At 43.6% G+C, this 113356-nt stretch overlaps 1 protein-coding gene across 2 annotated transcripts; it reads left to right on the top strand.

Annotated features, from left to right (window-relative positions):
• Positions 1 to 24693: 24693 nt before the first annotated feature.
• MGAT4A (alpha-1,3-mannosyl-glycoprotein 4-beta-N-acetylglucosaminyltransferase A) lies at positions 24694 to 107731 on the top strand. Of its 2 annotated transcripts, none has more exons than XM_077296519.1 (16): positions 24694 to 24867; positions 35353 to 35686; positions 64607 to 64774; positions 69135 to 69275; positions 71442 to 71575; positions 72001 to 72047; positions 78096 to 78209; positions 78764 to 78839; positions 79017 to 79131; positions 80477 to 80607; positions 85168 to 85275; positions 90021 to 90214; positions 91455 to 91533; positions 100650 to 100716; positions 101582 to 101694; positions 107254 to 107731. In XM_077296519.1, exons 2-16 carry the CDS (start codon positions 35593 to 35595, stop codon positions 107281 to 107283), a joined length of 1611 nt encoding a protein of 536 aa, XP_077152634.1. In that variant the 5' UTR covers positions 24694 to 24867; positions 35353 to 35592; the 3' UTR covers positions 107284 to 107731. The 2 variants fall into 2 exon arrangements, with proteins under 2 accessions (XP_077152634.1, XP_077152635.1); XM_077296520.1 differs by having other exon boundaries at positions 24728 to 24833.
• The last annotated feature ends 5625 nt before the right edge of the window (positions 107732 to 113356 follow it).

The following is a 113356-nucleotide window of genomic DNA, read 5'->3' as shown; positions in this document are numbered from 1 at the left end:
GCAGGCACAGCTGGCACTCTGGCAGGTCAGACGGACAGGGCTGATACTCTGGTAGGAACTGTTATACAGGTGGGTGTATGTATCAAAGTCTGAACAAGAAAGAGCCTGTTCAGACTGGAGGATATATGGGAGCAGGCAGGGACCTGCTCGGACTGGTGAATATAAAGAAACAGGTAGAGACCTGTGCGGCAAGTTTCAGAATAGAGATAGAGCAAGACCGCAAGAGCGGATGCAAAGCAGAACCACAGGAGGCGGAGTTAAGAGCAGGAGGCAGAGCCAAGAACAGAAACACAGCTAAGAGCAGAGAAGGAGAAGACAGAGCTAACAGCAAAGAAGAGGAAGGCGGAGCTAAGAGCAGAGAAGGAGAAGGCAGAGAAGGAGAAGGTGGAGCTAAGGATGGAGCCGCTGGAGGCAGAGCCAAGAGCAGAGACGCTGGGGGTGGAGCCAAGAGCGGAGATGCTGAGGGCGGAGCCAAGAGCGGAGGTGCTGGGGGCGGAGCCAAAAGCAGAACCACAGGAGGCAACACCAAGAGCCAGAACTGCAGGAGGCAAAGCCCAGAGCCAGAAGGCACAGAGTACAGGTCATGGTGAGCGGAGCAGAGAAGCACAGAGCCTCGGGTTGTGGCGAGCAGAGCAGAGAGGTGCAGAGCTACTGATTGTGGCAAGCAAAGCAGAGAGGTGCAGAGCCACTGACTGTGGCGAGTACAGCAGAGAAGTGCAGAGCCACAGGTAGTGGCAAGCAGAGCAGAGAAGTGCAGAGCCATGGACAGTGGCGAGCAGAGCAGAGAGGTGCAGAGCCACTGGTAGTGGCAAACAGAGCAGAAAAATAAGGCAGAGGTACACACAGCAGAGTGGGAATGGCAAACAAAGAAGGAACAGGAATGGACATAGACCAGAGTTCAGACAGGAACAGAGACAGATACACAAACAGAACACGGATATAGGCCTGCAAATTGCAGGCCTCAGAGTCAGACACAGAAGTAACGGAACACAGATTCAGACCAGGGTACGACGCCCCACTGGGTGGCAGACACGGAGGGCAGAGACGAGACCTGGCACCTCAGTAGCAAGATGCTGAGAGAGATACTTTGCTCAGGTGTCCTCCAATGGCCTTAAGTATCAGAGGCCTCTAGGCGATTTGCCAGGGACACCATAGGGAGGTGCACACAGTCTCAATAAGAATCCGAATTTGCCAGTGCTGCCTGTTGTGAATTCTGCTTTTGGGCTCCCTCCGGTGGTTGTAGGTGGTAATGCAGTTGCCCCTGAGTTGCAGTCATGGTCAGGTGTATCTGCTGATTGCAGTTCTGACTGGGGTATTTAGGCGTGCAGGATTCATTAGTCCTTGCCAGTTGTCAATTGTTGTTGGGAGGTGTAGGACCTCTGCCTGGTTCCTCCTGTCTTTCTGCCAAATCTGCAAAGATAAGTGTCTGATTTTTTTTTTCCTGTGGCACACATGTTGTGTGCTTCACAATTCAGTGCTATTCTTTGTGTTTTCTTGTCCAGCTTAGATTGTGTCAGTATTTTCTCAGTCTTGTTGGATTCTCTGGAGTGGCAGATATACATTCCATGTCTTTAGTTAGATTGTGGAACTTTTTGTATTATCTGCTGTGGATATTTTTGGAAGGGTTTTAATACTGACCGCCTAGTAATCTGTCCTATCCTTTCCTATTTAGCTAGAGTGGCCTCTTTTGCTAAATCCTGTTTTCTACCTGCGTGTGTCTATTCTTCTCCTACTCACAGTCATTATTCGTGGGGGGCTGTGTTGTGAATTAGACTTTTTGGCTCCCTCTTGTGGTTACTAGTGATATGACTCTGGGATTGTCTTTCCTCAGTTTGGCACCCACCTGGGTCGTTAGTCCAGGGGTGTTGCTATATAAACTTCCTGGATCCTTAGTCCAGTGCCTGGCATCGTTGGAATCAGATCCTTTCTGTTTGCTCCTGTCTGCTGCTCCTTGTTCGTGCAAAATTAAGCTAAGTCCCGCTTCTTTGTTTTTTGTTTTTTTGCTTTGCTCTTATTTTTGTCCAGCTTGTACTAAATGTGATTCCTGACTTTGCTGGAAGCTCTAGGGGGCTGGTGTTCTCCCCCCGGGCCGTTAGACGGTTCGGGGGTTCTTGAATATCCAGCGTGGATATTTTGATAGGGTTTTTGCTGACCATATAAGTCATCTTACTATATTCTGCTATTAGCTAGTGGGCCTCTCTTTGCTAAATACCTAGCTCATTCTTACGTTTGTCTTTTCCTCTTACCTCACCGTTATTATTTGTTGGGGGCTTGTATCCAACTTTTGGGGTCTTTCCTCTGGAGGCAAGAAAGGTCTTTCTTTTCCCTTCTAGGGTTAGTTAGTTCTCCGGCTGGCGCGAGACGTCTAGAACCAACGTAGGCACATTCCCCGGCTGCTGCTATTTGTGGTGCTAGGATTAGATATATGGTCAGCTCAGTTACCACTGCCCTATGAGCTGTTTTTTTGTGTTTGCAGACTTAGTAATTATTTCTGATGCCCTCTGCCATTGGGGTCATAACAGTATGCCAGGCCAACATTGAATGTTTAATGCATTGCAGAAGTGGGATAATAAGAAAGGAAATTCTGAGTTTTTTTTTTTTTTTTCCTCTCTTCCTCCCCTTTACCTCTGAGTGGCTTGTGCTTGCTGCAGACATGAATGTCCAGACCTTGATTACAAGTGTAGACCAGCTTGCTGCTCGTGTGCAGGGCATACAAGATTTTGTTACCAGTAGTCCAATGTCTGAACCTAAAATACCTATTCCTGAACTGTTTTCTGGAGACCGATTTAAGTTTAGGAATTTCAGGAATAATTGTAAATTGTTTCTATCTCTGAGACCCCGTTCATCTGGAGATTCAGCTCAGCAAGTTAAAATTGTTATCTCTTTTTTACGGGGCGACCCTCAGGATTGGGCTTTCTCGCTAGCGCCAGGAGATCCGGCATTGGCAAATATTGATGCTTTTTTTCTGGCGCTTGGATTGCTTTACGAGGAACCCAATCTTGAAGTTCAGGCAGAAAAAGCCTTGCTGGCTATTTCTCAGGGCCAGGATGAAGCTGAAGTGTATTGCCAAAAATTTCGGAAATGGTCCGTGCTTACTCAGTGGAATGAGTGTGCTCTGGCCGCAAATTTCAGAAATGGCCTTTCTGAAGCCATTAAGAATGTGATGGTGGGTTTCCCCATTCCTACAAGTCTGAATGATTCCATGGCGCTGGCTATTCAAATTGACCGGCGTTTGCGGGAGCGCAAAACCGCTAATCCTCTGGTGGTGTTGTCTGAACAAACACCTGATTTAATGCAATGTGATAGAATTCAGACTAGAAATGAGCGGAAAAATCATAGACGTCAGAATGGGTTGTGTTTTTACTGTGGTGATTCTACACATGTTATATCAGCATGCTCTAAACGCCTAACAAGGGTTGTTAGTCCTGTCGCCATTGGTAATTTGCAACCTAAATTTATTTTGTCTGTGACTTTAATTTGCTCATTGTCTTCTTACCCTGTTATGGCGTTTGTGGATTCAGGTGCTGCCCTGAGTCTTATGGATCTGTCATTTGCCAAGCGCTGTGGTTTTGTTCTTGAACCGTTGGTAAATCCTATTCCTCTTAGAGGTATTGATGCTACGCCATTGGCGGAAAATAAACCGCAGTTTTGGACGCAGGTAACCATGTGCATGACTCCTGAACATCGGGAGGTGATTCGTTTTCTTGTTCTGCATAAAATGCATGATTTGGTCGTTTTGGGTCTGCCATGGTTACAGACCCACAATCCAGTCTTGGATTGGAAGGCAATGTCTGTGTCAAGTTGGGGCTGTCATAAAATTCAGGCTGATTCCCCGCCGGTGTCTATTGCTTCCTCTACTCCTTCGGAAGTTCCTGAGTATTTGTCTGATTATCAGGATGTTTTCAGCGAGTCCAGGTCCAGTGCTCTGCCTCCTCATAGGGACTGTGACTGCGCCATAGATTTGATTCCAGGTAGTAAATTTCCTAAGGGAAGACTATTTAATCTGTCTGTACCTGAGCATGCCGCAATGCGTTCGTATATCAAGGAGTCTCTGGAGAAGGGGCATATCCGTCCATCCTCTTCCCCTCTTGGTGCGGGATTCTTTTTTGTGGCCAAGAAGGACGGATCTTTGAGACCTTGTATTGACTATCGGCTTCTGAATAAAATCACTGTTAAATTTCAGTATCCTTTGCCTCTGTTGTCGGACTTGTTTGCCCGGATTAAAGGTGCCAAGTGGTTCACCAAGATAGATCTTCGTGGTGCGTACAACCTTGTGCGCATTAAGCAAGGAGATGAATGGAAGACAGCATTTAATACGCCCGAAGGTCATTTTGAGTACTTGGTGATGCCTTTTGGGCTCTCTAATGCTCCCTCAGTGTTTCAGTCCTTTATGCATGATATTTTCCGGAAGCATCTGGATAAATTTATGATTGTTTATCTGGATGATATCCTGGTTTTCTCTGAAGATTGGGACTCACATGTGGAGCAGGTCAGGATGGTGTTTCAGGTTTTGCGTGAGAATGCTTTGTTTGTTAAGGGCTCAAAGTGTCTCTTTGGAGTACAGAAGGTTCCCTTTTTGGGGTTTATTTTTTCCCCTTCTGCTGTGGAGATGGACCCAGTCAAGGTCCGAGCTATTCATGATTGGACTCAACCCACGTCAGTTAAGAGTCTTCAGAAGTTCTTGGGTTTTGCTAACTTCTACCGTCGTTTTATCGCTAATTTTTCTAGCGTTGTTAAACCTTTGACGGATATGACCAAGAAAGGTTCTGATGTTGCTAACTGGGCTCCTGCAGCCGTGGAGGCGTTCCAAGAGTTGAAGCGCCGGTTTACTTCGGCGCCTGTTTTGTGCCAGCCTGATGTCTCACTTCCCTTTCAGGTCGAAGTGGATGCTTCTGAGATTGGGGCAGGGGCCGTTTTGTCGCAGAGAGGCCCTGGTTGCTCGGTAATGAGACCATGTGCTTTCTTCTCTAGGAAGTTTTCGCCTGCTGAGCGGAATTATGATGTTGGCAATCGGGAGCTGCTGGCCATGAAGTGGGCATTTGAGGAGTGGCGTCATTGGCTCGAGGGTGCTAAGCATCGTGTGGTGGTCTTGACTGATCACAAAAATTTGATGTATCTCGAGTCTGCTAAACGCCTGAATCCTAGACAGGCCCGCTGGTCATTGTTTTTCTCCCGTTTTGACTTTGTGGTCTCGTATTTACCAGGTTCAAAGAATGTGAAGGCTGATGCTCTTTCAAGGAGCTTTGTGCCTGACTCTCCTGGAGTCGCAGAACCAGTTGGTATTCTTAAAGAGGGAGTTATCTTGTCGGCCATTTCTCCTCATTTGCGACGTGTGTTGCAGAGATTTCAGGCTGGTAGACCTGACTCTTGTCCACCTGACAGACTGTTTGTTCCTGATAAGTGGACCAGCAGAGTCATTTCCGAGGTTCATTCCTCGGTGTTGGCAGGGCATCCGGGAATTTTTGGCACCAGAGATCTGGTGGCTAGGTCCTTTTGGTGGCCTTCCTTGTCACGGGATGTGCGGTCATTTGTGCAGTCCTGTGGGACTTGTGCTCGAGCTAAGCCTTGCTGTTCTCGTGCCAGCGGGTTGCTCTTGCCCTTGCCTGTCCCGAAGAGGCCTTGGACACACATTTCCATGGATTTCATTTCCGATCTCCCGGTGTCTCAGGGCATGTCTGTCATCTGGGTGGTATGTGATCGCTTTTCTAAAATGGTCCATTTGGTGCCTTTGCCTAAGCTGCCTTCCTCTTCCGATCTGGTTCCTGTGTTCTTTCAGAATGTGGTTCGTTTACACGGCATTCCTGAGAATATTGTGTCTGACAGAGGATCCCAGTTTGTTTCCAGGTTCTGGCGATCCTTTTGTGCTAGGATGGGCATTGATTTGTCGTTTTCCTCTGCCTTTCATCCTCAGACTAATGGACAAACGGAGCGAACTAATCAGACTCTGGAGGCTTATTTGAGGTGTTTTGTTTCGGCAGATCAGGATGATTGCGTGACCTTCTTGCCGTTGGCTGAGTTTGCCCTTAATAATCGGGCTAGTTCCGCTACTTTGGTTTCGCCATTTTTCTGCAACTCTGGTTTCCATCCTCGTTTTTCCTCGGGACATGTGGAGCCTTCTGACTGTCCTGGGGTAGATTCTGTGGTGGATAGGTTGCAGCTGATCTGGAATCATGTGGTGGACAACTTAAAGTTGTCACAGGAGAAGGCTCAGCGTTTTGCCAACCGCCGCCGCGGTGTGGGTCCCCGACTTCGTGTTGGGGATTTGGTATGGCTGTCTTCTCGATTTGTTCCTATGAAGGTCTCCTCTCCTAAAATTAAGCCTCGCTTCATCGGTCCTTACAAGATATTGGAAATCCTTAATCCTGTGTCCTTTCGCTTGGATCTTCCGGTGTCGTTTGCCATTCACAACGTGTTCCATAGGTCTTTGTTGCGGCAGTACGTTGTACCTGTGGTTCCTTCTGTTGAGCCTCCTGCTCCGGTGTTGGTTGAGGGCGAGTTGGAGTACGTGGTGGAGAAGATCTTGGATTCTCATCTCTCCAGACGGAGGCTTCAGTATCTGGTCAAGTGGAAGGGCTATGGTCAGGAGGATAATTCCTGGGTGGTTGCTTCTGATGTGCATGCGGCCGATTTAGTTCGTGCCTTTCACGCTGCTCATCCTGATCGCCCTGGTGGTCTTGGTGAGGGTTCGGTGACCCCTCCTTAAGGGGGGGTACTGTTGTGAATTAGACTTTTTGGCTCCCTCTTGTGGTTACTAGTGATATGACTCTGGGATTGTCTTTCCTCAGTTTGGCACCCACCTGGGTCGTTAGTCCAGGGGTGTTGCTATATAAACTTCCTGGATCCTTAGTCCAGTGCCTGGCATCGTTGTAATCAGATCCTTTCTGTTTGCTCCTGTCTGCTGGTCCTGGTTCGTGCAAAATTAAGCTAAGTCCTGCTTCTTTGTTTTTTAGTTTTTTGCTTTGCTCTTATTTTTGTCCAGCTTGTACTAAATGTGATTCCTGACTTTGCTGGAAGCTCTAGGGGGCTGGTGTTCTCCCCCCGGGCCGTTAGACGGTTCGGGGGTTCTTGAATATCCAGCGTGGATATTTTGATAGGGTTTTTGCTGACCATATAAGTCTTACTTCTTACTATATTCTGCTATTAGCTAGTGGGCCTCTCTTTGCTAAATACCTAGCTCATTCTTACGTTTGTCTTTTCCTCTTACCTCACCGTTATTATTTGTTGGGGGCTTGTATCCAACTTTTGGGGTCTTTCCTCTGGAGGCAAGAAAGGTCTTTCTTTTCCCTTCTAGGGTTAGTTAGTTCTCCGGCTGGCGCGAGACATCTAGAACCAACGTAGGCACGTTCCCCGGCTGCTGCTATTTGTGGTGCTAGGATTAGATATATGGTCAGCTCAGTTACCACTGCCCTATGAGCTGGTTTTTTGTGTTTGCAGACTTAGTAATTATTTCTGAGACCCTCTGCCATTGGGGTCATAACAGGGCTGCCTATCCTTTGGGGGTCTGCTCTGAGGCAAGGTAGCATTCCTATTTCCATCTATAGGGGTATTTAGTCCTCCGGCTGTGTCGAGGTGTCTAGGGTATGTTAGGCACACCCCACGGCTACTTCTAGTTGCGGTGTTAGTGCAGGATTTGCGGTCAGTACAGGTTCCACCGACTCCAGAGAAAGTTTCATGCGGCTCCAAGGTCACCAGATCATAACAGTACAACTGGCCTATAATGAGTTAAATGCATCTCAGAAGAAGGGAAGAAAGGTGTTGAGCCATTTTTTTTTTTCTGCAGTCTGTTTTGTCTTTTTTTCCCTCTTTATCTATGAAGTGGGCATTTGAGAAGTGGCGACATTGGCTTGAGGGAGCTAAGCACCGTATTGTGGTCCTGACCGATCATAAGAATTTGATTTACCTCGAGTCTGCCAAACGGCTGAGTCCTAGACAGGCTCGATGGTCCTTGTTTTTTTCCCGTTTTGATTTTGTGGTTTCGTATCTTCCGGGTTCTAAGAATATTAAGGCTGATGCTCTTTCTAGGAGTTTTTTGCCTGATTCTCCTGAGGTCCTTGAACCGGTCGGCATTCTGAAAGAAGGGGTGGTCCTTTCTGCTATTTCCCCTGATTTACGGCGGGTTCTTCAGGAATTTCAGGCTGATAGACCTGACCGCTGTCCTGTGGGGAAATTGTTTGTTCCTGACAGATGGACTAGTAGAGTGATTTCTGAGGTTCACTGTTCTGTGTTGGCTGGTCATCCTGGTATTTTTGGTACCAGAGATTTGGTTGGTAGGTCCTTTTGTTGGCCTTCGTTGTCACGTGATGTGCGTTCTTTTGTGCAGTCCTGTGGGACTTGTGCGCGGGCCAAGCCTTGTTGTTCCCGTGCTTTTGCCATTGTCGGTCCCTGAGAGGCCCTGGACGCATATTTCTATGGATTTTATTTCTGATCTTCCTGTTTCCCAGAGGATGTCGGTTATCTGGGTTGCTTGTGACCGGTTTTCTAAGATGGTTCATTTGGTGCCTTTGCCTAAATTGCCTTCCTCTTCAGAGTTGGTTCCGTTGTTTTTTCAGCATGTGGTTCGTTTGCATGGTATTCCGGAGAATATTGTGTTCGACAGAGGTTCCCAGTTTGTTTCTAGGTTTTGGCGGGCCTTTTGTGCTAGGCTGGGCATTGATTTGTCTTTTTCTTCTGCATTTCATCCTCAGACAAATGGCCAGACCGAGCGAACTAATCAGACTTTGGAGACTTATTTGAGATGCTTTGTGTCTGCCGATCAGGATGATTGGGTGGCCTTTTTGCCATTGGCCGAGTTTGCCCTTAATAATCGGGCTAGTTCGGCTACTTTGGTTTCGCCTTTTTTTTGTAATTTTGGTTTTCATCCTCGTTTTTCTTCTGGGCAGGTTGAGCCTTCTGACTGTCCTTGTGTGGATTCTGTGGTTGACAGGTTGCAGCAGATTTGGGCTGATGTGGTGGACAATTTGGTGTTGTCTCAGGAGGAGGCTCAACGTTTTGCTAACCGTTGTCGGTGTGTTGGTTCCCGGCTTCGGGTTGGGGATTTGGTTTGGTTGTCTTCCCGTCATGTTCCTATGAAGGTCTCTTCCCCTAAATTTAAGCCTCGGTTTATTGGTCCTTATAGGATTTCTGAGATTATTAATCCGGTGTCTTTTCGATTGGCGCTTCCGGCCTCTTTTGCTATCCATAATGTCTTCCATAGATCTTTATTGCGGAAATATGTGGTGCCCGTTGTTCCCTCTGTTGATCCTCCGGCCCCTGTTTTGGTTGATGGGGAGTTGGAGTATGTGGTTGAGAAGATTTTGGATTCTCGTTTTTCGAGGCGGAGGCTTCAGTACCTTGTCAAATGGAAGGGTTATGGCCAGGAGGATAATTCTTGGGTTTTTGCTTCTGATGTCCATGCTGCTGATTTGGTTCATGCTTTTCATCTGGCTCGTCCTGATCGGCCTGGGGGCTCTGGTGAGGGTTCGGTGACCCCTCTTCAAGGGGGGGGGGTACTGTTGTGAATTCTGCTTTTGGGCTCCCTCCGGTGGTTGTAGGTGGTAATGCAGTTGCCCCTGAGTTGCAGTCCTGGTCAGGTGTATCTGCTGATTGCAGTTCTGACTGGGGTATTTAGGCGTGCAGGATTCATTAGTCCTTGCCAGTTGTCAATTGTTGTTGGGAGGTGTAGGACCTCTGCCTGGTTCCTCCTGCCTTTCTGCCAAATCTGCAAAGATAAGTGTCTGGGTTTTTTTTCCTGTGGCACACATGTTGTGTGCTTCACAATTCAGTGTTATTCTTTGTGTTTTCTTGTCCAGCTTAGATTGTGTTAGTATTTTCTCAGTCTTGTTGGATTCTCTGGAGTGGTAGATATATATTCCATGTCTTTAGTTAGATTGTGGAACTTTTTGTATTATCTGCTGTGGATATTTTTGGAAGGGTTTTAATACTGACCGCCTAGTAATCTGTCCTATCCTTTCCTATTTAGCTAGAGTGGCCTCTTTTGCTAAATCCTGTTTTCTACCTGCGTGTGTCTATTCTTCTCCTACTCACAGTCATTATTCGTGGGGGGCTGCCTATCCTTTGGGGGTCTGCTCTGAGGCAAGGTAGCATTCCTATTTCCATCTATAGGGGTATTTAGTCCTCCAGCTGTGTCGAGGTGTCTAGGGTATGTTAGGCACACCCCACGGCTACTTCTAGTTGCGGTGTTAGTTCAGGATTTGCGGTCAGTACAGGTTCCACCGACTCCAGAGAAAGTTTCATGCGGCTCCAAGGTCACCAGATCATAACAGCTGCCCCCCTATGCACACAGCCAGGAAGCGTACACAGAGCAAGCGGTCATGAAGCACACGGCATGGAGCCGGCAGCAGACAGATCTCACAGCATGGCACAGGGTGATTGAGTTGGTGTATTAGGCAGGTGGGGGATGGAAGGCCATGCAGTGATGCCCACAGGGTTGTTACACTTGTCCCTGCCGGTGAAAGATTTGTCTTCCTGTGCTGTGTGATAAAGTTAAGTGGTTGGAGTGGAGTTGTTCTAGTAGTGTTCTGTGGTTTGCTGTTGTACATGTGTGTTTATCTCCTGGTCCCTGTTTCTATATAGTTTATTTCTCCCTATCCCTATCCTCACTATTGTTGGCTAGTGCTTTTGTATAATAAAAGTTTTCTGTTATCCCTGTTTTGTCTTTGGGTTTTGTTTACCTTACATTTCTGTCTCATGGGGTGGGGGATGGGACTTATCAGGGTTTAGCAGAGGCATAGTTAGGTCGGAGACTTGGGCTTCTCTACCTTCAAGAGTACCCCTGGGACAGGGATAGTTAGGTTCTCAGTTCCAGTGACAGTTGAGGCCCCCCTTCCTTAACAAAGACCGTCACAGCGTGACACCAATAATTTAACTGTGAAAGAAGCTGCTTTCTGCTTTGGAGGTGGAAGTGGCCCCTTTACCTCTTGGTTTTCTGTCCAGCTGCACAGGTTTGTCTGCCCCTAGTTTTACATTTGAGCCATGATTTTATTATACACTGCTGGTGTGAGTGCCTTCCACAAATCGCATGACCCATATATTATCTCTCATCAATAAGCACACTGAGCTCCTCACACTAACCCATCCTCTGTGTGGAGGTATTCACATCAAAGGCTCATCCCATAGTTTTACAACCCCTGTATGAAAAAACCTGGAATGAAAGAACAGTTAGAGATGTATAATACAAAATGGACATTGTATATTACTGTTCTCAAGGGGCTACCTTGGCAACCCTATAACACTTTGTGTGAGTCCACCCAACCATTTGCACAGGTGAGAATGCAGATGTGACTCAGCAGGGTCACAAATACATACAGGTTTGGGGCTGCTGTCATTTCTGATTCCCAGTGTACCACCAAAGGTGCTTTACTTATGTCTTAGTCCATATATGAGCAGTTACATGTATATAAGCATTATTCCATATGGAGGACCATGGGGAGCGCATTGCACCATTTGGAGGACCATGGGGAGTGCATTATATTTTATGGAGGACCATGGGGAATGCATTATAATCTATGGAGGACAATGGGGAGTGCATTACATTCTTTGGAGGATCATGGGGAGTGCATTACATTCTATGGAAGATCATGGGAGTGCATTATATTTTATGGCGTACCATGGGGAGTGCAATAAATTCTATGACGGACCATGGGGTGTGCATTATATCATATGGAGAAACATGGGGAATGCATTATACCATATCGATACCATGGAGAGTGCATTATACCATATGGAGGACTATGAGGAGTGCATTATACCATATGGAGGACTATGGGGAGTGCGTTATACCATATGGAGGTCTATGGGGAGTGAATTATAACATACAGAGGACTATGAGGAGTGCATTATACCATATGGAGGACTATGGGGAGAGCATTATATTATATGGAGGACTATATGGAGAGCATTATTCCATATGGAGGACCATGGGGAGTGCATTAAACCATATGGAGGACCATGGGGAGTGCATGATACCATGTGGAGGACCATGGGGAGTGCATTATGGAGGATTATGGGGAGTGCATTATTCCATATGGGGGACTATGGGGAGTGAATTATACCATATGGAGGACTATGGGTAGTGCATTATACCAAATGGAGGACCATGGGGAGTGCATTATACCATATGAAGGACAATGGGGAGTGCATTATACTATATGGAGAGCCATGGGAAGTGCATTATACCATATGGAGGACTATGGTGAGTGCATTATATCATTTGGAGGACTATGGGGAGTGCATTATAGTATATGGAGGACTATTGGGACTGCATTATAGCATATGGAGGACTATGGGGAGAGCATTATACTATATGGAGGACTATGAGGAGTGCAAGCAATTATACAGTGTGAAGGTTGGTGTGGGGCCAATTATACTGTGTGGAGTGCTGTGTGGGGGCCGTTATATTGCGTGGAGGGCTAGTTCAGACCATTATACAGCGAGGAGAGGTGTGGGCCATGTAGGCCTATTATACTGTACGGAGGGCTGTGTGGGAGTCACAGTTGGGGGATCATACTGTGTTAGGGTCACCATACTTTGCCTTGGGAGTTGAGGTGGGGTACAGTAGGGTCTTTATACTATGCATGCGGAGGTTAATGTGGAGAAATTCACCATGGGGGTATCATACTGCATTTGGGGCACACTTTTATTAGCATCATACTTTATGGTGGCAATTAAAAAGGAATCTGGGACTTCAGCAGGTCTAAAATTACTTTGTAAAGGCTGCAAAGTTGTGAGATATGCTCTTTTGTGACCCCAACAAATATTTACCGTATTGTTCGGACTGTAAGACGCACTTTTTTCCCAAATTTTTTTTTTGGGGAAATGGGGGTGCATCTTATAGTCACAATATACTTACAAAATACTGTGGCGGTGGTTCCAGTCTGACGCTGCAGGGCGATGCAGCCTCCCTTCCAAGGCTGGTGCGGCGGTCGTGCTCTGTAGTGTGGGAGTCGTGCTCTGTGGTGCCGGGGGGGCTTTTCTGAAAGCCCAGAGGCCCCCGCAGATCCATTGCTGTGATGCGGTGGCCTCCAGGAGACCATCGCATAGCAGTAATGGATCTGCGGGGGCCTCCGGGCTTTCACAAAATGACAGCGGAGCCCTGCCACAGCACAGAGCATCACCGCCGCACCTGTCGCAAAATGCTGACGGAGCCTTGCCGCAGCACAGAGCATCACCACCGCACCTGTCGCAAAATGCCGGCGGAGCCCCACCGCACCACAGAGCACCACCACTGCACCTGTCACAAAATGCCGGCGGAGCCCTGCCACACCACCGCCTAACCTGTCGCAAAATACCGGCAGAACCACCGGGATCCACAGAGCACCACCGCCTCACCAGCCTGGGATGGGATTTACCAGAGGCCACCGCACGAGCCTGGACCAAAAAACAACCCCTGTGACCACGTTTGCCTGTGACCACTCCTCCACCTGTGCCGATCCCCCCCGGTAAGCTGAGTTCAGACTGTAAGACGGACCCCCCATTTGACACATTAAATTTTTTTTCCCTATTTTCCTTCTGAAAAATTGGGGTGCGTCTTATGGTCCGGCACATCTTATAGTCCGAAAAATACAGTACTTTTTTTTTTTTGGAGAGGGGGTCGAATTAAAACTTATGCTATGGGGCCCCTGCTGGTGTATGCAGTAAACGTGCAAAAACATGATGCGAACAGGGCTTTATTCTGCCTTTCCCTAAACCCACCTCAGTCTTGTCCTCATCATTGACTTTTTTCATTAATTAGTCATGGACACAAGGGAGTTTTAGACCATCTTCTCAGCCTGAATGATGAAGCAACATAGTGTTCGAAAACTGATGAAACATTCATTGCTTTGTTTCTGAGAACTATCCCCAGGGAGCTATATGGAAAGACAACACACAGTATGCAATAATTTTCATTATAATTCTATAGAAGGGAAGCACAGACTATCTCAGCTCATTTCCTGTCTTCCTTACTATGAAAGGTGTCCTTGGGTGGGTGTCACATCTAACTCATAAGTAAATGAGATAGGGGGCAAGGAGATGGTTTTAAACTCCTTCCTCAGATTTGTGGATTTCCTATTCCCTGCTTTTTATACAGCATTTGGTCCTTTATGTCTATCTGGTGACCTCAGTGCAACGGTGATGATATTATCACAAGGTGACATTGTCTACTGTAAAAGCACTATTGACATTACATTGTGGTGCAAAGGCCATTTCACTGATGTGCTAAATACAAGTAAGGTGAGGACACAATTGTACCTCTGAGGCTAGTTTCAAATTTGCGTTAGAATCCGCAGTGTTTAATCCGCATCCGCAAGTGCTGGAAAAAATGCATATAAACGTGTACAAACGCGGCATTTTTTGCACGCTTTTCCATGCGTTTTTTTTTGCGTTTGCGTTTTTGGTGCGCATAATGACAAATTTTACAAGAGAAAAATCTAGATAACCAGACACCGCCAATGGGACTACAGAGGGCGTGTATTATGGGATATCTTTATATAGACCCTTGAACAGCTGAAATCTTCAGATTTTGCTCCCGTATCCTGTGTCATGATGGATCTTCGCATGGAGAGCTTTTATTTCAACCTGGATTTAAGCATCTAGCTGTTTCTTGCCTGTGCATTTGCTTGGGAGCAAGACAGAAATCGCGAAAGATGGAGGAGACATCGTAGGCATTTTTGGAGACACCCCATTATCGAACTACGTGAGAGCCGTGGAGCCTATCACACGCTGTATGGCGAGCTTAATGCCAACCCGGACAAATTCCCGGAATATACAAGGATTTTCGCAAGACTCGTTCCGGGATTTGCTTGCTCATGTCCAAGGAGCCATACGGAGACAGGACACCCAGCTCCGTAGAGCGATTCCACCCGAGGAACGTCTGCTGGTCACATTAAGGTACGTAAGAAATGTAAACCAATGCCAGTGCTAATTTTGGGTGTACTAAACACCTTAAATAGAACTGATTGTAATTTTTCTTTAATTCTTTTCTTCCAGATTTCTGGCAACCGGAGAGAGTTTATCATCCCTCCATTTCCAATACCGGCTTGGAATATCCACCCTGTCGGGAATAGTTGCGGACACCTGCCGGGCTTTGCGGAATGTACTCCGGGATGAGTTTATACCCCTACCCACCTTGGACATGTGGCTTGAAATTGCGGAAAAATTCTGAAGTGTGTGTGATTTCCCCAACTGTTTAGGAGCGGTGGATGGAAAGCACATCCGCATTATCAAACCAGCCAGAACAGGATCGGAGTATTTCAAGTATAAAAAATATTTTTCTGTTGTGCTCATGGCAATAGCCGATGCGGACTGTCGCTTCATCGCCGTGGACATTGGAGCTTTTGGCCGTGGCAACGATTCCCAGACTTTCAAGAACTCGGATATGGGCCGCCGTGTGTATGGCAAAAATGTTAATTTTCCACTGCCACAACCTCTCCCCAACACTCAAGGTCCACCGATGCCATTTGTTATGGTTGAGGCCTTTCAGATGTGCGAAAACCTACTGAAGCCATATTCCAGTCATGACTTGAACCACACTAAAAGGACCTTTAACTACAGACTGACCAGGGCACGAAGAACTGTAGAGTGTACCTTTGGGATTCTAGTCTCAAAATGGCGCATTCTTGCATCAGCCATTAATCTAAAAATGGAGACAGTTGACGAGGTGGTCAAAGCCTCTGTGGTTCTGCACAATTACATTATGGCTAAGGAGCGGCCCAACATTGAACTGGATGAACCAGTTGCACACCCACTGCCCGATTACCAGCATCACCCGCTGCGGTGAACAGCTGACGGGACCAATTTGCTGCCTTTTTTGATTCGGCTATTGGACGTATGTCATGGCAGGACAATGTTGTGTAAATGTCCTGTTGTTATTTTATCTGTACCAGTTATTTTCTTACATGTTACTAATGTTTCTCGTTAATAAACTTTTTTTTGTTGTCTTGACCGTGTTTCATATGTATTTCCTCTATAAACCGAGGTTGTCCTCACACTAGCAGTATTTGGTCTGTATTTATTATCAGTATTTGTAATCCAAAACCAGGAGTGGGTGATGAAGGCTGAAGTGCTAGATATGCTAATATTATACTTTTCCTCTAATAGTTCCACTCCGTTTTGGCTTACAAATACCAATATAAAGTAGTGACCACATACTGCTAGTGTGACGGCAGCCATGTGCTTTTAGTGATAAGGTTGTTGACGTCATTGCGTCCTGATTCTGTTCTGCTATGCAGTATCCATTGGACACAGACTGAAGAGACAATGGCTGTCATACAAAACAGATCTATACTCATCAAGTCAGGTGTCAGAAATAATGAATTCATGATGCACATATAACAGCCTCATGAATTCAGTATTTCTGTCACAGGTGCAGGTGAGCATAGATATGCCGTGTATGACCACCATCGTCCCTTGAGTTTGTGTGAAATAGATTATGTACACAGAAGAGAAAAAGGAGGTTATACAATGCACTTCTCTACTCACCAGGTCAGGCGTCCCAACTTATGAGTTTTTGGACACCTGACCTGTAGAGTATAGTTTTGCATGGTATTGCCACCATTTTCTCTTCAGTCTGCAACACTAGTCACAGACTAAGCAGAATGAACAGATTAAGGAGAAAATAGAAGTATACATTTTTTGGTCCACCTCATAGCTCTATACTAAAGACACACAAAGTCTTGTACTTGCCAGCTACTGGAGCTATGATGTGGCCAAAAAATAAAGTGTGTGGCGAAGTTTGTTATTTGGCGCACGGTGTGTGTTGCCGGCGGCGAAAGACACAATAAATTAAACATAATTGGGGCAAAAAAACTTGTATTTATTTTTTAACAACCAAAATATTTATTTAACTGCGCCTGCTTGGGGTAGAGTGATGTAAACGGGGGGTGTGAAGCACTGAGGCCTGGCTAACCGTGGACGACGCAGAGGTGGCAGGAGAAGGGGCAATGAAACTAGTGGGGTCTGGTAGTTCGGGGATAAGGCTTAACACATGAGAGGCTTGAGACGCACTGGAAGGGTGAGACAAACCTGACATTACAGACACACTGGGAGGTGAATGGGGAGGAATACTAAGAGTCCGCTGTTTTTTTTTTGTTTGTTTTTTTTCTGGGATTGCTGGGTTCTGGTAAGCCTCGGTGGGCTCATATGTCGTGGCATGGTCGTGGTGGGTGACCTGTCAGGGTCCGGCTGCACTGTGTCAGAGTCCATAGTGCTCATAGAGCGTGCAGCCATGCCAGAGTCCATAGTGCTCATAGAGCGTGCAGCCATGCCAGAGTCCATAGTGCTCGTAGAGCATGCAGCCATGCCAGAGTCCATAGTGCTCATAGAGCGTGCAGCCATGCCAGAGTCCATAGCGCTTGTAGAGCGGAAGGCCATGCCAGGGTCCTGCTGCATCGTGGTGGTGGCGGTACGGAAGACCATGCCAGGGTCCTGCTGCATCGTGGTGGTAGCGGTACGGAAGGCCATGCCTGGGTCCTGCTGCGTGTCAGTGGAGGAGGTCCAAGCCGGAGCAGCGGTTGTCATGGTGGTGGCGGTGGGCTGTCCAACAGCACTCGGCATCGTGGTGGTGCTGTACTGGTGTCCGGCAGTGCTAGGAATAGAGGTGGCCGTGTAGTGGTATGCAGCAGAGGTCGGCATTGAGGTTAATCATGACAGTGAAGGCACAGGTGGATATGCCACCACTGTCTGCTGAAAATACCGACTCTGCTGCATAGCCTGCACGTAAGCAGCATTGCAGGCCTGCATGACACTCAGCTGGAGATCAGGAGTAAGGTTTTCCGACATGCCCTGCTCAATTTGGTTAAAAAAAGATGTGCTGGCCTCTGGAGGTCGGCTTTTACTTGGTCAAGGCTTTTGGTGACCTACTGGATACGTGTATTCATGTGGCTAAGTTAAATATCCATTCGGTCACCCAAAGCCTTGAGTCCTTTGTGAAAAACTGAGCTCAAGTGCAAAAACTCGGGCATGAGGGACCTGTCCGATGCCCTCTGTCGCTGCCAGGATGAGCCCCCAAAAAAAGGGGCAGTGGCAGAGGACTGGGAAAGGGGAACACCTGATGGACCAGCTTCCTGGTCTCCAGCTAGTGTGGCAGGCCCACTTGCTGCAGCGCTGCTGGATGGCTGGGACAGGTCCGTGGCTGTCTGATGAAGGACCGCTCCAGAACCTGGGCCAACAGTGCTGCTCCATGTGCTGTAAAAAAGGGAAAAAGAAAATTAATACCAAAAATTAACCAGACGCAAAATCCTGTGGAATAGAAATATACAGATTATGGCAATACAATACAACCTAATGCACGGGAGAAATACTTACGTTCTCTGGGCAAGGACCGGTCTTAAAAATGCCAGAACGTGATGGTATTTGTATTTTCTGATCCTTGCTCCTGAACCACTGGGAACACGGCTCTCTTGACGCAGGTCTTTGTTGAAGCGGTCCTTCATCGAACGCCAACGTGTTATGACTCTGGCCACTGTTGAAAAAACAAAACATAATGGTTAGACAATGGACTTTTGGCCGTGCTCACACAACTGTGTGTGATGAGAGAAACTCCTGAGAGTTTATCTCATCGCACACAGTTGTGTGAGCACGGCCAAGGTCTCTGCTGCTTCCACTGCATTGCAATACTTACCAAAAGCATTTCGGACCCGATTCGGGGCGTTGTCCCAGCCATCCCACATCTCTTTGGCCACCTCATTCCATAGGCACCGGATCGTCACGTTGTCCGAGTGCTGTGGAACCTGGGTGTCCCACAACGGGACTCGCTCCTGGACCAGGGAGATGAGGAGGTCATTTTCTATGAGGTCTTCATCCCGTTCTGGAACCTAAAAATTAAATAAAGACATTAATGTTGGGTCCATTAACATAAGGAAAAGAAAGAAAACAGAGGCTGAGAAATGGCATGAATAGGAAAGTCAAGATACTAAAGGATTCTAGAAGAAAAATGTAAAGAAATAGGAATGTACAGAAAGGAAGATTCAAGAATACTAAAGTGAGGATACAGTAAACAGTCAGCCTTGTATACGTACACACTGCGGCCTTGCCACCCGACCGTGACTCCGCTGCTTCTGCCCAGTCTCTGCCGCAGTAGAAGAAGTGCTCTAAAAAAATGAAAAACAAAAATTGTCATATGTGTAGATGAATACTTACCAATCTGAGGAGGTGAGTACTCACCTCACAGACATGTTCTACTTCAGAAGGCCCAGGACGTTGCTCCTCATCACAAGAAGAAGACATTCTGATGCATGCAGAAATAAAGAAATGGCAGAAATTAGGACATGTAGAGACAGAAAATAGAAAATAAAGGCATTGGATAGGATATACTCACATTGTTCAGTGTCTTGTTTTCCTCCAAGGATGTAGCCTGCGTCTCGTCTGCTTCAGTGTCAGCTGAGTAGTGACCTGCAAATGTCCACTCCCTCCCTTTATCACCTTGTATGTGGGGGGTGGCTTATCAGTGTCTAGACATGTTTTTCTCTTGTGGAACGCATGCGTTCACGAACGCAAGCAAACGCATGTGCTTGTGAACGCATGAGTTCATATAGACAGCAATGCGTTTTTTTGGCGCATTCCGTACTCAATTGACCGCATACGTTACCAGGCGGCAAATTGACGCCTCTAGAAATTACTACATGTTGCATATCCGCGCCAAACCGCAGACGACGAAACAACGTGCAGCGCCCCAGAGTCCTGGTCGTTGCAGTACTGTCGCTCCGCCACTAAGGGGAGTGATGGTACGTCTGATTGCACTAAAAGAGTTCACCTTGCAGGTATCACAGACACACATTACACTTCACACTCTGGCCGCCAGGGGGAGCAAAAGGTCCTATCTACTAGGCCACTCCTCACACATGGGTAAAACTGGGGGTTGGATAGGAAGTCAGGGAGAAAGTAGCTGGGGAGAGCTCGAGAGAGGACCTGTCAGGGGTGGGATCCTGACAGAGGCCTAGAAAAGGACAGATCGTTACGGAGCCGTGCCTGTGCCTTATAGCGGCAGACTCCTAAGAAAGGACACGAAGCGAAGCATATTGTGGAGAAGTGAGAAACGGGATCACAGCACAAAGGAGATAGAACCAGAAGGAGTCGTGCCTCAAGATCAGCAACATCCTTCTGAGGCGCGTAGCCGGCGGCCGGAACGCCGAGGAAGTAAGAGACTCTACGCATTACTTTGAACTACGGCCGGGCAGTTAACTTTAGGTTGGCTGTCTCACCTTTACACCTAACGAAGACAACGGAGGCAATTGTGGGAGAGGGGCGTCTCTAGGGTCCCTATAAAATAACTCCAGGCCTACCCCGTCATACGGGTGCGTCCTATCCATATCATCTGGGGGACGGAGAGAAAGAACAGAAACATACACGACAGTTGTGAGGACTATCCCGTGGTGCTCAGCAGGGAGGTACTACAACACACAGGCGCTGGTAGGAAGAACACTGATTTCCACCTGTAAAGGGAACTCTGGATGTGCCTTCGGACCGGCCGGTCTCAGCCAGCCCTGTTAGCAGTGCTCTAGATTGCGGATGCCGAAGCCTTCAGTAAAGGGGTAAAGAGACTGCAACCCTGTGTCCTCGTTATTTACTGCGACCTACACCACCACCTACACCTTTTATTGGGCGCCCCTTAGCAGGACCACAGACCGGGTCGGGCCACCGTGACATCCTCAGAACCGAGAGACCCGGATCCGAGTACCCCGTGGACCTGCGTCTGGGGGCTGCTCCAGACGCATGCATCGTCAAACGCGGCAAAACGCGAACAATCGCAGCCGCATGCGTCCCTAATGTTAAATATAGGAATACACAACGCATGCGGATATTTGCGGAAGAAACGCTGCGGACACAACCGCAAATGTGAAACCGGCCTGAGTACTCCAATAGTGACTCTCACATGAAAATAATTCATTCACAACAATATATAACAGCAAAATCTGATGTGCATGTTTCCCTGAGGCTAGTTTCACACATCTGTGTTTCCGAGTATGGACCGCAATGTATAGACCAGCCACGGGTCTCCTGACCAGTACTCGATAGCCTTATATATCTATGCGGCTGTTAAGTTTGGTCAGGAGACCCACGGCCAGTCCATACATCATGATATACAGAAATTTGACACTCAAACGTGACAGATAAAGATGCAATTTTATTTGTGATAATATCTAGAAACCTAAGGAGACATTTCGATCTACAACTTGACCTTCATCAGTCTGGAGCTGGATAGGAGAGTAACTGCTTGTGTAGCGCAGGATAGAGGTATGCAGTATCCATCACTTTGCAGAAGTGTTGTGGACCAAAACGTCTCTTTATTTTTTGAGGATATACCACAAATAAAATTGCATCTTTATTTATCATATCTGAGTATCAAGTTTATATATATTATCTAATGAGATACAGTAGAATCCTACTTGTGCACCGACCCACCAGAAGTGACGTGTCTACTTTTCTAGTCCATACTTCATGGTCAGTCAGTATTCGGATCATGAAACATGGATGTGTGAAACAGTCCTAAGTCTAGTGGGCTAAAAACATAAAAAGTCTGCTTTGGTTTCACACCTTAAAAAACACTTTTGCGGAATACAAGAAACTAAGAAGACTAAGAAATTAAGAAGAAACTTAGAAGACAGCAGAGATTCTTCTGCAAAAAATCTCTTCTGAAAAACCAACAAATTCTGTATATACAAGTGATATCTTTTAATACTCTATACTATTGTATACAATGCATACAATCTTCAGAAATGTTTTTCCAGGTCTGGTAGTAGGTTGTTGTATGCAGATGAGTTTATAAAGATCAATTCACACTATACTCTTGGGAAACACACGTCTCCTTGTGCCCCTGCACACAGACAACGTTATTTGTTACTACCGGGAACACAACCGTCACAAGCTCCCTCACTAATTACAGCGTGTGGCCTCCGTCTGTTCTCTCTCCTGTCACACAGCAATGTTTTCCATTCATGGTGACGTGATATTCTGAGTTTTATAGATGCTGAATTTCTTAACTGATATTCAAATGCCATATGGAAATATATTACAATTGATAATTTCCCATGAAATTACTCTAAAATTGAATTAATATGATCCTCAACCTAAGATGGTTACTGCAATGGCATAGGATAAGTCTGAACCATACCCTCACACTATAGGAAAGGCAGGGGAGTAGAGATGAGCAGATCGATTCTTGGGATTCTGGTACAGTATCCAGGTCAGCGGTACCTGGCAGTGAGACGAGAGGCCCATGAATATCTTACCTACCGGCATCCTGGCGTGGGATTTTTTCGGTCAGGGCTAGTAAATGTTATCTGTGCGACATGACACACAGATGACATAGCACCTGCCCTGGCTAATCAAAAGTTGCGTCGGGGATGCCAAAAGTTGAGAGCGTTGAGGCCTCCCATCTATCCGCCAGGTACCACTGACTTGGATGCTGGACTGGAGTCTCGTGAATCGTTTCCCTCATCTCTACAGGGGAGGCATAGTTCAGACTTACCACTGCTCTCCCCATGTTGTAGAGGCGGCCATCTTTGATACAGGATGGGGTCACCTCTCTAAGGAGCTGAGGCCCTGGGAGGCAAACAGAGGGTACCAGGTAGGGTAGCTATACTTGACTATGGATAGTCAATTTTTAGTGACAGAGTGAAGAAGTACAATGAGGATTTTAGACTATTGTGTTAATTGTACTGATCAAATCACTTTGATCTGCAATAACGTATTGATCCCTTTTATCGCTATGAACTTGTAAACACCAAGAATAGACATAGCAGCATCTGATTTTACTAGAATGATTTACTGAGATTTAGAAACATGTCTATATTACTGTGTGGCAATGGCTACCTCAGACTGATAACCATCAATGGCATGTCCTCTGAAACCAAAATCGATGCTGTACACTGCACCACTGGCGAATTCTAATGAGTATTTTGCAACAGGATTTGGCGTATAAATACTGAAGCAAAACCCAGACCATTGCTGGTAGTGCTAAACAGATGTCAGTCTGTCGCTAATTTGGTTCAGTAGGACTGCAGCGGTCCAGTTGTACGTATATCACACCATAAGGCTATGCTGACACATGGCGAATTTGTTCTGGAAACTTCATCTGTATGAGTCACTGTAAACCCACTTTATCTTAGTAGCATAAGCTCAGACATTTCACGAGAAATGCACATCAGAAATACTCGCAGTTTTTCATGAAGTTTTCAGTTCTTACAATTTTTTTGTTGTTGTTAATAAATCCGTTTTGTCCTGCTTGTTTCTTGCAGCCTTTTGACTAGACTTTCTTGCAGCTTGCTTTCAGGCGGATTCTCCACAAGGAGTATTCCCCTGAAAGAAGAGACATGTCACATTGTTTTCCACAGTGTGATTTTCAAAACCTCATCAGAAAAAAAAACCTCATCGTATGATGAGCAGTGTGGATTTCCCATTGAAATCAATAGGAAATAAATTCAAGGATTATTTTTATATGGATTTTAGAACAAATCCACTTTGAACCAAATCAAAACCTCTGTGTAAGCTGTAAGCCAAGGTCAAGAATCTAAACTTGGCTTTTTGGTTTGTGGTCACAAATTGAGCAAGGAGCGTCATCAAGGGTACGGGACAATAGCCGGAGTGTCCAGTGTCTCATTCCCCTTAGGCCACGCTCAGTATGCGGTTAGTATTTTACCTCAGTATTTTACCTCAGTATGTGTAAGCCAAATTCAGGAGTGGGTGATAAATGCAGAAGTGGTGCATATGTTTCTATTATACTTTTCCTCTGACTGTTCCTCTCCTTGTTTTGGCTGAGGTAAAATATTGACCAAATACTGAGCGTGTGAATGTGGCCTAATGACGCTGCTAATGCTGAAAGTACTGAAATTCTAGTGAAGCCTTGTGCTTATTATTATTATAGAATTCTATTCCTCTCTCAATTACTCTAGTTCTTTTTAATTATTATTTCTCATTATTATCTTTAGCATCTCTTCCCAATTACTCGTTTTTTTTTTATTATTATCACCACCAATATTATATTTCTAATTATATTTGTGCATTCTATTCCCCTCCCAATTTCTCTAGTTCTTTTTATGTTTTTATGCATTATGTATTAATTATTATTATTATCTCTAGAATATATTCCCCCTGGAATTATTTTTGTTCTTTTTATGTATTATTATTATTATCATCTGTGGAATCTGTTCCCTCCCAATTACATGAGTTTTCTTCTTCAGTCCTCTGCACTGTTTGCTGCTACTTCTGTCATTCTGAAGCTGTGCCCATCGGTGATACCACTCATCCTCCTCATCCTCGTGTTCCTCTGCCTCTAGGATATAACAGGAACTCCTATCTGACTTTATTTCAGCAATTTACGATGCTGTAAACATTAACCCTTCCTTGCCCTGGGTTTTTTCTCGCTGAGGACACATCTGTACTATATGATAACCAGTGGATCAGGTTCCCCTGGTGCCAGGAGTTCCCCAGTCATTATCTACAGTGCAGATCTGTGTGGGCTAGCTGGTACTCGCAGATGGAAGATCTCCGTAGATTGCAGGAGTATCAGCCGGCAGCAGAGGAGGCCGTCAGCGTCCTCCCCCCAGCCTGCCTCCAGCCCTCGGGCCTGTCTGATGTCCTCCCCTGCCGCCGCCCTCCTCCCGCAGCTCGGCCTCTGCTGTCAGTCTGCGCCGCCGGCTGCTGCACTGGCCGGGGGGCGTGGCCTCACTGACAGACCTTCGGGTCGACTCCACTCATGACCGCTGGTTCCCGCCCCTGAGCGCTCGGCATTGGTCGCCTCCTAGTAGTGGGCGGAGCGCTGGAGTCCGGCCGCTGTCGGTGGTGTAGGTGTAGCGGAGGCGGCGGTGAGGCTGATAGGATGTGCGGAGCTCCCGCTGCGGCCGGACACAGCATGGAGACCGGTGTGTGGAGTGCGGCGCTCAGCGGATAGACGACGTGAGTGGCCTGTGTGTGTGGCGGGTGACACGGGCTGGCAGCCATGCAGGGGGGTGTAGCGCTCACAGGGCATGCGTGGGTATGGGCCCCGGGCTCCTCACTAGTGCTGCTGGTGATCCGCAGCAGGGGTCAGTACAGCTCGCGGTGTCCTCCGGTGGTCCTGGAGGGCAGGTGTGTGACCACCCTGGCACCGTGTTACACCCTGTCTGCTCCCAGTCCCTGGCCAGTCCTCCCTGGCACTGATGGCAGTGTCTACAAGGGGGCATGGTTGGTCGCTATGAAGAACAAGGACACTTTCTGGGAGACCCCAGTAATAGAAAAGCTGCAATCCCTCCATCCAGATAATTGGGGAATTGCTCTTCCTGCACTGCCAGCGATGGCTCCTAAGGCTTTAAGCGCCAGTCATGGGCTCGGACCCCACCACCCACTTCTGGCCGTGCTGTGCCCACAGCAGGAGAGCCCAGCCAGGGGCGCAGCAGTGGAGTGATGCCCTGTGCTTCTAACCAGAAGGTGTGGACATGACGACCAGCACGGTGCCCCCGATATATACCCAGCATATTGGGGTATGTTCACACTGTGTCTATTCCGGTTGTTTCTTGCACAGAATCTGATGAAGAAGAAAAGGTTAAAAAAAATAAACCCACTTAGGTAACAACGCCCCCAAAAAAGTCCAGTGTGACCCAGGCTTCCTAGGCTCATGTTTGCTTGTGGCGTTTGGCTGTGTTCTACCCTCCACTGATCTCCGCTGCCTGTATCCTAGGAGTCCGTGCTGCTCTGTGGGGCTCATTAACGGAAACCTGTCACGGAGGTTCTGAGTTCTACCCAGGATCCCCGGGCTGTTTCCCTATAAAGGTATTTCTACATTTGGGTTTTATGCATACCTAATAAAATCCACTTTGTACTTCTCCCGATGGCTGCATGTTGGAAAAGAGGCAGCAATACCAGGGGTGGACGCACGCACACACCTGTGCATTACCAGAATATTGGACCCTCGCAGTAATGTATCTATGGAAGATACCGTTTGCTGCTTTGGAGGTAGTGGTGGGGTTCCCTTACCTTTTGCCCGTTTGCTGCTTTGGAGGTAGAGGTGGGGTTCCTTTACCTTTTGGCCCCTGTTTGCTTTGGAGGTAGCAGTGGGGTACCTTTTACTTTTTGGCCCATTTGCTGCTATGGGGGTAGAGGTGGGGTTCCTTTACCTTTTGGCCCCTGTTTGCTTTGGAGGTAGTGGTGGGGTTCCCTTACCTTTTGCCCGTTTGCTGCTTTGGAGGTAGAGGTGGGGTTCCTTTACCTTTTGGCCCCTGTTTGCTTTGGAGGTAGCAGTGGGGTACCTTTTACTTTTTGGCCCATTTGCTGCTATGGGGGTAGAGGTGGGGTTCCTTTACCTTTTGGCCCCTGTTTGCTTTGGGGGTAGAGGTGGGGTTCCTTTACCTTTTGGCCCCTCTTTGCTGCTTTTGGAGGTAGCGGTGGGGTTCCTTTACCTTTTTGTCCCCCATTTTCTGCTTTGGGGGTAGAGGTGGGGTTCCTTTACCTTTTGTCCCCCATTTGCTGCTTTGGGGGTAGAGGTGGGGTTCCTTTACCTTTTGGCCCCTGTTTGCTGCTTTGGAGGTAGCGGTGGAGTTCCTAAGACTTTTTGGCCCATTTGCTGCTTTGGAGGTAGCAGTGGGGTTCCTTTACCATTTGGCCCCTGTTTGCTGCTTTGGAGGTAGCAGTGGGGTTCCTTTACCTTTTGGCCCCTGTTTGCTGCTTTGGAGGTAGTGGTGGGGTTCCTTTTGGGCCCGTGTGCAGCTGCCTCAATGGAGTGTCCGCCCTCGAGTAACACACTGGGTGCACATCACTGCAGAAATATATACTAGTAGTAAGAGATCAAGCCTCTTGCTAGACCACTCAGGGAAAAGCCAGAACAAGAAACCAATACATTCAGCAGCAGCTTGTAAGAGAGTAGTACAGTGAAGTCATTGGAAAGCTACCCCCCCCCCCCCCAGGGACTCATCAGAGGGTCCCCGAGTATTTGTGTAGCTAGCATTAGGTGTGTAAGTGGGAATCCGCTCTTGTGATGTACTGCCAGAAGGAGATGATGGGGGTCACTTTCCTGTACTGTGGTATTCTGGGTGATTTGCAGAGCGCAGAGTCTCTTGGCTTTAGCACAGTAATGACATGCGATTTCAGGAGTTAATAATTGATGTCTCCACCAGTACTTTGATACTTGTGGGTAGGTTTGGGGGGATTCAGCCGTGCTCTTAGCCCTATTGATCAATTATTGGTATTGTCTCTACTGGATTTGTCTCCGGTGGGATATTATAGGTGCATTTGTTCAATAAGTCCAGATGACATGCACAGTCCGGTTCTTAAAGACCTGCCATTTGTGTCTGCTGAATCGTTTGAGCAGTCTCCTGACTATCCTGATATTTGACATCATTGGTTTATGTGATAAGTTGCCAGGCTCATTTCTGTATAAGCTGGCCTGTAAGTGCGCTTCTGCGGTACAACCAGGGGAACGTTGATGTATAGGGAGAAGCTGCCCTGAGCCGGACATCCTGGGGGCCTTCTTCCCAGCATCTATAGCTGACATAGGATTAGGCAGGGCTCCCGTCACTAAGGCGGGCTATTAAAACCTAGAAATTGGTTTGATCCCCTAAGAGCTTGTTCACATCTAGTGTTGTTTTATTTTTTTCTGAGGAGCATTTTTCGGTGTGAAAATTCCACATCTTTGGTGCATTTTTAATGTATTTTTGCAGCTAGGCATCTTTTACGCCAATGGTGAAAGATGTATGCATTATGTGAATGAGATTTTTGGAAAACTGACAGAAAAGAGCTTATCAAAAACGCTGTATGTGAACTAGCCCTGATAGAGATGCTGGTGAGTGGACGGCACGTCATAGTAATTCCATATCTGGAGCTGCAGATCGTCGGCTCGCTCACCCTAGGATAGGGGGCTACTGACACATCAGGTCTTTTCTTTCTGAAGCTCTGTGACTTTGAGGTGTATTTGTGACTTTGTTCCGTTATTCATTTTGCTAGTGAGTCATAATTCTATGTTTAGTATATGTGGTTATTTCATATTTATAGTGATCACTTCCTATTATATGGCAGCCGTTTTATATGCATTAACAATATGGCTTATTTTCAAGTATTTGATGTATTATTCATTGCAGCTAAGATGGCGCTTTATTAGGACGGGTAGTGAAGTTGTATCACGAAGACACGTCCTGTCCATATGTCCCAAACGACAGAGACACTAATAAGTGGATCCTACTCAGGGGTTCTCCAGTCTATTTTTAAAGGGGTTGTCCACCAATGCACCAGAAAAAAACCCAAAACATTATACTCAGTGTCGGACTGGGGTGCACAGGGCCCACCAGTAACCAAATCCAGGTTTTCAACTACATGCAAATGTGACATTACCCAATTCATTGTTACAAATTTGTGATTAAGGATAGATTGATAAATGAATAAGACTCTCTGCCATTGTCTGTACATAGTGATTCAAGTATATTGTGCCATGTACAGCTTATATAAGAGGGTGGTGCCCCACTCCTGCACAGGGGCCCACCAGGGGATTCTCCGATTCTCCTGTGGGCCAGTCCAAGCCTGATATACATACTTCTTGGACCAGCTGTCATTTCTCCGATCCCTGTTCCGTGTCTCCTGCCAGTCACAAGATGTAAGACAAAGATTTTGTGAAAAAAAAGAAAAAAATATATAGATTTCACTCTGACAGTCACCTCTGGACTGAAAGCGATGATGCCATGACCACTAAGGGACTTGACCGCTGAGGCCACTGAATGGCTCTAGTGCCAAGTGATTGGTGGTCAGGGCGTCATTGCTTCTCATCCAGTAGGGTGATGGATTCCAGGAAGGGTATGTTTTCTAATTTTCTTTTTCCTTTTGGCTTTCCCCTGTCAAGTTTAAAAATATACAAAAGAACCAATTTAGCCTGACCATTTTTACATTTCATTGAAGTACATTTTGCTTTACAATGGTGGATTAGCTATAATCCAGTTGATATGTTGTTCAGAGTGAAAGGGGTTGCCCGGGACTTCTACATTGATGGCCTATCATTAGGATAGGTCATCAGTATCTGATGGGTAGGGGTGCGACACTGCACCCTGCTGCTCAGCTATTCCCTCATTGTCCGGAATGGCTCAGATGGGGAGCTGCACCGCACAGTGCCGTCAACGATATAGTGGTATTGGATGGGTGCAGTACATCTGATCCACCCCATAATGTTTCGAATGCAAGCGGATGTGCAGTACCTGAGTGCGGCCACTATACAATTGACAGAACTGTTCTGTGCTGCACTACAACTGCACACTTAACCTGCTGTCGTTGGCCCTGGAAATAGCCTCCCCGATTAGATATTGATGACCTAGTCTAAGGATAGGCCACCAATGTAAAAGTCCCAACCATCCCCTTAAATTTTAACTAGTGATGTAGAAATAATTCCTTTTGGTCAATACTTTTAGGTTACTTATTAATTGGGTTAAATCCACTCTCCTTCCTCTGGACTCTACTCTCCCAGGCTGCTGTCTGGGGAACACTCACCTGCAAATAGTGCACAAATTGAAATATCTGGGCATAGTGGTTTCTTCTAGCCCTACTAAAAAGGTGTTGGCTGATCGGACTTTCTTCTCCATAAATTTACTGTAGAGGTTATGTGGTGCAGGCTTCCAATGTCAATATCTGGTGCGACTAGATTAAAATGAACCTAATGCCTCAACTACTCTGCATATCGCATAACTCAACCATAAGGCTCCCACTGAGATTGTTTCATAAAATCCAGGGCATTTTTAGGACATTTGTGTGGAAGAAAAAGGGGGCAAGAGTCAAATGAAAAACATTGCAGGGGATTATGGATTCAGGGGAGTTGGCTTTACGTAACCCTTAGATCTGTAATTTGGCTGCAGCAGTTGGGGTTGGTGGGACAACCGAAGACAATGGCCGCATATGTAGCGGGGCATTTCCCTTCTTTGGCAACCTTGGAGGTGGTTCGACCTATCCCGATGTCAAAAGCTTGGGACAAAGTTAAAGGGGTTTTCCCACAAACAAAAGTTCATTTTATTCACTAGATCTTGGAATAATAATAAGTAAACATGGGTGAACCCAAATAGTAAAATTCGGCATCTGTACCGGACACCTACTGTTCAGGCATGGACTCCAAACACTGACTTCACCAGCAAGTCCGTGTTACTGCTTGGGTTTGGCACCCTGAACACAAGGCGTTTCTCGCACTGTCATGTGCATGACAGAACGGCAAACGCTACCTCTGATCAGCAGTAAAATCATTACTCCTGCTGCTGCTAATAACAACGAGAGCAGATGGGGGTATTCATCAGCCAGGACCTGCGCTCTAAATAAATAATACAAAAAAAAAAAAAAAATGGCGTGGCTTCCCCTGTATTTTTGATAGCCAGGCAAAACTGACAGTTGCGGGCTGCAACCATCAGCTATCATCATTAGCAAGGCTGGTTATTAAGAATAGAGGGGTCCCGACGCCGTATTTTTTTAAATTATTTGAATAAATAGTTTTAAAAAAATGCTTTTGAGTCCCCCCATTTTTGACAACCAGCCAAGTTAAAGCAGAGAGCTGGGGGTTGGCATTCTTAGGCTGGTAAGAGGCCATGGATATTGGACCCCTCAGCCTAAAAATAGCTGCCTGCTGCCGCCAAGAAAAGGCGCAACTATTAGATGAGCTAATTCTAGAGCTTTGCCCGGCTCTTCCTGCTTTCCCTTTGGCGGTGGCAAATGGGGGGTTCATATTTGTGGGGTTGATGTCACTTTTTGTATTGTCCGGTGAAATCAAGCCCACAGCTTGGTAATGGAGAGGCGTCTGTAAGACACCTATCCATTACTAATCCTATAGTTCTATGGTAAATAATCACACAGCCAGAATAAAGTTTTTCATTTGAAATAAAAAAAAAAAAACCCCAACACGCTTTTAGTTTTTTATTTAAAAACTAGATGGTGGCCCGATTCTAACGCATCGGGTATTCTAGAATATGTATGTAGTTTATTTATGAAGTTTTCAGAATAATGCAATTTATACACAGGATTCGGCCGGCCGCGACCAATTAGTGAAGTGTGGTTCAAATTCCGTGCCAATTCGCAGGCGGACTGCGACTGTCTCTGATTGTTCGTGGCCGGGCGTGACCAATCGGTGAAGCCAGGGCCGGCTCCAGGTTTTTGAGGGCCCCCAGCGAAAGAGTCTGAGTGGGCCCCCCCTCTTTAACACATACCACGATTCATGATGCACAGATACAACAGAGAAATATAGCACAGCCAAGCAGCGTATAACACAGCCCACGTAGTATATAACACAGCCCACGTAGTATATAACACAGCCCACGTAGTATATAACACAGCCCACGTAGTATATAACACAGCCCACGTAGTATATAACACAGCCCACGTAGTATATAACACAGCCCACGTAGTATATAACACAGCCCACGTAGTATATAACACAGCCCACGTAGTATATAACACAGCCCACGTAGTATATAACACAGCCCACGTAGTATATAACACAGCCCACGTAGTATATAACACAGCCCACGTAGTATATAACACAGCCCACGTAGTATATAACACAGCCCACGTAGTATATAACACAGCCCACGTAGTATATAACACAGCCCACGTAGTATATAACACAGCCCACGTAGTATATAACACAGCCCACGTAGTATATAGCAATGTGAGCACCATATCCCTGTTAAAAAAAATTAAAATAAAAAATAGTTATATACTCACCTTCCGTCGGCCCCCGGATCCCGCCCAGGCGTTTACCGATGCTCCTCGCGACGCTCGAGTCCCAAGAGTGCATTGCGGTCTCGCGAGATGATGACGACGTAGCGGTCTCGCAAGACCGCTACGTCATCATCTCGCGAGACCGCAATGCATGGACTGGACCGTCGCGAGGAGAGGGAAAGGCCTGGGCTTGGATCCGGGGGCCGACAGAAGGTGAGTATATAATTATTATTTATTTTTTTTATTATTTTTAACATTAGATCTTTTTACTATTGATGCTGCATAGGCAGCATCAATAGTAAAAAGTTGGTCACACAGGGTTAACAGCAGCGTTAACTGAGTGCGTTACACCGCAGTCCATTAACGCTGCCATTAACCCTGTGTGAGCGCTGACTGGAGGGGAGTATGGAGCGGCCATTTCGCGGCCGCACCGTGCCCGTCGCTGATTGGTCATGGCCGTTTGACCGCGACCAATCAGCGACTTGGGATTTCCGTGACAGACAGACAGACAGACGGAAGTGACCCTTAGACAAATATACACCCATTCCATTGAAGCCCTTGTGTCCTGTCATAAAGCATTGCTTTTTGAGTGTGTGTATGCTACATGTTTTAGCTTGCTTATGGGTTGAGGAAATGCACTGACATACTGTTCAAATGGAGTTGAAACTCCGTGTAACTTGTTTAAATAGTAGTAAAGATTATCAATAGTTCTTGCCGGCTGTTTCTGAGATACTCAGTGTCATATTTGGTGTATATGCTAATTGGGCGAAAGTTGTTAAACAGTCTTGTTTAGGAGATGAGTGTGTGGGGTTTCAGGCTTTATTTGACTCCAAAATATGAAGAAAAAGAAGTGGCACTCACCCGATGATGCTGTACAAAAAATGTCCTTTATTCAGAGCATACACTCGCAGACATATAATGGAGAGGCGGCTGGTGAGGAGAGGAGTGCAAGGGGAGGCAAGAGGACTCTTGCCTCCCCTTGCACTCCTCTCCTCACCAGTCGCCTCTCCATTATATGTCTGCGAGTGTATGCTCTGAATAAAGGACATTTTTTGTACAGCATCATCGGGTGAGTGCCACTTCTTTTTCTTCATATTTTGGAGTCACATTGCTGCTGATGTTGAGCACCGCCCCAATGCTATTACTTAAATGCATGCCGTAGTGGTTCTAAATTGAGTCTTTTTTTGTCCGCATTTCAACGCTTGGAATCTGAGATTGAGGCAAGCTCCACGTGACATTTAATCTGTGGAGAAAACACCTGGTGCCATTCTACCTCTACTTGTACATATCAGGCTTTATTTGGCTTTATACATTGGTTTTTTTGTTTTGTTTTGTTTATTTTTTTAATTCTTAATTGGTCTTCTGTTTTGAGCCTGCATGCAAATGTAATGTTTTGCCTTTGGTATTAATGTTATTTATTGTAAATTCTCAAAATATAATTTATAAAAAATGAATAAATAATACCTGGTGATTATTGGAACAATAATTGGTAATATAGAAATATTAGGGTTAATAACTGGTGATATAAAAATAACTGGTAATATAAGAATAATAGGGTTAATAACTGGTGATGTATGAATAATACTCTTACTGTTTCTACATTATCAGTTATGTTCCCATGGTCAGTAAACGTTGCGGGTTGGACGCTGCGTACATCCGCAGCTTACAACCCGTAGCGTCCAGATGTTACAGCATAGTGGATGGGATTTCAAGAAATCCCATGTCCACTATGCGGGCACAGACACCTCCGGCTTCCCTGCAGAGACAGACATGCGGCGCGTCTTTCCAGATCGCATCATGTCTATTATCTTGCGGAGATGCTCAGTCTCTGCAAGATAAATATCACCCATCCAATGTATTGTGCGCGGTAATTCCGCACGGTTCAATGAACACATGCGGAATAACCTGCTTTGAAAAGCCGGCAGCGCTTTGGACGGAGCGGACATGTGCTGCGTCCAAATCGCTGCCAATTACTGACCGTGGGGACGTAGCCTTAAAAATACTGATATAGAAATAATAACTAGTAGTATAGGAAAAATAACTGGTATAGAAATTATAACTGGTCATATAGGGTTAGTAACTAGTGATATAGAAATAACCATCAATATAGGAAGAATAGCTGGTAATGTAAGAAAATTGCTGGTCATATAGAAATAACTGATAATATAGGAAGGATAACTGGTAAAATAGGTAATTCTTCTCTAAATACTTCAGGAATGCCCCCGAAGAGAATCGTTATGACTGTGACTGATGATCTTGTTAGACGTTATGCCTTGTGGTTCTTTGTGTCCTGAATCTTTTTGCACTCAGCCATAGCCCCAGACTTCCTTTTAGGGTGTGCTCACACCTACATATAAAAAGTAGGTGAGATTCTCAGCCAGAAAAGTTGGAGAGTGTCAGACCAGTTTTTTTTCTCACCTAGCCTCCGTATAACATCAGCTTTTACATACAGTTATTCTTTGTCATTTCAAACTAGTTTTTGAACTAATAAAACAATCTTATATACAGATATAGATGGAAATATGTAATTGAGATATGTAATTAGTGCAGTTTCTGAGTAGTTTACTGTACATGTATTTAGCTAATAATTAAAGAATTTAAAAGAAAGAAATGGCGTGGGGTCCCCCATATGATTCTTAATTGGCTAAGGGAAAGCGGACAGGTGGGGGCTGATGTTTATAGCCTGGGATGAGGATAATAAACATGGAGCTTCCCAGGCTATTAATATCAACTCACGGCTGTCTACTTGGCCTTTACTGGTTATTAACAAGGGTGTTAACATTCTTCCCCCCCCCCCCCCCAAATAAAAAAAAAAAAAGAAAAAATAACTTGGAGTCCCCCTACTATTAATAACCAGCAAAGGCTAGGCAGACAGCTGCAGACTGATATTAATAACCTAGGAAGTGGCCATGGATATTGGTCCCTTTACAGAGTAAGAATATCAGCCTCAAGCCACCCGAAAAATGGTGCATCCATTAGATGTGTCCGTTCTGGTGCTTAGTCTCGGCTCTTCCCACTTGCCCTGGTGTATTGGCAAATGGAGTAATAGTATAGGGATTGATTTCAGCATTGTAATGTTAGCTTACGTCAAGCTCAAGTGCTAGTAATGGAGAGGCATCTATAAAACGCCCCCATTACTAACCTCATAGTCAAATGTAATAAATACAGAGTAAAGTGCTTTATTTGAAATAAAAACTCCCTGACCCTCTTTTACCCATTTATTAATATACAAATAAAAATAAAAAAAACACAGAAAGCCTCTCCTGTCCGCCGATGATTCACTTGCCCAGCGACGAGCCCTACTCCGCTACATGTGGATGCTCTGCTGAGCGGTAGCATAAAATGCAACTGCTCAGCCTGGCATCCAGGAGACGCTGAGCGTGAAGAATGTAGCTTTAGAGCCGAGTGCTGACATCTGTAAGGTGACTGGAGTCCATAGCTGGTTCACGCTGTGACTTTACTGTGCTCGGCTGATGAAATCTCGGATCTCCTATGAGATGGGTGCTTAAAAATCGCATGGTCGTCACACCCATTGACTTTCATTGCTGAGTCTCGGCCATTTTACACGGCAATACGCAGCATGCTGCAAATATTTCCTCACTCCAATTCCAGGCGAGGAAAAACTCAGATACGCACTGCCTAATTGACTAACATTGTAGTGAGTGCCATGCGAGGTTTTCTTTTAACGCTGATGTGAGCGAACCCTTACTGAAAATATATTTTTTTCTTGTCTTTAAGTAAGAGACAAGAAAACGGAGCAGAACTCAAGGTGAAGTTGCCAGGGACTGAGCTGGAGAAGTGAAAGAACGTCATTATGTTGTGTGTAAGCGGAAGAGCTGAGAGTTCCCTGTCCTGCCAGCTGAGGCGGTTCCATTGATGCATTCCCAGCGCTGTGTAAAAACAAAGTTACCTTTTTCACTTTTTGCATCGTTGATACTTGGAGAAGATATTACGGAACCACTGTGATGGTGCAATGAAATGAGGCTCCGAAATGGAACTGTTGCCACCGCGTTAGTGTTCATCACTTCTTTTCTTAGCCTGTCTTGGTACACCGCCTGGCAAAATGGGAAAGGTAGGTAATTGGCTACTGTAATAATAATATTCTGCCATCCTATAATGTAATCCTCTCCTGTTGTATCACTGGTCTGCTTACAGCGACATACTATGACTGATCCCCGCTGCTAACCCTTCACACAATGATCCCAATTCCTTGTGGTGTGCGTGGGCATGAAACTTTTCCTTGTTCTACAGGTAGCTGGTAGCAAACAGTCCGAGGTCTATTCCCGCGTCCTAGGGCTGTCTACTTGTATAGCCACCATATTCTAACAAATATAACTTTACCTATACACAGACTAATGTTCTTCCATATACACTTATTTAAGTGCATTATAGAAAAAATACGGCTGAGTAATCCAAATTTTGTTTATAGGATGTTTAAATAAAATATGTAACAAGTTTCACATTAGTTATTTCATTTTTTCAGTAAGTTTAATAATCTAACAAAACATCAAATATAGATAAAAGGAACGTATCACATAATTATTATATATATTTGTTATTATTTATTGAAACCAGATATTGCTAAATATTTTTTGTAATCGGTTCTTATTTGATGTACACTATTATATTGTGTTTTTTTGTGCATTTATATTATGAAACACCAAATAAAATTGACATATTTAGGAGGAACACATCACATATATTGTTTTTTTACAAACTTAAATTATATATTTTTTCTAATTTGTTTGTATTTTCTAATTTTAGACTTTATATTCTGTTTTGTGCCCATGACTATATTATTTTATATAAGTAGTGACCTGAAAAAATATGTTGACATGGGCTCTTCAAATTCCGAATCTAGGGGTCCGACTCTCTTCACGCTGATACAGATGTTAGAAATGGCCTTGTTGCTCAGCCAGTGCAGCCGATTCTTCTGCTCTGTTCGTCCTACGTCTACATAGTAATGACTATGCTGGAGACTGCAATGTTGTCCCACTCACAACAGTAGGACACTTCTGCAGTTCTCGGCAGCTTCACATGCACTGTTGTTTTCTGCAATATATATGAAATAAAAATGTCATATTTCACACGATGTGTAAAATCTCCATCTGGCAGCGAAATCTAGGTTACTGTGCAGTGTGTGATTAATCACACCTAAGCTGCCTCTCCTGCCGCAGAATTGGCAGCCAGATGTTTATCCCACACCAAGGTTACAGAGGACTGAATGAAAACTTATAGCCCCCATTCATCATTTACATTTACTTTTTTGTCTTGTGGTATTGGTTGCTGTTTTTGCACCAAAATAATACCTGTACTCCCCTCCCGTGCCGGCGGCGTTCCAGCGGTGTCGGCACTCTCGTTCCTGGAGCTCACATGAGATTCAGCCCAAATAATTGTGTAAGGGTGTAATGTGTCTTAACATATGTATGGAAGTAATATGTAGGGGGTCTGCTTAAGGCCCCTTTCACACATCAGTTTTTTGCCGTCAGTCACAATCCGTTGGATCGACGGATCTGTCGCAGATTGTGAAAAACTGATGCGACTGAATCCATCGCATCAGTTTTTCATCCGTTTTATGACAGATCCGTTTTTTAAAAACGCCCAATAGGAGGCTCCCAAACGTTATTGGCTACTGAAAACCTACAAATACAGTGTTTCTACACCCCATATTTGACAGGTTGTAGAGCAAGTGGCAAAAATGGAAGGTGTGATTGTGAACATTTTACTTTTGAGGCTAATCGTTTGGAAGCGATCGTTCTTGAAAAGGAGCTAGAAAGACAGCGCATCATGCTTCTGCGCCGGTGTCGTTTTTGGATCCACCCAATCACTGCACTGAGAATGACGTGGGGTGTATTCTACGTTATATATGGCTGGGTCGCTGGTAGGCCTGGCTGGGTCGCTGGATACTTTAACTCTTGCTGGCTGGACTCTTGCTGGCTTGCTTGCTGGGACATGGATGAGTGAAGCCCTTCCTGGCAGGTTTTATATAACTTTCCTAATTGGGGGCTGACTAATTGGATCCTAATTAAATCAGAGCATGCTGAGTTTAATTTGATGGATCTGGCGCCCATAGGCTTCCATTTAAGCAAATGACGAATGGCGACGGATCTGTTGCTGTCCGATTTTTCGACGTGCACAAAAAACTTTACTTTGTCTGTCTTCTCCGGCCGCCGGACAAACAATTTTTGACGGATCCGGCGAACGACGGATGAAACGTGAGGCCATCCGTCGCAATCTGTCGCTAATACAAGTCTATGAGAAAAAAAACGGATCCGGTGGCATCAGTTGCCAGATTCGTTTTTTCAACATTCGACGGATTGCGGCTGATGGCAAAAATTCATGTTTTGCTTTGGTGCTTGATCCTGGAGATCTTGCAGTTTTTTAGTTGATGCATTAAAAACTGTGGTTCCCTTTAAAATTTATTACAGTTTAAGAATTATCCCATAATATGCACAAACACATATTCAGGAGATGATATTTAGCTTGACAGCAGCGTTGGCAGTCATTGAAGATTTTCCTTGGCACATCCTTAGAACTTCTGTTGGATAAGTACGTCCATGGCAAACTTAATCCATAGTTTTCTATATTAGAAGCCACAAATATCTTTCTGTATATAATTATCTTACTGTCCTATTTCTGAGTGCCGCGCATGCGTGAGGAGACGAAAGAGGCACAAGAGACCCAGAGTATTTTCATACTTTGTATTGCATAATTACATTTCTTTAGTCCTTGAGAAGCAATTGCTACAATAAAGAAATATTTGCCCTTTTCCAGGTTCCTCTTATTGCACTCACTGTTAAAATTCCCAAAAAATAAAAACTTCAAGAAGACCTGCATATCCAGACCAGATTTCCTGTTACGGATCATTTTGAGACGACTACCCAGTGGGGGTCTACTTTCCAATGCAATTTTGAATAGTTGTCGCAATAAGGTTTTACCGTATGTCATACTTAATACATTTTGATTCAAGATCAAACACTAACCTTAGACAAAGGATGAAGACTTTCTTACAGCACTGTATGTGCTTGTGCAAACGGATTATGTATTTAATCGCTGCTGTTCTTCTGCTGCTATAATATTAAAACCTAATTTCATGAAAACCTGAAAATTCAAGTGTAACTGAGTCCAACATCACACTCCTCCCTGTTATTATAGTGCCATTTATTCCATGGTGCTTTACATGTGAAAAGGGTTTACATAAGAAAAACAAGTACAATAATGTTAAGCAATACAAGTCATGACTGGTACAGGAGGAAAGAGAACCCTATCCACGAGGGCTCAGTTTACAAGGGATGGGTGAGGATACAGTAGGCAAGGAGAGAGGTGGTTGTTCAGCAGTATAGTGAAGAGATAGTGTCACAGGGTTACCGCGACAGAGGAGACAGAAGACCACATCATCTGATGGCTCCTACTCCTGCTCTGAAAAGAAGCACTTCACCTTTTTAAACAGTGTAGTTTTGCAGTACAGAGGTTAATCGGCCATGTTGAAAGCTTTGGGAGTCTGGGCTCTCAGCTGAGCATGGTTAACCACTTCTATCCCCTATATAATCGGAGTCCTGACTGACACACATTGTCAGAGCTAGCTTATGCTGTATGGCTGGGAGGATAGTTATTTGGTTATATGTAAAGGCGTTTGGTGGGTTTATCAGTGACTGTTGCTTGCTTTAGTAACTGTGATAATTCCATTTCCTTCTTCTACTTTGATTTGTCCCCATCCTCCACTCCTTGGTGCATTCCTCTGTTATATTTCAGTAAATATTTGTATGCCTGGTATTTTTCCATCGCCCCTATCTGTGTTGCCTTGTTCGTCTGGTTGGTGTACTGCAGTGCACAGCTGCTCTCCCCATCCCTGCATGGGGGGAGGGAACAGACTGAGGGCGGATTCAGGAGATAAGGTAAGGTACGTGACCCCGGCATCTTCAGAAGTAACCCGGGGAACTGGCCGAGCTAAGGCACACCCTAGCGTTAGGAACAGGGAAGGAGCCCCTGATCCCCCGGGTCACCTGACATCCGAGTCACGACACATGGTTACTGCAGGTTGTACGCATGTCGGAAGAGGATGGTCTACGGATTCCTTTTGACGGTTTCCACGGTAGATGAGTCTGATGTGTTGTGGTAGAGATTTCCAGGGTAGGGGGATGCATGAGAGAAATCTTGTATGCGATTGTGGGATGAGGAGATAAGAGGGGAGTAGAGAAGGAGATCGTGTGAAGATCGGAGGTTTCGTGTAAGTACCGGGAGACTAGGTCACAGATGTATGGAGGAAACAGGTTGTTGGATGGTTTTGTATGCCTTGGTCTGGGTTTTGAACTGGAGTCTCTTGGCAATGGGGAGCCAGTGAAGAGAAATACAGAGAAGAGTGGCCAGGAAATGGTGTGGGACAAGTGGAATAGTCGGGTTGCAGAGTTCAGGATAGATTGGAGGGGTAACATTGTTAGAGGGGAGGCCACAAAACAGGAGGATGCAGTAGTCGAAACTTGAGATAAGGGCATGCACTAGTGTTTTTGCAGATTTTTGATTAAGGAATGTATGGTTTGGTTGAATTATTTTTGAGTCTGCAGGAAGTAGAAAGGGCTTGGATATGTGGAGGAGAGATCAGAGTCAAGGATTACCCCCAGGCAGCTAGCTTGCGGGACTGGGGAGAGTGAGCAGCTATTGACTTTGATGGCTAGGTCGAGTGAGGGAAATAGGGTGGAAAGATGATGAATTTTGTTTTTATCCATGTTAAGTTTTAGAAATTTAGAATACAAAACTCCCAAATACATTTTGTGAGCGCATGAGGTCTGGCAGTAGATACGCCAAAAGACCCCGACCTCACCAAATCAGCTCAAAACAAACCATGCCAAAAGGAGAAAAATTCAGAGCAATGATTTATAAAACAAACTTTAATTGCCATAAATAGTACAAAAATACAGGTCCTTCTCAAAAAATTAGCATATAGTGTTAAATTTCATTATTTACCATAATGTAATGATTACAATTAAACTTTCATATATTATAGATTCATTATCCACCAACTGAAATTTGTCAGGTCTTTTATTGTTTTAATACTGATGATTTTGGCATACAACTCCTGATAACCCAAAAAACCTGTCTCAATAAATTAGCATATCAAGAAAAGGTTCTCTAAACGACCTATTACCCTAATCTTCTGAATCAACTAATTAACTCTAAACACATGCAAAAGATACCTGAGGCTTTTAAAAACTCCCTGCCTGGTTCATTACTCAAAACCCCCATCATGGGTAAGACTAGCGACCTGACAGATGTCAAGAAGGCCATCATTGACACCCTCAAGCAAGAGGGTAAGACCCAGAAAGAAATTTCTCAACAAATAGGCTGTTCCCAGAGTGCTGTATCAAGGCACCTCAATGGTAAGTCTGTTGGAAGGAAAAAATGTGGCAGAAAATGCTGTACAACGAGAAGAGGTGACCGGACCCTGAGGAAGATTGTGGAGAAGGACCGATTCCAGACCTTGGGGAACCTGAGGAAGCAGTGGACTGAGTCTGGTGTGGAAATATCCAGAGCCACCGTGCACAGGCGTGTGCAGGAAATGGGCTACAGAGAAGCAGCACTGGACTGTTGCTAAGTGGTCCCAAGTACTTTTTTCTGATGAAAGCAAATTTTGCATGTCATTCGGAAATCAAGGTGCCAGAGTCTGGAGGAAGACTGGGGAGAAGGAAATGCCAAAATGCCTGAAGTCCAGTGTCAAGTACCCACAGTCAGTGATGGTGTGGGGTGCCATGTCAGCTGCTGGTGTTGGTCCACTGTGTTTCATCAAGGGCAGGGTCAATGCAGCTAGCTATCAGGAGATTTTGGAGCACTTCATGCTTCCATCGGCTGAAATGCTTTATGGAGATGAAGATTTCATTTTTCAGCACGACCTGGCACCTGCTCACAGTGCCAAAACCACTGGTAAATGGTTTACTGACCATGGTATTACTGTGCTCAATTGGCCTGCCAACTCTCCTGACCTGAACCCCATAGAGAATCTGTGGGATATTGTGAAGAGAAAGTTGAGAGACGCAAGACCCAACACTCTGGATGAGCTTAAGGCCGCTATTGAAGCATCCTGGGCCTCCATAACATCTCAGCAGTGTCACAGGCTGATTGCCTCCATGCCACGCCGCATTGAAGCAGTCATTTCTGCCAAAGGATTCCCGACCAAGTATTGAGTGCATAACTGAACATTATTATTTGATGGTTTTTTTGTTTGTTATTAAAAAACACTTTTATTTGATTGGACGGGTGAAATATGCTAATTTATTGAGAGGTTTTTTGGGTTATCAGGAGCTGTATGCCAAAATCATCAGTATTAAAACAATAAAAGACCTGACAAATTTCAGTTGGTGGATAATGAATCTATAATATATGAAAGTTTAAATGTAATCATTACATTATGGTAAATAATGAAATTTAACACTATATGCTAATTTTTTGAGAAGGACCTGTATATATCAAAACATTACATTATTTAATGACTAGAGCACAGGATGAATGTCCCAGGAATGCTGGAAAAGCGCCCATCCCCCCACTCCCCCAGATGTAAATACCCTTGTAATGGTATGCATAAGGAAAAGCACCTACACTATCCAACCAAGGTCACCCCAAAACAGTGGGATTCTATAGTAATGCCATTAAGTATGGTGGTGGAAAGAGGGTGCTAGCACTTACCACTACACAGAGGTAGGAGGGGGCGGTCGGGCGATGGTCCCCAACGCACGTTTCGTGGCCACCAGTGCCACTTCCTCAGGGGGAACTATACTATACTATAGAATCCCACTGTTTTGGGGTGACCTTGGTTGGATAGTGTAGGTGCTTTTCCTTATGCATACCATTACAAGGGTATTTACATCTGGGGGAGTGGGGGGATGGGCGCTTTTCCAGCATTCCTGGGACATTCATCCTGTGCTCTAGTCATTAAATAATGTAATGTTTTGATATATATTTTTGTACTATTTATGGCAATTAAAGTTTGTTTTATAAATCATTGCTCTGAATTTTTCTCCTTTTGGCATGGTTTTAAAAATTTAGCATAGAAGAAAGATGAAATTGCAGACAGACAATGTATGATTCTGGTTAGTAAGGAGGTGATATCGGGTCAAGAGCGGTAGATCTGTGTGTCATCAGCATAGAGGTGATACCGAAAGCCATTGGACTTTGAGTTGTCCCAGGCCAAAGGTGTACATGGAGAAGAGAGAGAGGGTCCTATAGCTGAACCTTGGGGGACGCCGACAGAAGATGGGCGAGATGATGATGAGGTGGTGTGCAAGTGGGAAATGCTGAATGTCTGGACTGTGAGGTATGAAGAGATCCAAGATAGGGCAAAGTCTATGATAGAATTTGTAGTAAGAGGGAGTGGTCCACGATGTTGAAGGCAGAGGACAGGTCCAGGAGGAGGAAGGAGTGGTGTCGCTTTCATTTGGCAGTTAGTAGGTCATTGGTAACTTTAGTCAAGGCAGTTTCGGTGGAATGATGCGATGGAAAGTCAGATTGTAAGCGGTCGAAGAGTGAATAGGAGATGAGGTGGGAGGACTTTTGAAAATGGAAGTGTTGTTCCAGTGGTTTTGAGACATAGGGGAAAAGGGATATGGGGTTGATAGCTAGACAGTAGCATTTGTATCCCTTTTTTTAGGTTATTTTATGGCAATATGGCTGTGTAGTTGACCTTGTTTAAAAGGAAGCTATAATCACAAAATACCTATTGTTTATATCTGTTTTTTTGTTAATGTATTTTATGGCAAACATTTTTCTACATATCACAATCTGTATTAAAAAAAGATAACAATGCAATTTTCACGCTGCCACTGGGGATTTTCTTAGACTTTAACTTTCTGTTGTTTCAGGAAACAACACATGTACATAGTTGAATTGGTTAGATTCAGACCCTATATTTTGTGTTGATTCATCTATTGAGCTTGTGCAAAGATCATTGTGAAGGACAAAGTAGCTGTGATGTAGCTTATTATGATCGGTAGATTCTTTATTACCCTATTTTTCGGACCATAAGACACACTTTTTTTCCTCCAAATTTGGAAGGAAAGTGTAGGTGCGTCTTATGGTCTGGATGTAACGTGGGGAGGGGGTGGCAGCAGCGAGTGGGATCCACTGTTATCGCTCTCACAGGAGGCAGAAAAATGTCCCCACTGCCTGGCTGCAGCGCTGGGGAAACCATGTGATCCCGATGACTAAAGTGCAGTGAATATTCATTAGCTGCTTCCTCGCCCACCTGTCAGCTGAGCAGTGAGCAGGGAGCAGCCATTGAATAGTCCTTCACTTAAGCAGGGACACACATGGTTTCCCCAGCGCTGGATTCCTGCAGCTGCTAGGGAGATCTGTGTCCGGTTGTGGAGGGGACAGCAGCAGGGGCCAGAGGAGACAAGATAGCCAGATACCTGCCTGGGCTGCTCTGTCTTCCATCCTCTGCACTTACTGTTCAGGTCAGAGGGTCCGATGTCTCGATTAGTGTGCTAGTCGCCCTCTGCCTGAACAGTCAGAGCAGAGGATGGAAGACAGAGTGGCGCGTGGAACGAGGAAGGTGACTATCGCAAGTGCCGGGGGCCTGAGCGAAGAGAGGTGAGTATGTGATTTTTTTTATTTTTTTTATTTTAATCGCAGCAACAGCATATGGGGCAAGTGTGTGGAGCATCGTATGGGGCCACAATGTATGGAGCATCATATGGGGCCACAATGTATGGAGCATCGTATGGGGCCACAATGTATGGAGCATCATATGGGGCCACAATGTATGGAGCATCGTATGGGGCCACAATGTATGGAGCATCGTATGGGGCCACAATGTATGGAGCATCGTATGGGGCCACAATGTATGGAGCATCGTATGGGGCCACAATGTATGGAGCATCATATGGGGCCAGGGCTGCCACTAGAAATTTCGGGGCCCCATACTGGCAAAATTTCCGGGGCCGCCTTGAGACTCCGCCCAGGCTCCACCCCAGCCCCGCCTCCACGCTCCACCCCTCAAACTGTCCACAGTCCCACCGCTCTCTCTTGGAAAATCTCCACTTCTCACCTATCACACATTGACAGTGTCACAGATCACACATATAGCCGGCAGCTTTTGTTTTGGCCAATAGATTTTTTAAGCCACCAAAATGACAAGGTAGACACTTTTGGCCAGGCCCTACTCTACTGTAACCTATTAAATATTTGTTAAAATATGCAATACAATTTAGGTATATTTTTATTTATTTTTAAATTTTTAAAATGACCTATAATACCACATACAAGGAGCAAATACCACAGCACCATGACCAGACACCATATTATCACCACAGTGACCTATAATACGATCTACAAGGCACAAATACCGCCACACCATGACCAGATGACATATTACCACCACAGTGATCGAATAATATCAAATACAAGGAACAAATACCACAACATCATGACCAGACCACATATTACCACCACATAGTGACTGAATACTACAATACTGATCAATAATAAAAAAAACACACAATACTATCACCATAAGTGCCATTATACACAGGAGATCTGTACTTAGTATGCAGTGTGTGTGTACAGGTAATACAGTGATCACCAGTGACATTATACACAGGAGCTCTGTATATAGTGTATAGGTAATCCAGTGATCACCGGTGACATTATACACAGGACCTCTGTATATAGTATACAGTGTATAGTGTCAGTGTAACACACTGACTCACCAGTGACGTCTCTAGGTGAAGTCCTTCATCTTTCATCCCTCACAGACCGCCATCACTTCATCCAGCCAGGACTTGTCTCTGCAGGAAATAACACAGTTATCTCGAGTTCCACTTGCAGAACACATTACTTAATTTTCCCAACTTCTACATTACACCACATGAAGAAGGCGACATAGTATCACTCTACACAGTAATAGGACCGCCCCTCCATTTAAAACAGTGTACTCAAAAAATAAAATAAATACATCACTGCAGTAATATCCCTTAATTAGCCCCTATGGTAATTAATATTCGCCATCCTAGCCCCCGTGTGTCTCATTCCTGGCATCAGCCATATGTTCTCCCATCCTGCCCTAATGAGTATCCATCCTGCCCCATATGATCTCCCCATCTGTCTCCATCGTATGCATCCTGCCCCATCCGTCTCCAATCCTGCCTCCAGTGTCTCCAATCATGCCCGTATCACCATTCTGCCCCGTCTCCAATCATGTCCCCAGTGTCTCCAGTCATGCCCCAGTGTCTCCAGTCATGCCCCAGTGTCTCCAGTCATGCCCCAGTGTCTCCAGTCATGCCCCAGTGTCTCCAGCGTTCTGCCCCAGTGTCTCCAGCATTCTGCCCTGGGCCCCCCGGATCGCCGCTCAAAATAAAAAATAAAAATAAATTAAAAAATAAATAAATAAAAAAAACAAAACAAAAAGTTCTGCTTACCTGCCGCGCTCCTGCTCTCTCCACCCAGCTGAAGTGTGCACTCGCCGGCGACTGACAATGACGTCAGATGCCGGCGACATGCACGCTGCGGCTGACGTCAGCTGCAAGCCTCAGATTGCGGGCCCGCACGTCAATAGCGTTAAACAGCTGCAGCGCCGGCCGCCGTTAAGGACCCGGTTCAGCCTGCGGCTGCCGGTAGGGGCCCGGTGAGCAGATGAGAGGGGGCCAGATGCGGGCCCCCTCTGCCCACCGGGCCCCATACGCCAGTCACGGCTGTAATGCCCTGATGGCGGCCCTGTATGGGGCCACAATGTATGGAGCATCATATGGGGCCACAATGTATGGAGCATCATATGGGGCCACAATGTATGGAGCATCATATGGGGCCACAATGTATGGAGCATCATATGGCGCCACAATGTATGGAGTATCTTATGGCGCCACAATGTATGGAGCATCGTATGGGGCCACAATGCATGGAGCATCGTATGGGGCCATAATGTATGGAACATCGTATGGGGCCATAATGTATGGAGCATCTTATGGGGCATAATGTGTGGAGTATCTCTTGCTGTATAATGTGTGGAGCATCTTATTGGGCCATAATGTGTGGAGCATCTTATGGGACCATCAACCTTTATGCAGCATTATATGGGGCATATTTTAATATGGAGCATTATATGGGGCGTATTTTGTATGGAGCATCTTATGGGGCCCATCATGAACTGTATGGAGCATTATATGGGGCTCCTGATTCAATATGGATATTCAAAAACACTTAACCTACTGATGTCTCAATTAATTTTACTTTTATTGGTATCTATTTTTATTTTTGACATTTACCGGTAGCTGCTGCATTTTCCACCCTAGGCGTATACTTGAGTCAATAAGTTTTCCCACTTTTTTGTGGCAAAATTAGGGGGTCGGCTTATACTCAGGTCGGCTTATACTCGAGTATATACAGTAATAGTATGTTATTTATGTTATTAAATATTTTACCACTTTTTTTCCGTATTTTCCACCTGTAAAACCTGGGTGCGTCTTATAGTCCGAAAAATACGGTATATGTGTATAGAGGGATTATCTATCATTGTAATCCTGCTTTGAGCCTGCTGAAAACCCTCCTGAAGTTACCGGAAGTTTGAGTCTATAAAAAAAACAAACAAAAAAAAACCTTATGACCAGTGTAAAAATTGGAAGATTGCTATTTTTTTTGTAAAATAACTTGATGTGGGAAAAAAACATTGCCCAGGTTTTGTTTCTGTAGTTTTTTCTTAAAGAGATTGTATTGCCTATTTCTCTAGTCACCTTCCACGACAGCCACTTCGGAGGTTGTCTTCCCCGCCCTAATAGGGGACAGGAACACAAAGAGGTTAAATACCCCTCCCCTTCCTGCACCGCCAGTGTTTTCCTGTCCCCTATGGGGCATGAAGAGATTCTGAAGGGGCTGCCGTGGCCGGCGACCGGAGCTCCACTTACCAAAGCCGGGCAGCATGAGGTCGGGCTCCCTCCTCAAAGACGCTGCTCCCGTCTCCTCTCTTCGGAGGGACTCGGGACCTTCCCGCCCCCCCTGCGCTCCCTTCGTGGGGTAAAGCGGGGCGGTGACGTGCGCACCGAGGGCCTCCTGCAGCCCCTCGGATTCCTCCTCCCTGCTGCAGCGCTGGAGGTGGCGCGCGTCTCGGAGCCTGTGGCCGGCCGACGGCTGGGTCACTTCCGTGTTGACGCGCGTCACTTCCGGTTCACTCAGGTGCGTTCCAGGGAGCACGCGCCGGCCGGCAATGGCGTCCGAAGCAGCAGAAACGCCATACAGCAGCTGTTTCGGGGGCGTTCTAGGACCCTACCCCAATCGGGCGATGGGGGGGGAGGAGCACCATGACGCTGGCCCCTCGATCCTTCATAAGAGATCCGGGTAGCAAGGTAAGCTGTCTGACTGTGCACTAACGTGACGGACATGGACGGTGACAGACCCCCTTGCTCTGCAAATGCCAGCGTTCCCCCTCCTACCAAAGTAAGTAGCAGGTGTTGGGCCCAGCTATCCCCTATATACATATATACATATATGTATATATAAGTATATACCCTTAAGTGGCTTAGCAAACCCTCTCTCTCTCTCTTATAGGGAGAAAAGGTTTCTGATCCTAGAAAGTCAAGCCACAAATGTAAAGTGTGTGCGACCAAGCTCCCATTAACATACGGGAAAAAGCTCTGCCAATCCTGTACGGATGAGGTCCTACGCACGGAACAACCCTCGCTGCTGGATAGCATTAGATCCCTAATTAAAGACGAGGTCCGTTCCTCTATGGCCACCTTCTCACAAATGTCGGTGCCTCAGCCGCCCCCTCCAAAGAAGAGGAAAAAAGACCCAGTAGAATCTGACCCAGACTCAGGGGAAATCCAGTCCTCGGGTTCGGAAGATAACTGGGAAAATGAAGGCTCTACTTCAACTCCCACCCCTAAATCAGAAAACAAAAAGTACTACTTTAATTCTGAGGACATGAGTGAACTAATCAGTTTAGTACGAGGCACCATGGGGGTAGAGGATGAAGAAGTTACACTCACAGTACAAGATGAGATGTTTGAGGGTCTGAAACCCAAAGATCGAAAAGAGTTTCCAGTGCATAAGAATTTACGAGATCTAATTCTTCATGAATGGGACCTCCCTGAAAAAGGTCTGACTGTGCCATCAGAACTAAAAAACCGGTGTCCATTGGACGGGGATAACTCTCTATGGGAAACCCCGAAAGTGGATGTGCAAGTGTCCAGGGTAACTAAGAAAACAGCCCTTCCATTTGAGGACTCCTCACAACTCAAAGATCCGATGGATCGTAAAATAGAGAGTTTGTTAAAAAAGTCCTGGGACACCTCCACAAATTTACTGAAGTCCAATATAGCATCCACTTGCGTGGCCAGATCTCTATTTGTCTGGTTACGCAAGCTTGAGGATCACTTGACACAGGGTACCCCAAGAGAGGAAATTCTAGACTCCCTAACCTTGTTACAGAAGGCAACGGGATTCCTAGCTGATGCTTCTGCTGAATCGGTCCGAGTAGCCGCGAAAGCTGCCGTCCTTTCTAACTTTTCCAGGAGGGCACTCTGGATAAAATCCTGTCTCCAAGTCCAAATTATGTAGCATACCCTTTCAGGGTCATAATGTGTTTGGACCTGTTCTGGATGACATTTTGGATAAGGCGGCAGATAAAAAGAAATCTCTCCCTGAGCAGAAGATTCCTAAAAAGCGCTTTTTTCGTCCCTCCCGTGACCAACCTTCACAGAGGGGAAAAGGCAAAACGGGAAGGTGGAGCTATCCCAAGGGAGGCAGGGGTAAAAATATCCTGGCCCCTCAGGCCCAACAAACCCCAGATAAGCAATGACTGTGCTCCGGTCGGGGGTCGACTCTCACGTTTCTTCACCAACTGGCGGAACATCTCCACAAATCAGTGGGTCCTTCGTACAGTTCAAGAGGGACTAAAAATAGAATTCGTGAGACAACCCCCTCAATGCCTAAGGATAACCTCCCTTCAAAACCCAGACCTCCAAAACTCCTTGTTACAAGATCTACAAAAATTACTGCGGTCAAATGTAATCTCGCAGGTACCGAAATTGGAGGAAGGACGTGGTCATTACTCACGCCTTTTTCTGATAACCAAGCCATCGGGGATGAACAGAATTATAATAAATTTGAAACCCTTGAACGAATCAGTCCGGTACAGGAGATTCAAAATGGAGACAGTCAAATCAGTGATCCCCCTCATCGGTCAAAATTGGATGATGGCGACTGTGGATCTGAGGGATGCTTATTACCATGTGCCAATCCACCCAGAGCACAGGAAATTCCTCAGATTCGCAGTCTCCAGGGGTCACCAGATCGAACATTTCCAGTTCAATGTCCTCCCCTTCGGGATCTCATCAGCCCCGCGGGTTTTCACAAAAATTATGGCAGAAGCAATAATCTTCATCCGTCAACAAGGAATATGCATCGTCCCGTATTTAGACGACTTCCTGATTATGGCTCCATCTGCCCCCCGTCTGGAAACAGACGTATCAAAGACCCTAGAGATACTACAAACTCTGGGTTGGATCCCAAATCTGGAGAAGTCAGAGGTCCGTCCCTCCACAAGGAGAAAATTTCTGGGGGTGCTGCTGGACTCGGAAGTAAGAACATCTTTTCTGCCCAAAGATCATCAAATCAACCTTGTCCGCAAAGTAGCCAAATTCAGGGGCCAGCGTACACCGACCCTCAGAGAATCAATGTCTGTACTAGGGTCCCTGACCGCATGTATACAATCGGTGTCCTGGGCACAGGCTCACACACGAGCTCTCCAGACTTATGTACTCCTACATTCCAGGAGACGACAGATTCCATTGAGTCAAAAGATTCCTCTCCCTGGCCATGTAAAAGCATCTCTGAAATGGTGGCTAGATTACCAAAATCTCCAGAGAGGAGTCAGCTGGGATCACCTTCCCCTAAAAACACTCCGCTCAGATGCCAGCAAAAGAGGCTGGGGTGCAGTGGTAGAGGGTTTCCACTTTCAAGGACAATGGGCATCGAATATCAGCAGCAGCTCCTCAAATCTAAGTCTAAGGGAACTAAAAGCTGTAGAGGAAGCCCTAAAAGCGTCATCTTCGATGATCAAGAATCATCACGTTCGTATTTATTCGGACAACATGACCACGGTAGCCTATCTACGACACCAGGGAGGAACGAAGTATGCCTCTCTGAAGGAAGTAGCTGCAAGAATATTTTTCTGGGCAGAGAAAAACCTTCTATCGGTTACAGCAGTACATCTGAGGGGGTTAGACAACACTCAGGCGGATTTCCTCAGCAGGAAAGACGTTCATCCAGGAGAGTGGTCCCTAGACCAGACAGTGTTTCAATCCCTAACCTCAAAATGGGGTACTCCAGAGGTGGATCTATTCGCCAACAGGCAAAATGCAAAGGGAGAAACATTTTTCTCCCTTCACCACAAAGACAAGGCACAGGGATTAGATGCCTTCTCACAGCGGTGGAAGTTCAACCTTGCATACGCTTTTCCTCCCATTCCCATGCTGGCGAAAACTCTGCAGAAGATCAGAGCGGAAGGAGTGACCACAATTTTGATTGCCCCACTATGGCCCGGGAGGAGTTGGTACGGCGCCCTGTTAGATATGGCCCTGGAAGGTCCCTACCTTCTACCTCAAAAGCCCGATCTCCTACACCAGGGTCCCCTACTACATCCAGACCTGAACAGGTTGAACTTGGCAGCATGGCTACTGAAGCCACAATCTTAAAAGCTAAAGGTCTCTCGGATGACGTAATTCAAACCCTTCAAAAAAGCAGGAAAGCGGTAACCAACGCCATCTATACTAAGGTCTGGAGAAAATTTACGTCCTGGTGCTCCCCAGAAGTTCCAGACCCCTTCAATCCTGATATAGCAAAAATCCTGCAATTTTTACAGAAGGGCTTGGAAATGGGCCTTACCCCTAACACACTCAAAGTGCTAGTATCGGCCCTTAGTAGCTTTTTTGATTCCAGTTTAGCCAATCACCGCTGGGTCAAACGATTTATGACAGCAGCATCCAGAATTCGTCCTACGCTCCGTAGTAAGGTGCCTCCCTGGGACCTCAATACAGTACTTAATGCACTAACCCAGAGTCCATTTGAACCCCTGGATGCTGTAACTATAAAAAACTTGACTTTGAAAACAGTCTTTCTGGTCGCAATCACTACGGCTAGACGTATTGGTGAGTTACAGGCCCTGTCGATTCAGGAACCTTATTTAACGGTCACTACGGATAGCATTATACTAAAACTAGACCGGTCCTTTTTACCTAAAGTGGTCTCGAATTTCCACAGAGATCAGGACATTCTACTACCTTCATTTTGCCCAAACCCCTCCAACCCTAAAGAACAGGCCTTCCACACCTTGGATGTTCGCAGGGTGGTCTTATCTTACTTACAACAGACTGAAGCCTGGCGAATTGATCAAAATTTATTCGTCCAGTTCTCGGGACGAAACAGGGGGAAGAAGGTGGCAAAAAATACTATTGCAAGATGGATCAAGCAGTCTATTTGTCTGGCATATTCATCACAAGGACTGGATCCACCTGCCTCTCTGAAAGCACACTCTACCCGAGCGATGGCAACATCATGGGCAGAGAGGGGGAATGCCTCATCAGAGCAGATTTGCAGAGCCGCCACCTGGTCGTCCATCCATACGTTCACCAGACATTACCGGCTTAATTTCAATAGGGATTTAACATTTGGCAGACGCGTTCTGCAGGCCGTGGTCCCTCCCTAGAGAAATTAGCTGTTGGTACTACTCCGAAGTGGCTGTCGTGGAAGGTGACTAGAGAAAATAGAATTAGGGTACGTTCACACAGGACTTTTTTGCTGCTTTTTTTGGCTGCTTTTTTTTATGCTAATTTTCAGCTGCTTTTTACAGTACCAGTAAAGCCTATGAGATTTCAGAAATCTCATGCACACACGTTGGTTTTTTGTTTGATCAGTATTTTCTGCTTTGCTGCTTTTTTTGGACATAGGGCATGTCACTTCTTTCAGCGTTTTTGCTGCGTTTTTGCAGCGTTTTTTCACCCATTGACTTGAATGGGTGATGAAAAAAACGCTGCAAAAACGCTGAAAAAACGCATGTAGCATTATTTGCTGCGTTTTTTGTGCAGAAAATCATGGCCAGCAGGAAGGGATCTCACAGCCAAGAGCTTAGGGGTGTGGTTAGTGAGGTGTGAAGAGCCATTGTGAGCCATTGTGAGGTGTCCTGATTGTGATCTATTGTGAGGGAGTTCCTGGTAGTAAGGTGTGAAGAGCCATTGTGAGGTGTGAAGAGCCATTGTGAGGTGTCCTAGCAGCTGAAAATTGGCATATTAAAAAAAGCAGCAAAAATCTGCAGCAAGAATCTGCAGCAAAAAAGTCCTGTGTGAACGTACCCAAAAAAACGCACCAAAAACGCACCAAAATAACGCACCTAAATTAGCATAAAAAAAAGCAGCAAAAAAAAGCAGCAAAAAAGTCCTGTGTGAACGTACCCTTATTCTTACCGTTAATTCGGTTTCTAGGAACCTTCCACGACAGCACTAATTTCCCTCCCTATCTGATATTCTTATTGGATGATTCCTGCACTTTTGTGGTAATTATACATGCTACTGTGTCCAGGAAAACACTGGCGGTGCAGGAAGGGGAGGGGTATTTAACCTCTTTGTGTTCCTGTCCCCTATTAGGGCGGGGAAGACAACCTCCGAAGTGGCTGTCGTGGAAGGTTCCTAGAAACCGAATTAACGGTAAGAATAATTCTATTATTTTATTCACTAATGAAAACTAGGTACTACTATATATATTCTTTTTTCCTAAGTTATTGTATTCTCCATGGTAAAATCATTATTGTAAAATCAGCGATGATTAGCTGCGACAAAATTGGACAAATTGTTGTGGCGAAGATCTTATATCAAAAGTGCAGAAGTCCGAAATATCTCCATTAATTTTTTTTTTTTTTTTTTTAAGTGCTTTTACAATTTCATTTTTTTACCATTATATTGATTTTAGCTTTTGTATCAAATTTTTTAAGAAACTGCAACTTTTTTTTAATTTCTTATTTTCTGTATTTTTCCTTTTGAACCATTATAGACCATACAGTATGCCATTATCAACATCTAATAGTCTGGCATTGAATAACATTGGCTTTAACTATAACTTACAGCTATAGCTATGTACTCGAATGTGTACATTTCTTGGACTCCTAGGTCAGGATATTTTGTCTATAGACTGATATATCTTTATATTTTTCTTTTAGCTGATATTTTAGGCTGGTTTTCAAATCTTCTTTTTCAGTCCTTCCCTGTTGCACATATGGGAGGGGAGCAGAAAGCTCTTCTTTATCCTTGGTCGGTGGGTACCATGTCCAGCTGTGAGATGTGTGTGATACTGTGTGGCACAGCTCGGGTTAGCGTACAACTTCCCACTCTAAATAAGTTTCTCTTGAAGAGTGCACATTTTCGCAGTGGAAATGCAAACATTGCAGAACGTGAAATGAATCAATCTATTGACGTGCACTGAATAAAGGGCTTCTTTCAGCTCTCTGTTTTTGTAGAAAAACTGGAGTACTTAACAAAAAATGATATGTTCCAAAGGTAAAGTCTTCATTTCTGGAAGCTTTCTGCTTGGGCTTTTGGAATGGCAGAAAAGCAAACACAACACGCTTATTTCCTGGAAAATTAATGTTGTGACTTTAGCTTATGCCACATCATATTAATAAAGCCTGATCTGTGCTGGTGGGCACACGATCTGCCAGGATGTCATGCCAGATACCCGCTTTGGCTTTAGAGGGTTTGTAATTTCATAAAATAAATGTAAATCGTGCTTTATTATAAGGCAGACCTGGGCTTAAAGAATATAAAATATCTATTGACGTCAACAGAAATTCCAGAATGTAGATAGAGGACATTTATATAGTCCTATCCTGCTTACACACCAGCTTGGCTGCCTTCTTAAAGAACATATACCGGTAATCATTTTTAACCCAATATATATTTGTTGGTCTTAAATCGTATAGTTGGTACATACAAAAACTAATTTGTCACACACCTTTTACCGTATATTGTTTAGTACATGCATTCCGGTAACATCTCTGTAATACTAGCACAGACAGAGTTGGCTCAGTTATCGTTATCAACCAATCAGCTTTCATTTTTCAGGATATTAAAGTAGAAGAAATCAACTTTTTATCAGTGTATATAAAGTTTTGATTGTATTTCCTGTTACGCTCCTCCCAATGAGTCTCCATTATACCATAGCTGCAGAAAAAAGACAAGACAGACCGCACATCCAAAACCTCATTGATCTATTGCTGCTAAGCAGAAATTTACAAAACTTAACATGAGGTTTTTAGTTGAACCAGACTGTATGAAGCCCAGTGCCACATCACGGAGATCCCCTCGGTGGGTCACTGACCTTAAAGGTGAGGCACCGTGCGCTAACCGCAAGCAAAGGCCCTGGTGCCCACATCTCCTCGTAGCACAGCACCACAGCAACAATTTCCACCACATAGCACCAACACCAAATGAAAGGAGCAAAAATGTTGCCAAGATGTCTGCAATATGCTTCCGTTGGTAGCACAGTTTTTATTACACCTTAATACAGAGCTGGTGTCCAATGCAGAACAAGAGGCATGCTATTCATTACAATGGCAAATAACCTAATTGTATGTTTCACCTGGGGAAGTGCATCCTCCAAGCCACTGGTCCATATGAGTAGTTCTTGAGCAACATAGACATTCCGAGCTGGTTCAGCAGGATAGCTGATTCGGGCGCAGCTGGGACAGCACGAGGGGGCTGATTCGGGCGCAGCTGGGACAGCACGAGGGGGCTGACGCAGCGCAGCTGGGACGTTTGTTGCAGCAAAAGTCCAGCATGGCAACAATAATGCCAGGTAACTGAATACTCAGGTGGGTCCTGTCCCCGGAGCCAAATGTAAATAATCCAGGATGCTTATGTCATTGAAGTGCCTCGGGTTGCAGTAGAAAAGATGAAATGGTCAGGGACTTCCTATAACAATTAGCGAGATTCCTGCCTTAAGTTTTGAGATGCTGTAATATGACCGGCCTTTGCAGGCAACTGTCCCCTCCTTACCCCCCCCCCCCACACACAGGCCATGTTCCCACATAGCATAAATGCTTCATTTTTTTTTTCTTTTTTTTTTTTGCAGAGAATAAGCTGAGCTCAAGATTTCAAAAACGGTGCATGCAATTTCATAAAAACGCATGCCAATTTTGAGTTTAACGATACTCTGAACTGTGCACTTTAACCATATAGTCTTCTCTTGGAAGCCTGAAACAAAAATCCATGTAAAGAACATAATTGTGTTATTTAGGTTCAAAATACCAGTATTTCTGCACTAAAGTATTCATAAAAAAATGCTGCATCAAGTCTGCACCAAAACGATAAAAAAAAAAAAAAAAAACGCACTAATGAGAGCAGATTGCTATTGCATTACATATTTTGCTGTTGACCCCTATATAAAAAACCTTAGCGGAAAAAGTGCAGCGTTTCCACATGTGTGGACGTGGCCTTGTTCTTACAATGTCTGGACGACTGTTACTGCATTTATGTGAGTGATATTAGGAGCTCCTCATATAAAGGCAAATTCTGAATGTGACACTGTAACAAATTTACAAAGTTTTTACATTTTTGTGATTTCTAGAAAACATTGATAAAAAAATATACCCAAATACGATATTTTACCACCACTCCCCACCTCTTACAGCCAATGAAACAGATTAGTTGTTTTTTTGTTGTTGTTTTTTTTAAACCATAATTTTTTTTTATAGTGGTAATTCAAGATACACTTGTTTGATGCATATAGGCAACGATACACTGTTCCCACTGCATAATTCTGCTGAAATTCTAATTATTCTGGGTCTGCAGGCGGCTTTATTCGGTACGTTGTAAAGTCGCTGATTACAGAATTCTGCACTAAAATTGTCCACTCTGTTCTGATTCTGCTTACAGCGTATATTTATAAACCTCAAAGACAAAGAGGAACGCTGGCAAATAACTTGAATTTCACTCTGGACGCTCCATTAACCATGTAGTAACTGTATCTAAAAATAAAAATACAGAGATGGGGACTGTACATTGTGAGCCTCATTGATGTCACTGATGGACAGTGACGTGGAATATGTTGACATTTTTAAAAGCAAAAGAAAATACTTTGTCTTAAATATTGAATCTCTGTTGGATTTGTGGTGATAATAGGAGATTTTCAACTGTTACCAATCATTTGATATTTGTATTATTTTCTCTAGTAGCCTTCCACGACAGCCACCAGGAGGTTGACTCCACACCCTAATGGGGGACAGGAAGCACAAGAGGTTAAAAACCCCTCCCACCTCCCATTAACCAGTGTCTTTCCTGTCCCCCATGGGGCATGGAGAGGTTACTGGTGCACTGCAGCGGCGGCTCTAGCAGTGTACCTTGTGTTTCTATTTCTTCTGCCGGGCACTAATGGTCGGGTCCCTCGGGGCTTCTTCCTGCGCTGTGCCTCCCGTCTCCTCTGGATTCTGGGACCGCGTTCCCGGTCCTCCTGCGTCCTCTTGTGGGGACAAAGCTGGCCAGTGAGCCCATCCCGGAGGCCTCCCTGAGCTCTCCGGCGTCTCCCCCTCCTGCGCACGCTGTTCGGCGACCTGGAAGTCAGGTGATACTCCACTTCCGGGTCGGCGCTCCTGTACAGGAGCGACACAGTCCAGCGCTATGGATCACCGAACTGCGTGTGAGGCACGCTGCATCCTCGCACGCCTGCCTGGGACGGCGGAGGGGGAGGGGTGGCGAATTGCCTTGCGTTGGTGCAGGCTTATTTTCTATATAAGCTGCGAAGACGTCTCGGGTAAGCCTGCTGTAAGCATGGATTCGTCTTGCCCTGCAGCTGCAGAGCCCAGCGCTCCTCAAGCCCTGGTAAGTGTGGCAGAGATGGGTCCCATTTAAAGGTAGTTTTATATACACCTTCTTACACTGCTTCCTCTCTCTTTTCAGGGAGTCAAGTCTGGCCCTAAAAACATTACCAAACGCAAATGTGCTACCTGTAATGTGAAAATGCCACTAGATTGGGAGAAAAAGTTGTGCCAACCTTGTACAGATAAAATTGTCCGGGCGGAACACCCTTCATTGATTGAGGAAATCCGCTCCCTGGTTAGGCAGGAGGTTCAAACCTCTTTGGCCCCGCTCGCCCCGCCTCCACCGCCACCACCATCCTCACCTGGTCCATCTCTCCCCAAAAAGAGAAAAATCCAGGAGTATTCTGAGTCAGAATCTGAGGGATCTTATACGTCTTCTTCAGTCAAATGGGAGGATGTGTTACCCCATAAATCTGCGGAAATTAGGAAATATCTTTTTTCCTCTGAATGCATTGAGGAATTGGTGTCTGCAGTGAGGAACACCATGGGGCTAAAAGAGGAATCAGTTCCTCAGTCTATACAAGACGAATTATTCGGTATACATACTGAAAAACAACCTGGGTTTCCCGTCCATAAAAGCATAATAGATATGATTAATAATGAATGGGAATTGCCTGAGAAGCGTCTAACAACTCCTCCAGACTTTAAACATCGGTTTCCTCTTGATGAGGACTCAATAAAATGGAACATCCCAAAAATTGATGTTCAGGTGGCTAGAGTGGCTAAAAAAACGGCTCTGCCGTTCGAGGATTCCTCCCAGTTGAAAGACCCCTTAGATAGGAAGATTGAGAGCCTTCTCAAAAAATCCTGGGAAACGTCTACCTTAGCCCTAAGATTCAATATTGCATCCACCTGCGTGGCCCGCTCTCTCTTCCGCTGGATAGAAGAGCTAGAAAACCACATCTCTCAGGGTACTCCGAGAGAGGAAGTTCTGGACTCCCTGCCTATTTTGCATAGAGCAACTGGGTTCCTCGCAGACGCCTCACTGGAATCTATCCGGGTGGCAGCCAGATCCTTGGTCCAGACAAATTCAGCCAGAAGAGCTCTCTGGTTAAAAATGTGGAGCGGAGACGTCACTTCAAAAATAAAACTATGTTCCATTCCCTTTAAGGGTGACTGTGTTTGGGCCCTCATTAGATGACATCTTAGAGAAAGCCACAGACAGAAAGAAAACTCTTCCTGAACAGAGGCCTCCCAGGAAGCGTTTTTTTTGAGCCTCCCAGTCCCAGCCCTCCCAGGGTAAAGGGAAAGGAAAAACCGGGAGGTGGAGATATGCTAAGGGGAAGCCTAAAAACATCCTTATTCCCCAGCAAACTCAACAAGAAAAACAATGACTCCGATCCGGTGGGGATGAGGCTTTCGAACTTCGTTCACAGTTGGCAGAATATCTCCAACAGCCCCTGGGTGGTCAGTGTTATACAACAGGGGCTTCTGATAGAGTTCGATGCACCTCCCCCCAGGATCTTAAGAGTCACCTCCCCGTCATCTCGGGAGACTCAAAGGTTGATGATGGCTGGAATTCAGGACTTGCTAGACTCGAGAGCTATCTCCATGGTCCCGGTGAACGAGCAAGGGAAAGGACACTATTCCCGTATCTTCATGATAAAAAAGCCGTCCGGGCAATCTCGGATTATACTAAATCTGAAAGCTCTCAACAAATATATAACTTACCGCAAGTTTAAGATGGAGTCAGTAAAAACAGCCATCCCTCTAATCACTCCTCATTCATATATGGCAACAATAGACCTCAAGGATGCGTATTTCCATATTCCAATGCATCCTCGTCACAGGAAATACCTAAGATTTGCGGTCCAATTCAATCAAAAAATCTTACATTTCCAATACAATGTTCTCCCCTTCGGGATCTCCTCAGCCCCAAGGGTGTTTTCCAGAGTCATGGCGGAAACGGTAGCCCATATCAGGAGCCAAGACATCGCTATAGTGCCGTACTTGGACGACCTTCTAATAATTGGTCCTTCCGCCGAAATTCTCAATCAGAGAATTTCCAAAACTCTGAACATCTTACAGCTTTTGTGTTGGATACCAAATCTAAAAAAGTCTCAGCTATCACCATCAAAGGTGAGGAAATTCCTCGGGGTCCTCTTGGATTCAGAAAATCAGAAATCTTTCCTACCAGAGGAACACCGAATAAATCTAATTTCCAAGGTCTCAGACTTCAAAAGACAACGTTCTCTGACTCTACGGACCGCATTGTCTCTCCTGGGGTCGATGACGGCCTGTATACAATCAGTCCAGTGGGCTCAGAGCCACTCAAGAGTACTGCAGGCACACATCTTAGGGAACTGGGACGGGAATCCAAATTTCCTGAACAGAAGAGTGTACACTACAGGGAAGGTAAAGGCCTCGTTAACCTGGTGGGTGGTCCAATCAAACCTGCTAAAAGGAGTAGACTGGGTACAAGATCCGCTGATCACGGTGACAACAGATGCCAGTCAAAAAGGTTGGGGAGCAGTCGTCTCGCAAATCCCATTCCAGGGTCACTGGAATCAGAGAGAAAGCTCCAGTTCCTCCAACTCCAGAGAATTGTTGGCAGTGGAGAGGGCCCTTCTGGCAGCCAGCAGTCTCATTATAGGTCAACATGTCAGAATTTACTCGGACAATATGACGACTGTTGCGTATCTAAAACACCAGGGAAGTCCGAAGTTCAATCAATTGAGAGCAATATCAAACAGAATATTTTGCTGGGCAGAGAAACATCTCTCACTTTCAGCGATACACCTCAGGGGGTTAGTGAACATTCATGCAGATCTCCTAAGTTGTCACGACTTGCATCCAGGAGAATGGAGCCTGAAGGCGGATGTTTTCAGAATGTTGACAGACAGATGGGGACTTCCCGATATAGACCTTCTAGCGTCAAGCCAGAATGCACAGGTCGAGAACTACTTCTCCCTAGACCCCAAGGACAGGTCTCAGGGAATAAGCGCCTTCACGCATACATGGAGGTTCCATCTAGCATACGTGTTCCCTCCAATACCGTTGCTTGCGAAGACCCTCCGGAAGATCCGGGACGATCAGGTCCAGACTATCCTAGTAGCTCCAGCATGGCCGAAGAGGAGCTGGTACCACCTCATCAAAGAACTGAAGGTGGATGGTCCAGTCTTCCTTCAAGCATCAGAAGATCTTCTCTGCCAAGGCCCCTTTTACCATCCGGAACCACAAAAGTTCAGACTGGCAGCCTGGCTATTGAAGCCCAGGTACTAAGAGCTAAGGGTCTTTCAGAGTCAGTAATCTCTACCTTACAGAAATCTAGAAAACCTATTACCAATGCCATATATGGCAAAATTTGGAATAGATTCTCCTCGTGGTGTCATCCTCATAATCCTGACCCTTTTCATCCTAATATCTCACAGATATTAGATTTTTTACAAAAAGGATTAGAGTTGGGGCTGAAGCCAAGTACCTTGAAAGTTCAAGTGTCAGCTTTGAGCTCTGTCTTCGATCAAGACCTTGCGGGTCATCGTTGGATAAAGAGATTTATGGTCGCAGCATCAACGCATTGTCCAAGAAAACAAATTTTCGTGCCATCATGGGACTTAAACATAGTTCTAAAGGGCCTTACGGCTCCTCCATTTGAGCCATTATCATCTTGTTCCTCGCAGCTTCTGTCCTGCAAGACGGCCTTCTTGGTTGCAATTTCTACTGCAAGACGAGTAGGGGAAATACAAGCCCTTTCAGTTAGAGAGCCTTATCTTACCATAAGAGATGACTCCATTGTGTTCCGACCAGATCCATGTTTTCTCCCGAAGGTAGTGTCAGAATTTCATCGATCACAGGATATAGTCCTCCCATCGTTCTGTCACAATCCTTCAAATCCGGAAGAACACAGATTTCATACCTTGGATGTACAACGTATAGTGTTATACTACTTAGAACATACTAAATCGTTCAGAATTGACAAAAATCTCTTCGTTCATCTTTCTGGCAGAAACAAGGGCAAGAAGGTAGCGAAGAGTACCATTGCCAACTGGATAAAGAAGGCCATTACTGAAGCATACCTAACTCAGAATATTGCTATTCCTGCGGGCCTAAAAGCTCATTCCACCAGATCTACTTCCGTCTCTTGGGCTGAAAGGGCTGGTGCTTCAACAGAGCAGATTTGCAGGGCAGCAACATGGTCCTCCTTGCACACTTTTACCAAACATTATAGATTGGACTTCTGGTCCAACTGGGATCTTGCCTTTGGCCGAAAGGTTCTTCAGGCTGTGGTCCCTCCCTAAATACAGAATTGGTTGGCATTCCTCCTGGTGGCTGTCGTGGAAGGCTACTAGAGAAAATAGAATTATTCTTACCGTTAATTCGGTTTCTAGGAGCCTTCCACGACAGCATTAATTCCCTCCCGATGTTCTTGGATATTTTTTTCTGAGAACCTAAAAGGTAACCAGTGCTATGGGTTCAGTTGTAAGTCACTGGTTAATGGGAGGTGGGAGGGGTTTTTAACCTCTTGTGCTTCCTGTCCCCCATTGGGGTGTGGAGACAACCTCCTGGTGGTTGTCGTGGAAGGCTCCTAGAAACCGAATTAACGGTAAGAATAATTCTATTTTTCTATTTTTAAGAAATTATTAAATCTTAAGATAAGGGGATAAATGATTGTCCCTATTGAAAAAAAAAATTGTAGTGACATATTCCATATTAGCATTTTATTTTGGAATGTATCTCGACTTTTATAAGTAGGGATGTGACTGGTCAGTAATCTGGAATATCTGATATTACAGTATCTGTAAAACTCTGTTAATGATGTAGAAAAGAGCCATTTTTTTGTTGTAGTAAAATAGATTAGATGGATACACCCAGCTCAGCATAATCCCCTTTGAAATGTAAGATTTTATTCAATATCCCACTGAACTCAATAACCATTTCAAATATTTGGCAAGAATGGGTTTCATGTACCATTTTTTAACACATGATGTGAAAGTAAGGTTATTAATTTAACTTTCATTACAAAATCTTCAGTTTTACTCAAACTGAGTAATTTCCTCTGGTAGCCTAGTTTTGCTAATTCCCCCTTTAAGGTACCTTCACACATAACGATTTCGTTAACGATATCGTTGCAACGTCACGCTTTTTGGTGACGTAGCAACGATCCCGCTAACAATCTCGTTATGTGTGACAGCGACCAACGATCAGGCCCCTACTGGGAGATCGTTGGTCGTAGGGAATGATCAGGACCTTTTTTTGGTCGCTGATCACCCGCTGTCATCGCTGGATCGGCGTGTGTGACGCCGATCCAGCGATGTGTTCACTTGTAACCAGGGTAAATATCGGGTTACTAAGCGCAGGGCCGCACTTAGTAACCCGATATTTACCCTGGTTACCATTGTAAAAGTTAAAAAAAAAAACACTACATACTCACATTCCGATGTCTGTCACGTGACGTGACAGACCTCGGAATGTGAGTATATAGTGGTTTTTTTTTTTTTTTTTTTAACTTTTACAATGGTAACCAGGGTAAATATCTGGTTACTAAGCGCGGCCCTGCACTTAGTAACCCGATGTTTACCCTGGTTACCCGGGGACTTCGGCATAGTTGAAGACAGTTTCAATGATGCCGAAGTCGTTCCCCTAATCGTTGGTCGCTAGAGAGAGCTGTCTGTGTGACAGCTCCCCAGCGACAACACAACGACTTACCAACGATCACGGCCAGGTCGTATCGCTGGTCGTGATCGTTGGTAAGTCGTTTAGTGTAACGGTACCTTACACTGATCACATGCACGCATGCAATGAAGGATTGTTTACTGATGCTGGACAGCAGAGTTGGCAAACTTTCCGCTCCCATCCCATTCCAGGCAGCAGTCAGTGTCTCTTACTTCAGATGTAGACACTCCTGCCGTAGTGTCTTCTATTTGAGATGTAAATGCTCCAGCCACGGTAGTGTCTCCTGTTTTAAGATGTATTTGCTCCAGCCCCAGTGTTTTCTATGTAAGATGCAGATGCTCTAGCGCCAGTATCTCCTATGTGAGATGTAGAAGCTCCAGTCCCGGCTTCTCCTGTGTGAGATGTAGAAGTTTCAGCCCCGGCGTCTCCTATGTGAGATGTAGAAGCTCCAGCCCCGGCATCTCCTATGGGAGATGTAGAAGCTCCAGCCCCGGCATCTCCTATGGGAGATGTAGAAGCTCCAGCCCCGGCATCTCCTATGGGAGATGTAGAAGCTCCAGCCCCGGCATCTCCTATGGGAGATGTAGAAGCTCCAGCCCCGGCATCTCCTATGGGAGATGTAGAAGCTCCAGCCCCGGCATCTCCTATGGGAGATGTAGAAGCTCCAGCCCCGGCATCTCCTATGGGAGATGTAGAAGCTCCAGCCCCGGCATCTCCTATGGGAGATGTAGAAGCTCCAGCCCCGGCATCTCCTATGGGAGATGTAGAAGCTCCAGCCCCGGCATCTCCTATGGGAGATGTAGAAGCTCCAGCCCCGGCATCTCCTATGGGAGATGTAGAAGCTCCAGCCCCGGCATCTCCTATGGGAGATGTAGAAGCTCCAGCCCCGGCATCTCCTATGGGAGATGTAGAATCTGTGTTTGGAATAACTGACTACAGCTATAATTTCTTTGCAAAACTTATCGCAAAGAGTCAACAGTGCTTCTGACTGATGCAAGGCTGGAAAATCTGTTACAAGTAGCAACATCAATGCCTCCCCCTCAAAAAAAAAATCTGCATTAGCCATCACATTAAGAGTGAGTTATTTGTTTTACCACATTATAGCAGGACAATTTTTAAGCTGATTACGTTGTATGGCCCGATAACTGATGTTACAAATATACAAGAAAAAGTTCCCAACCCCTGTTATAAATTGACAGAAAGCTGGTAATCTTTGGTGGAGGTGTGGTTGGACTAGGAGGCACAAGGCCAGTTGTCCTGAAGTTCTAATCATCTGATAAAACACTGATTATATTGAAACAGCAATATATAGCCTAGTAAGTGACGCATCCCTGTAATCGGGCTCTTTTCTACTACACCGTGATGCTCTCATATTACGTAGCAAAAACCTGCTGATTAGATTCTCTTTAACTTTTTTACTTGCAAATGTTTTTTCTAGAGATGCCTGTTGGTGGGGATTATTTTATATTGTGATAGAGGAAAACTAATACTCATTTCTGTATAAATTATAACTGAGACATTGGCATGATTTTATTTCTGCAGAGAAATTGATTGCTTATCAGCGGGAATTCCATGCTCTGAAGGAACGGCTACGAATTGCTGAACACAGAACTCTCCAGCGCTCGTCAGAGCTCCATGCCATCCTGGAAGAGTTCCGGAGGGCAGTGGTGGAGGCAAATGGGAGCAGAGATGCTTTAAGTCATTTTTCAGGTAAACTGCTATGTTCCCTTTACAAATTATAATATTTCCATACACTGACAAGATTTTCAGTTACCTTTATGGACAGTTAAAGGGACTATCTGAAGAAAATATCTGACAGTTTAAAATATTAATATATGACCCCAAGAGCCAATTTTAGGAGCCCTACATCTATATTCTTTGTTCAGATCGCTTTTTGAATGCCTTCCGTTGAGCCTTGAGCTTTCTTATTTGTGAAAATCTTCTATAAATAAATGTAATCCAAGGTCCAGCGTTTCCGCTGCTTCAGGTTTTGATATGTCACAGAATCCAGATGTTGTTTTGTGATAAATATGACTTTCAGTGATGCATGTCTGTTTTATGCATTGTATTTGTGCATGGATTTGCGAGAGAAAGGATTCCATTAAGGGGTTTCTTTTCTTTAGAAATAGCGAAAAGCCGGCAACTGTTTGCCTGCAGTCTCAGCAGCGTGCACTGACTGGAGATTATGCATGTCTACAGATGTCACATTAAATACAGGCCAGTGATTTGAGATGACAGTACAGTAGGAATCCCCTGTAGGGCATTATTTAAAAATCACTTTTGTGTTCCAGGATTTGTCTAATAGGATAGGACTGCTGACTGTGCAGAATGAAATGATGAGATCATTACTTGGGTGCATAACTACATTAGGCATGGTACAGAACCGAAATTTCACATGTAACATTCACACTTTGGTCAAAAATATACATAAAATACCATGATACAACTAAAAATAAAAAATAAAATTTGGGATGCTGTGTAAAATCTAAAGAAAACAAAAATGCAATGATTTGAAGAAAAATCTTATAGCAATATTTTATTCGCAGCAAAACTAGAACACAGGTCAGAAGGAGAAAATTAGACATTTTTCCATTTCCTTTGAAAAAAAAAAAAAAGCACAGTTAGAAGTTGATGTCAGCAACACATCTCAGAAAATGTTGGAACAGGGTTAACAGAAGACTGGAAAAGTAATTAAGTAATTAGTGCTAATGAAATACAGCTGGAGGGTCTGTTTTCTATTAGGGCACCCTACTGTGTCAACAAAGAGCATGTTAGAGAGGCAGAGTCTCTCATAAGCAAAGATGGTCAGAGATTCACCAATCTGTGAATACCTGCATCTAAAAACCGTAGAACAATTTTGGAAAAATGTTCTTTAATGTAAAATTGCAAAGACTTTGACGATCCCATCACCTACAATATATAAGATCATCAAAAGATTTCAATATTTTTGAGAAATCATGTGCAAAACAGCCATAATCCAGTTGTGCAAATGCACTGCATGAGCTCAGGAATACTTTCCAAAATCGTAGACTATGAACACAGTTCACCGTGCAGTCCACAAATGCAAGTGTAGCACTTTCATGCAAAGAAGAATCCATATATTAATATTATCCAGAAACTGTGCCATCTTTTCTGGGCCAAAGCTCTTTTAAAATGGACCAAGACAAAATGGAAAATTGTTCTGTGGTCAAATGAATCTTTATGGAAATGATGGACTTAAGACGAGTGAGGCCATCCAGCTTATCAGCATCTCTGATCGTATGGGGCTGCATTATTACCTATAACATGGGCTTCTTACACATCATTAAGGACCCTATCAATGCTGAGCATTACAGAGAGGTTTTAGACCAACATATTGTCCTATCCTGACATCATCTATTTCAGGAAAGGCTGTACATATTTTAGGAAGACAATGCTAAGCTATCAGGCTGTGTGCACACAATGCTGATTTAGTGCGGATCCGCAGAAAAAAAAAATCCTGTGCTAATGGTGTGCAAAATTCCACATGAAAACCGTTGCGGATCAAAAGAAGTAGCATGTCACTTCTTTTGTGCGGATCTGCAGCGTTTCTGAACCCTTCCATTATAGAAATCCGCAGGGGTAAAAAACGCAGAAATCCGCAACAAAAACGCACAAAATCCGCATAAAAACGCGTCAAATCCGCACCTGCGTTTTCTGCCAGGAGATGCGGATTTTGTGCAGAAAATTCTGCACCCCAATCCGCAACGTGTTCACATATCCTTAGTCTAAACTATGAATCATTGCATTCTTGCTTTCTTTACATTTTACAGCATCCCACCCTTTTTGGAATTAGGGTTGTATATATGTAAATATAACACATAAGTTATTTAAAGTACATGTTAACATATATGCTGGACATCCCATTGGTGCAACCAGTGCCCCTGGAGATAAGGGGGTCCACTTCCAAAGCAGGTGGAATTATGCATTATGATGAGCTATTGGACTGCAAAGGGCCCATATATTGTTCTTGTACAGGGACCCTCTTCTCTCTGTGTCCACCACTGATCTCTGGCATGGTAAGATACCAAAAATTAGATGTAACCTGGTGTGTGTGTGTGTGTGTGTGTGTGTGTGTGTGTGTGTGTGTGTGTGTGTGTGTGTGTGTGTTCGTGCGCTTCCTGTGTTGTGCTTATAATCAGTAATCAATAATATTTTACAAATTTCTTTTTTTTTTTTTTTACTACAGCCTAAGAACTAACAAGCAGGTAGTTGCTAGTAGTGATCCGAGCATGCTCGGGTGTTATTCGAGTATCTTAGGTGTGCTCGGATAATATGTTTGAGTCCCTGTGGGTGCATGATTTGCATCCTGTTTGTTAGGCAGCCGCAACACATGTGGGGATTGCCGCAAAACATTAAGCCGCAGGGACTCAAAGGAAATGTTTGTGGAAAGAGTAAGTGTCTATGGTGCAAAATGTTGAAACATGGATGTACTGGTTTTAAATCAAGGGTGACTGGAGAAACTTTTGAGGTTTACCAACATCTGACCTGTGGCACGTCATTTTCTGTTTACCTGTTGTAGCGTGGGTTCGGTCTCCAGTATGTGTGACGCACCACGTAGCAGGTTCACAGCAGAATGAATGGCCACAGGCACGACATCAAAAATGGAGTAACCAACCATAGGCTACTTTCACACTAGCGTCGTGTGACGCACGTCGCAATGCATCGTTTTGGAGAAAAAAACGCATCCTGCAAAGTTGCCCGCAGGATGCGTTTTTTTCTCCATAGACTTGTATTAGCGACGTATGGCCACACGTCGCATCCGTCGTGCGACGGATGCGTCGTGTTTTGGCGGACCGTTGGCACTAAAAAAGTTGCATGTAACTTTTTTGTGCATCGCGTCCACCATTTTTGACCGCACATGTGCTGCCGAAACTCCGCCCCCTCCTCCCGGACCTTACAATGGGGCAGCAGATGCGTTGAAAAACTGCATCCGCTGCCCCCGTTATGCATTTCACAACGTGCGTCGGTACGTCGGGCCGACGCATGGCGACGGCCCCGTACCGACGCTAGTGTGAAAGTAGCCATAGCCTGTCAAGGCATTTCCGAATGTATCACCGAAAAATGCATGATTAATTTGTTTGACCATTCTTGAACATATACCCGAGACTAGTCCGGATTGGATACAGAGGCTGAGTAACTGGTTCTGATTAATAATAGTATTAATAGGTTTCTGTATTAACGCAAATAAGTTCTGGCCAACGATTTTGGTCCAGATCTAGTGGAGTTGCCCAGTGGGATGGGATCTTAGGAGTATTTGAATTGTACCCACTTATTATTATTATTATTATTAATATTATTATTACTACTAACTATTATTTTTTTTATCCTCTTTCTAACAATTGGTTAGTTTCTAATATTGTTTTGACTTTTATATGATTTGTAATCATGTAAATTTTATGTATATTCATGATTTTTAAAGCCAGTATGCCGTTAATTATCAACCAATCACGTCAGTGCCTATGTCTTTACAGCACTGAGCATGGTATACATTTTGTAACAACCTGATGAAGGGGCCAGATCATCCCTGAAACGCATTGTTGAATAAATCGACTTTTCTGATCTGACCTGGGTGGTTCCTGACTCAGAGCGTGTGGCTCTCCACCGCCCACCTTTTATGGTTTTTCACAGTTTCCTTTGGTTGTTATAGAGGTGCAATTGTTGCTCAATCCTATAGATCCCAACTCTTATGCATCTCTCACTACGTGTCCTATTAAACCTGCCTACAGTAGGCTCCTCAGCTCCTGCTAATGGCTGCTACGGGGGGAAAAATATATATACTACAAATGGCGCTCCAATACTTTAAAGGTATATAATGAAAGCACAAAATCTTCACCATAAAGGGTATGGGATGTTCATGGTTGGAGGTACTCTTTAATATAGTAGACATTGATGCTGCCAGCTGACCACAAGTCTTAGCCTATATGACCAATCTGATTGTGTTACACTTTATATGTAGGAACTGCATTGCTTTGTTAGCATTGATTTATGATAATTTAGTGCATCACACAATTCTAAACTTCAATGTTTCTTGTCTTTGTTTTTTTTCTAGATGAAGCTCAGAAATTGTTAAAGGATTTAAATTACAGAAAATCTCTTCAAGTGCCAAATATTTACTACCATATGCCTCATTTATTAAACCATGAAGGAAGCCTCCAGCCTGCTGTGCAGGTTGGTCTTGGAAGAACAGGAGGTACGAACTTCCAAGATAAATGCATAATCTGTCTGCCAAAATCATCAATACACAGTTGTTTTTTTCGTTTTCCATTTTTCCTTTTCTGTTACTGTGCTCTTTTTTTTTTTTTTTTTTCCATTTTTCATTCCTTGTTTATCCCTCTCATTTCTGTCTTTCGTTCAGCAGGATTATGCTCTTTTTTGTAAAGCGGGCATAAATACGGCTGAACTACACTCACCGGCCACTTTATTAGGTACACCTGTCCAACTTCTTGTTAACACTTAATTTCTAATCAGCCAATCACATGGCGGCAACTCAGTGCATTTAGGCATGTAGACATGGTCAAGACAATCTCCTGCAGTTCAAACCGAGCATCAGTATGGGGAAGAAAGGTGATTTGAGTGCCTTTGAACGTGGCATGGTTGTTGGTGCCAGAAGGGCTGGTCTGAGTATTTCAGAAACTGCTGATCTACTGGGATTTTCACGCACAACCATCTCTAGGGTTTACAGAGAATGGTCCGAAAAAGAAAAAAAATCCAGTGAGCGGCAGTTCTGTGGGCGGAAATGCCTTGTTGATGCCAGAGGTCAGAGGAGAATGGGCAGACTGGTTCGAGCTGATAGAAAGGCAACAGTGACTCAAATCGCCACCCGTTACAACCAAGGTAGGCCTAAGAGCATCTCTGAACGCACAGTGCGTCGAACTTTGAGGCAGATGGGCTACAGCAGCAGAAGACCACACCGGGTACCACTCCTTTCAGCTAAGAACAGGAAACGGAGGCTACAATTTGTACAAGCTCATCGAAATTGGACAGTAGAAGATTGGAAAAACGTTGCTTGGTCTGATGAGTCTCGATTTCTGCTGCGACATTCGGATGGTAGGGTCAGAATTTGGCGTAAACAACATGAAAGCATGGATCCATCCTGCCTTGTATGGAGCATCTTTGGGATGTGCAGCCGACAAATCTGCGGCAACTGTGTGATGCCATCATGTCAATATGGACCAAAATCTCTGAGGAATGCTTCCAGCACCTTGTTGAATCTATGCCACGAAGAATTGAGGCAGTTCTGAAGGCAAAAGGGGGTCCAACCCGTTACTAGCATGGTGTACCTAATAAAGTGGCCGGTGAGTGTAGATCTTAACTTTACTTTGGTTCTGCTAATGTGAAACATAAGCATGTGCAGAACCATCAAAATTACCTGGATCTGTCCACTCGTGTGATAAATCCACAGGGGACAGAATTGCTGTGGATTATACCTGCGGATTTGTACAGGTAATATCCACCATTGAATAAAATAGCAGGGAGGTTGAAGACATTTTACGAGTTTCATTCTCGTGCTGTGCAGAAATACGTGAGCATGCAGCTTGTTCATTTGGCTGGGAATTTGCCACAGATTTTAAAGACCTGCTTTTACATTAGACGGTGCAAAATCTGCTGCGAATTTTCTCCAAAATCAGCATACTTTGTGGCATACTCTACAGCAGACATGCCTATCCTTCGTGGACTGAGTTGGTAGATTGAATCTCTTCTGCATATATTGCTCCTATCTTTTAGGGTGAAAAGGATTAATTCAAGGCGTTTCCTAGATTTCATTGCTACTTAAATGTTTATTTTAGCATGAAAAAGAAGGAAATGATGACATTTTGTTCATTAGAAAGATTCTTTGAATTACTTTAAACATGGATATGAATTAATAAATCTCTAAGTAGTAAATGTCAGTGCTTACAAATTACTGAGGTTAGATAAATATTACACTTAATACCAGGATAATTTTACAACGATTATACAGATTAATTGAACATGCCCCCTATTTGTAAAGTCTAAGATATGGGTGGTACTATGTAGCAACATTTTATATTATGTATGTATGAGAAGAAGAAAGGCAAAGTGACCTGAGCGTCTGCCAACTGAAAGGACGATGATTGATCTTTCCAGATGTCCTGTTTTTTCTAAATATTGTCTCATCCAAATGTAATTAGTACAGTAGGTCATCCCAGATCTTCGAGTTAGCTGTTTGCTGTCTGATTCCAGTCTGGTGAAATCTTGTTAGTAAAACAAACACAATTTACGTAACAAGGAGATGATGTTTCTAACATAACTTGTAGCTTTTCTTTTAAATAAAAAAATATTTTATTCTGTATTTTTGTGACTTTATAACATTCTTTGCCTTTTTTTTCCCTACCAGTGTCAATTGTAATGGGCATCCCAACCGTAAAAAGGAAAGTTAAGTCTTATTTGAGTGAGACTCTACATTCGCTAATTGATAAATTGTCTCCAGAAGAAAAACTCGACTGTGTTATAATAGTCTTCATTGGAGAAGTAAGTACATCCCAAGTATATAAGATACAATCTGTTGTACATTTTACATCAGTGAGAAGGGAAGGACCCAGTAAAGCCTTAATGATTCCCACTCTTGCCGAGCAGCTTGGGGGCCAACCAGCGGCAACATTACCGTGAAGTCTGTAAATTATTATCTGCGTAACTTAGAAATGATAGGTTGTGCATTTTTATGTTTGTTAGGTTTCACAGTAAAAAAAAACATTCTAAGTGTAATAAAAATATACACAATGTATTTAGCAGATAAGAGTCTTTTCACACTGCATTTGTAGAGGAGGTATCTTTTATGAAATGCTATGCTTTCCTACTGCATACATTGCTGGAAAACCAAAAATGTAGTCTGCTATACAAAAGACACATAAATAAGCATGTGCTATTTGTTCTGATATGTTATTTTCTCTCTGTAGACAGACCTTGAATATGTACATAGTGTGGTCGGCAGCTTAGAGAAAGAGTAAGTTCATTCTTGATAAATGCATATACATAAATAGCATGTACTCTCAACAGTTCATTATCAGCCCAGATATTGATGATTTGCACTCGTTAATTATTCATAACTGTTAATGAAAGCTACTCGCGCTTCTCATAATGCTTTTTGAAAAATTATTTTATTCTCTACCTTGTGTTGGTTGATGGAAGATTGTCATCTTGTTCCATAGATTTGAAATTAGATTCTTTTTATTTGCTGTACCATGCAGGGGACATATTATGTGGGTGGAAGGAGATGCAGGGGAAGCATATTGGGTAAGAGAGATGCAAAGGAAATGCATATGCGGAGAGGGTGCAGGGGACATTATTCGTGTGGCGTGAGATGCAGGGAACTGACTAGCAGTGAGTCTATAGTTAGGCAGAAATATTCTCTAGAACTGAGATATATACTGCCTATTGGGTTCCTGATTTACTTTCTAGTAACCCTAAAAACCTCTTTGAAATATCCTCCAAAAATTGCATTGAAACATTTTATTCTCTGGGGTGCTCCATACAAATAAGAGCCCCAATATTGATAAAGTATGATGAAACTGAAAATCTGTTCCAGTTAATCGGAACTGAATCATGAGATGTCAGGAGTGTAACATGAAGTCTGTGGGTTAAAGGGGTAACTAGTGACCTGCCAGTATAAGGACACTTATAAGCCATGCAATACTCCTCTAGGAAATGAAATATGTAAATTGCCTCTTCAGTGAGGAAGGTGACTGGAGCTCTAGTGCCACTGATTGGAAGTAGTAATTTTAACAGTCATGGCTGGAGTCACCCTAGCCTATAAAAAAAAAAAAAAAAAAAAAAATCAGTCCGATGTTGATCCAGAAAGGTACAATGCGATTTTTCTCACCTAGCATCTGTATGACATCTTTATGACATGCACATCCAATCTGTATGCAATGTGTTTTAGCATCATCTTTTACATACTGTAATTCTGTCATTTAAACCTAGTTTACAAATGAATAAAGCAATCTTGTCCTGTAGATATTTAATGTCACAAGCCCCCTACATATAATAAACTAGTACCCTTTAGTGCCTTTCATGTGGCAGTAAAGGGTGTTTAGCCTTTTTTAACCTACTAGATGGTGGCCCGATTCTAACGCATTGGGTATTCTAGAATATGCATGTCCACGTAGTATATTGCCCAGTGATGTAGTATATTGCCCAGCCACGTAGTATATTTCCCAGCCACATAGTATATTGCCCAGCCACGTAGTATATTGCCCAGCCACGTAGTATATTGCCCAGCCACGTAGTATATTGCCCAGCCACGTAGTATATTGCCCAGCCACGTAGTATATTGCCCAGCCACGTAGTATATTGCCCAGCCACGTAGTATATTGCCCAGCCACGTAGTATATTGCCCAGCCACGTAGTATATTGCCCAGCCACGTAGTATATTGCCCAGCCACGTAGTATATTGCCCAGCCACGTAGTATATTGCCCAGCCACGTAGTATATTGCCCAGCCACGTAGTATATTGCCCAGCCACGTAGTATATTGCCCAGCCACGTAGTATATTGCCCAGCCACGTAGTATATTGCCCAGCCACGTAGTATATTGCCCAGCCACGTAGTATATTGCCCAGCCACGTAGTATATTGCCCAGTTACGTAGTATACAGCACAGAGCCACGTAGTATACTGCACAGCGACGCAGTATACAGCCACGTAGTATATTGCCCAGTTACGTAGTATATTGCACAGCCACGTAGTATATTGCCCAGTTACGTAGTATACAGCACAGAGCCACGTAGTATACAGCACAGAGCCACGTAGTATACTGCACAGCGACGCAGTATACAGCCACGTAGTATATTGCCCAGTTACGTAGTATATTGCCCAGCCACGTAGTATATTGCCCAGTTACGTAGTATATTGCCCAGTTACGTAGTATATTGCCCAGCCACGTAGTCTATTGCCCAGCCACGTAGTCTATTGCCCAGCCACGTAGTCTATTGCCCAGCCACGTAGTCTATTGCCCAGCCACGTAGTCTATTGCCCAGCCACTTAGTAAATTGCCTAGCCACGTATGTCACAGGTTAAAAAATAAAAAATAAACATATACTCACCTTCCGAGGGGCCCCTTGTAGTTCTGTCGCCTGTGTTCGGTTCAGGCGGCAGCTTCCGGTCCGAGGGTGTGATGACGTCGCTGTCACATGACTGTGACGTCATGGCAGGTCCTTCTCGTACAGGCGCGCAGGGCCTGTGATGATGTCATGGTCACATGACCGTGACGTCATGGCAGGTCCTTGTCACACACCAACCTTAGCACCGGAACCTGCCGCTTGCATGGACCGGTCACCGGCGCGTCGGAAAGGCGGCGGAAGGTGAGCATATAATGATTTGTTTGTTTTTTTTTAAATTATTTTTAACATTAGATGTTTTTACTATTGACACTGCATAGGCAGACTTGGTCACACAGGGTTAATAGCGGCGGTAACGGAGTGAGTTACCCGCGGCATAACGCGGTCCGTTACCGCTGGCATTAACCCTGTGTGAGCCGTGACTGCGGGGAGTATGGAGCGGGCGCCGGGTACTGACTGCAGGGGAGTAGGGAGGGACTAATTGGACTGTGCCCGTCGCTGATTGGTCGCGGCAGCCATGACAGGCAGCTGGCGAGACCAATCAGCGAATGAATATCCGTAACGGAAGTTGCCGACAGAAAGACGGAAGTACCCCTTAGACCAGGGGTGTCAAACTGCATTCCTCAAGGGCTGCAAACAGGTCATGTTTTCAGGATTTTCTTGTATTGCACAGGTGATAATTTAATCACCTGCAAGGAATGATTCCAGCACCTTGTGCAATGAGAAGGAAATCTTGAAAACACGCATGGTTTGAGGCCCTCGAGGAATGCAGTTTGACACCCCTGCCTTAGACAATTATATATATATAGATTAAATAATTCATTTAAAGAAAATGGCATAGTATCCCACCATTTTTAATAACCAGCTAAGGGAAAGCTGACAATTGTGAGCTGGTGTTATTATTCTGGGAATGGGCCAATATCAATGGAGCTTCTAAGCCTATTAATAACATCTCACAGCTGTCTGCTTAACTTTTACTGGTTATTAAAAAGGGTGAACCAAATAAACTGATGTGTGGTCCTTCCTATTTTTAATAACCAGCAAAGGCTAAGCAGACAGCTGTTGGCTGATATTAATAGGTTGAGAAGGAGCCAGTGATATTGGTTTCTTCACAGACTAACACCAGCACTCAACCGCTCCAGAAATGTTGCATCCATTAGATGCGCCATTTCTGGCACTTATCCTCAGCTATTCCCGATTGTCACTGCACCAGGGCAATCAGGGTAATAGTTTTGAGGTTAATGTCTGCTGTGTAATGTCCACTGACATCAAACCCAGGGGTTAGCAATGGAAAGTTGTCTGTCAAACACCATTACTAACTCCATAATCAAAAGAAATAAACACACATGAGAGGTGACCTCAGTAATGTGACCCCTCACCACTGCCACCGGAACACATTGAGAGTAGCGTGAGAACCAACGGCCATGTCGTTAAGGTTACTGCAGGTCACAGCTGGCGGTTCTCACGGTAACCTCTGTGTGAGCTGCCAGCTGTGAACTGGGGTGAACTCCATAAGTGTTACCGCAGTTCACAGCTGTCCGGGTCACACGCTGTCTTCTGTGGCTCACACAGAGGTTAGCATGAGAACTGCCTGTTGTGACCTGTGGTAACCTTAATGACATCGCCGCTCGTCACAGCAGCTGGGTTCACGCGCTACTCTGTGTGTTCCCGGCAGCAGTGGTGAGCAGTCACATTACTGATGTCACTTCTCATCACAGCCTCCTGGTGTAGCAGAGTTGGGGAACATCGTGTGACGTCCATATTATGAATTTATGGCGGACCCTGTGGATATTATGCTTTTTTTGTTATATATATATATATATATATATATATATATATATATATATATATATATATATATATATATATATATATATATATATATATATATATATATATATATATATATATATATATATAGTAAAAGAGGATATTTGTCTGGGAGTGGTTTATTTTTTTTATTTTTTTTTTACAATTAAAGGACTTTTGTATGTGTGCATGTTATTTCTTTTGACTATAGGTTTAGTAATGGGGTTGTCTCACAGACACTTCTCCATTACTAACCCTGGGCTTGATGTCAGCTGTCATTACACAGCTGACATCAACCCCAAACTATTACCCTGATTGTCAATGTGTCAGGGCTATTGGGAACAGCCAAGGCTAAGCGCCAGATTTGGCGCATCTAATGGATACGCCATTTTTTGGCGTATAATCTCACTGACCTATTTCTATCAGTTCTATTCTGACAGTTAGGGCTGTTAATGTACTGTACTTGGCTGATGAAATGTCGGGTTTCCTTTTGAAATGTTTGCATAAAAATCGTATGGCATGCTCATGGTTTGTGTGTTGTGCAATTTTTTTTTTCTCGCACCCATTAACTTTCATTGGTGAGTGCGATCCTATTCTCGCAGACAATCGCAGCATGCTGCATTTTGTTTTGTTTTTTCCTCAGTCAGATCTGAGCCGAGAAAAAACTTGCAGATGATCACTGACTCATTTGCTATCATTGGTAATTAAATGCAATATTTTCTCGCATTGTACCCTTCAATTTAAACGCCAGTGTGAGTGAGCCCTATGACATAGGATAACTAAAAGCCAAACCATCATGTCCATTGAGATTCTGGTTTGACTTTTATCCCAAGCCATACACAAAGACTCATTAAAGGGTCAATATTGACTTTTAGAATTGCTGTTTCCAATAGGTAGCACTGAAGTTCTAGTCGTCTTCCCATGTGAGGAGGCAATTTGCAAATAAAGGCTATGTTCACAATTATTTTTTTAGCAGTTTTTTAAAGCACGTCCTCTCTAAAATTGCTTTAAAAAAAGCTTTGACTTTAATTTATGGACATCTATGGTTTTATTTGTTTGCCTGTGTGGATTGGATGGATTGTTACCGACATCTGGTGAGAATTTCATATCAATAGCACCTTTAGAAATATTTGCTTATAAAATTGTTGACGTGTTCAATGTGTACTTAATTCACCTGCTGTACCTGGTGGGAAAAAAAGACAGCTTGTAACTTCTTTGAAGAGGATCCTCAAGGAAACCTCTCCAACCTTGACACTGTCCAATCAAAAGGCTGCAGAGAATGCTTTAAAAGGTCAAATGTGGTGACAGATTCCCATCTAAACTATTAGATATATTATACACTGCTGAAAAAAGTCCTACCTATGTGCGTAGATGTCTTAAACTTAAACATGATTCATCATGATTCAGCAATAAGTAAATGACCAGGCTTCCATGCTCTGGGGCGGATGGTGCCTGGAAGATTACTCTGCCTCTAGAGCTCATTATACATGAGGGGGAGTTACCAGTGTGATGTGTAATGGCCGCTCTTCTGATCTGACTGCAGAGCTGTGTGTGATTTATAGCTGACACATCTGCAGTTCCTCTCGGCTTCAGCTTCCATCTCAGACAGACAAGGTTGTAATACTGTTGCAGTACAGCAGAGCTCAGAGAGCTGCGAAAAATGTTTGCAAGAAGACAAATTTAATTTCTCTTGTTATTTGTTAGCTACTTGTCTCACACTGGTAGGTCCCCCTATATGTAAAATAAGCTCTGGAGGCAGAGTTATCTTCCAGGCGACATCTTCCTCATTGCCTGAAAGAGGTCACTTACATACAAGAAAAATCTGGATTTCTCTGGTATAAGTCATTGGATTGCAGATATCAAGATATCATTTTAGTCAGATTCCTATGACCTGCGTGCCCATATAGATGGTTTAGGAGGGTTGATCCTACTGAAAGATTCCGTTAAAGGAAAAAAAAAAATCTCTTCAATACAGCTTCTGGAAAAGAAAAGCTCCTTCAAAAACTAGGCAAGGAAAGAGTTTCCTGAAGCAGCTTATGCTTGAAAAACGCATGTTTCTTTAACTCCTCAGTGTTCACAGAACACTACCTTAGAGTCAATATTCTGACTATTTGTATTTTTTTGTTAGATTCTCTACAGAAATCAACGCTGGTTTAGTGGAAGTGATTTCTCCACCTGCGACCTATTATCCAGACTTAACAAATTTAAAAGAGACATTTGGAGACTCAAAAGAAAGGGTTAGGTATGTGATGCAATGTATACGCTGTCATTTTACTGAGTGAAACATTTACATATTGGTATGCTTTGCCTTCATGTCATGACTCTACTATCCATGCTAAAGTGAAGTCCACGAATGACTGATAAGTCGGCTCCAATGTGAGTTTTCTCTTGGCTCTATTTATCCAATTGTAGAACCTATTTTTCTTCAAAGCTATATTAGTTAAAATGTACTTTGCTGGACAACCCCTTTAAAACAATGTTCTAATGAAGAGTTTGCTAGAATTTCCGCCGATCAATGCGAGAGACTGATGGTCATACAGAAAACAATTACTTCCAATTTATTGCTTCTGGTTCTACAATAGGGTGTACTTAATTTGTCACACACCGCTCTGCATTTTTGTTAATTATTTATCATCTGTTCATGATTTTTTTTTTCAATTGTGTCCTGATAAGAAAAACCATAGAATTCAAAGCTTGGAACAGTTGTTTACTTTTTGATACTGTGTCCTTCTCTTTCCATATACTGTTTGTATCCATCAACGCTTACTGTGTCATTCATTTACCCTTCTGTTACAGATGGCGAACCAAACAAAATTTAGACTATTGCTTCCTAATGATGTATGCACAGAGGAAGGGTATTTATTACATCCAGGTAAATATATCCTCATGATCTTCTTGTATGTAGTACTAGCGTGGTAGAACTATGGCGTGTACCTACCACATGTTTTCGTGAGTCTATTTGAAGTTGTGTTGGCTTTCACATGTCAATAACGAATTATCATTGGTTTTACTGAACTAATAATTGGGATAATTCCCTGTATCTTTACAGCTTGAAGATGATATTGTTGCCAAGCAAAATTACTTCAGTACAATAAAGAACTTTGCACTTCAGCTGTCTAATGAAGAGTGGATGATACTGGAGTTTTCCCAGTTGGGATTCATTGGTAAGGAACTTTTAGAGGTAACCTGTCACCATCAATATGATTCCGTCTCTGACACGCCAATTTCATTTTTTTTCTTATGTCTGCCTAGGATGTACTTCGGTGAAATTCACTTTTTTTTTTCTTTGAAGGGAATTTGTCACCAGGTTTTTGCCACTTAATCTGAAAGGATGATGTAGGGAAATAGACCCTGATTCCAGTGATGTGTCACTTACTGGGCTCCTTGTTGTAGTTTTGATAATCTGCTACTGATAAAACAGTGATTTATTTATTGGATGCCATGTATCCAATCCACATTCATGAGCTTTGTTTAACCCTGCCCCACCACTGACTGGCTGCTTTCTACCTATGCACAGTGTACACAGAAAGCTGCCAATCAGTGATGTGGGCGGGGTTATACAGAGCTCCGCATTCAGAGAACTAGTGGATCTGCAGAAGATAGTCGTGATTTTTATCAAAAGTGCAGCAAGTAGCCTAGTAAGTGATACATCACTGGAATTGAGTTGTGGGGCTAGCCCTAACCACCCCCAAGGATTTTTCGATTTCTTCGTGGATACAGTAATAAAGGAAAAGTGTCAGGCATTGGTGGTAAACAGGTTAAAACTGTTTTTCACGAATATGATAGATTCTGAAAGCATCAGGAGTCAAACAAACTAGATTTCACCAATACATGCAAGGCAAGAAATGCCATAGTCAGTCTGACAGTTACTACCTCATGTTGCTCTCAGAAAGGGCAGCTTATGGTAGCAACAAATACCCTTAAACTGTTATTATTATTTTAACTATTTTTATCCTGCATAGACAATGTGAGTGCAAATGGTTCTGACTTTAAAAAGTGAAGACCAACACTGTGGCTAAAGAAATAGTGAATATTTTTCATCTAGCACATACATTTGGGGACATTCATAATTGTCCCTATTCCAGAAACTGATCTAAAATAAAATAAAAAAGTCACAAATAATTTTACATGTTAAGATTTATGTTTTTTTAAAGTTTCCACTTTTGGATACCATTGAGCTTACTGGAAGTGTTAGGTCAGGGTTGGGTCAGAGGATGCAGCCTGGTTTTCATGCGCGGCCATGACTTCTGGCCACGTTTAGGCCGCAGAGCACACTCTGTGAACTCCATGGCTCACTCATGGTCGTACGCACCATATTACAGTGAACACTGGGCTGGAGATGCAACAAAGGTTTGGAGGACCAACCACATGCAGGGAGCAGTAAGGGCGGCCGATGTGACATCTGTATACACAGATGCTTGAACTTGCTGTAGTAGAATCATCTGCTACATGAACAAGGTACAGCTTACCCTTACAGATACCGCTAGTATTTCTGATTTATCATTGCAGGGAAAATGTTTCAGGCTCCTGATATCACACTTATTGTTGAGTTCATCTTTATGTTCTACAAAGAGAAGCCCATTGACTGGCTTTTGGACCACATCTTATGGGTAAAAGTCTGTAACCCAGAAAAAGACGCGGTAAGTTTCAGTAAAGGCTTATTTTTGTTAACGCAGCGCTCCCTTAAAAATGTTTTTATCCTCTCAATATTATTCAAATCATTATATTACATAGCACTGTGTACTTACAATTGCTCGTTTTGCCTTTCTACCCAGATAATTCTTCTCTTGTCCATTAGGTCTATAACATCACATGATTAAAAACTGACTAGCTGAATCCTTCTAAGCTTTGTGTAGAAACAGGAGGTAAATTTTCCCTGCATGAGTCATAACTGCAGAAGTCTATGGCGGCTGGGAGGAGAGAGCAGCTGGGTCAGGAGTTGAAGTGGTGAATGACAACTGCAGGGACATGAGACTTCCTGTTTCTACATAGAGCAGAGAAAGAGAATAATTAGCTGGGTAGAAAGGCAAAATGAGCAATAGTAAGTACTCGGTGCTATATAATATGATCACTGCAATATATTAAGAGGATAAAAGCTAGAATGGGAGTGCTTCTTTAAAGGAGTTGTCCAGCATTAGGCTACAAGTCTGCAGTCACTCTGTGAGTTCTCACATTGTGCGCACTAAGAGTATTATCAGGGAGTGGGAGGTCATGTGACTGAATGTGATTTGCTTACTTTTGACTGCGTGTTTGGCCTCTCCCAATACACTTGCATTGAGTGAGTCAACACACATCTAGTCAGCATGTTACCACATGCATGCCAGTTGCTTGCCTGCCGTCACGCACCCGCTGCTTCCTGCATCAGAGAATCCTCACAGCGTGCAGTGTGTGCGAAGGGACGATTTGTTAAAAAAAAAAAAAAAAAAAAAAGGGAAAAATAGGGCCCGCACACCTTTAGTACTAAGTTAATCTACAGGTGCACTAATATGCTGTGTGGCCAATATATACACACACATACCCAATGCATCAGCACACTGTGACTAATGAATCCATCAACTCCCATATTGCTATAAACATTAGATACGTAAGGTACTTCATAGCATTTTTTGATCAAAGAGCGCAAAAGCCATCCAACCAATTCATAAGTCTGCAGACTTGAGGCTTAAGGTTGGACAACCCTTTTTAAAGGGGATATCTGGGACTTTATAAAAAACGGACCTAAGCACTAACAGGCAGGTATTTGCAACTTCCCTGCCTATTGTGCACGGCGCCGTTCCTCCCCGGCACAGAGCGGTCACAGACACTCCTGCTGGGGATTCGGAAGCCTCTGCTGATGTCACTTCTACAGAGCGGAGGCTTATTTTCCATTCCGCTTTGTTGATGGGTTGTGACTTATGAGGTCAATCTGATTGACAGCCGGATCCCGTCTGCCTGACTGGGGAATCCGGCTGTCAATCAAAATGACGTCTGAGGTCACGTCCTGTCAGCAGAGGCAGCTGAATCTGCGTCAGGAGTGTCTGTGACCGCTCTGCTCCAAGGGAGAATGGCACCGTGCACAAGAGGCAGGTAAACTGCTTAGATACATTTTTTTTTTTTTTTTTTTTTTTTTAAAGTAAGTCCCAGATATAGGCTATTAAGCATAAGTGGTGTTATTTTCAACAAGTATATGATCAGTACGTTTCCACATTGGTATCACTGCTGCTGATAGTGGTACAGACATAAGCATAGAAGCATATGCCTTACATCAAATAGGCAGTAATCATTTACACTTGCTGGATTTTTCCTCACTGTTTTTGCAAAATCCGCAGGTAAACCGCACTGCGGATTTACCGCGTTTTTTTTTGCGGTTTTTGTGTGGATTTCCCTTGCGGTTTTACACCTGCGGATTCCTATTGAGGAGCAGGTGTAAACCGCTGCGGAATCCGCACAAAGAATTGACATGCTGCAGAAAAAACAATGCTGCAATTCTGCGCGTTTTTTCTGCACCATGGGCACAGCGGATTTGGTTTTCCATAGGTTTACATGGTACTGTAAACTCATGGAAAACTGCTGCGAATCCGCAGCGGCCAATCCGCAGCAGATCCGCAGGCAAATCCGCAACATGTACACATACCCTCTTACGTCTCAATATTTATTTCCATGATGAACATCTTAAGCTAAGCTTGTTCTGCAGTGCTTGTTCTGCAGTATAGTTTACATTCCTTGAACTGTGCACATTTGGTACTTTACTGCATAAAGAGTTAGCTTAAAAGGGTTGTCCACCTTTAGAACTTTTTTTTTTTTCTTTTTTACTTTAAAAGCATGTATTTGGATCTAAAAAAAAAATAATTTTGCAATTGAGTTTCATTAAAGATTTTGCACCTTTTAGCTTTATTAAAGCTTTGTGTCCCTTCACACTCAACTTTGATGTGCTCTATGGTCATAAATCAGCTGAAAAGCTCTCAGCATAGACAGATAAAAGCGCTCCAAACTCCTTGTCAGACCATCATAGTGGGCTGATTGATGGATTCTCAGTTATCTTATTCTGCAGCCAATAATCGTGCAGCACAGAGAAGGAAAATAGTCAAAAAATGTTTAGTGTCCCAATTGCAGAAAGTTTTTTTTTTTTTTTTTTTTTTTTTTGCCCCAATAACATCCATTTAAATGAGAAAAAGATATTGAGAATGAGGCAGCACATCCAGTGAAATTAACCTTTTATTAAAGGGGTGGTCCAAAACTAACATTTATTTTAATTCTAAATGTCTGTCTATTTAATATAATAATTTAATCTCTTCTCTAATATACTTTAATTTAAAAATTCCCTATCGTTCTCTCAGTACACGAACTGTTTTGTTTTATTTTTTTTTACCTACTTTGATGCTTCATTTGAGAACCCCCAGTTCATGTTGGAATACTCAAACAAGTTATTATCAGGGGTCAGACATTGCGGTCAGTGCCGCAGCCTCTGCTCCCTTCTTGAACCATAGCATCATCAGTGACGTCTGTTTCAGTGGCTGGGCTATTCCTTGCTCTATTGAGTATGCATTAGTTGTCCATTCCGACTTATGCTTAGTATGATCTTGTCACTGTGCAATATTCTTTTTAATGCACAGTAACAGTGTGCTCCCCTGCCAGCTCTGAGAAGTAGCACACCAGCAAGAGAGCGCACTGTTAATTTGCATTGGAAGTAGAAAAACAATTGAGTAGAGACCAGCTCTGCCCCCACAAGTGATGTTAGAGGGAAAAACAAAACAAAGTTACTGTTCATTAAGGCTGAACCCATTAATATTATTGGGTTTGGCAGACAGTCTAATTCAGGCGTTCACAACATTTTTAGTCCAAGGGCCTCATTGGTTCAGTATGACAATCAGAAGGGCTGCACAAAATGTAAAGGGGAACTTACATGAATACATCACCAGAACCACCATCAGTACATCAGTATATCACCAGTACCAAGTTTTAAGTATTTGAGGAGGGTTTGGAGAGATCCCGCTATGTTTCTGCTCCAAAAAATAAGTGTGGACATGTACTTACTTGCACTGAGTTTTTGGAGCAGAAATTGAGCAGATACTCACAAAATCTTCCTCATAATTTAAAAACTCTTAAGTTGAATGAACTGTAATAACCACCGTCCGTACATGAATGCAGTGCCAGAACACAGTTAGTACATGAACACTGTGCCGAAATCAACACCTGTAAATTAATGCATCAACAGAACTACCATCAGTACACGAATAAATCACTAGGCTTTGTACTATAACCAATTGCAATGTCAGGTCAACCCTATATACAATTGTATCACATCAACCTACACTCCCAGTATGTCCTTAACAATATAAGGAGATACTGGGAGGATTTGTTGCACAAAATATACCCACCACACTGCCCTTCATAATATTCATCCCGCACTTTCCCTCTGCAAAATATCCCCCACGCTGCCCCTCTGCATAAAGTTCCTCCCCCCCACTTCTTTTCACTATACTGTGCCCCATTCACAATTGTTCCCCCATTATGTGCCCTCAAAGTAAGACCAACATGCTTCCCTATCCAAAACAATATGATATTTAATCTTCAGATTCTTCATGGAGCGCTCACTGTTGTCTGGCTGGCTCCGCTGCCTCTGCGATGCTCAGGTGCCAATAGCAGTCTGATGTGGTCAAAGCGTGATGATTTCACGTTGGGGCAGGGGCTGATGGGCGCTTCTCTGCTCCAGTCCTGGTGCTCAGGTGTTCAAAAGTATTCACGTCTGAAATATGTGAATACGTTTGAATATAGGAAGAAGGGAGTATTGTCTCATTGACAGCTCTCCGCAAGCAGCTACAAATCCTTTGGCGGGCGCATGTTGTGAAGGCCGGGCCTTCTAATTTGTACATAGATTTCCCAACTGTCCATAATAAATCATGTCAGGACAGAAGGATCCAGCATGCTCGATTTCAGAATCCTGATCCTTTTTTTCTGTAGAGATAGGCCGCTGCCAGAGTCTTGCGAAAGCCAACGGTGAACATTTACCGTTCGACGTTCATATCATGCCGCTGGTCAGTCCATGAAAATGGACCTTGACTGTGGTTATTATTGATTGGTAGTAATCGTTGAGAAAGCTTATTTTAGTTGAGCACTGTGGAGAATATATTATTTTTGGGAAACTGATGTTAAAGGGAGAGGATACTATCTTTTATGTGTTCATAATTGTTAATACTTTCACTTTCTTTTTAATTTTTAAGAAACATTGTGACAGACAAAAATCCAATCTTCGAATCCGGTTTAGACCTTCTCTTTTTCAGCATGTCGGTCTGCACTCTTCATTAGCAGGGAAAATACAAAAACTCACGGTAAGTAGAAGCATGATTCTGATTTTCTATTATGGTGAAATTTCACAGCAACTCAATTACTCTGTTGGCTTAGGACACTAGTCATTTTGGTTTCTAAACTTTATAAAGCAGGAAGGTTATAGCATAAGATGACTTAAAAGGTTTCTTTACTATTTTGAATAAATTCTGATGAACCTGCCTATGTCTGCAAGATCAGCCAGCCGTATAATATGTCTATAGGGGCCTCCACACTCTTCCCTGAGAGAATTTTTTTTTTTTTTAACACTTTTTTTTTAGTTTACTTTGGAGATTTTAAACCTGCAATGCCACAGTTGCCTATACAATACATTGATTATCTCCTATGAAGCCTATTAGTGTACACATAAGTCGTGGGCGAAAGTTTTGGCACTGTTGAAATTGTTACAAAAAATGAAGTATTTCTCCCAGAAATTGATTGCACTTATACATGTTTTCTTGTACACATGTTTATTTCCTTTGTGTGTATTAGCACAATACAAAAAAAAACAGAGGAAAAAAATGCAAATTGGACATCATTTACACACAACCCCAAAAATGATCCAAACAAAATTGATAGCACCTTTCCAAAATTGTGAGTAAATGACATGTGTTCAGGCATGTGATGCTCGTTCAAACTCACCTGTGGTAAGTAACAGGTGTGGGTAATATGAAAATCACACTAGAAACCAGATAAAAAGGGGAGAAGTTGACTCAATCTTTGCATTGAATGTTTGTGTGTACCACACTAAGCATGGAGAACAGAAAGAGGAGATAACTGTCTGGTGACTTGAGAACCTAAATTGTATAAAAACATCAACAATCTCAAGGTTACAAGTCCATCTCCAAAGATCTTGATGTTCCTTTGTCCACGGTGCTCAAAATAATCAAGAAGTTTACAACTAATTCCACTGTAGCTAATCTCACTGGATGTGGAAGGCAGAATAATTGATGAAATGTTGCAATGCAGGATAGTGCGGTTGGTGGATAAGCAGCCCCAATCAAGTTCCAAAGAAATTCAAGCTGTCCTGCTGGCTCAGGGTGCATCAGTGTGAGCACAAACTACCCGTCAACATTTGAATGAAATGAAACTCAGGATGATGCCACTGCTGACACTGAAACATAAAAAGCTAGACTGCAGTTTGCGAAATGTACGCGAGTACGCCAAAATCCTTCTGGAAAAGCATCTTGTGGAGAGATGAGACCAAGATAGAGCTTTTTGGTTAAGCACATCATTCTGCTGTTTACCGAAAATGGAATGAGGCCTACATAGAAAAGAACACAGTACCTACAGTCAAATATGGTGGCGGTTCAAAGATATTTTGGGGTTATTTTGCTGCCTCTGGCACTGGGTGCCTTGACTGTGTGCAAGGCATCATTGAATCTGAAGATTATTATTTTACTATTTTTGGTCACAATGTAGTGTCCAGTGTCTGAAAGCTGAGTTTGTCCTAGGTCGTGGTTCTTCCAGCAGGACAATGACCTACAAACATACTTCAAATGGATGGAAACAAAGCACTGGAGAGTTCTGAAGTGGCCAAGCAATCAGTCCGTATCTAAATCTCATCTTTGGAGAGATCTTCAAATTGCTGTTGGGAGAAGGCACCCTTCAAATATGAGAGACCTGAAGCAGTTTGCAAAAGAGTGGTCCAAATTTCCAGTTGAGAGGTGTAAGAAGCTTGTTGATCGTTATAGGAAGTGATTGATGGCAATTATTTATTCCAAAGGTTGTGAAATCAAATATTAAGTTGAGGGTGCCAACAATTTTGTCTGGCCCATTGTTGGGGTTTTGAGTGAAATGATTCCAATTTGCCCTTTTTTTCTGTTTATTTTTTATTTTTATTTTTTGTGGTGTTCAAATACACACAAAGGAAATAAACTTGAATAAATGTGTAATTGCAATAGTTTTCTGGGAGAAATACTTCATTTTCTGGAACAATTTAAGGGTGCCAACTAGTGATGAGCGAGTATACTCGTTGCTCGGGTTTTCCGAGCACGCTTGGGTGGTCTTCGGGTATTTGTGACTGCACGGAGATTTAGTTTTCGTCACACAGCTGCATGATTTGCGACTGTTCAACAGCTTGATTACATGTGGGGATTCCCTAGCAACCAGGCAACCCCCACATGTACTCAGGCTGGCTAGAAGCTGTAAATCTTGCAGCTGAGTCAACAAAAACGAAATCTCCGAAAACTAACAAATACTCGGAGATCACCCGAGCGTGCTCGGGAAAACCCGAGCAACGAGTATACTTGCTCATCACTAGTGCCAACACTTTAGGCAATGACTGTAGGCGTACTATCATGTCAGACACATGGGTCTTTATTAGGCCTCCAGCTACCATGGTAAACCATCATCATCCCACAATTGCGTTGGCTTGCCAGAGGGATAGCAGCCATATTTGTTTGCGTTTACATGCAGCTGTAACACTTGTAATACTGCAGTAACTGTTTGTGACTGCTGTCTAACATAGCAGCATCGATGCTGTGTGGAATGGACTTGGCTCCTGAGTGCACTCCATACAAGCAGTATGCAAGTCCTCAACAAATGTACGGCGTATGTTGTTAAGGGGTAATAATAATTTTATTTATATAGCGCCAACATATTCCGCAGCCCTTTACATTTAAAGAATTCAAACACCTGACCCATTTGTCAAAAGAAAGCTACTTCTAGAACTGTGCGGCAGTGACTTTTTAATATCTCACCATTGAATACATACAAATGATTATTCGAGCCAACTGTTCATGTGGTTGGAGAAGTCTAGAGTGTTGACTTGACAAAGGGTTTAATAGAAAAAGATTCAATTACAACTAACCTAGTGCGGTCTGGAGATTTCCATCTGTCATTAATATAAATGCTAAGGGTCCAATTCATCATTTGTTAGTTTTTTGTTGTGAATACCTCTCAATTAGTGACTTTGTGATTTGCAACAAATTCATCAAATAATTTGCTCCTTTTTCAAATTGTTTTTCGTTGTTTAGTTAGTTTTATGATTTTTAGACAGATTTATAAACTGCAACATTTTTAAGTCACAAAATTTGGCGCAACTCTACTCTAGTTTCCTCCACCTTGAGTGATTTTATGTATGCCAGATAAAATGTTGCATTTTCTTTAGACACTTTAACACAAAAAGTCCCATATTTTACAGAGACTAAATTGTTTTTTGTGCAAAATTCATGAATTGCGTGTGTCATTTTGATTAATTTAATAGACAAGAAATCGGCACTCTGTCTTCCTTATAAAAATTACTTTTTTTTCTTAAATGCATGTAAAACTATGATACAAATATTCAGACACCGAAGCATTTCGGTTATTACATTCCCTTACTCACAGCTCAGTGAAAATCCTCAGTCAAAAAGAAAAGGGACTTAAAAAAAAAATGCAAATGATGATTCATGCCCATGTGTTTCCCTCTTTCAGTGCTTCCCTAGATATCTGCTGTAAAGAATGGGGGGGGGGGGGGGGATTTATTGGCAGCTTACAATCCTACTGAAAAAGTGCAGTTGTAACGGGAGACCTGGCTCAGCAAGGTGGCCCAGCTTCACTGCTTTAAAGAAGAAATTCACCCCCCACCTACTATCTCCTATGAAAAGACTCCCTCATGGATCCAAACCATGCGGTCTAACTGTTTTGTTGAGTTAGCTATAATTCCAGAAGGAGTTATGGAGATGGTATACGTCCTAGCCGTAGATTATGTATATTTCCAAGATTCCCAGAACATGGTGAACACCCACCTGGGTCTCGACCTGTTCAAGCACCAAGGAGTATGGAGATACATAGAAGAGCTAGTAAAAACCAGATAACAAAGCTTTGTTTGGTCCTAACGTGTAGCAGGGGCCCGGCCTGATCCGATGGCACCAAAGCACCTCCCTAGCATTGTCTATTAAGGAGTTATGACCCATCGTAGGTTCTGGAGATTTTAACTGCCAGAGGCAAGGGGAGGGGATTTAGGTTCAATCCAGAGGGGAGTGACCCAAAGGGATTAAATGCTCATGTTCAGCATGGCCCATTGCTTTTTCTCTGGAGTGGTCGCAACAAAATATCATATGGGGAGAAGTCAAGGAACAGGGGACCACGTATGGCAGCCCCTGCCCAAGGCCTTTCATGTACTGGTAATTGACCCATATATTCTGCTTATATCATTTGTCCTACCACTATCTGTATTTGCATATCTGACCCTTGCATATGTAAGCATCTTGTATATAGTAGTCTAGTGTGCCCTTAAGGCGATTAAATATATTATTTAACCTTGGGATCATCTTTTATCTCGATCCACGAATTTACATGTCCGTTTCTCGTTTTAACTTTCCATGCTGCTGGGGCTGGTTTCTGGCCCAATATAATCCTGCTAGCAGACCGGGCTTATATCTAACGAGGAACTGGTGGCAGTCCTACCCGGCTTGCAGCACTCTGTTTTACTGGTGCTAGTGAAAAGGGCCTGTCAGGGATGTTAGCGAGTGTGGTGCCACGTCAGTAACTGCATGGGTTACATCCTGTCACTCCCCATGCTTCTCTTGCCCCGTATGGACAGGGAGTGTCTGTGTAAAACTGTGCCAAGCTGAACTTACATGTGCCTAGGGGGTGTGGAACGTCATGGTGGTGATAGTGGGGAGAGTGCATTACGTGATCCATCTGGCATAATAATGATGTCAGGTGGGGGGTGAGGTGCAGGTTCTTCACATGTGTTGGCAGCAGTGGGATTCTGCGTGATCTCTGGTGCCATCCATCACATCTGCCTTTGCTCTTCCTTTAGGATAAAGATTTTTTAAAACCATTACTGCATAAAATTCACGTGAATCCTCCAGCTGAAGTTTCAACATCCTTAAAAGTATATCAAGGTCACACCCTAGAAAAGACATACTTGGGGGAGGACTTCTTCTGGGCCATCACCCCTGTGGCTGGAGACTACATTTTGTTCAAGTTCGATAAACCGGTGCATGTTGAGAGGTTAGTAGTTTCGTGATCAAGTACTGCTTTTTCGCACAGTCATTTAGTGTTCTAGGTTGTATAAGGCCAATGAATATTCAAACAAAGGTGATATATGGACCCTGGGTCTGTATATTATATCAATGAGAGTTACCAATTCTATCTCAACGTGAAGTGTTACAGACACATAATATATTGTTATGAAGCAAATGATAAGCCACATTTAAAAAGAAACCATTTGTGTAACTAATACTAGACACAAAAGTACAAAAAGAACAGTACTTTCTCTAGGTAACAGTAAAGGACAGAGCCTTTAAATAGTTAATTGACAGAATAGCAGAGAGATGGACCACACCTATCTAATATTTAATGACTTTTCTTTATCATAATATCATAAGGCACCAATTCTTTAGTGTACTCTAATATTTACACACAGCTGATGTACGCTGCAGAAGAAGTCTATAGTCCGGCATAAATGTACGCTATAATAAAAAAATAATGATAAAATTCCCTCTTGGATTTTTTTTTTTTTAAATTGAGAATGGTGTAAAAGTGAAAGAAGGCTAACATTTTGGCTCTGAAACACAGGTACGCCATGGTTTGCGACTTCTTTTTCTAATAATTCTACCGCTAGTCATATACAGTGCCTTGAAAAAGTATTCATACACAATGAATTTTGCGTTTCCGTGAGGTCGCCGCACACCTCAAATCGCTGCATGCGGACACATCCGCATACAACGCATGTCCCTGCATACCCAATGTTAAAGATAGGTACGCAGGGAAACGCAAGACGCATGCGGCAGTAGGCGAAGCGTGGGCAGAGCTTCACGGAGGAAGAAAGGAGGAAGTAAGCTGCCATCCGCAGCCCTCCTCAACGCAAGTGTGAAACCAGCCTCTTTACTACTTCAGTACTATATTATATTGTACCATTTCTACTATGTCTTTTGACCTATGGTTGAGATTGATCGTGCGACACTTTCAGTAGAGAGCTGACCACTAGAGATACCTACTGATAGTGGATGTTTTATTAGTGATTAATGCAGGGGAGGAAAGTCACACATGCACAATCTTGTCTTGCAAGGAGTTGCTCAGACACAGGATGGGTACAACCTAGGTCATAAAAGATTCTGGTGGGAGAGTCCCTTAACATTTGTACAGAGGTTCGAGAGACTGAGATGTATAAGACAGCGGGTTTGTTGATTTTACAGGTGTGCTCTACACCTGTCCGGAAGCTAAGCTAAGATTATGCTTTCATTTATAGGTATCTGTTCCGCAGTGGAAACCCCGAACATCCTGGAGACTTGTTAACAAATGCAACTGTGGACGTTTTACCTTACCAGGTATAATAATTCCTGTTTGCTGAACATTTCACACTGTAGTTTAGAATTATTATGCATAAAGAATTGATAACTTTAGTAAATACTTTAGAGCCTATTGTAAAGTCCAGAAGGGCAATTACAATTGTGTATGCTTCCGAACTGTAATCTCCTAGCATTCCATGCTTGATGAACTGCATTCTAGTAAGTGTAGTCTTTACACTAGGAATTGTAAGTACCGTAATCTGATATATAGGTGCAGCTGAGCTGTAAGATATGTACAATTAGGTCCAGAAATACAGGTCCTTCTCAAAAAATTAGCATATAGTGTTAAATTTCATTATTTACCATAATGTAATGATTACAATTAAACTTTCATATATTATAGATTCATTATCCACCAACTGAAATTTGTCAGGTCTTTTATTGTTTTAATACTGATGATTTTGGCATACAACTCCTGATAACCCAAAACCTGTCTCAATAAATTAGCATATTTCACCCGTCCAATCAAATAAAAGTGTTTTTTAATAACAAACAAAAAAAACATCAAATAATAATGTTCAGTTATGCACTCAATACTTGGTCGGGAATCCTTTGGCAGAAATGACTGCTTCAATGCGGCGTGGCATGGAGGCAATCAGCCTGTGACACTGCTGAGATGTTATGGAGGCCCAGGATGCTTCAATAGCGGCCTTAAGCTCATCCAGAGTGTTGGGTCTTGCGTGTCTCAACTTTCTCTTCACAATATCCCACAGATTCTCTATGGGGTTCAGGTCAGGAGAGTTGGCAGGCCAATTGAGCACAGTAATACCATGGTCAGTAAACCATTTACCAGTGGTTTTGGCACTGTGAGCAGGTGCCAGGTCGTGCTGAAAAATGAAATCTTCATCTCCATAAAGCATTTCAGCCGATGGAAGCATGAAGTGCTCCAAAATCTCCTGATAGCTAGCTGCATTGACCCTGCCCTTGATGAAACACAGTGGATCAACACCAGCAGCTGACATGGCACCCCACACCATCACTGACTGTGGGTACTTGACACTGGACTTCAGGCATTTTGGCATTTCCTTCTCCCCAGTCTTCCTCCAGACTCTGGCACCTTGATTTCCGAATGACATGCAAAATTTGCTTTCATCAGAAAAAAGTACTTGGGACCACTTAGCAACAGTCCAGTGCTGCTTCTCTGTAGCCCAGGTCAGGCGCTTCTGCCGCTGTTTATGGTTCAAAAGTGGCTTTACCTGGGGAATGCGGCACCTGTAGCCCATTTCCTGCACACCAGACTCAGTCCACTGCTTCCTCAGGTTCCCCAAGGTCTGGAATCGGTCCTTCTCCACAATCTTCCTCAGGGTCCGGTCACCTCTTCTCGTTGTACAGCGTTTTCTGCCACATTGTTTCCTTCCAACAGACTTACCATTGAGGTGCCTTGATACAGCACTCTGGGAACAGCCTATTTGTTGAGAAATTTCTTTCTGGGTCTTACCCTCTTGCTTGAGGGTGTCAATGATGGCCTTCTTGACATCTGTCAGGTCGCTAGTCTTACCCATGATGGGGGTTTTGAGTATTGAACCAGGCAGGGAGTTTTTAAAAGCCTCAGGTATCTTTTGCATGTGTTTAGAGTTAATTAGTTGATTCAGAAGATTAGGGTAATAGGTCATTTAGAGAACCTTTTCTTGATATGCTAATTTATTAAGACAGGTTTTTTGGGTTATCAGGAGTTGTAGGCCAAAATCATCAGTATTAAAACAATAAAAGACCTGACAAATTTCAGTTGGTGGATAATGAATCTATAATATATGAAAGTTTAATTGTAATCATTACATTATGGTAAATAATGAAATTTAACACTATATGCTAATTTTTTGAGAAGGACCTGTATTTGGCACTGGTGCAAGTTTTGGCTTTTAGCCATTTATATAAGTTTAGCTTGAATATGTTTTTGGAATCATTATGGGCTTAGAGTGCAGACTCTCAGCTTTAATTTGAGGGTATTGACAGCCTAATTGTAGTAAGGATTTGTGAATTCCAGCTCTTTAATATTATGTAGCTGCTTCTTTTTAAGGTGACCAAAAATGATTGGACAATTATCTCAGAAGCTCTTTAATGGGCTGCATTGGCTTTTCCTTCATTGATTCATCATCAATTAAGCAAGTAAAAGGACTGACGATTCCAGGTGTGGCATTTGCATTTGTAAGCTGTTGCTGTGAACCCACAACATGCAGTCAAAGGAGCTCTCAGTGAAAGTGAAACTGACCATCATTAGGCTAAAAAAAAAAAAAAAAAAAAAAAAAAAGTCGGAGTACAAATTTTAGGAGTGGCCAAATCAACAGTTTGGTACATTCTGCAAAACAAAGGTCACACTGGTGAGTTTGGGAACTGAAAAAGGCTTGGACATCCACAGAAGACCACAGTGGTGGATGATTACAGAACCCTATCCATTCTGATTAAAAGCCTTTTTACAACATACACCCAAGTAAAGAACACTCTAAAGAAAGTAGGTGTTTCAGTATCTAAGTCTACCGTAAAGAAAAGACTTCACAGGAGCAAAGACAGAGGGTTCACCACAAGGTACAAACAATTATTCACCTTTAAAATTAAAAAGACCAAATTAGACTTTGCCAAATAACATCTAAAGAATCCAGCCCAGTTCTGGAAAAACATTCTTGCACAGATGAATCTAATATCAATCTATATCAGAATGGTGGGAAGAATAAAGTATGGAGAAGGCTTGGACCGACTTGTCATCCAAATCACTCCACATCCATGTAAATCATGATGTAGGCACTGGCATGCATGGCTTTGAATGGCACTGGTTCAATAGTGTTTATTGATGATGTGACTGAAGACAGAAGCAGATGTATGTATTCTGAAGTGTACAGGGCTATACTTTATGCTTAGATTACAACCACATTCAGCAAGGGTGATTGGACGGCACTTCACAGCACAGATGGACAGTGACCTAAAGGATACTGTGAAAGCAACCCAGGAGTTTAAGGCAAACAAGTGGAATATTATTCAATGCCAAGTCAATCACCAGACCTCAACCCCATCAATCATGCATTTCACATGCTTAAGACAAAACTTAAGGCAGAAAGTCCCACACATGAGCAACAACTAAAGTCAGCAGTAAAAGCCTGGCAAAGCATTTCAAAGGAGGAAACTCAGCGTTTGGTGACATCCATGGCTTCCAGACTTCAGGCAGTCATTGTCTGCAAAGGATTCTATACAAAGTATTAAAGATGAACATTTTATTTATGGTAAAGTTAATTTGTACTATTACTAAAAAATGGTTGTAATTCCAAAACTTTTCAAAGTTTTCATATAGTACCCTGAGGATAGGGAATATAAACGGGACAAGACCGCGCAGGATTAAAAATATCACAAATAAAAGTACAAAACTGATGCACTCACCAAACTGAGGTTGAAGGGACAGCGTGTTTGCCCTGGTAGAGTGTCCCAAACCAAGGTCCTAGTTACTCGGTCTGCTGCACGGCTCCTGGTCAACGGGGCGATCCTCAGTCGTCCACAGGTTAGAGGTTAAAAGAAACAGAAATCCAGTCTGGTGATGTGATGATCGGCTTATTTAACCCCTTTCTGACGTTAGACGTACTATCCCGTCGAGGTGGTATGGGCCTGTATGACCACCGACGGGATAGTACGTCTTACGCAATCAGCCGCGCTCACTGGGGGATCGCGGCCGGGTGTCAGCTGACTTATCACAGCTGACATCCGGCACTGTGTCACGGGACCGCTCCTGGCACATTAACCCCCAGCTGACATCCGGCAGCATAGGGAAGCATCGCGCAGGGAGGGGGCTCCCTGCTTGCTTCCCTGAGACCCTCGGAGCAACGCGATGTGCTCCGAGCGTCTCCTCCGTCCTCCTCCCTGCAGGCCCCGGATCCAAGATGGCCGCGGGGTTCCTTCCGGGTCCTGCAGGGAGGTGGCTTGCAAGCGCCTGCTCACAGCAGGCACCGGCAAGCCTCCTGCAGTGCCTGTCAGATTGCAATGCACTGTGTCAGATCAGCGAAGTGTCAGATCAGCGATCTGACACTTTACCATGATGTCCCACGCTGGGACAAAGTTAAAAAGTAAAAAAAATAAATAAAAAAGTAATAAAAGTACACATATTTAGTATCGCCGCGTCCGTAACGACACGACCTATAAAACTGCCCCACTAGTTAACCCCTTCAGTGAACACCGTAAAAAAAAAGAAAAAAAATCTAGGCAAAAAACAATGCTTTATCATACCGCCGTACAAAAAGTGGAATAACACGCGATCAAAAGATGGATATAAGTAAACATTGTACCACTGAAAACGTCATCTTGTCCCACAAAAAACGAGCCACCATTCAGCATCAGCGAAAAACTAAAAAAGTTATAGCCCTCAGAATAAAGCGATGCAAAAATAATTATTTTTTCTATAAAAGTTTTTATTGTATAAAAGCGCCAAAACATAAAAAAAGATATAAATGACATATCGCTGTAATTGAACTGACCCGAAGAATAAAACTGCTTTATCAATTTTACCAAACACGGAACGGTATAAACGCCCCCCCCCCCCCAAAAGAAATTCACAAATTGCTGTTTTTTGTTCATTCTGCCTAACAAAAATCGGAATGAAAAGCTAACAAAAAATGTCATGTGCCCGAAAATGATACCAATAAAAACGTCAACTCGTCCCGCAAAAAACAAGACCTCACCTGACTCTGTGGACCAAATTATGGAAAAATTATAGCTCTCAGAATTTGGTAACACAAAAAATATAAGGTTAGGGTTGGGGCTAAAGTTAGGTTAGGGTTTGGATTACGTTTACGGTTGGGTTAGGGGTGTGTCAGGGTTAGGGGTATGGTTATGGTTGGGATTAGGGTTATGGGTCTGTTGGGCTTAGGGGTGTGGTTAGAGTTGGGATTAGGTTTAGGGGTGTGTTGGGGTTAGGGTTGGAATTAGAATTGGGAGGTTTCCACTTTCCACTTAGGGAAAGCCCTAACATGAAATCATGCTGGTATGCTCAACTCAAATGCCTAAACATGGTGAGATGCTAAGCGACCTCAAAGAACATTTACCGCAATGGTGCCCCCGGAAGAAGAATATTCATCGAAACGCGCGTAGGTGTTTCCAGGTCTCGTGTTCCCCATTGCGGTAATTATACTTTGAGGTCTCTTGCCACGGTGCTTAGCATCTCACCATGTTAGGGTTTTCCGTCGGTATTGGTTCAATTGCTTCTCATCTAACACTTGCTTACATAGGTGATTGTGTATACTTAGGGGCACACCCTTGATAACGGTCACTGATTGCCTCTTCTACAACGGCAGTTGTTCATAGTTACATGTATGCACCGTGCACTTTATTTGTAGCCTCTTGTGATATTATTTGCCGCTATCATGTCGACTTATACGGTAAATAGCCACTTAGTATCTTGTATCGACATTTAGATACTTATATGGGTTTTCATTAGACCGGTGGTGGATCGGAGGTACTCTCTATACTATGTGTGTATTTATGGTTGAGGTTTTTACCATTTTTTTGTTATAATAAAATATATAATTGTAACTATACATTCGTGTGGCCTGTCTTGAATTAAGTTCCTTGGGGGGTCTAGTTTCCAAAATGGGGTCACTTGTGGAGGGTTTCTACTGTTTAGGCACATCCGGGGCTCTGCAAAGGTAACATGACGCCAGCAGACCATTCCATCAAAGTCTGCATTTCAAAACGTCACTACTTCCCTTCCGAGTCCAGACGTGTGCCCAAACAGTGGTTTACCCCCACATATGGGGTATCGGCGTACTCAGGACAAACTGGACAACAACTATTGGGGTCCAATTTCTCCTGTTACCCTTGTGAAAATTAAAAAATTGCTTGCTAAAACATAATTTTTGAGGAAAGAAAAATGATTTTTTATTTTCACGGCTCTGCGTTATAAACTTCTGTGAAGCACTTGGGTTTAAAGTGGTCACCGCACATCTAGATTAGTTCCTTGGGAGGTATAGTTTCCAAAATGGGATCACTTTTGGGGGAGCTCCAATGTTTAGGCACACAGGGGCTCTCCAAAGGCGACATGGTGTCCGCTTACGATTGGAGTTAATTTTTCATTCAAAAAGTCAAATGGCGCTCCTTCCCTTCCGAGCCCTGCCGTGTGCCCAAACAGTGGTTTACCCCCACATGTGAGGTATCGGTGTACTCAGGAGAAATTGCCCAATACATTTTATGATCCATTTTATCATGTTGCCCATGTGAAAATGAACAAATTGAGGCTAAAATAATTTTTTTGTGAAAAAAAAGTACTTTTTCATTTTTACGGATCAATTTGTGTAGCACCTGGGGGTTCAAAGTGCTCACTATGCATCTAGCTAAGCTCCTTGGGGGGTCTAGTTTCCAAAATGGGGTCACTTGTGGGGAAGCTCCAATGTTTAGGCACACAGGGGCTCTCCAAACGCGACATGGTGTCCGCTAAAGATTGGAGACAATTTTTCTTTGAAATAGTCAAATGGCGCTCCTTCCCTTCCGAGCCCTGTTGTGCGCCCAAACAGTGGTTCCCCCCCACATATGGGGTATCGGCGTACTCAGGACAAATTGTACAATAACTTTTGGGGTCCAGTTTCTCCTTTTACCCTTGGGAAAATAAAAAAATTGTTGCTAAAAGATCATTTTTGTGACTAAAAAGTTAAATGTTCATTTTTTCCTTCCATGTTGCTTCTGCTGCTGTGAAGCACCTGAAGGGTTTATAAACTTCTTGAATGTGGTTTTGAGCACCTTGAGGGGTGCAGTTTTTAGAATGGTATCACTTTTGGGTATTTTCAGCCATATAGACCCCTCAAACTGATTTCAAATATTAGGTGGTCCCTAAAAATAAAATGGTTTTGTAAATTTCGTTGTAAAAATGAGAAATCGCTGGTCAAATTTTAACCCTTATAACTTCCTAGCAAAAAAAAAATGTTGTTTACAAAATTGTGCTGATGTAAAGTAGACATGTGGGTAATGTTATTTATTAACTATTTTGTGTCACATAACTCTCTGGTTTAAAATAGAATAAAAATTCAAAATTTGAAAATTGCAAAATTTTCAAAATTTTAGCCAAATTTCCATTTTTTTCACTAGTAAACGCAAAAATTATCGACCTAAATTTACAACTAACATGAAGCCAAATATGTCACGAAAAAACAGTCTCAGAACCGCTAGGATCCGTTGAAGCGTTCTTGAATTATTACCTCATAAAGGGACACTGGTCAGAATTGCAAAAAACGGCCAGGTCATTAAGATCAAAATAGGTTGAGTCATGAAAGGGTTAACACACTCCACAAGGAGGGTAAGCCACAACAGGTCATTGCTAAAGAAGCTGGCTGTTCGGAGTTCTGTATCTAAGCATATTACTGGAAAGTTCATTGGAAGGAAAAAGTGTGGTAGAAAAAGGTGCACAAGCAACCGGGATAACCACAGCCTTGAAAGGATTAAGAAAAGGCTATTCAAAAATTTGGGGTTAGATTCACAAGGAGTGGACTGCTGTTGGTGTCATGGCTTTAAGAGCCAGCACACACAGACGTATCCAGGACATGGGCTACAAGTGGCGCATTCCTTGCGTCAAGCCACTCATGACCAATAGACAATGCCAGAAGCGTCTTACCTGGGCCAAGGAGAAAAAGAACTGGACTGCTGCTCAGTGGTCCAAGGTGTTGTTTTCAGATGAAAGTACATTTTGCATTTCATTTGGAAATCAAGGTCCCAGAGTCTGGAGGAAGAGTGGAGAGGTACACAATCCAAGCTGCTTGAGGTCTAGTGTGAAGTTTCCACAATCAGTGATGGTTTGGGGAGCCATGTCATCTGTTGGCATAGGTCCACTATGTTTTATAAAGACCAAAGTCAGCGCAGCCGTCTACCAGGAAATTTTAGAGCACTTCATGGTTCCCTCTGCTGACAAGCATTTTGCAGATGGAAATTTCATTGTCCACCAGGACTTGGCACCTGTCCACACTACCAAAAGTACCAATACCTGATTTACAAACAACAGTATCACTGTGCTTGATTGGCCAGCAAACTCGACTGTCCTTAACCCCATAGAGAATCTATGGAGTATTGTAAAGAGGAAGATGAGACACCAGACCCAACAATGCAGACGAGCTGAAGGCTGCTATCAAAGCAACCTGGGCTTCCATAACACCTCAGCAGTGCCACAGGCTGATCGCCTCCATGCTACGCCTCATTGATGGAGTAATTGATGCAAAAGGAGCGATGACCAAGTATTGATTGCATTTACTGAACACACATTTCAGTAGGCCAACAATTCAGATTTTGAAATCATTTTTCAAGCTGGTGTTATAAAGTATTCTAATTTACTGAAATAACACTTGAAATAGATCACTCTGTTTGTAATGACTCTATATAATGAGTTTCACTTTTTGTATTGAAGAACTGAAATAAATTTCCCTCTTTGATATTCTAATTTAGTGAGAAGTACTTGTATATCAGCCAGCCTTCCCACACACGAGAACTCATTCGGATAAGCACTGTGTTCGCTTAGATAGTCACCTCTCTATCTATCTATCTATCTATCTATCTATCTATCTATCTATCTTAAAAAAAACAACAAAAAAAACACTCCCACTGAGTGTTTTTATACATTAAATGTGTATATATGTGCATGGAATGTGCTTGTATTAATAAACTTTCCAACCACCGCTCTCTCCGGTGTCCAGTGCTGTTCTTTTCTGCTTCTTAGTGACATTCGGGGTCTCACTTTATTCTCTGTGTGAGCCGTAAGTCTCACAATAAGAGCCTATAAAGTCTCGTTCTGACGCTCCATAGGCTTGCATTGTAAATGTTACTTCCTGGTCACGCAGAACATAGCATGACCCGGACAATCTACAGATCGGTGACATTAGTGAGAAGCAGAGAAGATCAGCCCTGGACACCAGCAGAAGCAGCGGTAGGTGAGAATATTAATACACTACCACTACATTACATGCATATACACACAACTAATGAATTAAAAAAACATAATGGGAGTTTTTCTTTAAGCACACTGGGGATATTCAAAAGGGTTGTCCAGTAGTTAATATGTAGTAATTACTGCCATTGTTTAAAATACCTGTTTCATGAAAAAGTTGCTTTAATTCTGATAAAATTGAAAGTGTGGTTTTTCTTTTTAGAAAGACATTTGGGATTTAAGCAACGAAACCAAAGCCAATCGCCTTTCAGATGCGTTTTTCAGAATAGGTAAGATTCTGGTAATTTTTGTCTTTGTATTGTATTCTTATGAGTTTAGATTGAAAGAAAGTATTTAGAACTAGTCATTGATTCCCTGCTTACTTGCTTCATGTGTCGTTGTACCTCAGCCAAACAGGCACTGTGTTTCTATGGATAGCTAGAGATAAGTGGCTACCAGGTATCTTCTGAAGCCATTTATGGTGACCACTGAAAGTATGACAGTAACCCACTGCCCACAGTGCCCACTGCACACCGCATCATAAGATGGTAAATGGCAGTGTGAGTTTCCTTAATCTAGTGTTGATATTGGAGATATGATATTAAAGAACTATACAGAACTGTGTTTCTCCAGCATAGGACATTGCGCCTCCTCCCTGTAGAATGCTTGAGTTCATGTATAAAATAATGGAAAGTGTGGTCTTTCCACCTTTTAAAGTGAAGGTAATTCTTTCTGTCTGCTTATATTGGGTAATAACACAAACCAATATCATGTTAAAATAAAACAAACAAAAAAAAAATACAACCAGAACATGAAAACTGATAAAAAAGTCCCTTTTTAAATATGTATATTAATGGGGAAATTGTATTGTCTTGATGGATATAAGCAAAATGTACTTTAAATGGGTTGTCCATTACTTTAATATTGATGACCTAGAATTAGTATAGGTCCTCAATATCAAATTAGTAGGGGTTGGACATTTAGTACCACTAAGCTGTTACCAGGTCCTGCGCCTGCCAGAAGAATACTATGTACCTCCAGCCCGTCTCCAAATTGACACGGACGACCTATCCTAATAATAGGCCATCAATATCAAAGTTCTGAAAACCCTTTTAACTAAAATGCTTGAGACATTTTTCTATAATCTTTTCCAAGGGAAATTTGAAGATGGAGTTGCAGAAGGACCTGTAGATCCTGGGCTAAATCCTATTTCAGCATTCCGACTTACAGTTTTACAGAATTCCGCGGTCTGGATCATCCTTAATGAGGTAAATATCAGCCCAAGATTTTATGGTTATGGGAAAAAACCCTTCATCCAATGAGATCTCCAGCTTAATTCTCTAATCTCTACTTTTAAACTTGAATTGTCCTCTTGTTAGCATCTTCCATACATGTCTACGGTGCCAGTGTCTGGTGTATTACACAGCAGACAAGGCCAGTAACTGTCTCAATGGGCTCAAAAGCAGATTGTAGCAGTTTAACCCCTTGTACACTGCTGTCATTTGCTGCAGCTAAGCTGTTTGACAATCTCCCAATCCTCCTGCCCATTGTGGGACATTGCAGCAAGCATTGGTCCATACATGTAAGTGTATTATTTAATCTGTGCCCTTTCTCTACATACTGGAGAACGTTTACCCATGAACACTTTGCTATATTAGTCCCTTAGCTTTCCATATACTTCCTTATACATGTATGCTTTACCATTTGTTGTATATGCATGAGTCCCTGCATTGGTGCTTAGCAGACTCTGTATTTATAATCCCTATTTGTCAGTGATATGAGGCTGTGACAGAGGGTCACCTTCCAACAAGACAATGACACAAAGCATACTGCTAAAGAAACACTCGAGTGGTTTAAAGGGATACATGTAAATGTTTTGGAGTGGTCTAGTCAAAGCCATTGCAGCTGTAATTGCCGCAAAAGGAGGCTCTACAAAGTGCTGACTTTTAGGGGGCTGAATCGTTATGCACACTGATATTTTCAGTTATTTTGTCCTATTTGTTGTTTGCTTAACAATTAAAAGCAAATCCCAAATGTTCACAGTAGTAGGCATGTTCTTTACATGAACTGATGTACACCCTCAAAAAATGAGTGAAATTCCAGGTTGTGAGGAAGCAAAACACAAAAAATCTGAGGAGGGTGAATACTTTTGCCAGCCACTGTATGTTTTCGGTGTTTAGGCAATTTGCATTTGCTCTGCAGTGAAATCAGAGCAGGCTGTTAAGGCCGCTTTCACACATCAGTTTGTTGCCGTCAGTCACAATCTGTTGGCTCGACGGATCTGTCGCAGATTGTGAAAAACTGATGCGACGGATCCGTTTTTTCGCAGGATCCGACTATAGGATCTGGGTAATTGGATTCTAAAAAAATCGGATCATACTCAGTTTAAAAAAAATGGAATCCGTCACCGGATTCCGTCATTTGATGGATCCGGCGCAATAGGCTTCTATTCGAGCAAACGACGTCGCTGTCTGTTTTTTCGACGTACACAAAAAACGTTACTTTGTTGTCTCCGGTCGCCGGACAAACAGTTTTCGACGGATCCGGAGAACGACTGATGAAGCGTGAGTACATCTGTCGCAATCCGTCGCTAATACGAGTCTATGAGAAAAAAACTGATCTCGCGGCATCATTCGCCGGATCAGTTTTTTAAAAAAAATTTGACGGCTTGTGACTGATAGCAAAAAACTGATGTGTGAAAGGGGCCTAAGTCTCACACAGTAGTAACCTGGGCTCCTCCTGTGTGAGACATGACAGCCTACTCTGATCGCACTGCAGAGCGATTGCAATATGCCTGAACTCAACAAACGTAAGTGTGATACTGACATTTTGTGCTGTCAGCTCTGGGCAGATAGTGAGGATAGGGGCTGTACAGCAGAAGTGACCTTGCTTTAAGAGATAATTGAAGTATTTGTAATGTGACTCAGCTGGATTTACCCTAACCCCCTCCACACTGACTTAAGGCCCCGTCACACATAGCGAGATCGCTGCTGAGTCACAAGTTTTGTGACGCAACAGCGACCTCAGTAGCGATGTCGCTATGTGTGACACGTACCAGCGACCAGGCCCCTGCTGTGAGATCGCTGGTCGTGTCGGAATGGCCTGGACCTTTTTTTGGTCGTTGAGGTCCCGCTGACATCGCTGAATCGGTGTGTGTGTGACACCGATCCAGCAATGTCTTCACTGGTAACCAGGGTAAACATCGGGTTACTAAGCGCAGGGCCGCGCTTAGTAACCCGATGTTTACCCTGGTTACCAGCGTAAATGTAAAAAAAAACAAACAGTACATACTCACCATCTGATGTCCGTCAGGTCCCTTGCCATCTGCTTCCTGCTCTGACTGAGATCCGGCCGTACAGTGAGAGCGCAGCACAGCAGTGACGTCACCGCTGCGCTCTGCTCTCACTGTACGGCGGCAGTCAGTCAGAGCAGGAAGCAGACGGCAAGGGACCTGACGGACATCAGATGGTGAGTATGTACTGTTTGTTTTTTTTGGTAACCAGGGTAAACATCGGGTTACTAAGCGTGGCCCTGCGCTTAGTAACCCGATGTTTACCCTGGTTACCCGGGTGCTGCAGGGGGACTTTGGCATCATTGAAGACAGTTTCAACGATGCCGAAGTCGTTCCCCTGATCGTTGGTCGCTGGAGAGAGCGGTCTGTGTGACAGCTCTCCAGCGACCACACAGCGACAAAACAGCGACGCTGCAGCGATCAGCATCGTTGTCTGTATCGCTGCAGCGTCGCTGTGTGTGACGGGGCCTTTATACACAAGAGGGTCATTCCATATCAAGTGATCCAAATATGAATATTTTTTTTACCTGACTTCTTTAAATGTTTTTATTTTTATGAAGTACAACTTTAGTTAATTACAAATTAAAAGTTTTGAATTTTTTTTTTCATCAGTTAATTTTTTACAGACTTCTAAAGTTTTGAAAAAGCGTGAATTTTGGCCTGGTATGGCTTCACATTTTTTATCATATCTTGGGCTAGAATTAAGTTAGAGGTGGGAGAGGCATCATTTTTCTCAGAACGGTAACGGCTTTCATTTGATAAGTCACAAGACCTGTTTCTTTACATTTTGTTTTGGAGAAATCAGATTCAAAATTTTGATGCGCAATTGTGAAAAAAACGTATGTTTTAAAATTGTAAAAAAAATGCATGTGTGTTGCTTGTGTCCTTGTTTATATTTGTACAGGGATTCAACTTGGGACCTGTCAAATTTCATTTTCTTTTTTACGCATTGAATCATCTGATTTTATGTTTGTGTGAGTTTCTTCCTTTTTTCTTTTCAAATTACAACTTATTGAATTCAACATTTATATGCAACAATAAAGAAACACAAATAACAAATACCGAAGTGCCAGAACAAATACATCTTAATCATCATAACACAACTTGCTCAGCATTTTCAACCTGAATGCATAGAACAAGCCAAAAGAAAAAAGGTGATCACATCCTCAAGTGTGGTTTTCTAAATAGTCTCATCCTAATTATATGTTAAAAACAAGATTAAAAGAACCAATATTTTTACCACCTATTTATACATTAACATTTTTTTTTGTATTATATCACTGAACATGTCATTTATGAAGTGTTTAAGAAGATAAGTCCAGTAGTTTAAATCCTCGTTATATAAAATATGAACTAATCAAACAATAGTAGGTTTTTTAAACTGGCCTTTTATCATCAATGTGTCCCTTCTAGTGGGTGAAATGTCATCTTGTCCATAAGTGCTTACTAGCAATGTCCGGCCGGTCATGGTGCTCGGCTCCACCTGAGTTAATATCTGATTTTTGTTAACTTTTATAATGTCTGGTTTTCTTGGATACACAAAGGATGGCGCTGGACCAGAAGGTGCAAAACAGTCACTTCTACGTCTTCATTTTCACAATCTTTGGAGAGTACAGTAGCCGCCACCAGCGCCAATCATATTCACAGGTCACATCACCAGTTATGCCATCGATTGCCAATCTTGGGCCGCCTTCTACCACTTCATGGACTTCACTGTCTTTGCAGAATGAAAAACTCCTTGTTTTTATTTCTGTTTCCCTACATGGAATAAAATTGTGGTATTGCGGAGTCCCTGTGATGGGTTCTGCTACCTGTAACCGATGTTTTCACAAACTCTCCTCCTCTTCATAGTTGTGGTTCATACAATACATGAACTGGATGTTAAGAATATTTTTCTCCCTTCATTTGAGGAGTTGCCTGGGTGTTAAGCTTTGGTGTGAATACGGCCTCTGGAGGCTGGAGCTGCTGCCTGTCATCTGCTCTGCATTCACTGTCCACCCCTGTTCATTCTCAGGCTGAGCCCTAACAAAGCTTCTCCTCTGTCCTCTCCTGTGTCTAAGCTGTAACATAATAAAATAATACAGTAATATCTAAAAATCATTGATTATTTGGTAAATATACACCCCACACTTTTACACCACAGGCTGAACAGATCTGAATTCAAGATTTTCGAATTGACACTAATAGTTTTATTTTTTTAAAATATGATCCCATCACGATCCCAACTTGTAATTTGTATTTTGGTACAGATGTGGCTAGGAGCATAGCAGGCACATGTGCAGTTTTTGAAATTTTGAAATTAAACGTTTTTTTCGGAAATGCGTTTTAAAATTTTGCATATTAACAAAGATACTCTTGTGACATATCTGGTGAAAGCCTGTACAGTTCTGAGAAGAATGGTTTTTATTTTATTTCGCTATCTTTTTTCTAGCCTGAGTTATGAGGAGACATGTAAAGGCGGGCAACATTGAAATTCGCACTTTTTCCGAACTTTGAAAATCAATTAAAAAGAAAAAAAATCTAGGATTTTTTTTTCTTCACATTTTGCATTCTCTGACACACTATTACCATATAACAAAATCTCAAAAGAATTAAAAATATAGAGGTAAAAATCATTGGTTCACTTGACATGGAATGACCCAAGAGGTTAGAGCAGGAGATCAGATTTGTAACATTACATCTTACACACTGAGAAATCTGCTACACTCAATGGTGGGGTTGTCTTCTTTCCTTTGAATGTTGCTGCCTGTTTGATTGGGCAGCATTATACAGGGAGAAGTAGTACACCACCCCTCCACTCAAAACTATCTGATACCAGCCAGTTGGACTTAACGAACATTAACTCATTAGAGGTCAAATACCTTAATTGCTAATATCTCCACATAGTGGTGAAATAAAAAACAAACACATTTTATTCTACTCTGCAGCCAGTATTACATAGTATGTCCATTGGCGAAAGATCCTCTTTAACTAATTTGTCTGATATTATTGTCTGTTCCACAAGTAGAGATGAATATATATTTTGAAAACTGTTTATAAATAAACATAAAATTTATTGACCAAAATAAACCACCATGAAAAAAAAACCAGAAGAACTTTGGGTGAATACAAACATTCCAAAGTAATTTCCACATTTCCACATAACGTGACACATGTCAAATTTGAAAAATTTAGCTGCTTCCTGTAGGGGTAAGGTTTTGAATGAAAGTTTGGACTGAATGTCTTCTAATCATAGAAGAATTTACTCATTGTATTGCATTTTGGTAATGAGCAAAAAGATTTGCAGGACCCTGGTTCAGTGGCCAAGTTAGTAGTCTGTGGCCGATGGACCAGAGTCCTGCAATCCTCCTTCCACATGCTAGCATCTCGGACAGTGTTTCTTATTAGTAGGCTTGGCACAACATCATGTTTCGTGTCACAATAAATTATGTTGCGCCTGGCCTTCGTCAACCCACTTTACTGAGCTCCACGTTTCTCCAGTTTACTTACATCATCTGCACACTTTTTATAATGTCTCTTCTGTTTTTTCATTTAGATCCACATAAAAAAGGTACCGTTGGACTGATCGGAATATTTTTCTACAAGAACCAATTCAAGAACTGCCATTTGTGAACAGACACCTGACTATCATCACTGCCTGTTACATACATTTGCATGAACCTTAATTTCAATGTTTTGTTTCTTTCCAGTTCTACCTCTGTGTAACCTACTGTAGATAGAAGATTGTATGTATGCTTCTCATTGACAAAATCCCAAACATTATATAGTATTTTTCAAAGGTGCCATAGATTCCATAAATATTCCATAAGAAAACTTTAGAAAATATCTCTAATTTTTGTCTTTGGACTACAACTTATTCAGTGCAATATCAGGATGTTACATGTACGTTCTCCTCACACATTATTATTATTTTATTTTTTTTACAAAGACTGACAGAACAATACCATTAAAGTATATCGCAGGCAATGCATTTTGTTGGAGGGATGTAAGTAAAATAAATCTATTTTGTTCTACTAATATGTGAATTTTGTAGATAATCAGGGACATAAATCTATAAAGAAGATATATATAAAATCTATTCACACAACCAGCTAATATATTTATGATTAATGAAAACACATTTGTGGTGGTGTACAGTGATTGATGGACTTCTTACTGTCACATTTGTCTGTATATATGACGTACACATGTATCGTACAGGGGAGAAACAAGCTGATTCTGAATGGTAGTAACCCCAGTTTACATCCGATTTTGTTTTACTTAAGTATTTTAAATTCGGTCATCAAACTTGCCTGTCATTCCATGTTATGGAGAAGAAACGTCTTTCTGCTGTCCATTCTTGTAATAAGCAATGCCGAGTGTACTTTGAAAGGGGTAGTATATAAAAGAATCAAAGGCCAGTCAGTATGAGAAGCATATAGAACAAAAAACCGGAGTAAAAAAAGTCCCACAAAACATAAGTGATTAGAAAAAAATAATTTTGTTGATACAAAATTACATATAAATCAATTTAGTAAAATGCTATTGTAGCACATACAGAGAGGAAATATAGAGGAGATATGCAGGTATGCTGGGTTACATAGGAGAAACTAGGTAAATCCAGAGTAGGCTAGATAGGAATGATAATCAAATGACCAAAATATCCTTATATCCTAGAGGAGCTGAAAAAATACATAGGTGGAAGAGAGCAGTACCCCATAATCACTCCTAATGAAGTAGTCATTCCCACATGTTTACCCATATGTGAACGGATGGTTCCCCCAGCGGCCCCTTGACCCCCTTTTGAGAAAGCTGGACTGCGAAACGTTCGTCAAGGGGCCGCTGGGTGTGCTGGGGGAAGTATCCGTTCACATATGGGTAAGCATGTGGGAATGACTACTTCATTAGGAGTGATTATGGGGTACTGCTCTTGCACCTATTTTTTTTCAGCTCCTCTAGGATATAAGGATAATTTTGGTCATTTGATTATCATTCCGATCTAGCGTACTCTGGATTTAACTAGTTTCTCCTATGTAACCCTTTTTCTGGAGAAAAATGGAGAATTTTATGTTCTTTTGGACAACCCTTTTTAAATGCAATGAAAATGTCATATTACAGCACTGTTTATACTATTGGTGCAAGGAAAAACTAGATTTTGGGTACTCACCGTAAAATCTGTTTCTCGAAGCCTTCATTGAGGGACACAGGAAACCATGGGTGTATGCTGCTGCCACTAGGAGGTTGACACTATGCACAAATAAAAAGTTAGCTCCTCCCCAGCAGTATATACCCACCAACCGGCAGAAAGCTAATCAGTTAGTGAGAAAGCAGTAGGAGAAGCAGAGAACGTAACAGATAATAACAGAACCTGATACAACATTAAACAAGGGTGGGTGCTGTGTCCCCCAATGAAGGCTCCGAGAAACAGATTTTACGGTGAGTACCCAAAATCTAGTTTTCTCTTTCGCTTCATTGGGGGACACAGGAAACCATGGGATGTCCCAAAGCAGTCCCAAGGGTGGGAAGAAGTATAATACCCTCAAGTCAGAAACTCAGGCCACTGCCATCTGCAGGACCTTTCTGCCAAGGTTCGCATCAGATGAAGCATGAGTGTGAACCCTTTAGAACTTAGGGTACCGTCACACAGTGCCATTTTGATCGCTACGACGGTACGATTCGTGACGTTCTAGTGATATCGTTACGATATCGCAGTGTCTGACACGCAGCAGCGATCAGGGACCCTGCTGAGAATCGTACGTCGTAGCAGATCGTTTGGAACTTTCTTTCGTCGCTTGATCACCCGCTGACATCGCTGGATCGTTGTGTGTGACAGCGATCCAGCGATGTGTTCGCTTGTAACCAGGGTAAACATCGGGTTACTAAGCGCAGGACCGCGCTTAGTAACCCGATGTTTACCGTGGTTACCAGCGTAAACGTAAAAAAAACAAACAGTACATACTCACATTCTGGTGTCTGTCCTCCGGCGTCTCAGCTTCTCTGCACTGTAAGCGCCTGCCGGCCGGAAAGCGAGCACAGCGGTGACGTCTGACGTCACCGCTCTGCTTTCCGGCCGCTGTGCTTACACAGTGCAGAGAAGCTGAGACGCCGGAGGACAGACACCGGAATGTAAGTATGTACTGTTTGTTTTTTTTACGTTTACGCTGGTAACCAGGGTAAACATTGGGTTACTAAGCGCGGCCCTGCGCTTAGTAACCCGATGTTTACCCTGGTTACCCGGGGACTTCGGCATCGCTCCAGCGCCGTGATTGCAACGTGTGACCGCAGTCTACGACGCTGGAGCGATAATCATACGATCGCTGCGACGTCACGGATCGTGCCGTCGTAGCGATCAAAATGGCACTGTGTGACAGTACCCTTAGTAAAGGTATGAATGGAGGCCCATGTAGCAGCCTTGCAGAGCTGCGAGGCTGATGCCTGATGGCAAACTGCCCAGGAGGCCCCTACTGAACCCGTGGAGTGTGCCGTAATCCTCAGGTGGACGTGCCCTACCTCTTAGACGGTAAGCTTCCTGAATGGAGGAACAGATTCATCGAGCAATGGTAGACCGGGTCGCAGGTAGACCCCTTCGTGAACCCTCTGGGATAATGAACAGAGAATCTGAGCGCCGGAAAGGTTCAGTTCTGGACAGATAAACACGTAAAGTTCTTACTAGATCCAGTTTGTGCAACAACCGCTCTCGAGGGTGAGACGGACAAAAAGATGGAAGCACAATGTCCTCATTCAAATGAAAAACCGGAAACCACCTTGGGAAGAAAAGATGGAACCGGACGTAGGACTACCTAGTCCTGGTGAAAAATCATGTAAGGGGAACGACAAGAAAGTGCTGCTAACTCAGAGACCCTTCTAATTGAAGTGATAACGACCTTCCAGGAAAGGAATGTGAAAGATCTCACGCAGCGGCTCAAACGGAGACTGCTGTAAAACGTCAAGTACCAAATTAAGGTCCCAGGGATCCACTGGGGGCTGGTAGGGGGGAACGGAGTGAGCAACCCCCTAGATGAAAGTTTTGAGCTGTCTTCGAACGGCCAAATTCCTTTGGAACAGAACTGACAGAGCCGAAACCTGTCCCTTAATAGTACTAAGGGACAGTCCAGACTCCAGACCCGATTGTAGAAAGGACAAGATGGATGGGAGATAAAAGACCATTGGAGCGCTTTGGTGAGCTTCACACCAGCGGAAGTATGCTTTCCATGTTCGGTGGTAAATTCGGGAAGACGAAGGCTTCCTTGCTTTGATCATAGTTTGCATGACCTGATCGGAGAAACCAGATGATTTCAAAACCGCAGCTTTAAAGGCCATGCCGTTAAATTGAGCGACTGAGAACTCTGGTGGAAGAGGGGCCCCTGAGACAAAAGGTCCGGGCAATCCGGGAGTCTCCATGGCGTGTCTGCTAGAAATTTGACCAACTCCTCATACCAGGGTCTCCGTGGCCAATTTGGGGTGATGAGGATCATGGGAATACCCTCCGCCTTTATCTTTTTTACTACCCTGGGGATCAGCAGTAGAGGTTGAAACAGGTACGGAAGAGAGAACTGTGCCCAAGATATCGCTAGCGCATCGAATCCAATTGCTTGCGGGTCGCAGGACCTGGACACAAACTGCGGAACCTTGTGGTTGAGCCTGGATGCCATTAGGGGGACGTATGGAGTTCCCCATCTGAGACAGATCATGTGAAAGACTGACAGGTTCAGGATTGTCGGATTGGACTCAAATCGGACATCTGTGAGGGAGCTCCTGCCAATGTAGCAGGGAGAGGAATATTGCTCGGAGTTCTAAAATGGTGATGGGTAGGGTAGATTCCTGAGCTGACCACCGACCCTGGACCATCAAATCTTGGAACACTGCTCCCCAGCCGAGAAGGCTGGCGTCCGTTGTTACGATCTTCTAGTGAAAGGGAAGGAAGGACCTCCCAAGATGAATCGACTGAAGTCGCTCCCACCATATCAGGGACTGTTTTATCGACGGCTCGAGATCATCTGATCCAGAGAACTGATTGAATTGTCCAATCTCGCCAGAAGAAAGAGTTGGAGAGGGCACGTGTGGAACTGCGGAAATGGAACTGCTTCCATTGAAGCAACCATCTTGCGTAGTATGCTCATGCAGAAGCGGAGGGAGCAGGGAGAGGAGCTTCTGAGAGACCGTATTCCATGCATGAGAGCTAGGGATTTTTCCTTGGGTAGGAAGATCTTTGCTTGTGCGGTGTCGAAGAGCATTCCCAAAAACACAAGACGTTGGACCGGGATGAGGACTTAACGTTGTTGACAATCCTACCCAGCCGAACGAGAACATCCAGGGTGATCTGCAGACTGTCCTGACATTCCGAGAAGGTTGCGGCCTTGATGAGGATGTCCTCTAAATATGAAATGACGAATATGCCTCTGCTGCGTAGAATGACCATCACTGTCGCCATCACTTTGATAAAAACTCTGGGGGCAGTGGCCAATCCGAATGGCAGTGCCATGAACTGGAAGTGAAGCCCCTGAATGGCGAAACAAAGGAATTTCTGGTGCGGTTGAAAGATAGGGATGTGCAGGTAGGCATCTTGACTGTCCACCGAGCAGAGGAATAACTCTGGTTCCATGGAGGCTATCACGGATTGGAGGGACTTCATCTTGAAGTTTCGCAGTTGTTCATATCTGTTCAGGAGTTTGAGGTCCAGAATGGGACTAACTGAGCAGTCCTTCTTTGGAACGACAAACAGGTTGGAATAAAAACTTGAGAAGCGTTCTCGTGTGGGGACGGAGACTATGACACCGGTCTGGAGGAGGGAGTCGATAACCTTGGAAAAAAACCCGGAATGAGAGAGGGATTTTTTGGTGGACTGGACTCGAAGAAGCGAGATTAAGGGAGAGTAGAAAATTCTATTTTGTAACCATAGGAGATGACGTCTCGGACCCAAGCGTCGTCGACTACGGATAGCCACTCGTCCCGAAACTGAAGGAGAGGACCGCTCACCCTGGGAGACTTCCCAGGTGGGGGGCGACCCATCATGCTGAAGAGAATCTGTTGGAGCCTGGCCTGGAGGGACGGCGTTGTGTAGGTCTTGAACTCCAGGTCGGAGCGCGCTTAAAGGAGGGTCCTTTCCTTTGTTGACGTGCTGGGGATTTGTCCTGGTGGGGGTTACCCTGTGGTTGAAACCTCCGAAAGGAGCGAAAAGGAACTGTGCAACGGGGCATACGCTTAACCTTCTGTTGTGGTAGAAACATACTTTTCCCCCCATGGCATTGGAAATTATCTTGTCTAGTTCTTCACCAAATAGACGAGAACCGTGGACGGGAAGGCCTGTGAGGGACTTTTTGATGCTGAGTCCACATTCCAGGCTTTAAGCCACAGGACCCTGCGGATAGAGATGATAATGCCAGCTGCTATGAATGAACAGGCGGCTGCATCTAGAGATGCGGACAAAGGGTATTTTCCCGTGTGGCTGATCTGGTCTGCCAGATCTGCCAGGTCATCAGCCGGGGCTGGAGACAGCCTTGGCCACCCAGGTAGCAGCGAAGGACGGGCAGAGGGAAGAGCCCGCAGCCTCAAAGGGGGACTTAGCCAGAAACTCTGTGTCTGTCAGAGGGTTCCTTTAGAGAGGAACTGTCAGACAGAGGTAGTAATGTCTTTGTGGCCAGCCGGGAGTCCACCAAAGT

This window comes from Ranitomeya variabilis, chromosome 3 (genome assembly GCF_051348905.1).
Source record: "Ranitomeya variabilis isolate aRanVar5 chromosome 3, aRanVar5.hap1, whole genome shotgun sequence".
NCBI lineage: Eukaryota > Metazoa > Chordata > Amphibia > Anura > Dendrobatidae > Ranitomeya > Ranitomeya variabilis.
The sequence above is the reverse complement of the archived record's forward strand: the minus strand, read 5'-3'. Positions and strand labels throughout refer to the sequence as shown.

Excerpts from the sequence above, each read along its gene's own strand:
- MGAT4A (XM_077296519.1), top strand. The coding sequence starts at position 35,593 with ATGAGGCTCCGAAATGGAACTGTTGCCACCGCGTTAGTGTTCATCACT. Across the intron at positions 85,276-90,020 it reads GGAAAATACAAAAACTCACG|GATAAAGATTTTTTAAAACC; the intron begins GTAAGTAGAAGC and ends CTCTTCCTTTAG. Across the intron at positions 90,215-91,454 it reads AAACCGGTGCATGTTGAGAG|GTATCTGTTCCGCAGTGGAA; the intron begins GTTAGTAGTTTC and ends TTTCATTTATAG.